Genomic DNA, 133062 nt, shown 5'->3' on the forward strand with positions numbered 1-133062 from the left:
GGACTGTCATTCTGCTCGCGACGCCTGGTGCCAGGTTTTACCCGCAAACCGCACTCATTTCTTTAATCATAACAATATTTTTTAATGGATCCAGTTAAATTTGCAATCTCATAAATTGCATTCTACCTGGAACCTACCTTGGCCTACATTATTTGCCTCAACTCTATGACAAATATGGAAAAAAATGGGAACGAAGTGGTTTTCAACAACTCTTGGTCTTCCCTAGATTCTATCATTCGCAAAAGCATCACTAGGAGACAAACACTAGAGTACCTCATTGGCTTCGACCTCAGGAAGGCTGGGTTGTTTTGAACACTGATGGTGCGATCTCCTCAGTAAATGGAATTGGTTCAATTGGAGGTAAAATTCGAGACCATGAAGGCTCCTGGCTTATTAGATTTAATAAATTGATCGGAATAACTCAACCGCTACAACTTAAACTGTGGGACTATCTTCATTGGAATCCAACTTGCTTGGGACTATGGTTTTGAAAAACTAATGATACGATCGGATAGCAAAGAAGCGGTCAATCTTCTTCAGAGCCTAAACGCTAGTTCGTGTTCAATTCCACTTGTTCGTGCCATTGATAAATTTCGAAATAAAGGATGGACAACCGACATTCTTTGGACACCCCGTGAAGGAAACAAGGCTGCAGACATGATTGCCAAACTTGGAAATCTCCCTTGTTATGACTTATCGTGTTTCACTGAACCACCGGATGCTCTCTTGCCAACACTAGATTTCAATAAGCTGAATATGATGTAAAACTTTTGTATAATATTATCTTTACAATTCAACAAAAAAATTAAGTTAATAATTTGGGAGGAGGAAAGAAAGTTTTAAATAATTTTTTATTCTGATAAATTAAAAAAAAAAAAACTTGGATAGTCAAGTGCCTGTTTAAGTGAAATTGTGTGGCCCGTTGATTTATAAGTTATGAAAAATAGCAAATCGAATGCCCGATAATTTTTAATTGAATCAATAAATCAACGGTTCAATTATCGAATTTAAATATTTTTACCACAAAAACATCTCAATATATCATATCATAATTATTAAAATTTTAAATTTAATATGTCATTCATAAAAAAAAATATTAATAAAAATTATAATATCATTTTAGTAACTAAATTTTAAAGAGTGATAATTTCAAATACATTAAGTGATTCCATTAGTAAAGAAAATGTTGTATTCATTAGAGATCTTAAGTTAGAACAACTATATTGTAAAATGTGTATACTGTCGATTAACTGAAAGATTTTATAAAACAAATGTTATCTTATAATGGTTCGAAACTAATAAAAATATAATAACAATTTCATTTTAATATAATTATTTCGAGTCGGCATATATTTATCTTAGAATGACTTCAAATTGATTAGTTCCTTTCATAAAATACAATATTAAAATATTATTTTTATGATATATAATAATATTAAATATAATCATGATATAAATTATTTGAGTACTATTTCAAATACTCGAATAATCGGATCAACACAAATTATCATAGTATTTTTCTCCGCCTGGTTACAGACATTTACATCGATTCACCAACCAGTCAAGACCACCCGCCAAAAAAAAGGCAAAAAATCAAAGGAAAAGAGCCCAAGAGAAACTGACCAAAACAAAACTGCAGCAAAACAATTATTCTTTTCGTAATCTAGTCTTTCCCAAGATTCGAAAACCCTAGACTCCTTTTGTTTCATTTATTTTGGTACCGTAAACCATAATGTCGTCCGATTCAAAGGACTTTATGCGTCTTTTACAACATACCATGATGTCATATTTTTCTCTATGTTGGTCATGCCTGCAGCACTGGATAACAAATCTTTTTTCTTGTGACAGGTCAATACATGCTTGATGTTGCTTACTACCAGTTCAGATGCCTTCCATCACCTTAAAGAATGCAGGTAAGCTATATTTTCCTAATTTGATCATGATATATTGAACTTCTGGTATGAAATTCCTAATTTCTACATCAATTGACTGCATATATTCAGGCTGACCCATATCCATCATACAAGTTGGAAATATAGCCATATTAAGTAATACCTAAGCCTTACTGAGGAATTACACGTTAACTCTGTATGCAATAATGCAAAATATTACTTTTCATTTTCTTCTGTTCTAGATTATTGAGAAGTTTGACAGACTTTTTATAGGATTCGCATAGAAATGGTTCTTTTGAAGTCCAACGTCCTTAGTGAAGTTCAAAGGTCAATGATAGATGGTGGAATGGTTGTTGAGGATTTGCCGGTCGATCCATTGTCTCGATCTGGACCATCTCCTCATCTAGGCAAGCAAAGTCTTACATCAGATTCTCCTGAGAGGCCTAGAGAACCATGTATAGGATTAGGTGGTCCTGCTGGACTTTGGCATTTCATTTATTGTAGTATATACCTGGATCAATATGTATCCTCTGAGTTCTCACCACCATTTAACAGTCCCCAGCAACAGAAAAGGTAAAAGTCTGAATCTTGTACGAATTCAGTTGAAACTCCTTTTATACTGAGTGCATATCATATCTTGCTTCATTGTGGTTAGTATGATAACTGGTTCTGTCATGCAGATTATATAGAGCTTACCAAAGACTGTATGCTTCCATGCACGATAAAGGAATTGGGCCGCATAAAACTCAATATAGAAGAGATGCGAATTATGGTAATTCTCTCTTCCTCTAACATGAACTATAATTAATTAATTATTGGTTAAACGACATAGGAGGTCGGTCACTAATGTTTGAGTATTTTTTTTTCATTTTCATCACTGAAGTTTGAAAAATTACACTATGGTCACTAATATTGATTTATCACAAAATGGTCACTAACATCGATTTATCACAAAATGATCACTCATTCATTAACTTTGGTTAAATTGATGATGTGGTATATCTAACAAAGGGGTTAGTATCTAATTTGACCCCTGAACTAATAGTTTTTTTTATAAGAATTAAAGACCTCATTAAAAACCCCCTTTATGATTAAAGAACTCAAAATGATTTCTTAATCAGAGGAAGGAGGAAAATAGTGTCTTATACTTCATTAATAAGAAAGATACATAAGATTTAAAACATCAAGATAAAACCCTTACAATCAACCCGAGAACCACACTGAAGTTGGCCTATACCAAACTTGGCCAGCCCATCAGCCTCTATATTGGCTGTCCTAGCAACCCATCTAATAGTTGAGTTGTGGAGCTTCGATTTTACCAAGATTTAGGATTTATTGATGGTTTCATTGTCAATCTTGGAACATTTCATATAAGGAATAGAGGGTTGTTTCGTTCTTGAGAATATATAAAGAATGGGTAATAAATATTGGAATATTAATGTTGTTTCCCTTTTCTTTTCTTTTTATGAATTTGTCTCAAAATTGCTAATCTTTCTTTATCTTGGGTTGTTTGTTAATATCAGGGAAGTGAAATTGATTCAAAACTTTTAGTTATTGAGTGCTTCAGAGTTACTCTTAACGATTTACTGAAAAGTTAACATTGTTGCATTTTTTGTTTTCATTTTGCTGTTTGAATGTCTTTTCTGCAATTGATACTTTGATTTTTTAATGTTCTCCGTTATTAAAGAACAGAGTTACGAAAAATGTTTTTTGTTTTACAACCTTCATGGAGTTGACATGGTTACATTTTTTCTGTCAGTTTTACTCTGCTGGGTCACACGGGATTTTGAATTCTATGCAGCATTTGATCCACATGCAGACAAGGTTTGTTTCAGCATATACATCTTAATCATTTATTTGGGTTGAAAGTTCAAATCATTTTAAATACGCTCAGAATACTTTTCTGTAAAGGAACTTTTAAGTTTCATTTTTGTTATGTGCAGGCTCTAGCCACAAAGACTTGCAACCGGGTCTGTGAATGGGTAAAAGATGTGGAAAATGAGAATTTTTTTTGCGGGGAGCAAAACCCTTTTCATGGTGACAAGTCAACCAACAACAACAAAACCCTGATTCTTATATGCAATGTGGTAAGGGGAGGTAGGGTAGTAGACTGATCCCAACGCCAGGTTGAGAGCAGCTTCCGTGGAAGACCTCCGGCAGTCAGAAAATTAAAAATAAAGATAAGATGCGAATGCGTGTATAAATAAATAAATAAATAAATACATAGATGAACAGACTTCATATGCAGTCTTGATATGTGCGTCTATAATGGGGAGTAATCCCTGTAAATAATTCACTGCAAATAATTCCCTACATAGAAATCTCTGCATATAGACTGAAAATGTAAGACACAGCTAAATTTAAAAAGAGGAAACATGAATAGAAATGATACACAGAAGTCAATAATAACAAGCTACGAGGAGGAATAAATTCAAATGAGTTAATTCTTGACAATACTACTCCGATACCCTAATTCTAAGCCTTCATACATTTAAAGGTTCATGATACCCATTGTTAGCTAGCAAATGTATGATTCACCTTTAAAGGTTCTTCTTTTCTTTGCTCATCAAGACCAGAAATTACTCATAAAGTGCCTAGGAAGATGGTAAATTATTGATTACTCTGTTTTGTACAAACTGAGGCGTTTTTAATGGGGCAATGACCATCCTATGAATTAAATTTATTGAAGGTCGGTAAACTAAATACCCACTTTCTGCTACAATTCAGTATTGCCGAATCCAATTCATTAACACACAACCGTTCTGACTATTGTTGAGCTACTTCATCGTTTGAACATTCAAAGAAATCGTACACAATCTGATCCCAATGGTACCTGTAAATAATTTCTTTGATCCCCAGAAAATGAAATTGACCAAAGTGACCTCTTGGGAAGACAATGAAGATATACATGTTATTTTTTCGCTGAAAATTCCAAACACACGCTATTCTTAGTGAAAGGTCAATCATGGTACTTTCACTTCAGCTGGTTAAAAAATGAAGAAGAAAGAAATCACCAATGTGAAAGGGCGTTTGTCTTGCTATTTATTATGTACCATACTTTTCAAGTTTTTTCCTTTTACATAACCTACAAAGGCCGATATATAGATATAGGGATTGGGGGTTGCCCGAGGAATAACCACCGAAGCAGACAGAATGGGTCCACGTGATTGGACTGGATGGGGCCCAAAAGATGTGAAGGAAGCAGTGGCATTATTTATTTGCTAAAGCAATGGGCCATGCGGAAAGGACACCGGAACCCTCCACCCATAGTCATAGAAAAATAATTGAAAAAGAGAGAGGAGGGGGAACAAAGTGGAAGAATGAATGTTATTATCACCAAAAGTTGACGGAAGAAAAAGAATATACAAAATACCCATTTTGACTTTTGCTATTTACACCATTGATTACACTTCACATCTGCGTGAGATTAAGATAGGACCATGTAATAACTATACTTTCATGCGCATTCTCTCTCTTCTTCTCCTTCATTTCCAGCTATTTAAAATTTTATAATTTTCAAATTTTGAATCATTTTGATTTGATCTTCTCAAAATTGTTAGTTTTTATTATTATTAAACTTCCTAAAGTTTTCGAAAAATTTAATTTTACTCATATATATTTTTTAAATCTCATTAGGTCTCAAATTTAAATATTTGGTGGGCTTTAAATTCATTTAAATTAAGGTTAAAGTACACAAATGCTCCCCTGATTATAAGATGTTGTTTTATTGAGTTTTTCGACTATTAAAAGTTATAAAATGGTCCTTTGGCTATAGGTCATTGATTTATTAAGTCTCTGACTATTAAAAGTTACAAAATGACCACATAACTATTCATATGTTCCAAGTTTGTTATATTCTGTTAAAAAATGAAGATATTCTGAGTTGGACGTTAATTGCTGACTAAAATATGATAAAATTTGATTCCAAAATCTCAAACAACTGTCATATCTTAGTTAATAGATGAATGTTCAACTCATATTGTCATCATTTTTTAAACGAAAAATGATGAGTTTAGAATAAATGAATAGTCAAATAATTATTTTATAACTTTTAACATTTGAAGGACCCAACAAAGTAATGTCATATAGTCAATAGACCATTTTGTAATTTTTAATAGTCAAAAGACTCAACAAATAATACTTTGTAGCCGAGGATATTTTTACACTTTATCCTTTAAATTAATGACGATGTATAAATAAATATAAAATATGAAGTTTTAAAATATTTAAACCATCGAATTCTTTTAAGATAGCCTTTAAGTTATATTAGAGAAAATAACCTATGTCTTATAATATACGAATTTAACCAACTTTTTTTGGATTTGCCAAAATGACCAACAAATTCGCAACGCGAATTCCAATTTCGCAACCTAGTTTCCAATTTCGCAACGCGAATATGTAAATCGCATTGCGATTTTCCAAATTCGTAACGCAATAGTCAAATTCGCAACACGAAAGTCAAATGTTTTTACGCGAAACACAATATTAATTTCGCAACACAAATATAAACAGTATTATCGCAAATCATCTCTAACCTAAAACCCTAAAGCACAACTCAGCCCCATCTCCATCTCTCACTCTCTACGGCGACATCCGTCCCCATCTCGACGAAATCCGTCTATCTCCATCTCTCATAGCAACCCTCACAACCATTCACGGTCAGAAATGGAAAATCAACCACCGAGGGTTAGTTTTTTAATTATTTTTATTTTGAAATTTTTGTATTATTATTAGATTAACCATTTCACTGAGATTGCTAAATTCATTCGGTTGCTGCCAATACTGCTAAACTGTTTAGTCTTTAACCCTGTGAAGCTAGTATTTGTCTTTGTTTTGTCTTTTTGTTGAAGAAACCCTAAATTACAACACCAAATTCACAACGCGATTTTAGTTTCGCATTGCGAATTTAAGTTTCAGAAACTTCTTTTATTCTGCAAATTGAAACTTGAATGAATTGCATTACTTCAACCAAAAAAACAAGGACAAATACTAACTTCACAGTGTTGCTAATTTAAGTTTCAAGAATAAACTACTACTCTTTATTTTGTCCTTGAACCTGCACTAAACCTATATGTTGTCCTTTTAAATGTTTATATAAGTTCTTACTTCTGGAATGTTATCTGATGCATTTTGTGAACTATGATGGAATAATGACTTGGGTGAATATCGTGCTAGTTTGAAACATATTTGGCTTTGTTTTCACTGTTTAATATCATGTTTGTTTATAGTGTATAATTTGTAGTTTTTGGTATATCTAACTTGGTATGTTTATTGTTTTTGTAGAATTTTTTTTCGGTTGCATTAACCTTAAGGAATAAATTAAGCCTAGCCACTAAAATTGCGTCGACGCTTACACCTCTACAAAGAAAATTGTTTGAGGATACTTGCTTCGAGCCATGGCTGAAAGTGCAACATACGGGTGAAGATGCTATGTTGACACATTTGTTTCTTCAGACCATGACTAACGATCTACCCGAGGGGGTACAACGTGGTGACGAGGAGATATGGTTTCATTTTCCTCCGGCACCGGCGTATACTTGTTTTGGGCGGGAGGAGTTTTGCTTAATCACCGGTCTACGCTTAGGACACGATGATGTAGGTCAGTACACTAGTCATATCGCCCGCCCATCATGGTTATATCGGGTTTTTCCTGAGTTGTCAAAGTCGAAGCCGAGTATACACGTCGACGACTTGAAGAGATTATTTGATAAAGATGGTTTTACTCGGATGGATGACCTTGATGTTGTCCGAGTATGTCATTTATTACTTTTGCATGCTGACTTTTTAGGCAAAGAGGGCAGACAACCAATCTCCGAGGACCTAATATTATTTGTAGAGGACCTAAATGCATGGAACCTGTTTCTGTGGGGTTTAATCTATGGAAAGCTACCTGGAAGAAGTTGTCGTCTGCCTTTGAGGACCAAAAAAGTTTACGGGGCGATGGTTCTAAATAACTTTGACAAGTTTTTTGGGCCTTTAAGGTAAGAATTTCTATATAATGTTTCCAAAATTATAATTAATTATTTAATAATTACTAATGTTTGTGTATTATATTGTTTTGTAGATTTGGATATTTGAGGCTTTCCCCAGCATGCAGACATATGCGATAAAAAGATCAAATGATATTCCTATGGCTATTACTTGGAAGAGGATCCGCATGTTGGATTGGGAAGATTTACTCCCATATACGACGATGAATGATGTAAGTTAACACACAAATAATATATGATATATATAAACAAGTTATTACTAGTACAATTTTAACTTGGTTTGGGCTTTTATATTGTTACGAGGCCAACTATACATTACAGAGGCTGACACCCACAGAGGCTGAGCTTGCCACTGATTGGTGGCAAGCTAGTAAGCGATTTTTTGATGGGATGAATGATGAGCACCCCCCACTTCGAGAGCCATCACCTGATCGGGCCGATTCTATAGCTCGACATCCGGAGCCATCACCTGATCGAGCTTCTTCTCCACCTCCATCATCACCTATTCCATCACATCATCGAGTCTCTTCTCCACCATCACCTCATGATAGGCGACCGGCAAAGAGGCCACAACATTTATCTCCTTGTTCTCCACCTCTACGGGATGAGTTAGGGGAATTACGTGATGAGGTCGGTGCTTTGCGTCATGAGGTCGGTACTTTACGTGAAGATAATGGTGCATGGCGTGATGAGGTTCGATCTTTACGTGGTGAGGTGGATTTTTTACGCGATGACAATGGTGCGCTCCGTGGTGAGGTATCTACTTTACGTGATGAGGTTGTCACTCTACGCGAGATTGTTTTATCGTTGCAGAATGAGGTTCATACTTTACGCAATGAGGTAAATTTGTTTAATACTATACTAAAAATGCAAATAACCTTTTTTCGGCATTATTTATTTTCTGATTTATGTATTAATTTATTTTTAGCGACCCGATAAGGTAGATGTTTTACGTCGGGTTTTTCTTGTATGACGGGGTTCACGCATCAGACGTCATGCACGTGCCATTACGTCTCCGTTCACCCCACTAGTGCCAAGACCCCGTAAGAAGAAGCCCGATGCACCTATCATCATTCAAGAGGCACCTCCTATCGTTTAAGAGGCCCCTCTCATCATCGAAGATGCCCCTCCCATCGTTCAAAAGGCCCCCGTCATCGTTCAAGAGGTCCCGCTCGCCGTTCAAGAGCCTGATTCATATGGATTCATATGTCGACATATTGATAAACCCCCTCGCGTGCTCGATAAAATGGATGCGAGTTGGCTTTCGTATGTGTTACCGGCCAGTACCATTCCTCAGTAGGAGAGAGAAACACTATCAGACACAATTACGGATAATACTCTTTGGGCTAAGACCGCAGTTGAGTTTTATCTACATGAGCAGAGCAAGGGGTGTTATTCTGACCTATGCCAAATCGACGATGCTATTCATTTGTTTTTTGATCGGTCTTGGTGGGGTGTTTTATTAGGAGTTGAAGATAATGGCTATCTCGAAGGGGTGATAAGTCTTATATTCTTCTTATATTGCATTTTGATTAATTTTTTTAAAATTATTAATAAATTCACTAATATTTTTTTTTTTATAAAACAACATATTGATGCATGGGTGTCACGTCTTCTAATAATAAGGAAATTGAAGAAAAGAGGTATTCAATGGACTATTATGCCGACGTCTTTTCATGCAGCTCACTTAAAGGACCAGAGAGATGCTTCATATAAGTTGGCTAATGGAAAAGCTAAACTTTATCCTGAGTGGTGAGAGGTCGATAAGATTAGTATTTATTTTTTGAATATTTTAAAGGTTTTCATAATTTTTTTTGATGTGCGCAATTATTTATGATTGCAGGTGTTTATCCATATTTTGGAACATCGTCATTGGCTTCTCGTCGAGCTTCAGCTCCTATCCTTGAAGATAATGGTATATGACAGCATGTTGAATTACATACAATTGTCTGATTTGAGAGATATTATTACAAAGGGATGGAGCGATAATTTGGCTAAATACTTGAATGCGATTGATTATTGGATAAATTCTGGAAAAAAGAAGCCAAAGAAGTTCAAAATTACAAAGATCAGAGACGAGACTGCGCCACAACAAACGCAAGGAGCCAGAGGGGATTATGGTCCTCTTGTATACTTGTGCTTGGAACGTTTGACGACAGGAAGTATACAGTATCTACTTCCCACAAATAGAGATAGAACTATAGTAGGCTTGTGGTTTCGGTATTATATGGCTAGATCGATATATGCGAGACGCTGCCTAACTGCATCCGCGTGCTGAAAGTTGTACATAAACAATTGGTAAGTTTGAGCAAGTGTTGTTAACATATATGCTCTTTAATTGGTTTGAAAATATTTGGTTAAGCACCTAGATTAATTTGTTGTTTGTTGGTTTTAGATGTGTAGAAAGTGTTGTTTGAGCAAATGTTTGGTTTCTGCAGGTTAATCCTGAAATAAGCTGCGTGAAATGTATTTGTGCATAAACAATAGTCTGGGGTACACTTTTTTTTCTTTGTCAAATTCGCAATGCGAAATAAGCGTTGCGATAGTCAAATTCGCAACGCGATTTTCGGTTTACGAATTTGACTTTTGCGTTGATCACAACATAGAACATCAAGGTATATATAACATCAAACACATTCTAAGCTATAAATACAAGCTAAGGACACTTGAAGAAGAAAGAGAACAACTATCCAAAAAATCAAACACAAGAGAAAATCCCAACATGATAACAACTGAACAGATCACATCAATGTTCAAACTCAAGTTGTAGATTTTGATTTCCTTTTGCATGGCACCATATGAGATTTGGATTTTGATTTCCTTTTGCTTGACACCATATGAGATTTGGATTTTAATGAGCATCGGAAGTATTTCGGACTTATGATTTGGGTGGTACTCAGAAGCATTTTGGACTTATTATTTTTGTTATTATTACAAGTTGTAGCCCTCAATTATCGGGATTTTTAGTTTCCATTTGTTGCATTTCTCGTATACCACCCAGATCATACGCCCGAAACGTTTCTGACGCTTTAAAGTTGATAAAAAAATATGATGGTCAGGATTTCCCTCGCGTTTAAAGTTGAAAAAAATAATGGAAATTAGGAATAATCAATGATAACATGCATATTGGCTTGGGCTAATATTTATAGTGGAGCCGAAATTTATATTGAAATTCAAACTCAAATTGAAATTTAAATTCAAACTCCAATTACATATGAAATGAATTTGAAATGCAGTGTTAAATTGAACATGGAAATTGCATAATTGATTCATACTGTTCAAGTAACATGCTTTATGAACTATCAAGCTAAAAGACAATATTGATTGAGTTCAAAGCTGAGTTGTGAGTTGATGGGGTTATCACACTTGTCACATGGTTGGAATAAAGTACTCACATGGAAGAGATAGATTGTTTTGTTATACACATCTCATCTCATCTGAATGAAAATATACATACAATATAATCAAACCAAAACATACTTACACAACAAATTTATACATAACAATGTTCAAATAATGTACCCACAAAAACGAAATTAATCCGATGAAAAAGGGTTATTTCTAACGAAGTCCGGAACATTATTTTTCCAAATAATGTACCCATAACAATGTTCAAATAATGTACCCATAACAATGTTTAATTGATTTGTTGTTTAATTTTCAATCTGCATTATGTTGAAGGTGAAGGTAAATTCGCAACGCGAATTAAGCATTGCGATAGTCAAATTCGCAACGCGAAAGTGCGATAGTCAAATTCGCAACGCGAAAGTCAAATTCAGTTTGCGATTTTGCGTTGCGAATTTGACTATCGCGTTGCGAATTTGTCTTTCGCGTTGCGAATTTGACTATCATAACGCTTATTTCGTGTTGTGAATTTGACTTTCGCGTTGATCGCAACATACAACATCAAACACATTCCAAGCTATAAATACAAGCTAAGGACACTTGAAGAAGCAAGAGAACAACTATCCAAGCAATCAAACACAAGAGAAAATCCCAACATGATAATAACTGAATAGATCATAGCAATGTTCAAACTCAAGTTACTAATGAATGTCTAACTGAAAATGTATGCATTCACACATAAAATACACATAATACAACGTTTGCATTTAAAAATCACCTAAGTTAATAAGTCCCAAAAGGTGAAGCCGGTTGTGATTGAGATTTTGATTGTGATTTTGATTTCCTTTTGCTTGGCACCATATAAGCTTTGGATTTTGATGAGGATCCATTTTTTGGTAGAGGAAAAGATGATTGTGATGGCACTGGTGATCCACAGGTCAACCTTGTATAACCACTTTCCTTGCACCGACTACATGTCGATATCCTCTTCTCTTCACCCTTAGACGGTATACGATCGTGATTTTTTGGTCGGCCAGGTAGCCTGCTATCCATGACTGGTGGTAAAATTGTTTGTAAGTCATCTGGTATGCTCCACTCAGAAGGATGTGGACATGGGTAGACAATCTCGGCATAAGTCTATCGATATACTTCTGTAGTGTATCAATCCATAGCGTATGCGCTTGAATCATCTTGGTTTAGATAAAGAGCAACTTTTATAACATGGCCACGCGGATAACCAGATGTTTTCCATTTCTTACAACTACACGTCTTTTCATTTAGATCGATAAGCCCATTTAAGTTATTATCCAATACTTCAAACAAAGTGTTTGAACATGGCTCAACTCTCCAGGACGTTGACTTCACAACATGTTTCGTTATCTTTTTTTTCAGTCATGGTGTAACACGACGTTCCAATGTTCCTGTAAATTTAAATAAATAATACTTAGTAAAATATATAATAAGTTATGAATTTAAAGAAATAATACCTGCATGGTTTCTTTTCTTGTAGTACCACTCGTTGAATAGAGGCTCGAAAAAACTCCATTAACATAGTAATGGGTAATTTCCGAGAATGACGACTTAGAGCGTTGATTGATTATACACTATTAGACGTCATGAAATCATATCTTGCTCCAAGTTGATGTACTTTTGACCATCTTTCAAACCCGACATCTTATAGTGTTTGAGCACATTGAGGCAAAATACGTCTTAAACAATTTATATGCTAATTAAAATCCACTTCCCGATAAGCTTTTACAATCTTCCAGTATGTCCATTTGTGATTTTTTATACCAGCAGACCTTGATTTTAGATTTCTGTACAAATAAACACCACAAAGTCCATGAAAAACATATGGGAAACACCTTCTAACAACGTTGTCAATTGAGTTTGCCCTATCAGATATGATTGTCAGATTGCTAATAGGACCTATGCAATCCCTAAGATGCCCCATAAACCATGTTCATGAATCAGAGGTTTCATATTTGCCAACCCTTAAGCTATTGGCAGTATCCCATCGTTAGCATCCATGGTTACTGCTAATAAGTTTACTCTAAGGTATCAACCTTTCAAATGTGCTCCATCAATTATAATAATTGGGCGCATGCAAGTAATAAACGAACGAATCTACAAAATCATATACACAAGAAATATAATCATTTAAATGTGAAATGCATACAACTAACAAAAATGAGTCAACAAAATTATAATTATTTACTAACCGCAACACCATTGGCGATAAACAACAACTCAAAGCGTTCATCTCTATCTGTTTTGATTTGAGTTACCGACCCATGATTTTTCAGCTTTAAATTAAGACAATAAGCCGGCAGTTGGGCAAACGATGCTTCTGGCGACCCCCTCAACAATTCCAAGGCATAACATTTGGCTCTCCAAGCTTGAGAATATGAGATACTAATCTTGAACTGAGCATTCATGTCAGTCATAATTTCATGTCCCCGATATACCATTCCATTCAAAAATATTAACTCAGCCAGAAAACCACCCAACACCTTTTTGTTTGTCTGTCTATGGTGAGGAAAAACTTGGGTTCTTGAACATGTATGTTTATCAATAAAAGTCCTAACTTGAAACATTTCGCAATCTTTTATCCTCTTTGCAATCATACGCCACGTACAGTTTTTGTCAATCATATACTTTGTTTTGAAACGATCTTTGTTTGATTTGTTAACTCTTAGTTGATAGCCATCTTCCACACATTTCGTATACAAAGCTATCTTCAATTCTTCCTTTGTATTAAAACAATCATCTTTCTTGATACGAATAACTTTTGTGTAACAATCAACTGATATCTTTACCAACTCTTCTTCCAGTATCTGAAGTAATTCTGGCATATTCCAGTTATACTCCCGTGGCATTTTATTCTTTTTCCTTTCTTCGGGGACTTCTTCTTCTTCTTTTTCTTCTTCAGGATTATATGAATTACAGAATGGATGTTCAACATGTTCATTCACAGTCGTAACTTCCTCCTCATTATCATCAACAACATCTTCCTCGGCAGCGGCTGTTTCATCATCAAAATTCGGGTATTGACCAATATCAAAATCATTACATGCAGGGTCTGTTTCTTCTTCCATCACATCATCAAAATCCGAGTATTGGCCGAGATCAAAGTCCGGGTATTAACCAAGATCAAATTTCGAATACTGACTAGTACTCACAATTTTTTCTATTGGCTCATAATCGTCTAACTGGTCAATACGAAAACCGGAATTTGGTGCTGAAAGTTGATTAGGATTTGGATTAGGAAAAGGTTTTGGGGTTTGAGATTGTGTTTGATATTGTGTTTGGTATTGGAAATGTGGTGAAACAAAATTTGCTTGGTGATGAAATTGTGGTGGAGCCATTAAATTTTGGGTTGAAGAACTTAGTTAATTACTACCCGCTACTGACCAAACTTCACTACTTCTAGGTTCAACAACATACAATGTAACATCATCTTCTTGCGAAACACTAATGTAAGCAATGAATCGTTCAACATCTTCATGTCGGTTAACAAACAAACTTTACCTTTTCTCAGATAAGATAGCCTAAATCCACTTAGAGGCTCTAAATTCAATTTCTTTGCAACACGTAACATTAGAGTTTCATAAGTTAACTTTTTTAATGACAATTTTAGTTGAAGATTCATGGGTAAAGGCACATATTGTAAAACACCATGAACATTCTCCCATGACCCTCCAAAACACAAATCTATCCAAACATGATCAACATTAGATGATTTCATTCTAAAAATTGTAAATTAATTTACTAAACAAACGAGCTATAAACTAGATATCATCACTAACTTAGAGAAAACCATACCTTTATTAAGTTGATAGTTGATAATTTGGGAGAGAAATCATTGAAAAATTATATAGAAATAAAATTATGTAAAAAAAATAGAGATGGGGAGGGATGGCGTTGGATATAGGAACGGATGTCGCCAGAGAGAGTGATAGATGGAGATAGAATGAGTTGTGTTTTAGGGATTTAGGTTATGAGTTGCTGCTGCTGTGTTGTTATATACCCAAAACATTTGTGTTGTGAAACTAAAACCTGTTGTGAATTTGAAATTCAGTTGCGAATTTGACTTTCGCGTTGCGAATTTGGAAAATCACAATACGATTTACATATTCGCGTTGCGAAATTGGAAACTAGGTTGCGAAATTGGAATTCGCGTTGCAAATTTGTTGGTCATTTTGGCAAATCCAAAAAAAAGTTGGTTAAATTCGTATATTATAAGGCATTTTTAGTCACTGAAGTTATTTTCTGGTTATATTAATAGTTTGAATTATTACAAGCACCAAATGACTGCTCAACTACATCACAGCTCAAAACAATAAATCAAAGAGTTAATCTTAAACATCAATTCTTAAGAACTTCAAGGTAATCTCGACTAAGTAAAATTGATTATAGTTTCCCATTAAGAAACAATGATAATATTAATTACTATAATAATGACTACATATATAATCCAATCATAGTCATTTGAGTAACTGTGCATGACTTTTTTTAAAAATATTTTTTCCTTATAATTATTTGGTAGAATAATATCATCGATCTTTAATAAAATAGGTATTACTTGTATTTTTTTAATGATTGAATTTGACTTTATTTTTTTTATTAATATTTATTTTTTTATCTTGTCAACCTATTTATGGTTTAAATATTTGGATTAGTTCTTTTAATATGATAGGTGTTTACAATCCTATTAGATAAACCAAGCTTTTGTTGTGATAAAATTAATTATTCAATTCATCCCATTAAATTTGTCCATTATTAACTTTTTCGTCATTTTTTTAACTTTAACTCGTTATTATTTAAAATTGTTATTAAAATTATTATTAATAAAAAAATAAAAATATATTTTTAAAAACTAAAAAATATAATTCATTTTTAAAAAATCCAAAGTTATTAACAAAATTAAAATATATAATATTTAATTTTTTTTATTTCAATCATTATACTCACGTATAACTATTAATGTTTATTGTCATTGTCGTCGACCAAAATTCCACCATATCACAAACCTTTGAAATCATTTCAACCATCACCAAATACTAGTAGAGGGAGGGGAACGGCATAGAAAGGAGATGAAGGGGATGGGATAGGGTGGTGTATTTAAAAAAAAATAAAATAAAATATTTAAAATCATTAGAATATGACATATGTCATTTAATAAAAAAATTTATCGGTCATTACGATCAAACATTAAAATGGTAATATTTATAATTTAGACACCTGAATTGACAAAAAAATAATTTAGATACAAATAAAAAAAATTATATAATTTAGACACTTATTTTTATATTAAACGTAAACTAATTGACATTACGATGTTTGTATATATTTACACGATGATTCTCAATTTTTCTAAATAGTTTCGGTGGGTATAGGGTAGTATATATTTATATTTTTTTAATCAATAACAATGTATACACATATGTAGTAACCCGTTTTGTCCTGGTCAAAAAATCAGCCGCCAACAACGACATTCCAGTCGGCCGCCAAGACTTCTTGAAGCCGCCATCGTCATCACTTACGTCACCAACACGAATATCACCAAAGTCAAAAGGAGAAGAAAAAAAAACATTTTAAATCCCATAAAATCTGGGAGTTTACATACTCCAAAAAAATCATCACATGCAACAACCATTATAAAAGGAGGGGATACAAACGGAGAAAAGGGGAGCCGAAAACAAAAAAAAAAGAGAGGATAGAACTTACCTTCGTCGGAGGCTTCAAACATCGCCGGAGAAGTCGAAACATCGAAGGTAAAAAATTTAGATCTACGCCGATCTAGGGGTTTCTAGAAAGAAAGGTTGTCGGATTCGACTTTAGGGTGGTGAGAGCTTCGATTTGATGTATTTTTCTATTTTCCGACCACTATAAGTAGTGACCAACGGTGGTCGGTATAATGACCGGCGGTGGCGGCACATAGTGGCCGACCGTTGGCCAGTTTCCCTCCGGTGAGGGAGTTAGAGAAAAGTCAGGGCTTCTCTTTCTTAGAGTGAGAAGAAAAAATGAAAAATGAGAGAAGGGGGAGGCATTTAGGCATGTTATCGGATATAAATATCCTCCCCAAAACTACGTCGTTTTGGGGAAGGACCTTTGTGTCGTTTCGAAAATGGTCAAACCTCGTCTGCAGTTCTTATAATTTGTAATTTTTACATTTTAGTCACCAAATTTAATTTTCAGCATTTTAATTTGAATTTCAAATTTTATCATGGTTACATTTTAGTCCCTAATTTATGTTTTATTAGAATATAGACTAGGAATTTATACATGTTTATTTTGGTCACTAATGTAAATTATTTTTTATTTTATTTTTATTTCTTTTATAATTTAATATTTTCTTATTTTTATTTTTCGTAAATTTTATTTATTTCTTCTGTGGCATTTTTTTCACATTATTATTATTATTTTTATCTTAAAAAAATTTATTTTTAATTTAATCTTCTAAAATTTTTCTTTTTGTTTAGCATTCAATATTTTATTTTACCATCTAATATTTTGTTTGATTTTTTTTAGTAGTAATTTCAATCGATAAAAGGTAAGTAATTCGAATTGAATTTTTAAATTTCAATTTAAATTTCAATTTTCGCAATTAAAACAACCAATTAATTAAATAGTACCGAAAGGGCAATTCAAGGGTGCTAATCCTTCATGGACTGTAACCGACTCCCGAACCCATTTTAATCGAATCTTTCTAAACGCTTACCAGTTTTTTGTCTTAAAAATGATTTTTCTTAAAATTATTTTTAAAATACGTTTTTAGATATTCGACCTACCTAACACAAAGGTCGATGACAATTTTTTTTCAATTATATCCAACTTAATTTTAAATTCACCATAATTTCCAAATTAAAGTCGTAACCATTTTTAAAACAATGTTTAATTGTTCCACCAAAAAATGGTTATGACAACTTGGCGACTTTACTGGGACATGTAAGTGAGTTAGGTCAGAATTAATTTTCGGTTGCCTTTTTATGCGAAAATAGTAAATTTAAATTTAAATTTATTTATTCAATTCCAATTATTTAGCTTTGATTATTTTTTAAATAAATAGTTGTATTGATATTTTTTTCAATGATTTCATATTTTTGAAAAGTTTCTATCCCTGACTCTATACCCGAGCTCCGAACCCTTTTTAAGTGAGGTGAAAGCAACGCCTTTGTGAGAATTTATTCTCCACACATGCCTAGGAAGTAACCTTCGGGATTCATATACTTTATGTCTTTGTGTGAATTTATTCACCGCATAGGCATAAGAGAATATATCCTCTCGTGTTTAACTTAGTTCACATAAGCTTGTAATGGGCTTAGGACTAAGGGTCTGGCAAGTCCAAGGGGAGCCAGTAAGGAGAACTCATGTACCTTTTTTAGAACCTAAACCGAGAGACTACAGGTAATTACAGCCCACCCCAAAACCTCACTTCAAACCCTAGGTTGTTTTGAGAATATTTTCTGCTTTATTTTCTGTTCAAAGCATGTGAACTATAAATTTATGCGGTTAGGACTTGTTTAAAACCAACTTGCGGGATATAGATCATGTTCGGGTAAGGAATAAAAAGCATGTGGTGTAGATATCATGTGGGGTAGGACTTTTTATTTTCATTATTATTTTATTTCCCTATTATCCATACCTCGCTAACTTTTTTCATTTTTGTTTTCTTTCATTTTATTTTTGTCATTTGCATTATTTAAAAGAAGTGTTGATTCACTAAAACATGTTCGTTAAACCTAAATAATTTGCATTAATGGACAAAGGGGTTGTAACACAAGAGGTGAAAAATGCATAGGTCCGGCTATGGTCAGGGAGACACTCTGCAAGGCAATTATCTGTCACATTCAATCAAGAAGACGTGGTGTCCACAATCGAAGAGTATACCACTCTGCTGCATTATGACTCAGAATGGACCGAGATTTACACCAAGCACATCAAAAGTCCACTTTTCAAAAACGGGTTGGCAAAAGTTGCAGGGGAAAGACGAGAAAAAAACTACTGACTTGGAGAGTCCCTTCAAAGACAACAAGAGCAGGATGTTAAAACGATAGCTGAAATTGGAGGCCATTGTTGACGAATTCAAGAAGTAAGCTAGTAAGGTTCATATACTTCCTTTCAATGGAGGGCTTCAATAACGTATTCGTCGGGAACAGGTTCAACCAAAGATGAAAGCCAGAGATGCAGCCATTCGAGACTTCTTGGAACAAGTACAAAAAGTAGATCAACACTTGAACGGTTTAGCCAGAGAAATCGGAGCAGTACGACAGGGTGTTCAACCAACGACAGACAAAGGCAGAGGACTAGTCAAACTATTAGAAGTTGTTCGAGGTCTAGAGGATTTAGTCAGAATATACCTTTGATATTTTTGTCTCTTAAAAGATAATACACTTTTGTCCCAATAAAGATTATTTATAGTAACAGACATGTTTTCGGATCAATGCCTCGAACATTTCATGCATTTTTACATTTTGCATCTACATTTCATTTTTAAGCATTTTTATGTAGGATTAGATGAAGTGGTCCTAATCACGTGACACTACATGGAAGAAAGATTTGAACAATTACAGAAAAAATTGAAATCAATACGGTGGAAGTTTGTTCAACATATTGTAGGATTTAGCCTTCTACGATGATCTAAGAGAAGAGTTCCCATTCCCTACGGTTTATGATGTTGAAGCTGTGTGCAGTTACCACATATGAAGCTCCATATATTCCTCTGAGAATTGTAAGACACTGAAGCGCAAGATCTAAAACCTGATGGATTCAGGGGCATAGACAATCAAAGAATGGGGCATTACATCTACCATTTCCACTGAGAGTATTGTTTTGTTTGAACACATTTTTGATCTCTCATATTTGCTTAATCTTTAAACGAATGAATTTATGTTACCTTCTAAGGTGGAATAATTGAACAAATTTTAATCTTTAGTTCTTTGAATATCGAATGAATTAAGGATTCTTTTAATTCTTCAAGAATTATAGATTTTTGACACATAGCAAGATCAAACATTTCTTATCCTGTCTAAAACAAAAAAAAATCCTTCGGTTCTTTACCCAGAATAATATATGAAGATACAAAGAATCATACCCATTCCTTCGAGTCAATAAAGTCACACCATCGGCTTTTTAGACGTAAAACCAATATTTTTTCCAATAAAACCTAAGGCATTTAGTTGTTCATTTGAACATTCTTCTAAGACACAACTTGGGGCATCTCGTAGGGAGCCTGAACATTGATACATGTTGGGAACAAGAAGCAGAAAGAAGAATTCATTCAAAATAATTCTATCATTCATTAATTACACTATTTTCATGTGAAAAAAATTAATTCTGAAAATCTATCCCCCTGGGGATACCTCTTCTGTGAGGACTTTTGTGTATGAGATGATGAACGACTTTGTTTTATTTATCCATATATGTATATATATATATATATATCCCTTGTTGTTCCCTTTTGAGCCTATAGTATTTTTTTTATGATTCAACCCTAACCAAGGAGTACCCTCTACACTGGGGGGCAAGGTGGAATGAATATGCTAAATGAGTGAAGACATCAATCCAAATGAGATACCAAAATGTGAACCAAATATCAAGTGCGAAGATCCAATCAGAACAAAAACAAAGAAAGAAGTGAAGAAAAAAGAAGGCAATACACATATGCAATGATTTTCTCGATTCAAATGACGTATCGTGATTCAAATTATGAGATTGATCAAGCAAAATCATTCCAGAATCACTTAACTCGAAGATCATGGAGCCTCTAGAGAAAATCAAGAGAAATACATATGAGCAGATTCAAATTGAGCAAGATAGGATTGAAGACAACAGAATGAATTGATCATTGGTTCAATACCCTGAAACACTTGTTTGGGCATATTTATTATTTTCTTTCATAACCATGAAGCCTGACCTACATTACGTGCCTTAAAAGTCCTTTCTAATAATCCATGGATTTCTAAACAGAATAGACTATCTTCTGATTTCATCCCGCCCATCAGGATTAATTTTTATTTGCAAAAAGTTTTCTAAAATCTTTAATGTATGATAGAGAAAAATAACAAAGGGGGTTCAAGACATAAATTTTGAATGATGTCTTGAAACTAAATGAGGATTCGAGTTGAAAACCTGAAAAGGTGACTCGAATATAAAAATTATGCAGTTGAGGCGATCGCACAAATTCCTTGATAAAGCATCGTGCAATCCGAACGTGACCATGAAAGCTGGGAGACAGAACACTTCCAGTAAAGGAGCATACAAGCTACCCCATCAAACCATTGAGCATCAAATAAACAAAAATGCCAAACTTTTAACCAAACACAATAACTTGAGACTTTTTTTTATCATTTCCTTATTTAACCATTTCCCAAAGATAGTTTTGATCTTGACACATGTCAAATAACTATAATTTATTGAAGAATTAACAATTGTAAAACTTTTGATCAAACATTTTTCAAAACTATTCCAATTGATATTTTTAGATCTCGAAAATAAAAGGAGAAGAAAACATTTTTTTCAAATAAGACAATCTTTCTAGAGTGGATCTTGGTAAATGACATGTGGCTCTCAAACACAAAACACATGTTTAAAATCAACGCTGAAGCAAGAAATGAGAGACAATGGGGCATCTTTGAAGATTCAACATCAAATGTGGGCCATTATTGGAGATTCAACATCGAATATTGGGGCATATTTGGGGATTCAACACCCTGATGTGAAATACCATATCTTCCGAAGGCCTTTCCTCCGCATGCAGGAATAAACAGGAAAATCACGAGACTTCACCCAGAAGATAAAATAAGAGCTAATTCATATTGCATGCATCTTAGACATACTTAAGAGCATCACATTCATCATTTTTTGCATACATAATTTTTACAGCTTTTAGAGTCAATTTCAACTTTACAATGAAGGGTATTAAACTCAACAAATAACTTTTTAGTTTTATTCAGAGTCAATTTCAACTTCACAACGAAGGATATTGGACTCAACAAACAACTTTCCAGTTTCATTCAGAGTCAATTTCAGCTACACAGCGAAGGATATTGGACTCGAAGCAATGTAACTCTTGGATTTTAACTTCATGACGAAGGATATCCAATTCAAAACTCAACTTCACAACGAATGAGCCATCCACGATTTCAACTTCATGACGAAGGATATCGTGCCCACAAGCAGCAATGCAACCTTTGGATTTCAACTTCACGATGAAGGATATCCAATTCAAATCTCAACTTCACAACGAATGAGTCATCCACGATTTCAACTTCACGACGAAGGATATCGTGCCCACAAGCAACAAAGCAACCCTTGGATTTCAACTTCACGACGAATGATATCCAATTCAAAGCTCAACTTCACAACAAATGAGCCATCCACGATTTCAACTTCACGACGAAGGATATCGTGCCCACAAGCAGCAATACAACCCTTGGATTTCAACTTCACGACGAAGGATATCCAATTCAAAGCTCAACTTCACAACGAATGAGCCATCCAGGATTTTAACTTCACGACGAAGGATATCGTGCCCATAAGCAGCAATACAACCCTTGGATTTCAACTTCACGGCGAAGAATATCCAATTCAAAGCTCAACTTCACAACGAATAAGCCATCCACGATTTTAACTTCACGACGAAAGATATTTAATTAAAAGCTCAATTTCACAACGAAGGAGCCATCCACGATTTTAACTTCACGACGAAAGATATCGTGCCCACAAGCAGCAATGCAACCCTTGGATTTCAACTTCACGACGAAGAATATCCAATTCAAAGCTCAACTTCACAACGAATGAGCCATCCACGATTTCAATTCACGACGAAGGATATCGTGCCCACAAGCATCAATGCAACCCTTGGATTTCAACTTCACAACGAAGAATATCCAATTCAAAGCTCAACTTCACATCAAAGGAGCCATCAACGATTTTAACTTCACGACGAAGGATATCGTGCCCACAAGCAGCAATTCAACCCTTGGATTTCAACTTCATGACGAAGGATATCCAATTCAAAGCTCAACTTCACAACGAATGAGTCATCCACAATTTCAACTTCACGATGAAGGATATCGTGCCCAACGGATCGACTTGATTTTACAGCAAATAAGTCATCTGCAACAACATGGGTTTATTCCCCAGCTAAGTACAACATAACTCAATGCAAAAAAGGCTATTTGTCATCAAAGATCTTCGAGTTCGATTACATTCAGCTTAAAGGCATATCAATTTACAGTATAACTCAAGGCTAGAAGGATTATCTATCAACAATGACCTTCTAGTTCGATTACACTCAACTCAAAAGCTCATCATTTGCAGCATAGCTCAAGGCAAGAAGGGCTATCTGCCAACAAAAGACCTTCAAGTTCGATTATACTCAGCTCAAAGGCACATCATTTGCAGCATAGCTCAGAGAAAGAAAGGTTATCTGTCAATGAAACCTTCAAGTTCGATTACATTCAGCTCAAGGACATATCAAATTCACAGCATAACTCAAGGCGATAAGGGTTATCTGTCAGCAAACCTTCGAGTTCAATTACATTCAACTCATAGACATATCAAATTTACAACATAGCTCAAGACGATAAGGGCTATCTGTCAACAAGAATTTTCAAGTTCGATTTCATTCAGTTTGAAGGCATATCAACCGCATTGTAGTAACGCGGAACTACCTTTAGGAAGAATTTTCAAGATGAGGTATTTAAATCGAGAAGAAGACCAAGGCCCAATTCTAGGCTCAATATGAAGTCTAATTACAATTGTTCTCCAACAATAAACACATCAAATTTTGAAATAAAAAAGAGAATCGAACAAAAACTGGTTATCTTTTTTGTCTTTGCCCTATTCTTGTTGTCACAAGAATGTGCAAAGAGGGGCAACTGTAGAAACCCATTTTGTCCAAGTCAAAAAATCAGTCGCCAACAATGACATTCCAGTCGGCCGCCAAGACTTCTTGAAGCCGTCATCGTCATCACTTACGTCACCAACACCGAATATCATCAAAGTCAAAAGGAGAAGAAAAAACATTTTAAACCCCATAAAATCCGGGATTTTACCTACTCCAAAGAAATCATCACATGCAACAACCATTATAAAATCATCACATGCAACAACTATTATAAAAAGAGGGGGATACAAACGGAGAAAAGGGGAGCCGAAAACAAAAAAATAGATAAAAGAAACCCTCATTGGAGGCTTTAAACATCGCTGGAGAAGTCGAAACATCAAAGGTAAAAATTTAGATCTACATCGATCTAGGGGTTTTTAGAAAGAAAGGTTATCGGATTTGACTTTAGGGTGGTTGATAACTCCGTAAAAAGACTATTTTTAAGGCCCTTTTCACTTATGTTATTGTTTGTTTAAGGGTACATATAGGTCATTTTAGATATATGTAGCTGCATATAATTGCATTTGTGGTGGTTGTGTTATTTTATTTTATTAAGGTGCTATATGAGGAGGAATGTGTGGTTTTTAGTGATGTGCAGAAAATAACAAGCAAAATAGGTGAGTTGGGAAGTAATGTCGCGGCATCACACGTTGCTGAAGCAGATTGAAATGCCTTGGCATTTCTGGCGCAGAAAACGACAAAAATATACAGCTGTACATGGACAGCTGGCTCTGCACGTGAAATGATGGCTGTAACAGCCTGCTAGGGGACCATTGACACCTGGAGGATAAGGTTCATGCACAACATGTGATTCTAGGGGTATGAGGGGTATTTTGCACCCAACAATATCCCAACAACATCATCACTACCCCTAGATATTTTTATTATATATTACACCTCACAAGAGAGAGAGTGAGTGGAAGAAAAGAGGCGCATACTGTAGCAGAAAAATTAGATTTTTATTTTCCTTTTTCCTTTCTTCTTCCTTGGGTTTTCCTCCATTGATAAAGCTTCAAGGAGTGGTGAGCTAGGAGCCGAGAGAAGCTAGCGAGCTAAGGTGGTTTGTGGTAGCCGAGGAGACCTCCGGTGGCGCGCGTCGAAGGCTCTTTCTCACTTCCCTTTGCTCCTATTTTATTTATTTTATTTGTGGGCTGTTGGAATGAATATTTTATGGATTTTTCTATGAATATTTCGAACCCCACCATGAACTAACTTATTTGGTGGTGGTTGGCTTAATGGATGTTTAAACTTTATTTTTAATGGTATATTTAAGTTTATTTTGGTTCTTTATTTGCTTTGCTTATGAATGCTTCACCATCTAGGCTTGTAAGAGGCATGGAAATGTCCATTTCTTAGATGAAGGTTAGGTGTTCGGAAGAATTCTAAGCTAAAAATACTTGTAAGTATTCGGAAGAAACGCAAGACAAGATCCTCATAAGCAATGGGTTATAGTATTTTCAAGGGGCTTTAAACCGGCCTAGGAGTATTATAACCTAATCCCTTAGATCTCGGAAGAGACTAGGATAGGATTTCAACGACTAAAAAGGGTGTCTTTATCAATAGGGTAGGCTGTCCAACATCGTTGAGTGAGAGCAGATGCCTTGGCATCCTATTCTGTTAGGTTCTTGTGAGAACATTTTAGGAAAGCCCTGTCGAGTAAGTAACGACCAGGTAGCTTAAATCTGCCTGAGAGATAAGTTTAACATCATTAGATCAATCCCTACCATTCATTCCATTGAAAGCTTGTCACGTGAGGATTATCTTCTTTTTATTTATTTACTGTTTTTTTTTTACCATTTTCCTTTGCCATGACATTTCTTTTTGTTACTCATACACATTTCATTTACCTCGGCATAATCATTTGTGAATACCATTAGCTATACTTAATTAATTTAGAATAGTGCATAAATTTTACTCAATATCCTTCCAATCCCTGTGGAGACGATACTCACTCATCACTGTATTACTTTTGCGATTGTGTATACTTGCACATTATTTGCGTATAATTTTATAGTACTCGCAATACGCAACAAGTTTTTGGCGCCGTTGCCGGGGATTGGCAATTGATGATGTTGAGTTTAGTTGTTGCACCGTTTTATTTATTTTCTTTGTACATAGTTACTTGTTTTTGTGTTTACCTTTTTCAGGTGTTAAGTTGTCGCATGACACGTAAAAGACCCAAAGAACCATTATTTCATATAGAACCTGAGGCTCATGTTGTTCAAAATCAAGTAAAGGATCCTGCAGTTCTAAATGCCACGATAATTCCAAATGCTAGGAATGCTGCTCGACCACAAACTATTAGAGATTACTTAGCTCCCACCTTAGATGACCTACAACCTGCTATTATACCTCCCAAGATTCAGGCAACCCAATTCGAGCTCAAACCAGTTATGTTCGACATGTTGGACTTGATTGAAAAGTTTGGTGGTGCTCCTCATGAGGATGCAAGGCAACATGTTCGAGAATTTTTGGAGGTCTGTGACTCCTTTCGACAAGAAGGTGTGCATGAAGATGTGCTGAAATTGAAGTTATTTCCATATTCTTTGAAAGATGATGCCAGGGCATGGTTCAATGGATTACCTTCCGGCTCTATAAGGTCTTGGACTGAATTGTGCAAAATTTTTTTGCTACGGCATAATCCACCGAATATGAACAACCATCTTAGGAATACCATAGCATCTTTTCACCAAGCTGATGACGAGTCAATGTATAAGTGTTGGGATCGCTACAAAGAATTGCTTCGCAAATGTACCAACCATGGATTCCACGACTGGACTCAAGTCGTGATGTTCTACAATGGAGCCAATGCACCCACGAGGATGATGCTAGATGCCTGGACAAATGGCACTTTGCTTGACAAATCACCTGAAGAGGCTTTTGGCATTCTTGATCGAATTGCTAACCATGATTACCAATTTCCCTCTTCAAGGTTTGAAACTATAAGGAAGGCATCTGGGACATTCAAGTTGGAAGCTGAAGATTCAGTGTCGGCCCAACTCTCTACCATCACCAATATGTTGAAGAATTTGCAAAATTCTAAGGAGGTGAAAGAAGTGAAGGTTGATAGCTTGGCATGTCTGTTATGCCAAGGCAATCACCATGAATGTGAATGCCCGAGCAATCAAAAGTCTATTAACTATGTGGGAAGCTTCAATGGATGGAGTCAACATCCCAATTTCTCATGGGAAAATCAAGGAGCTTTTAATGTCAGTCATCTCGTTCAGCAGCAGTATATGGATGAGCCCCCAGCCTTGCGAAGGAATATGCCATGGCATAATCAATGGACAACATCTTCACTTAATACAAGTTCTCTAGAGGCCACTATGCAAGACTTTATGGCAACTACAAAGGCTCTATTACAAGATCACGATGCATCTATTAAGAGTCAAGAAGAATTATTACAAAGCCAAGGGGTAATGTTGCAAAGTCATAATTTGTCTTTGAGAGCTTTGGAAATGCAAGTGGGTCATATTGATACGGCATTACAAAAATACCAACCAGACAGATTGCCTAGTGATACTGAAGTCACTAAGGCTAAAGGCAGTGAGCAATTTAGTACATTCACCTTAGGGAGTGGCACCCAGATCTACAAAGATGCTAAGTTTGGGGGGGAAACACTAGAAGAACCTAGCTATGAGATTGTGCATGAAGAGTCTCAATTGCAAGAGGACTTACATTCGCTGGAGAACAAAGCTGGATGTTCAATGAGTAAACCCGATGATGACAAGCAAAATAATACCACGGGAAAAGAAAAACCCCCACTAGCAGAAGTTGATGACCAAAGGGAAGCTGCAGAATTATGCCACGACAATTTTTCAGGCACTGGTGATTACTTGAAGCTCGATGAAGAAGACAAAGATGAGCTTAAGGATATTTCAAAAGAGACGGGTCAGTCTAGCTTACTCATAGCTAGACCAGGTACGAAATCTGAACCTTTGGATTTCATTGAATTTCCTCATCCTAAACTCCAAGTAGCTGTCCATTTTTCTAGGCTAGAAAGTGTGAAAGAACTAAGGAATGAAATGGAGATTAAATTCCCTGATGAGAAATTATTATTTGCCACGGCATTGTCGTGGTATGCTGACATTATCAATTTTCTCGTTAGTGGTATTTTGCTTCCGTACTTGAATAGCCAGGGCAAGAACAAGTGGATGCAGGATGATGACCCCTACTTCTTCAAAGACTTTGCTGCCCAAGCAATTAAAATATGCCACAGCAACGGGGAGCGAAAAGAGATCCTATTTCACCATAAATTAGCTTTATGTGGAGAACACTCAAGAGGAGAGAGGACTACTGCAAAGGTCCTACAGATCGGGTTCTATCGACTTACACTGAAGGTGGCGCTGTTATATATATGGAGCATTTTAGTCTATACTGGTGCTCCAATCGAACGCGACAAAAATGCCATAGCAATTCATGATGTTTTGGAGTTTGCATCCCTTCAACTCTCTTTAATTTATGTTTTAGAAGTTTTGTTTTTTTTCATGAGTGTTATTTCTTTATTTTTATTTTTAATATTAGTTCTTTTTAGAACGAAGGGTGTTTTGGAGGAGGAATATGATGACATCTCACGAGGGAACTTCACAAACCAATATGCCACGGCAAATCTAGATGTAATTGAGGCTCTAACAAGACGCAGTCGTGGCACCTGTTCACAAGGAGATGCTCCCACGTTTGGCTTATAATCTTCTCGTCATCCTGGACGTGATCTTGCCATCATTTGAGGATGCCACGACATTTGCAAATGTCACTCAGCAAGACAGTACACCCAAGCCAGAGGATGCTAACCCAAGCAACATGGACTAGATGACGTCTGAAGTCATCTGTTGGGCATATGGAGACCTCAACATCTACGAACACTGAAGGCCCTAGCACACCACCTGCTGAACCAAGTTCTGATCCTGACAAAAGCCCTACATCACTGAGAAAGTGCACCAGACGCAATACTACTAGCACTACCAGCGCGACTCCACCACCATCTTAGGAAGACAAGGTACATTGCATTGCATCGCATCACATAGCATGTAGTCTAGTTTAACTTAGTTTTTATTCAACATTGAGGACAATGCTTCTCTCAAGTTTGGGGGAGGTAGTGTTCTTTGTAGAACATGTGCATGATAATATTAGCATAATGTTATACCATGGCATCAGTAAATGGTAGGACAGTTAGATGGAAATGTTTTGATGATACCTGATGAAGATGAACTTTTTAGGCTAGAAATTGAATGTAAATGACTGTTGAGAATGATAGAACTGACTCTAGGGCTTGATGCTTTGTGAATTATTCTTACACGATTTGTATGTTTTCTATACTTAAAGAACTTAGGAAGTTTTTATGAAAGAACTCTGGTTAGCCTTGGCATTAAAATATGGTATTATGCTTAAATGATAAATCAATTAAAAAAACTCCCTTATCTCTGAATTTTGTTTAATCATGAATAAATGCTTCGGCATAGCTGTAGAGGGACACTCCTCTTTGCCGTGGCATTACCTGGAACTCTCTTTAATAAATGGCAGCCACACGCATACGAGTGAATGAAAGTAGTCACGGGATGACTCTGTCTGACTAGCTTGGGGGTGGAAGGTATGCTCCCTTTCACCTAGAGTGTGGGATGGTAGGTGTGATGAGCTGACTCCCTTCGTAGCAGTGTAAAAAAAAGTGAAAAAAAATAATAAGAAAAAAAAATGTGTAGTAAGTGAAAAGGGAATATAAATGTGCTTAATGAATGAGTTAATACCGTGGCAAAACTAGGGAACTCAATTAGAAATTGCCTAAATTCGTTAAGTATAGATTAGATACAATAAATCACATACACAACACCATAAAGAATCTTGACCTAGGGAAAAGTACTTGAATTCTTGATATGTCTAGCATGTTGAAGCCAATTTTTCTGAGGGTTGAAATTCAAATTTTGTCTTGTTGTCCTACTGTTGAAAATTTTCATGACATTTTGATTGTGTTAATTGTTATCCATTGCTTGAGGACAAGCAATAGCTTAAGTTTGGGGGTGTGATAACTCCGTAAAAAGACTATTTTTAAGGCCATTTTCACTTAAGTTATTGTTTGTTTAAGGGTACATATAGGTCATTTTAGATATATGTAGCTGCATATAATTGCATTTGTGGTGGTTGTGTTATTTTATTTTATTAAGGTGCTATATGAGGAGGAAGGTGTGGTTTTTAGTGATGTGCAGAAAATAACAAGCAAAATAGGCAAGCTGGGAAGTAATGTCGCGGCATCACACGTTGCTGAAGCATATTGAACAAAAATATACAGCTGTACATGGACAGCTGGCTCTGCACGTGAAATGATGGTTGTAACAGCTTGCTAGGGGACCACTGACACCTGGAGGATAAGGTTCATGCACAACATGTGATTCTAGGGGTAAGAGGGGTATTTTGCACCCAACAATATCCCAACAACATCATCACTACCCCTAGATATTTTTATTATATATTACACCTCACAAGAGAGAGAGTGTGTGGAAGAAATGAGACGCATACTGTAGCAGAAAAATCAGATTTTTATTTTCCCTTTTCCTTTCTTCTTTCTTGGGTTTTCCTCCATTGATAAAGCTTCAAGGAGTGGTGAGCTAGGCGCCGAGAGGAGCTAGCGAGCTAAGGTGGTTCGTGGTGGCCGAGGAGACCTCCGGTGGCTCGCGTCGAAGACTCTTTCTCACTTCCCTTTGCTCCTATTTTATTTATTTTATTTGCGGGCTGTTGGAACGAATATTTTATGGATTTTTCTATGAATATTTCGAACCCCACCATGAACTAACTTATTTGGTGGTGGTTGGTTTAATGGATGTTTAAACTTTATTTTTAATGGTATGTTTAAGTTTATTTTGGTTCTTTATTTGCTTTGCTTATGAATGCTTCACCATCTAGGCTTGTAAGAGGCATGAAAATGTCCATTTCTTAGATGAAGGTTAGGTGTTCGGAAGAATCCTAAGCTAAAAATACTTGTAAGTATTCGGAAGAAACGCAAGACAAGATCCTCATAAGTAATGGGTTATAGTATTTTCAAGGGGCTTTGAATCGGCCTAGGAGTATTATAACCTAATCCCTTAGATCTCGGAAGAGACTAGGATAGGATTTCAACGACTAAAAAGGGTGTCTTTATCAATAGGGTAGGCTGTCCAACATCGTTGAGTGAGAGCAGATGCCTTGGCATCCTATTCTGTTAGGTTCCTGTGAGAACATTTTAGGAAAGCCCTGTCGAGTAAGTAACGACCAGGTAGCTTAAATCTGCCTGAGAGATAAGTTTAACATCCTTAGATCAATCCCTACCATTCATTCCATTGAAAGCTTGTCACGTGAGGATTATCTTCTTTTTATTTATTTACTGTTTTTTTTTTACCATTTTCCTTTGCCATGACATTTCTTTTTTGTTACTCATACACATTTCATTTGCCTCGGCATAATGATTTGTGAATACCATTAGCTATACTTAATTAATTTAGAATAGTGCATAAATTTTACTCAATATCCTTCCAATCCCTGTGGAGACGATACTCACTCATCACTGTATTACTTTTGCGATTGTGTATACTTGCACATTATTTGCGTATAATTTTATAGTACTCGCAATACGCAACAGTGGACAGAGCTTTGATTTGATGTATTTTTGTATTTTTCGGCCACCGTGAATAGTGACCGACGGTGGTCAGAATAGTAACCGGCGGTGGCGGCATATGGTGGCCAACTGTTGGACTGTTTCTCTCCGGTGAAGGAGTTAGAGAGAAGTCAGAGCTTCTCTCTCTTAGAGAAAGAAGCAAAAATGAAAAATGAGAGATGGGGGAGACAATTAGGCATGTTATGGGATATAAATACCCTCCTCAAAACTACATCGTTTTGGGGAAGGACCTTTGTGTCATTTCGAAAATGGTCAAACCTCGTCTGCAGTTTCTGTAATTTGTAATTTTTACATTTTAGTCACTAAAGTTAATTTTCAACATTTTAATTTGGATTTCAAATTTTATTATAGTTACATTTTAGTCCCTAATTTATGTTTTATTCAAATATGACCTATGAATTTATGCATGTTTTATTTTGGTCACTAATGTAAATTATTTTTATTTTATTTTTATTTCTTTTAGAAATTAATATTTTCTTATTTTCTTATTTTTCTTAATTTTTATTTATTTCTCTTGTGTCATTTTTTCACATTATTATTAATATTATTTTTATCTTAAATTTTTTTATTTTTAATTTAATCTTCTAAAATTTTTCTTTTTGTTTAGCATTCAATATTTTATTTTACTATCTAATATTTTGTTTGATTTTTTTAGTAGTAATTTCAATCGATAAAAGGTAAGTACTTCGAATTGAATTTTTAAATTTCAATTTAAATTTTAATTTTCGCAATTAAGACAACCGATGAATTAAACGGTATCGAAAGGGCAGTTCAAGGGTTTTAATCCTTCATTGATTGTAACCGACTCTCGAACCCGTTTTAATCGAATCTTTGTAAACTTACACTATTTTTTTGTCTTAAAAATGATTTTTTTTAATTGTTTTTAAAAGATGATTTTAGGTATTCGACCTACCTAACACAAAGGTCGATGACGACTTTTTTTCAATTATATCCAACTTAATTTTAAAATCACCAAAATTTCCAAATTAAAGTCGTATCCGTTTTTAAAATAACATTTAATTGTTCCACCGAAAAATGGTTATGACAATATCCTACAAGCATTACTGCTTGAATCTAATATCTTTAAGAAAAACAATATTTCCTTTAATTATTGATATCATTACAAAGATTTATGATGATTCTATAATTTAAGAACAAAACTCGTGTAATGTCTTAATTATAATTTTGGATTTTCATATTTTTAAAAATAATTTTTAATTTTATTTAGAGGAGAGAAAAATTATGATTTCAGGAAAGAACAAGAGTGATTTTAGAATTATGACTTAAGAAAAATAAGAGAACAAAGATGAATAATTTGACAAATCGATCCAATATACTTACTCGATTCTAATTTTTCTTTTATAAATCATTTAATGCTAAATATTACAGCTCATACTTGATTAGTGTACTCGTATTATTTAGCATTAAATGATTTATAAAAGAAAAATTAGAATCGAGTAAGTTATAGAATCATCATAAATCTTTGTAATGATATCAATGATTAAAGGAAATAATATTTTTCTTAAAGATATTAGATTTAAGCAGTAATGCTTGTAGGATATTGTCATAACCATTTTTCGGTGGAACAATTAAATGTTGTTTTAAAAACGGATACGACTTTAATTTGGAAATTTTGGTATTTTAAAATTAAGTTGGATATAATTGAAAAAAAGTCATCATCAACCTTTGTGATGATTCTATAATTTAAGAACAAAACTCGTGTAATGTCTTAATTATAATTTTGGATTTTCGTTTTTTTAAAAATAATTTTTAATTTTATTTAGAGGAGAGAAAAATTATGATTTCAGGAAAGAACAAGAGTGATTTTAGAATTATGACTTAAGAAAAATAAGAGAACAAAGATGAATAGTTTGACAAATCGATCCAATATACTTACTCGATTCTAATTTTTCTTTTATAAATCATATAATGCTAAATATTACAGCTCATACTTGATTAGTGTACTCGTATTATTTAAGAGAAAATAACTTCCGTGACCAAAAATGCTTTATAATATACGATTTTAACCAACTTTTTTTTGAATTTGTGAAAATGACCAACAAATTCGCAACGCGAACTCCAATTTCGCAATACAATTTCTAAATTCGCAACGCGATTTCCAAATTCGCAACACTGAATTTCAAATTCGCAACTCGATTTCTGAATTTGCAACGCGAATTTTGTTTTCGCAACTCGATTTTCGAATTCATAACACGAATTTTAAATTCACACCAGTTTTTATTTTCGCAACACAAATGTTTTGGGTATATAACTACGCAACAGCAGCAACTCATAACCTAAATCACAACTCATTCCATCTCCATCTATCACTCTCTCCGGCGACATCCGTTCCTATATCCAACGATATCCTTTCCCATCTCAATTTTTTTTACATAATTTTATTTCTATATAATTTTTCAATGATTTCTCTCCCAAATTATAAATTATCAACTTACTAAATATATGTTTTCTCTAAGTTAGTGATGATATATAGTTTATAGCTCGTTTGTTTAGTAAATTAATTTATAATTTGTAGAATGAAATCATCTAATGTTGATCATGTTTGGATATATTTGTGTTTTGGAGAGTCATGGGAAAATGTTTATGGTGTTTTACAATATATGCCTTTACCCATGAATCTTCAACTAAAACTGTCATTAAAAAAGTTAACTTATGAAACTCTAATGTTACGTGTTACAAAGAAATTGAATTTAGAGCCTCTAAGTGGATTTAGGTTATCTTATAAGAGAAAATGTAAAGTTTATTTGTTAACCGACAATGAAGATGTTGAACAATTCATTGCTTACATTAGTGTTTCGCAAGAAGATGATGTTACATTGTATGTTGTTGAACCTAGAAGTAGTGAAGTTGGGTCAGTAGCGGGTAGTAATCAATTAAGTTCTTCAACCCCAGTTTATGGTGCTCAAAATGTACAACGTTGTTATCATCGTCAAAATTTAATTGTTCCACCACAATTTCATCACCAAGAAAATTTTGTTTCACCACATTTCCAATACCAAACACAATATCAAAACCCACAACCTTTTCCTAATCCAAATCCCAATCAACTTTCAGCACCAAATTCCGATTTTCGTATTGACTAGTTAGACGATTATGAGCCAACAGAAAAAATTGTGAGTACTAGTCAGTATTCGAAATTTGATCTTGGTCAATACCCGAACTTTGATCTTGGTCAATACTCGGATTTTGATGATATTTCAGAAGAAGAAACAGACCCTGCGTGTAATGATTTTGATATTGGTCAATACCCGAATTTTGATGATGAAACAGCCGTTGTCGAGGAAGATGTTATTGATAATAATGAGGAGGAAGTTACGATTGTGAATGAACATGTTGAACATCCATTCTATAATTCATATAACCCTGAAGAAGAAAAAGAAGAATAAGAAGTCCCCGAAGAAAAGAAAAAGAAGAAAATGCCACGGGAGTATAACTGGAATATGCCAGAATTACTTCAGATACCGGAAGAAGAGTTGGTAAAGATAGCAATTGATTGTTACACAAAAGTTATTCGTATAAAGAAAGATAATTGTTTTGATACAAAGGAAGACTTGAAGATAGATTTGTGTACGAAATGTGTGGAAGATGTCTATCAACTAAAAGTTAACAAATCAAGCAAAGATTATTTTGAAACAAAGTGTATGAATGACAAAAACTGTACGTGGAGTATGATTACAAAGAGGATAAAAGATTGCGAAATGTTTCAAGTTAGGACTTTTATTGATAAACATACATGTTCAAGAACCCAAGTTTTTCCTCACCATAGACAGGCAAACAAAAAGGTGTTGGGTGGTTTTCTGGTTGAGTTAATGTTTTTGAATGACAGGGTATATCGGGGACATGAAATTATAACTGACATGAATGTTCGGTTCAAGATTAGTATCTCATATTGTCAAGCTTGGAGAGCCAAATGTTATGCCTTAAAATTGTTGAGGGGGTCTCCAAAAGTATCGTTTTCCCAACTGCCGGCTTATTGTCACAATTTAAAGTTGAAAAATCCTGGGTCGGTAACTCATATCAAAACAGATAGAGATGGATACTTTGAGTTGTTGTTTATCGCCATTGGTGCTGCGGTTAGTAAATCAATATAATTTTTTTGACTCATTTTTATTAGTTACATGCATTTCACATTTAAATAATTATATTTCTTGTGTATATTATTTTGTAGATTCATTCATTTATTACTTGCATGCGCCCAGTTATTATAGTTGACAGAGCACATTTGAAAGATCGATACCTTGGAGTAAACTTATTAGCAGTAGCCATGGATGCTAACAATGAGATACTGCCAATAGCTTACGGGGTTGGCAAATCTAAAACCTCTGATTCATGGACATGACTTATGGGCATCTTAGGGATTGCATAGGTCCTATTAGCAATCTGACAATCATATCTGATAGGGCATACTCAATTGACAATGATGTTAGAAGGTGTTTCCCATATGTTTGTATAGACTTTGTGGTGTTCATTTGTACAGAAATCTAAAATCAAGGTCTGCTGATATAAAAAATTACAAATGGACATACTGAAAGGATGTAAAAGCTTATCGGGAAGTGGATTTTAATAATCATATAAATTGTTTAAGACATGTTTTGCCTCAATGTGCTCAAACACTAGAAGATGTCGGGTTTGAAATATGGTCAAGAGTACATCAACTTGGAGCAAGATATGGTTTCATGACGTCTAATAGTGCAGAATCAATCAACGCTCTAAGTCGTCATTCTCGAAAATTACTCATTACTATGTTAATGGAGTTTTTTCGAGCTTCTATTCAACAGTGGTACTACAAGAAAAGAAATTATGCATGTATTATTTCTTTAAATTCGTAACTTATCATATTTATATATTTTACTAAGTATTATTTATTTAAATTTACAGGAACATTGGAATGTCGTGTTACACCATGGACTGAAAAAAAGATAACGAAACGTGTTGTGAAGTCAACGTCATGGAGAGTTGAACTTGTTCAAACATTTTGTTTGAAGTATTGGATAATAACTTAAATGGGTTTGTCGATCTAAATGCAAAGACGTGTAGTTGTATGAAATGGCAAACATCTGGTTATCCGTGTGGCCATGTTATAAAAGTTGCTCTTCATCTAAACCAAGATGATTCAAGCGCATACGCTATGGATTGCTACACTACAGAAGTATATCGATAGACTTATGCCGAGATTGTCTACCCTATTCCACATCCTTCTGAGTGTGACATACCAGATGACTTACAAACAGTTTTGCCACCAGTCATGGACAACAGGCTACATGGCCGACCAAAAAATCACGATCGTATACCGTCTAAGAGTGAAAAGAAAAGGATATCGACATGTAGTCGGTGTAAGGAAAGTTGTCATACAAGGTTAATCTGTGGATCACCAATGCCATCACAATTATCTTTTCCTCTACCAAAATATGGATCCTCATCAAAATCCAAAGCTCATATGGTGCCAAGCAAAAAGAAATCAAAACCGTAATAAAAAAAATCCCAATCACAACCGGCTTCACCTTTTGGGACTTATTAACTTAGGTGATTTTTAAATGCAAACGTTGTATTATGTGTATTTTATGTGTGAATGCATATATTTTCAGTTAGACATGCATTAATAACTTGAGTTTGAACATTGCTATGATTTGTTCAGTTGTTATCACTTATCAGATTGTTGTCTGTTATCTTTGCGATTTTTTTGTTGTGAAAGTGAAATTTGCATTGCGATTGTTGCGAAAGTCATATTCAAAACGCGAAAGTAAAATGCGCAACGCGAAATTAAAATTCGCAACGCGAAAATCGAAACACGAATTTGATTTTCGCGTTGCGAATTTTAATTTCGTGTTGCGAAAGTGTACCTTCAACAAGTCTTTTTTGCCTTCAACATAATGTAGATTGAAATTTTCTTAAACAACAAATCAAATTTTACAAATCAATTAAACAAGTAAAAAACAATTCTTATTTACACATCTAAAAAAAACAAATCAACAACACATTGATACAATTAGCCCCAGACAGTACATCCAAATGCTCCTAACAATAGGGAGATTACATCGAAATACATTCACGTAGCTCACTTCAGGATTAACCTGCAGAAACCAAACATTTGCTCAAACAACACTTTCTACACATCTAAAACCAACAAACAACAAATTATTGAATTATAGGTACTTAAACCAAACATTTTCAAACCAACAAGTATATAACAGTTAACAACACTTGCACAAACTTACCAATAACAACTGGTTATTTATGCACAAATACATCAATTTCACACAGCTCATTTCAGGATTAACCTGTAGAAACCAAACATTTGCTCAAACAACACTTTCTACATATCTAAAACCAACAAACAACAAATTATTGAATTCTAGGCACTTAAACCAAACATTTTCAAACCAACAAGTATATAACAGTTAACAACACTTGCACAAACTTACCAATAACAACTGATTATTTATGCACAAATACATCAATTTCACGCAGCTCACTTCAGGATTAACCTGCAGAAACCAAACATTTTCTCAAACAACACTTTCTATACATCTAAACCAACAAACAACAAATTATTGAATTATAGGTACTTAACCAATATTTTCAAACCAGCAAAGAGTATATATGTTAACAACACGTGCTCAAACTTACCAACAACAAATGGTTGTTTATGCACACTTTCAGCACTCGGATGTAGGTAGGCAACATCTCGAATATATCGCTCTAGCCATAAAATGATAAAACCACAAACCTACTGCACCTCTATCTCTATCTATGGGAGGTAGAAACAATTTACCTCATGTCGTCAAACGTTCCAAGAACATGCATACAAGAGGACCACAATCCCCTCTGGCTCCAGTCGTTTGTTGTGATGTTGTCTCGTCTCTCATCATTGTAACTTTGAACTTTTTTGGCTTCTTGTTTCCATAATTAGTTCAATAATCAATCGCATCCAAGTATTTAGCAAAATGAGCGCTCAATCCCTAACAAATAATATCTTTCAAATCAGACAATGGTATGTAATTCAACATATTATCAAATATTATCGTTTCAGGGATGGGAGCTGAAGCTCGATGAGAAGCCAATGACGACGTTCCATAACAGGGATAAACATCTGCAATCATAAATAATAATTCAATTGCGCACATGAAATAAATTTCTCTGATCCTTCAAGTGAGCTACGTGAAAAGACGAAGGCGTAATAGTCCATCGCGTCTTTTTTATTTTCTTCAATTTCCTTATAATCAGAAGACGTGACACTCATGCATCAATATGTTGTGGATAAAAAATAAATATATTAGAGAATTTAATAAAAAATATTAAAAAATAATCAAAATGAAATATAAGAAGAATATAAGACTTACCCCAATTCGAAATAGCCATTCTCTTTAACCCCTAATAAAACACCCCACTAAGACCAATCAAGAAACAAATGCATATCATCGTCGATTTTGCATATGTCAACGTAACACCCCTGGTTCCGCTCATGTAGATAAAAATCAACTGGTCTTAGCCCAAAGGGTATTATCCATAATTGTGTCCGATAGTGTTATCCTCTCCTGCTGAGGAATGGTACTGGCCGGTAACTCATACGAAAGCCAACTCTCATCCATCATATCGGGCACGTGAGGGGTTTATCAATATGTCGACACAGTATGCCATGTGACTCGGGCTCTTGAACGGTGGGAGGGACCTCTTGAATGATGACAGGGGCCTCTTGAACGGTGGGAGGGGCCTCTTGAACGATGAGAGGGGCTTCTTGAATGATATGATGGGCCTCTTGAATGATGACAGGTGAATCGGGCTTCTTCTTACGAAGTCTTGGCACTATTGGGGTGAAAGGAGACGTAATGACACGGGCACGACGTCTGATACGTGAACCCCGTCGTGCAAGAAAAACCCAACGTAAAGCATCTACCTTATCGGGCCGCTAAAAATAAATTAATACATAAATCGGTAAATAAATAAATAAATAATACTGAAAAAAGGTTATTTGCATTTTTAGTATAGTATTAAACAAACTTATCTCATTGCGTAGAGTATGAACCTCATTCTGCAACGATAAAACAATCTCACGTAGAGCGGCTACCTCATCACGTAAAGTAGATACCTTACCGCGTAAAACACCATTGTCATCGCGTAAAACATCTACCTCACCACGTAAAGACCGTACCTCATCACGCCATGCACCATTATCGTCACGTAAAGTACTGAACTCATCACGCAAAGCACTGACCTCATCACGTAACTCCCCTAACTCATCTTGTGGAGATATAGAACATGGAGATAAATGTCGTGACATCTTTGCCGGTTGCCTATCATGAGGTGATGGTAGAGAAGAGGCTCGATGATGTGATGGAATAGGTGATGGCTCTCGTTGTGGAGGTGTATAATCGGCTCGATCAGGTGATGGCTCTGGGTGTCGAGCTATAGAATCGACTCGATCAGGTGATGGCTCTCGAAGTAGGGGGTGCTCATCATCCGTCCCATAAAAAAATGCTTACTAGCTTGCCACCAATCAGTGGCAAGCTCAGCCTCTGTGGGTGTCAGCCTCTGTAATGGATAGTTGGACTCCTAACAATATAAAAGCTCAAACAAAGTTAAACGTCTACTAGTAATAACTTGTTTATATATGGTAGTATTTGTGTTAACTTACATCATTCATCGTCGTATATAGTAGTAAATCTTCCCAATCCAACAGCCGGATCCTCCTCTAGGTAATAGCCCTATGAATATCATTTGAATTTTTTCTTGCATATGTCCGCATGCTGGGAAAAACCTCAAATATCCAAATCTATAAACAATATAATACACAAACATTAGTAATTGTTAAATAATTAATTATAATTTTGGAAACATTATATAGAAATTCTTACCTTAAAAGCCTAAATAAAGCCTACCAAAGTGTATTTGGAACCATCACCACGCAAACTGCGACGGTCCTCAAAGGCATACGATAACTTTTTCCAGGTAGCTTTCCATAGATATGAACCCCAGGGAAACACGTTCCATGCATTTAGGTCCTCTACCAATAATATTAGGTCCTCGAAAATAGGTTGTCTGGCCTCTTTGCCTAAAAAGTCGGCATTCAAAAGTAATAAAAGGCATACTCGGACAATATCAAGGTCATCCATCCGAGTAAAACCATCTTTAAGAAGTAATATTTTCAAGTCGTCGACGTGTAAACTGGGCTTCGCCTTTGCCAGCTCAGGAAAAACCCGAGATAACCATGATGAGAGGGTGATATGACTAGTGTACCGACCTACTTCATCGTGTCTGAAACGTAGACCAGTGATTAAACAAAACTCCTCCCGCCCAAAACAAGTATACACCGGTGGAAAATAAAACCATATCTCTTCATCACCACGTTGTATCTTCTCGGGTAGATCGTTAGTCATGGTCTGAAGAAACAAATGGGTCAACATAGCATCTCCACCTGGATGTTGTACTTTCATCCATAGCCCGAAGCAAGTATCCTCAAACAGTTTTCTTTGTACAGGTGTAAGTGTCGACGCTATTGTAGTGGCTATGCTTAATTTATTCCTTAGAATCAATGAAGCTGAAAAAAATTATAACAAAAATAATAAACATATCAAGTTAGATATACCAAAAACTACAAATTATACACTATAAATAGACATGATATTAAACAGTGAAAACAAAGCCAAATATATTTCAAACTAGCACGGTATTCACCCAAGTCATTATTCCATCATAGTTTTTTTGTTGAAGTAATGCAATTCATTCAAATTTCAATTTGCAGAAGAAGAGTAGTTTCTGAAACTTAATTTCGCAACGCGAAAATGAAAATCGCAACGCGAAAATGAAAATCGCAACGCAAAAATGAAAATCGCAACACGAAAATAAAAATCGCAACGCGAAACTAAAATCGCGTTGCGATTTTCGTGTTGCGAATTTCATTTTCGTGTTTCGAATTTAAGTTTCAAAAACTATTTTTCTGCAAATTGAAACTTGAATGAATTATATTACTTCAACCAAAAGACAAATACTAACTTCATAGGGTTAAAGACTAAACAATTTAGCAGTATTGGCAGCAACCGAATGAATTGACTAAGCAATATAAGTGAAATGGTTAATCTATATATTGAAATTACCAGTAAATTTATCATCAATTTAAATATGAAAAATCTAATAATAATACAAAAATTTCAAAATAAAAATAATTAAAAAAACTAACACTCGGTGGTTGATTTTCCATTTGTGGCCGTGAATGGTTGTAAGGGTGGCTCTGAGAGATGGAGATAGATAGATTTCGCTGGAGATGGGGACGGATGTCGCCGGAGATGGTGAGAGATGGAGATGGAATTGAGTTGTGATTTTGGGTTTTAGGTTATGAGTTGCGATTATACTGTTTACATTTATGTTGTAAAATTAATATTGTGTTTCGAAATTAATATTGTGTTTCGAATTCGAAAATAAAATTTGCATTGCGAATTTGACTTCTGTTTTGTGAATTACAAATTCGAGTTGCGATTTACATATTCGCGTTTCGAATTTGAAAACTGTGTTACGAAATTAGAGTTCACGTTACGAATTTATTGATCATTTTCGCAAATCCAATATACTTACTCGATTCTAATTTTTCTTTTATAAATCATTTAATGCTAAATATTACAGCTCATACTTGATTAGTGTACTCGTATTATTTAAAGCACCGCATATATAAACAGTAACCTTTTACTCTGAAAAAAATAACTGTCGTTTTCTTGTAGAGTTGAATTTGAAATCGACTTTTTTGTTCTAAGTGCCCTTACTTTAACTCAAGTCATTTACGAGAAAAGGTACATGAACATCAATAATTGAAGTTAAGAAATATGTTAATAATGGGAAATTAACTGGATAATTAAGCAAAAAAATATTCCATTTAAATTAATAATGTTTTTAATCCGTTTGATAACACTGACAATCAAACACCTAACCCTACAAAGACAAAAGGCAATTTCATAATGTTAAATTGAATTTGGTTTTGTTACTAAAGACAAAATACATTTGGTACAATAATAAAAATTAGGGTAAAGTATAGTAATGGTCACTGAACTTTTCTAAAGATTTTATTTAGGTCATTTAACTTTTAAAACTTGCAATACAGTCCCCCAATATTTAATCCGTTTGTAATATGGTTCCCGACGTTACACTGAAGTTAGAAGACGCTAACGTGGCAGTGAGATCACCGTTTGAAGATATGAAAATTAGGATAAATTATATAAATGATAATTGAACTTTTCAGGTACTTACATTTAGGCCCCCCAACTTTTAAAACTAGCAAAACAATCATCAATTTCATTTTAAACCCCAAATTCTAAAATAATTCAATTATATTCTAAACCCCAAATTCCAAAATAATCAAAATAATATTTAGTTAACCATGATTTATATATTTTTTTTATTTTTTTGATGTTTTGATTGAGTTGTATTCAATGAAAATTGATTGTTACTATTTGATTGAGTTCATGTATAATTGAATGGTGGGGTATGAATGTGTAAATGATGCCAAGTGAAAATTGATTTTTACTATTTTGAAAATTTATAGATTTAAGTTCATGAAAAAAATGTTTCACATTTAAGTCCCAACAACCAATATTTAAATAGCATCAATGTTTACAATATTTTATTCAAACTCAGTACCTAATACACATGCAACACAATCTGAAAAAAATAATAAGAAATTAGAACTCAATATCCAATACCATCAAACGTCATTTACACATGCATACCCCACCATTCAATTTCACATGAACTCAATCGAACAGTAATAATCAATTTTCACTTAATACAACTTAATCAAAACATCAAAAAAATTATATAAATCTTGGTTAACATGAAATCTTGGTTAACTCCATATTATTTTGAAGTATTTTAGAATATAGGGTTTAGAATGTAATTGAATTATTTTGGAATTTGGGGTTTAAAATGAAATTAAGGATTGTTTTGCAAGTTTTAAAAGTTGGGGGGACCTAAATGCAAGTACCTAAAAAGTTTAGTGACCATTTATATAATTTACACTAATTTTCATAGCTTCAAACGGTGATCTCACTGCCACATCATCATCTTCTAACGGCAGTGTAACGTCGGAGACCATATTACAAACGGACTAAATATTAGGGGACTGTATTGTAAGTTTTAAAAGTTAAGGACCTAAATGAAAGATTCAGAAAAATTTAGTGACCATTACTATACTTTACCGTAAAAATTAATTTCATTCTAATGTAATAATTTTTGTATTTTAATCAAACAATAGGTATAGCAATTAGTAAAGCCTGCAAATTTGTCGGTTTGTGAGGAAATGAAATGAAACTCATTTATTCCATTTGATGTCCCCTACTCCTTCAAGCTCAGACTCGGATCACTCACTGTCACAACTTTTTCTCTCCCCTTCCATCTCTCTCTCTCTCCAATCCTCTTTTGACATAATTTTTGTATTTTGTGGGTTTTTTTAGTTTATTATCTTTCTTTGTAATACCCTTTAAAGTTCTTCTTCTTCTTCTTCAGAAATGGTTAACATTTTAGTTGTTCTTCACGTTTCTTTGGTTAGTTCTTGAAAAAGGAAAACCCAGCTCTTTGCTGATGCTACTGTTTCCGTGCTCTCTTCTTTGAGAGAGCCTTTCAACAGTGATATCCAGCCCGTTCCTTAGCAGTTTTGTCTTTTGTATCGGGATCAATATTCACTGGGTTTGTGCTTTCAAAAATCCTTTTGAAAGTTGGATCTTTGGGGGGGAGGGGGGCAGATTTTAGCCTTTTTCTTTTTCCCACTCATTTCACTAGCTCTTCACCAACAGCTTAAGAAAACCATCCATCTGGCTTTTATTTGAGGCTCCTCAAATCAAAACTCCTCTTTTTAGCTTCTTGTTTGTCTTTTCTCTCTCTTTGGTGTCATATATATCACAGAAAAAAGACGGACTTTACTAAGAAACAAACTATTCTCAGTTCTGAAGCCAAACCCTCCGAAACAAGCTCTCAAAGGCCACAGCTTTCTTTCACTCACTCTCACCGAGTGTATTTGTCTAACAAGTTCTCATATATATATATATATATATAAACAAAAATTGTTTATTTCGATCTTAGTTTTAGCTAGAAATGGCTATGGCGGTGGCCCAACATAGGGAGAGCAGCAGTGGAAGTAGCATCGACAAACATCTTGATGCTGGCAAGTATGTTAGATACACAGCTGAGCAAGTTGAAGCTTTGGAGCGAGTCTATGCCGAGTGCCCCAAGCCTAGTTCCTTGCGTAGGCAACAGCTAATAAGGGAATGCCCCATCCTTTCCAACATTGAACCTAAACAGATCAAAGTATGGTTTCAAAATCGCAGGTAAGCACACTTGATCTTGCCTTTTGTTTTTCATTAGAGTTGTTATGAACTTTTTTAAAAAAAAAATGGGGACCCTTCCCCCCCTCCCTCTCCCCTCTAGGTGTTAGAAAATTCTAGTTATGGGGTTGTCTTTGAGGTGTGCAGGTGCCGAGAGAAACAAAAAAAGGAGTCTTCAAAGCTGCAGACTGTGAATAGAAAATTAACTGCAATGAACAAGCTGTTGATGGAGGAGAATGATCGTTTGCAAAAACAGGTGTCTCAGCTGGTCTGCGAGAATGGGTATATGAAGCAACAACTGCATACTGTAAATGTATCTTCTTTTAGTCCCTGGCTCTTTCTTTGTTTCTCTTCAACTCCTATTACAGACTGTATCCATATGATTATTGTGAAAACGCATGCCTTAATTTGCATTTTAAGTTGTTTTTTAGCTGTGGATATAGCAATTTAATTTGTCTTATGCCTTCTTTTGGTGTTAGGCGTTATATAGATCTTTGTGCATACTAATTATATGGGATTACTGTGTCTTATGCTCCCCATGTGATGTTTGCCTCTGTTTGTCCATATATATACACATATATTGGTTCTTGATTCTCTCTATTTATGCACAATACACCCTTGTCACATTCCTTTTATAATTATACCATTTCCTGCTAACTTTGTGTTATTGAACTGTTTTGGCGAGTTTCTATAAACAAATATTATGCATTTTTTGTGGTCCTTTTGTATGTGTTTTGACATTATTGGATTGTTTTCAGGCATCAGCAGCTGATGCAAGCAGTAATTCCTTGATCGCCACTCCTCAGCATTCACTGCGAGATGCCAATAACCCTGCTGGGTATGTTTAGTTTTAACTTCAATGAACTAGCTCTTTATCTCTATCTATCCGTGCTTGTGTCTGTCTATAAATATATATTCTAATAAATGCTGTGAATTTCGTTATGGTCTTGGCAGACTCCTCTCTATTGCCGAGGAGACCTTGGCAGAGTTCCTTTCCAAGGCTACGGGAACTGCTATCGATTGGGTCCAGATGCCTGGAATGAAGGTTTGCCAGTGCCTTATGCCAATGATATTTTTCCTTTATTTGGTCGTCAAGGTTTTTTTATACAAGTAGCGAGTAGCGGTATGGTTTGTCTTGTTAAAAAAATCAGAAGTGTCTCTGACCCTATTTGTTTAAATCTGTTGTCAGCCTGGTCCAGATTCGGTTGGGATATTTGCCATTTCCCATAGTTGTAGTGGAGTGGCAGCTCGAGCCTGCGGTCTTGTAAGTTTAGAACCCATAAAGGTATGGATTTCGACGTCATTTCAAAGACTCTAAACATTTTATCAAAATATGAGACTTATTTGATCTGAACAATACTATTAAACTTTTGTTAAGATTGCGGAGATTCTTAAAGATCGTCCATCTTGGTCTCGTGGCTGCCGGAACCTTGAAGTTTTTACTATGTTTCCAGCTGGCAGTGGTGGAACAATTGAACTTGTATACACGCAGGTGAAGAAGAATGATTACTGTATATATTTTTTATTTATATTCTCTGTAGATGTTTACTCTCTTTTCATGAGGAATTACTAAAATGAGGACTGCTGTAGATGTTCGCTCCGACTACGCTGGCTCCTGCAAGGGACTTTTGGACTCTTCGATACACTAAAACTTTAGAGAACGGCAGTCTTGTGGTATGCATATCTTGCACTTGTTATTTATTTAATTAATGTAAAGCTTTATAATTAAGAAAGTCAAGGTTAGAGTATAACGTTGTGTGGTACTTGCTGAGCATCTCCATTGCTTATTTGACTGTCCCTATGATTGTTTGCTTTGAGGATTATTGCCTTTCATTATTTTTTTCCCTCTCTATTTTCCAAGGTTTGTGAGAGGTCTCTTTCTGGTTCGGGTGCCGGCCCAAGTGCAGCTGCTGCAGCTCAATTTGTGAGAGCTGAAGTGCTTCCCAGTGGTTATTTAATTAGGCCTTGTGAGGGTGGAGGGTCAATCATCCATATCGTTGACCACCTTAATCTCGAGGTACAACTTCTGATAAGTAGGTAATTTCACGACATCTTTAGACGCGTTTATGACTTAATCTGTAAACACCTTATGGCAGGCATGGAGTGTGCCGGAGGTGCTGCGCCCACTTTATGAATCATCTAAATTAATTGCTCAGAAAATGACAATTGCGGTGAGTAGATTCTTTAGTAAAGTGATAAAAATTTTACAAGTAAATGTGCACTACGATTTGGTTTAACACTACTGATTATGAATCCTATTCAGTTTAGTTGTCCTTTTAACACAGAAATGACGAAACATTGAGAGTTTCTAAAGTTACTAACTATTTGATCTCTGCAAAGGCACTGTGCTACATCAGGCAGATTGCTCAGGAGACTAGTGGTGAGGTGGTTTACAGTCTCGGCAGGCAACCGGCCGTGCTGAGAACTTTTAGTCAGAGATTAAGCAGGTTGTTAAAAGAACTATTTTAAATCTTTGCTTTAATTTGGATTATGATTTTGAATGTGCAAAAAGAATCGTGCAGCAAACATATTTGTGTGTTGTGCCTGGTATTTCATTGAGATATCTGTGTATCTATCATTTACTTGTAGAGGCTTTAATGATGCAATAAATGGATTCAATGATGATGGATGGTCAATAATAAATTGTGATGGAACCGAGGATGTGATCATTGCAATTAATTCGAGCAAGAGCTTTAGCTGCACTTCGAATCCTGCCAATGCCTTTTCGTTCCTTGGGGGTGTTCTGTGTGCGAAGGCATCCATGCTGCTTCAAGTAAGTTTTAGAAATCCTATAAAATTGAGAAACTGTTTTCTTATTCTTTGAGCAAGTTTTCATATTTTATATTTCCTAGTATCATTTCTTTTCTTATTGCAAGTGACAATTAAGTTTTAGTTGGAAAGATAAACTTTGTTTTCGCACGCTAAAGTTTAAGCCTCCTTGATATCATGTCTTTCACTTTGAAAACAATGGGACTATCTACCTTATCGTTACTATTATCATTTTGTCAGAATGTTGCTCCTGCTGTGCTTGTACGTTTCCTGAGGGAGCATCGCTCGGAGTGGGCTGATTTCAATGTCGATGCTTATTGTGCTGCATCGTTGAAGGCTGGAACAAATGCTTATCCTGGAATGAGACCTACACGGTTTACGGGGAGTCAGATCATTATGCCACTTGGCCACACCATTGAACATGAGGAGGTATATCTTCTATGTGGTCATATGCACCTCTGTTCTATTCTCTCATTTTCAACTAAAAGCTCATTGTTCCTCAATATCTCAAAGAAGCTTTACTAATGCTGCATTTATCATGTATCAGCTACTTGAAGTAATAAGACTTGAAGGCCAGTCTTTTGTGCAAGAAGATGCCTTTGTATCAAGGGACATTCATCTATTGCAGGTGCTTCTTCTTCATTGATGCCTTGTTGAATGCTGGTGTCCTTTTACTTGTTAAATCAGAAATATAAAACCCGACACTCGCTGCCATTTTACTGGGTCTGGAACCAATACGTTTTTATTGCTTGAAACCATCTGGAATTGATTGTGCTGTAAAAATAAAAAAATTAGCCTCTTGATCTTTCTTTTAACATCTTTGATGTGTTTACTATACTTTGCGTACTGATTAATTGTGATGATTAATCCTCATTGCTATTGTAATTGCCACTTTTGACATGCCCTTTATTTAACATGGATCAACTTTATCTGGGAGAGTCAGATTTGTAAAGCTAGATTTATGTTCTTCCAGCTAATGGTTAAATTGTGATTTCGGTTTATTTGAATTGCCTTCATAATTGAAGCTTTAGTCGATGTTCCCAAATGTGTCCAAAATGTTTGCAGATATATTTACTTTATCCGTATTACCATCTTATCAGATATGTAGTGGAATTGATGAGAATGCTGTGGGAGCCTGTTCAGAGCTTGTCTTTGCCCCAATTGATGAGATGTTTCCAGATGATGCTCCTTTGCTACCTTCTGGATTCCGTGTTATCCCATTGGATTCAAAACCAGTTAAGTTCCATTGCCTTTCACCTGAACTTTTCCCAAATTTTTCAATCTTCAACATTATTATTCAGCTTTTCGTTGGTCTGATGGTGTTACTATTCAGTCTGATGCGCAGGATTCATTGGCTACAAGTCAGACTTTGGATCTGACTTCTAGTCTCGAAATAGGGCCAACGACAAATCATGCGGCAGGGGACGCCTCATCCTGTCTGAACACACGATCAGTGTTGACAATTGCCTTCCAGTTTCCCTTTGAAAGCAATCTCCAGGATAATGTCGCTACCATGGCTCGTCAGTATGTCCGTAGTGTCATTTCTTCTGTCCAGAGGGTTGCCATGGCCATATCTCCATCTGGATTGAACCCAGCTGTCAGATCAAAGTTATCTCTCGGCTCTCCGGAAGCACTTACACTGGCTCACTGGATTTGCCGGAGCCACAGGTGAGTTGCTTTATTGTTTGTATGCATTGCAGTTTTTGCTAACATGCCACCCTAGAAATTACATGTTCTGTCGGTTAACCGAATGGATGATGTGTCATTTTCGTTTGTTTTTACCCAGTTACTATTTAGGAACGGAATTGTTGAGGTCTGAATCGTTTGGCGATGACTCTATGTTGAAGAATCTCTGGCAGCATCAAGATGCAATATTGTGTTGTTCATTGAAGGTATGGCCACAACTCAGTTGAAAAATCTAGAATAATAGAAGCTTAACTGCAGCTGCAATCTTCATAATTGTTCAAATCAAGCAATCTAATCTGTATCGGTTTTGCAGTCACAACCGGTTTTCATATTCGCAAATCAAGCTGGGCTTGACATGCTGGAGACAACTCTTGTGGCTCTGCAAGACATCACATTGGATAAATTGTTTGATGAATCTGGACGCAAGGCATTGTGCTCCGATTTTCCCAAGTTAATGCAGCAGGTGAGTTCTAACCAACCAACCAACCCCTAAAAAATAAGGAAAAAAAAACTTCCCCTTGCTGTTAAAATGGCATTTTTTTCCGTTTTGGACATAGATAATTATTAACTGCTTGGCTGAGCTAAGAAAAGGGCTGCTCTAATTTGTCTAGTAAATACATAATTGAATATTTCAACTTTAATAGCAGGGATTTGCTTGCTTGCCGGCCGGAATCTGCATGTCAACAATGGGACGTCATGCTTCATATGAACAAGCTTTTGCCTGGAAAGTCCTTGAAGCTGATGAGACCACTGTCCATTGCCTGGCCTTCTCATTTGTTAACTGGTCTTTTGTGTGAAAAAAACATTTTACTGTAATTTATTTGTCTGTAAAACCAAGCTTTCCCCCTAGTTGCCCATGGAAAATGGAAATGAACAGATCAGAAACAGGAGAAGTTTTGTAATATGGAAGGCACCCAGTTTAGTCTTGCATTTTATTAATTTAATTGAATTTTTTTGTGCACCATTATTTGGCTTTGATGGTTCTTGTATGTATTATGACTATTTCATCAAATTATATTAATTAATGCTAGTTGACTACAGGGTTGATTCTGATATATATAATATGCATGTGTTGTAAGGAAATAACGAAGATACATAGTATGTTAGTAATTCGCAGTGTATGAAACTTTGATATGTTCCGTATATTTGTATTATGATTTGCATTTCAACTAAAGAACAAGGAGAAACTTTGAACCGCACACACCATCTAGTATTGAAAAATATACATGTTTTACATTAATGTGATCAGATCGATCAATCTCCAATAGATTCCTATTGAATCAACCGATGTTCATAATGTCCTTGTCCAGATATTTGTCTCGTATGCTGATTTTTGATACAAACTATACAACCATAAAATCACAACCAAATTTTCAATTTCAAATCATCCAAGAAGGCTACGAGTGAGTGTGACATTTAAAAAATGCTTCAGATCTGATTACCCCTTTCTATTTCAATTTTTTTTGGTTCCCTGTTTATCTGGATGCCAGTGACCAAAAGTTCAGAAGAAATGATGGTAATGCAGTAAACCAGCTAATGAAGGCCATTGCAGTAGCAGTTTTAAACTGTAAGCAATGGTTATGAGCACAGCTATTATGATCATTGTCGATAAGAAGGGTGATGCCCGCAAAGGCACAAACTGCAGCAAATGTCGGAGTGGATGTGATCTGCAAGGCGAGAACATATGATCAAGACAACAAAAACTACATAACAAAGAGCAGACGAAAATGATTCTGAAATGTCAGAAGCTTTGTATGTAACAAGCAAACTGTAAGATGGCAGGGAGATATAAAAAATGCAGTGGATAAACAAGCAAATTTGTAATTCCTCTTATGGAGAAAGTGTAAGCAAGGTTTTGAGCTACAAACTTTGAAGTGTTTATAAGGTTACAACATGTCCTCAAAGATTAACAAATCTAGTGGATATAGACTTTGGTTTAGAAAGTTGAATCACTCTAAATTCATTGTGCGAAATTTCAATTTACGGTTGCTTCCATCACAAAGTTTTTAAAGGTCAATTCACCCCTCTTGGCATTATTCGGTTGATCGATAAAACTAACAAATAACAATTTCTAAGAAAGCCAGGCACGCAGACAAATAGATACTAGGTTCATTTGTAACGGGAAAAAATAAACATCGTACCCCATCACTAATAGCAAGCAAACTAACAACACTGTAGTTTTGCAAAGAGCACCTCACTAGAAGAGCATAAACGTCAATTATAGCCTGCGCTTAGCTCCACAAACTCTGCAAACTGGTGGCAGCAACAAGGTGGCTGATGTAGCAATAACAAAAAAGTTGCTTGTTATGAAAGAGTCAATATAACATGAATGCATAATATTTGCTTCATTTGTGAATCATATCTGAATTCCAAAAGACATAATAAGTTCAAGCAGTAATGCATATAGACATATAGTAAATAGCAAACATTCTTGTAAAGAATCTATCAAGAAAAATCAAACTGTGAAAGGCCAGATCTTACAATCTCGTTTCAAAGAAAAAAAGGGGTCTAAACCAAATTAGGTTGTACTCCTTGAGGAGTTATGAGCATGAGAACGTATCTCTTACACAACCCTCGTTATTATCAAAATGCAGACAATAAAGTACCTACAGAGTGTGACATATGACATCCTACTATCGCCACTTGCCATTTTCTAAGAACTGATGCTCTATTTGTTTGACATTTTCATAGATTGTTTAATCTAATACACCACTTAGCATGTGAAACGACATGTATAATTAGCAAATTGCCAAGTATTAATAGCCAGTGGAGATTCGGCTTGAAACAAACCAAAAGCAAAAAGCCCGAGTGAAGGGAAAGACGCTGATCTGAAACAGATGAAAACTAGGTTTCTTTCCCTTATCCAAAAGTTTACCTACCTAACAGGCACTAAATTATACAACTTTAATTTCAAACTGGACTTTTAACGCTATTCCATTAAAATAATCTTCCCTTCATTAGATATGCCAAGTACAATGCGAGTTAACAAATAACCAATATATCAATTGTCTTAAATACGTATGAACTGGTTGTATATCGACAAATTACTACAGGTGCAACAAAAGAAAAATGATGATGTGATACAGGAACCAACCAATTAAAGCAGATTCCTATATTCACTTCTTAAATTTTAAAAGCTTAAGACTGGTAACACAAATTTGGTTGTAACACTAATATTACAACATTATTTCCAAACTATAGAGTTCGATGCATTTTTTTATATGAAATAAACACTGGATTTACATTCAAGAAGTCAAAAAGTAATATACTTAAAATTTTAGAATGCAATGATAATGAGTGGTGATCGAAGGAGTCTTTAGTTAGATTTAAGGCTAAATTAATATTTTATTTAAAGTTTAATGATGAAATTTATATTTTTATCTGAAATTTAACATTAAATTAATATTTTTATCTAAAATATAAAGATTAAACTAGATTTATCCTATTTTGTTAACACGGTGTCATTAAATCAATAATATTTAATATTTCAATTATCAAAACATTACAATTTGATAATATAAATATATTTGCTTCTAAATGAATTACCAAAATGAACAACAATAAAACAAAAATGACCATTTTAATATTTTACCTGTAAGTTAATGAATAATATTTCATTTTATCTCTAACTATAACTAAAATTTTATTTTAATACTCGTTGATATTTTTAAACGATAATTCTTGAAAAAATATAGTTTATTTTTAAAATTATTTGAATTTTTAAGCGCATGGACATAATTTATTATCATCGTAAAAATAGAAAAATACAAATTTAGAATAATTAATAATTTAATTGTATAATTTAAACATGAATTATTTTTAATGAATTTTATTAATTGAATTTGAACATATAAGATTTGAGTGATATAAATGTAGTAAATTATAATGGAAAAAATAAAAACATAAATTCAATATATTTTAGAGTTAAATGATTGAAGAATTTATTACATGGGAATTTTTATTCGACAGGAAGTCATAGTTGTGACCTTAAAAAACTTGAAACCTCAGTTTGGTTTTTTTCCTTCTTTAGAATTTAGAACCTATGGATCAGTTTTGAGAATTTTGGAGTGCCTCTTTTGTTCCTCGCCTCAGCTACTGCTACTGTATAGTTTTTGCGGGGATTTTCCCATTTTATGGGGCTTGTTGATCTTCAGGCTTAGTGGACTTCTCTTCTTCTTCTTTTATAAATAATAGAAAATTTAGGGTTTCTTTTCTTCATATATAATTTTCGTCTCATATTCTCTTGAATCTCGCGGCTCCTTCAACAATTCCTGGATTCACTGGTTGTATCAGGGTTTATAGTTATATTCAGCTTCTCTCCTTAATCTTCCCTCTTATTCACCATGTTCTGGCAGCTCACACCTATATCCGCCTCTTCACCTGTGAGTAATTTTATTTCTGTGCTACTTCATTAATTCTATTTTAATTAATGATTTCTTTAACCTTTTCTTGATACTTCGATTTTCTCCCTTTTGTTCGGTATTAATTTATTTCATCTAATGAACTTGTTAATTTTTCATTACGTTCGAATTAATCATTTTCTCGTAGATTACTTTATTTGGAATCTACTTTGTTTTCGTCAATGGCGTATCAAAGTAGTTTCAGTGACTTTGGTTTATCCGCATGCTTGGAAAATTTCATTGTTCAGTTCTATGAATTGACTTAGATTTTTAAGTTAGTTTTTGAGTTAGGAAATGGCCGAGTTTCTTTTTTTTTTTGAAGCCGCAGTATCTTATTAAGTGATAACTGCTCTTGATTTCATTTCGCAGAAATCTGTTAAGCTATGTAGCTATTATTAGCTGGATTTTAGTTTCTAGGTCGATGTTCATTCACTGTTTCTGGGAATTCTAAGAATATTGTTGACTCACGTATTAATTTTGTGTTTGATAGGATCAAGGCATTATCATTAACTGTGATATTATTTTGTAGGTGGACTCTATATTAGACAAGGAAAGCTTTACTTTGGAAGAGCTTCTTGATGAGGAAGAAATAATCCAAGAGTGCAAAGCCTTAAATAGTCGACTCATCAATTTGTAATTTTGCCACTACATTACTTTGTGCTTTTCCTTTTTTTCCTATCATTTTCTATTTGGTGCAATTGTTTGGACTTTAAAGTAGATTTCCAATTATTAAAATGGCTCAATGTGAATAATCTAATTGAAAATTAGTTTGTTTGATGCTTATCATGTGTTAAATTTTTATGTCAGTCTACGAGACAGAGCCCAAGTAGAGCAGTTGTTGAGATATATTGTTGAAGAACCTCCAGAGGTTGCAGACAGCAGACGGACCTTCAAGTATGTCATTTTTATAAAACCAGGAGCTAGACTTCTTTCCATTTCCTTGTAACATTTCTGATATTAATTTTTCGCTATCCTAATGATTTGCTAATTGTTATGTCTAGGTTTCCATTTGTTTCCTGTGAGATATTTACATGTGAGATTGATGTCATTTTGAGGACTTTAGTTGAGGATGAAGAGGTATTGGTTTCATTTTCAATCATGATTATGCATCTTTAATTATTGAAATTACTGTGATGTTTGTTTCATATGGTTTTCTCCATGTTGTAGTTGATGGACTTACTTTTCTCCTTCTTGGAACCGAACCGTCCTCATAGTGCCTTGCTAGCTGGTTATTTCAGTAAGGTTTGCTTCTTCATGTTCTGATTAGTTTGTGTGCTGTTTTATGTCATGTTTTCTTTGAATCCTGCTTTGGTTTTATTATTACCAGTTGACAGGCTTCATTTGTTTTGTGATTTTAGGTTGTTGTATGCCTTATACTACGGAAAACTGTTCCACTTATGAACTATGTTCAAGTAAGCAAAGCTGTTTCAAATCTTGGACTTCTTGCATATATGTGATACATTTCTTTTGTTATTGGATGGCACATTAAATAACCTGCAAATCTGGATAACTAGTGTAGTTCAGGCTATGCCGTAGTCCTACCTTGTTCCTTGGTTGAACTTTGCAGTGATTTATTAGACATTGACTTGCATAATGCACTCAAAGCAGTTGTCACCTGCAAGCTTGTTTTCTGAATTAGTAGTGTGATTAATTCTTGGGATTGTAAGCCATTCTCACCTGGTCTATTGGTTATCTGGTGGTACATGTAACAACCGTACAAGTCTAGTGACTTGCATGACAACATTGGGCTTGTTAGTGGTTTATGGTCCATGAAATACAAAGTATAAATGTTTTTATTTATTTATGGAATTACTGAGGTAGACTATTAACAGGTACATCAAGTCCTGTTCCGCTTACTGGTTGATTTGATAGGAATCACATCCATCATGGAGGTACCTGGTATTTTCTCTGCATTGTTTTATTGCAATAGTGGATTTTATGTGGTTTGGAGTTTAATATGTTTGGGTTGAACATAGATATGAGGTGTACCTTTTTGCAGGTTTTGGTTCGGTTAGTAGGTGCTGATGATCATGTATATCCAAATTTTTTGGATGTAATGCAATGGCTAGCTGATAGCAATTTGCTGGAAATGGTTGTGGATAAATTGAGTCCATCTGTAAGTGAGAATTTTGTTTTATTGTTTTTATACATAATCCTGTATTATTCTTTGCATGGCATGGATTCTTTGTAATGTCAATCAGACAACCTGTTTTTTTGTAATGACCAGTGTGCTCCCAAAGTTAATGCTAATGCCGCAGAAACATTATGTGCAATAACTCAGAATGCCCCATCAGCTTTAGCCACGAAACTCTCTACTCCAAGGTTTGTGGGATTTAGTTACTTCCTGTCTCCTCTCTACCCACATCACCATTTTGATTCTCTATTGTTTATGTGATTTGACATGTGATTTTGAATATGCTCATGTACAGCTTTGTTGCAAGGATACTTGGTCATGCTTTGGAAGATTCACATTCCAAATCTAGCCTTGTAAATTCACTTTCAGTTTGTATCTCATTGTTGGATCCAAAAAGATCAGCAGTTACTTCTCCTTTGATACATTCGTTTCGGAATCAGTTTATATATGAGCCTCCAATCCCTATAAATTCAGAGACTATCAATGCGATGCTGCCTAAGCTTGGTGAGAGAATTTCCTTTTCTGCAAGTTTCATGTGAAAGTTTTCAAAAATCCTAGGTTCATGTAACACATTTAGCCATGGTGTTCAAGACTGCATGCTTTTGTGCAGTTGACTTGCTCATGCTTTTGAATGTGTCATCTGATGGGAAAATTTTGCCTACCACATATGGAGAATTGAGGCCGCCTCTCGGGAATCATCGTCTAAAGGTTCAGTTTTATCTTGTTATAAGTTTTATGTGCCAAGCAACGTCGAATACTCAATACTTGCTTGATTTATTTGGTGTTTGTGTGGCCTTGCCTGGAAGTTTCTTGGATTCTTTCTGAATTATTTTTCCATTTATTTCAAGATTGTGGAGTTCATTGCCGTGCTGTTGAGAACTGGAAATGAAGCTGCACAGCAAGAATTGGTTAACTCAGGAACCATTCGACGAGTTCTTGATCTTCTCTTTGCGTAAGCTCTTGTGTAAAACTGTCATCTTGAAGATTGTTGAAAGTTTGAATCTAGGAGGTGCTTGATGTATCACAGGAAATTGGTTCATTTTGTTAGCTAGTGAGTATTCATTCTCTTCATTTCAAATTATGCAGGTACCCATACAACAATGCATTACATCATCACGTGGAGAGTATAATATTATCTTGCCTTGAAAGAAAGAATGATTCTATAGTTCTTCATCTTCTTCGAGATTGCGATTTGATTGGGAAATTTCTCCAAATTGATAAGCATCCAATTCTTTCTGGTGATGGTAATCAGGTAGATGCTAATCTTGTTGCTATTCTTCTGTCAGCTAACTGTCATTATAACCATTATAAGTAGTGGCCGCTACAATTGCTACCTGATTAAGCAATTGGCATAATCCCCCCCGCCCCCTTTTCTTTTTTGTAAAACAGCCCACTTTACTTGCTGCTGGAAAATGTGCACCACGGGTTGGAAACATTGGACACATTACACGTATTTCAAATAAACTCATACAGTTGGGAATCAGCAATAGCCACATTCAAGCATGCCTACAGGTATGTACAACTTGTTAATGTTGAAATAAGGCTCAGGAACCCGCAAGCTGTGGGTGCATTGTTTTTTTGTAGTTTAAGAACTTTTGTTATAATAGAAATTAGGGTAAAACCTTTTTATATGTGGTATGATAAAATCAGAGTTGGTCATCATAATTAGTAGTGTTCTGTGGCACATTGGTTGTATTTTTCGTTGGCTGGAATAGCTTGGTTGGATCTGTATGTTGGATTAGGCAATTTATTGTGGTATTTATTGCTCAAGTTTTTGTGATTCACTGACACAAGTTCATACATTCTGTATAGGAAAATAATGAATGGAATGAATGGCAAGCTAATGTTCTGCAAGAGCGTAATGCAGTTGAAAATGTTTATAGATGGGCTTGTGGGTATGCTCTTGCTTCACTTCTGATATTTTTTGCTTCCAGATGAGTAGGATACATGATTGAAGAGGTCAATTATCTATAGATTCTGTATGTGCTTGATATGGCATTTCCAAGGGTGCTTGCATTCATGGACTATGTGGTCTTGTGACAGATTTGTATCTTATAATGACAGAAAATGAGCCTGGTACTTCTCTCTTTTTAAATATTTATGGCTTTTAATAGCCTCATGATTTGTTTGCAGAAACCACGTTGGTGTAAGAGCAAACAGAAAAGTCTTTTAAACAGTCTCATGTATTTTCCCTTCTCTTGTGCAGCCGCCCAACAACATTGCAGGACAGAACTAGAGATAGTGACGAAGATGATCTTCATGATAGAGATTATGATGTTGCTGCTTTAGCAAATAACCTAAGCCAGGCTTTCAGATACAGAATAAATGGGAATGATGATAATGAAGTATGTAGTTTGGTTTTTCTAACCATCTCTCAACTTCACCTGGGTTCTCTACTAATTGTTCTTATTTATCTGCTTTCAGGAGCATGGTGCTCTTGAGCGAAATGATGAGGTCTGTGACAGTTCTTTTAATTAATCGGAGATTGTTTCTATGTGATTGTTTAGATCAGAACCAAACAAATAGGGAATTTTTTCTCTTCAGTTCTTAGCATCAATTCAATTGTATATATATGTTTTCAATTTGCAGGATGCTTACTTTGATGATGAATCTGCTGAGGTTGTCATATCATCCTTGAGGCTTGGAGATGAACATGGAAGGTGAGCTTTTTCAGCTTTAGGCATAGTAAAAAAGTAATTAGTTGGCGAGGCTCATAGTGGACCACCTGATGGGTAGTTTTGTTGAAGAACCTCCTATTCCCTTAGCTTTCATAAATGTACGGTTTTATTGTTTTGTTAACGCAGTCGTATTAATGGAGATTACAACCCATGTGTTTTAATGAGCAGTCTGTTCACAAATTCGAACTGGTTTGCATTCGAAGATGACAGAACCGGTAATGCACCTGTGGCATCATCACCCGCAGAGGTGATGAATGGCACCTCAAATGGTGGTAACAGCAGTAGTGATGATGAAGTGGTAGTTGGAGAGGAAGATGAGTTGAATGAAAACAAACAGTTGGTGAATAGCACATCTACTTCCGATGCGATGAATGGATTTAACAATCTTATGAGTAATACGAGATTCTTCAGGTTTGACACAACAGAAAGCGAGGATTTGTCTGGAGACAGGTCTTTACCTGAGTGGGTGGGATGGGGAGAATATTTGGAATTGCAAGCAGCAGGTGGTTCAAGCAAGAATCCATTTCTTGATGATGACAGCACTGATGTCAGCATACCCAACCAAACAGAGGCAATGGTCACCGATGTTGGCACCCACTCAAGTGGGGAGACCACACTTCCAAGTGATTCCTTAGACTCCATGGATTTAAGTGAAGGATCAGCGATAGGTGATACAAATCAGAAATCTCCACCTCTGGTGCCCTCTTTATTTGAAGAGGATGTTGAATTTGTAGGGGTGGAATCAGAAGGTGCAGAGAAGGCAATGGAACAAGCTTTAAAAGAAGGAATAGTTGGGGAAGCAGGACTGTTGCAGAGCGACAGTATCCCAAAGGTACCTGGAAAGGAGAACGCTGGTGATGTTGGAGTTGGGATGGAGGAGTTCAATGATTCAAACTATTGGAGGGTCGATCAAGAGGTTGCTATTTCAGAATAATTCCTGCGAAAAGATGTCTTCTGCCGAACATAGAAGACGGACTTGAATCTAACAAAATCAAAGCTTTTGGTTGGTGAGGGCAGATGCAGAAAAGCAAAATTCATCTGCACAGTATAATTCCGTTTCGGTGTGGGGGTTGGCTGTGCTATGGTGATGGTTCTGTTCATTAGTGATTGTTGTTATTATTTAACGTTTTGTTTCTTCTTCCTGTTTGTCTGATTTTAAGGTTAGGGTTTCCCTATCAAATCGTAATTTGAACCTTAATTATTACTGGAATAATGCCGCAGTCATTCGAGTCGTTTTTCTTCTGTTAATTTTGTTGGCATTCTTTTATGGAATTTGAATGCAGATTTGATAGAGAGGGAGGGTGCAGAAGCACCAATGGATAAGGTTTGTGTTCAGTTTAGATTTTTATGTTATAAAATATAATTTATCTGAAATATGGGTTTTAAAATTATGCCTAATTCTTTTATATAATTTATCTGAAATATGTTTTTTGATTTAAAGAAAGTCCATACCGTAATTTTCTCAGGCGAAAACCAGATGAAAAGCAGAGCAAAACTAAAGCATCGTGTTTTTTTTTTAAAGTCTAAAGAGACATACCAAGACCAAACCTATAGATTAGGGCCTATCTGTAGAGGGCTGTGCTTTTGGGTTTTGGCCCGGTTGCCCTAAATTATATTTTATTTACCTACTACAAAACAAAATATCTTAAAAATAAATAAATAAAAAGGTGAAAATGATTACATTTAAGAGTTGCAAGAATGAATGAATGAATGAATAGGGTGAGAGACCTGATACTATCAAACTCAAACTTGTTAAACCTACAATTTGTAAAATCAACCCTTCATACTCTAGACTTCAACAAAATATATCCCGTCTGCCAAGCATCCATCTTCCTACTTATCCCATCAATCTACACACTGAGAAACAAGGAACGAAAACCAAAACACATGGATGTAAACAACGCAATAATGGAAATGCTCACTCTGAGAAGTTTTCTACAGATACCGGAACGACATTTTGGGGGGGTTTGACAACGGCAGCTTGGCTTTTTTTCTCATCTCTACCACCTTCTTGTGAGAGTTGGAATGCAATGACGGAATGAATGTAGGACTTGCGGCAGGACGATACTCTGGAAAGAGGCGTCCTGACCTGTAGCGAACCCCACATGCATTGCAAAGGGTCTTTGGTCCCATTGGCCCTTCTCTCCATTGTGAAGTTTCTGTAATTTCACAGTGCATACATTTCATAATGACAATAGGCTGTTGGGAGCAGGATTTCTTGATCTCGCTGGAACTTGAAAACAATGTCAGGTTCTTTTTCTTCTTCTGTCTCTTTTTGGCATATCTCTCTGTAAGATGGCTTTCTGATTCAGATTCAGAACCAACCAGATAATTAGATCCCCTGGAGGCAAAGGATGCGGATGATATGGAAGGCAATGTGGACTGAAGGATATAGGTAGATGCTGGTCTGGGCTTGATTTTGCTTCGACCTCGCTTCACTGTGAAACTTAGTTCAGGGTTATGAGGTGCAGGATTTGCACCTGAGCAAGAACTGCTGCTTTCAAGCTCGGATACTGGACTGGAAGTCTGGAACCAGGTTGAACCTTTCACATCAGTAGACTCATTGTGCAAGGTAATGCTTCTTCTGGTGTCTGGATGTCTTGATATGGTATCGCTTGACTGTTGGTTTAGCTCAGAAGATCCATCACACTACAAAGAGGAAGAAAGAGTCATATAACAGGTTACGGAACATTTAGCCTATCTTCTATACAATTAAAAAGAAAATGGAAAAAGAAAGAAAAAGACTATCAAAGATTAGTTATTCATATTTATTGCAGTTGTGCGAGGATTCAATAGAAAGTTGTAACAAAAAGGCCACCATCCATTTCAGAATAATTATCAATTACAACAATTGCATAAATTCCGGAAAATTTTACAGTGCGACACCCTTAATATACAATTAAAAATTTATCTAAAATATTATTATTTCTATAAAAAACATCAATGTTTTTTAACATTTCTATAAAATGCCCAACAATAACAAAATCGGTAGAAAAAAATAACAAAACCGATAACACTCTACCAAAACTGATAAAGCGGCTAATAATAACAAAACCGATAGAAATAATAATGTTTTCGATAACTTTTTACCGATTTTATTATTTAAATAATAATAAAATCGATAACGTCTTTTTTTAGCCGTATATTAAGACTACGACACCTGATCATTTCCCATAAATCCCTAACAAAATTTAACAGAAAAAATTGCCACTTTGGTATTGAACATCAATCATATCACAACGAACAGCATTATCAGGTGGTCCCATCCATTTATTAGCAAGGCAAAACAGACACTGATTGGGCCTGCCTGCTTGCCTATACAGCTGTATTACAGTGTAATAGCATGTGGTGCACCAGTGCACATGATATGTGACATATTCTTATTGCATATGCAGCACAAAACTTTTGCAAAGTACAGCATCTAATTAATGTTTAATCACTTTAGCCATTTCCAATTGACTCGCTAAATAACCAAGCTCCGGAAGACCATACTTCACATAATATGCAACTACTCTCAGCATGTCTTAAAAACAAAGTTACTCCCGACCTAACTTTGCTTCTAAATGAAGTATGAATGAAATATCCCCATATTTATAGTGGTTGCTTCAGGAAGTACACAGTGAAAGTGCACATGTAATCAACCAAGTTGTTGGTATCACAACATGCACAAAGTAGGTCGTATGTACTCGAGAAAAAGTAACAAGACACAATTTACTCCATGCCATGAATGATATTTTGTATGTCTCCAAGTAAACACACTCCAACCACCATTAGAACGTCATTAATTCATAGACAGAGACACGCAATGAGCAAGTACACCGGATGTGTCAGAAAAGAAAAGAAAAAAACCAATGCGCTATTATTTGCATTCCGGCCAATGCTAAATTAAAAACCGCACACATCAAAAAGTATGGAATGGAAAACAAGTGGAACTCACTGAAATTGTAAGGCTTTTCTCCAAACTATCACTGAAAAAATCACCATAAAATCCAGAAGACAAGCCGACCAAAACATTGGTGGGTGGAGGCTCTAAGTTCTCAAAGTTACAATCCCACTCTTCATCACCGTCATTATTCTCTTCCGCCGGCAAATGATTCTTTTTCACATCTTCTTTACTACCATGACAGTCATCCCCTTCAACTTCTTTAAATGGTAAATCCAAATACTCCATTATGTCATCAAAGAAATCATCATTGACCCCAACCCCATTGAAGCCTTTGTCGAACCAAGAATTATTCATTTTCAGAACCTTTTTCCGCTTTTTCTCTAATTTTCTGTTCAAAATAGAAGAGAAAAAGCTGATTACTGTCAGAAAATAGTTATTATCTCGTGGAAATTAGCTTATCAACAAACAATCACGGTTTTTTACCCATATCTTATGCACAAAGCAGCAATATCTTCAGCGGTAACATCTTTATCGTGTAGAAATTTTAAAAAATTCGAAGCGATTAAGGACACTAAAGTAATTTAGGCAATAATAAAATAATTAATAACATTATTAAAGTTCTCTATTTAGGTGAAGTTTTTTTCTAGGTTTGTAGAATCAGTTAAGTCGTCATTTTAGCATGACGGTTAACATAAAAGAAAAAAAAATAACACCAGTAATAACAGCTCAATTTTCATTAAAAAAATAAAAACTCAAAATAATATAAAAGAGTTCCAATAATTTTTTTTACAAAAGCTTGTTTGGATACAGAGAAAATGAAATGCAGCAAAAGGAATGTTGAAAGTTAGTAAATGATAACAATAGAGAAAAAAGTTAATATCATTTTCTTCATTTTTCTGAGTAACCAAACAGAAAGTAATCTGAAATGCAGAAGAGAAAGCAAAAAATGCAAATAAATTCAAACATTTAAAAAAAACCCAAAAAAAAGAGCAGAAGAAAGGCAAGGAGGGGGGGACAAACCTGGTTTGAACAAGAAGATTGGAGGAGAGGTCGATATTTTCGTGTTTGGATCAGAGGGAAATGAGAAGGAAGGGATAGGATTCCTTTGAATCTGATGTACTTTTAGGGATTCAGTGAAAGAGAGTAAAAGTTCATGTGAGAAGCCGCACATGGGAAGGTGGCTGTGCGCCTCCGGTTTCCCCCCCTAACCTTTTTTAAATTTAATCAGACACAGCTCACTCATCCCTCAATCTCATCAGATGTTAAAATCTCTGTTTTGGGGGGGGGGGGGAATCCTTTTCCCTTTTGTTATTAAATAAATACCAAACAGTTTCCAAAAACATAAAACCAACGGAAGGGACTAGCGAGGTTGTAAATGATATTTTGAAGAGATAATAACATTAGTGATCAAAAACTCATATAATATATGATTTTAATTAATTTTTTTCGGATTTGTCAAAATGACCAACAAAATCGTAATGCGATCGCTAATTCACAACGCGATTATGACTATCGTAATGCGATTTTCCAATTTCGCGTTGCGATTTTCCCAATTCGCAATGCGAATAAGTAAATCGCAATGCGAATAAGTAAATCGCAACGCGAATAAGTAAATCGCAATACGAATACGTAAATCGCAACGCGAATACGTAAATCGCAACGCGATTAAGTAAATCGCAATGCGAATTAGGAAAATCGTAATGCGAATACGTAAATCGCAATGCGATTTACATAGCGCCATTCGTATTAACGCGTATTTTTTTTTCAAATCCCAAACACGAATTTTTTCTTAATACATCGAAAACTGAACCGTCCACAGTAATCGCAACTCATAACCTCAAACCTAAAATCACAACACTCAGTCTCATCTCCATCTCTCACTCTCTACGGCAAAATCCGTCCCCATCTCCGAAGATTTCCGTCCCCATCGCCGGCGAAATCCCTCACAACCATTCACGGTCAGAAATCCCTCACAATCATTCAGAAATGGAAAATCAACCTCCGAGGGTTAGTTTTTTTAATTATTTTTATTTTGAAATTTTTGCATTATTTTAGGTTTTTCATATTGAAATTTATGATAAGTTTACTGGTAATTTCAATAATAGATTAACCATTTCACTTAGATTTCTTATTAAATTCATTCGATTGCTGCCAATACTGCTAAACTGTTTAGCCTGTGAAGTTAGTATTTGTCTTTGTTTTGTCTTTTGGTTGAAGTAATGCAGAAGAAGAATAGTTTCGAGAATGAAAATCGCAACGCGGAAATAACTATCGCAACGAGAGAATCGCAACGCGAAACTAAAATCGCATTGCGATTTTCATTTCGCGTTGCGATTCTCTCGTTGCGATTTTCATTTGCGTTGCGATTCTCTCGTTGCGATAGTCATTTCGCGTTGCGATAGTCATTTCGCGTTGCGATAGTCATTTCCGCGTTGCGATAGTCATTTCCGCGTTGCGATTTTCATTTCAACCAAAAGACAAAACAGTGTTGCAAATTTTAGTTTCAAGAATAAACTACTATTTATGTTTATTGTTTTTGGTATATCTTCACAGTGTAGTTTTTGGTATATCTAACTTGGTATGTTTATTGTTTTTGTAGAAATTTTTTTCGGCTTCATTGACATTAAGGAATAAAGTTAGCCTAGCCACTACAATTGCTTCGAAGCTTTCACCTGCACAAAGAAAATTGTTTGAGGAAACCTGCTTCGGGCCATGGCTGAGAGTACAGCATCCGGGTGGAGATGCTAATTTGACCCATTTGTGGCTTCAGACCATGACTAGCGATCTACCCGACAGTATACAACGTGGTGAGGAAGAGATATGGTTTCATTTTCCACCGGCGTATACTTGTTTTGGGCGGAAGGAGTTCTGTTTAATCACTGGTCTACGATTCAGACACGATGATTTAGGCCGGTACACTCGTCATATCACCCGCCCATCATGGTTATCCAGGGTTTTTCCTGATGAGTCAATAGAGAAGCCGAACTTACACGTCGACGACATGAAGAAATTGTTTAATAAGAAAGATGGTTTTACTCGGATGAATGACGTCGATGTTGTCCGAGTATGCCTTCTACTACTTTTGTATGCCGTATTTTTAGGCAGAGAGGCCAGACAACCTATTCCTTAGGAGCTAATATTATTGGTAGAGGACCTAAATGCATGGAATCTGTTTCCGTGGGGTTCGTATATATGGAAAGCTACCTGGACTAAGTTGTCGTCTGCCTTTGATGACCGCAAAAGTTTGCGGGGCGATGGGTCGAAATACACTTTGTCAGGCTTTGTTTGGGCCTTTAAGGTAAGAATTTCTATATAATGTTTTCAAAATTATAATTAATTATTTAACAATTACTAATGTTTGTTATTATATTGTTTGTAGATTTGGATATTCGAGGCTTTCCCCAGCATGCAGACATATGCATTAAAAACCTCAAATGATATTCCTAGGGCTATTTCCTGGAAGAGGAAACGTCTGTTGGATTGGGAAGACTTAATACCATATGCGACAATAAATAATATAAGTTAACACAAATATTATCATATATAAACAAGTTATTAATAGTAGACGTTTAACTTTGTTTGAGTTTTTATATTTTTAGGAGACCAACATTCCATTAATGAGACTGACACCCACGGATGCTGAGCTTGCCACTGATTGGTGGCAAGCTAGTCAGCGTTTTCTTGATGGCACGAATGATGAGCAACCTCCACTTCCTCCACTTCGAGAGCCATCACCTGATCGACCCGACTATACACCTCTACAACGAGAGCCATCACCTATCCCGTCACATCATCGAGCCTCTTCTCCACCATGCACCATCACCTCATGATAGGCGACCGGCAAAGATGCCACGACTTCTATCTCTCTGTTCTCCACCTCCACGGGATGAGTCAAGGGAGTTACGTGATGAGGTCAATGTCTTGCGTGAGGAGATCGGTACTCTACGCGATAACGATGGTGCATGGCGTGTGGAGGTGTCTACTTTACGTGGTGAGGTTGCCACTCTACGTGAGATGGTAGTATCGTTGCAGAATGAGGTTCATACTCTACGCAACGAGGTAAGTTTAAGATTTTCCATATTTAACTTGATGATAAATTTACTCGTAATTTCACTTAAATTAACCATTTCACTTAGATTTCTTAGTAAATTTATTCGGTTGCTGTCAATACTGCTAAACTGTTTATTAACACTGTGAAGTTAGTATTTGTCTTTTTGTTTTGTCTTTTGGTTGAAGTAAATTTATTCGGTTGCTGCCAATTCTGCTAAACTGTGTATTCTTTAACACTGTGAAGTTAGTATTTGTCTTTGTTTTGTCTTTTGGTTGAAAGTTTGAAATATATTTGTCTTTGTTTTCACTGTTTAAATATCATGTCTGTTTATTTACTGATATTTGTATTTAATTATTTAGCGGACCGATAAGGTGGATGCTTTACGTCGGGTTTTTCTTGCACGACAAAGTTCACGTATCAGACGGCGTGCACGTGCTATTAAGTCTCCGTACACCCCAATAGTGCGAAGACACCGCAAGAAGAAGCCCGACTCGCCTATCATCCCTCAAGAGTCCACTTCTATCGTTGAAGAGGCCCCTATCATTCCTCGAGAGTCCCCTTCCACCGTTCAAGAGGCCACTGTCATCGTTGAAGAGGTCTCTCCCACCATTCAAGAGCCCGATTCACATGGCGTCATATGTAGGATTCTTGAGAAACCCTCTGACGTGCCGGACATGATGGATTCAAGTTGGCTCTCGTATGAGTTACCGACCAGTACCATACCGGTATCTGAAGTGGAGAGGAAACAACTACCGGACATAATTCTGGATAACACCCTTTGGGCTAAGACCGCAGTTGATTTTTATCTACATGAGCGGAGCCAGGGGTGTTTCACTGACATATGCAAGCTCAACGATGATATCTATTTGTTTCTTGATCGGTCTTGGTGGGGCGTATTATTAGGGGTCGAAGACAATGACTATTTCGATGGAGGGGTAAGTCTTATATTTTTCTTATATTTTAATTTGATTATTTTTTTTAAATTTATGTAAGTTACTAATATATGTCTTTTTTTGTAAAACAGCATATCGATGCGTGGGTGTCACGTCTTCTAATAATTAGGAAACTTAAGGAAAATAAAAGAAATACATGATATACAATTATGCCGACGTCTTTTAACGCCGTTCACTTGAAGAATCAACGAGATGAATCATTTGCGTTGGGCAATGGACAAGCTAAATTTTATCCTGCATGGTGGGAGGTCGATAAGGTTAGTGTTTATTTTAGATTGAGTTTAAAGGTATTCATAAATAAGTGCGCAAATGAATGAATTATTACTTATGATTGCATGTGTTTATCCCTGTTTTGGAACGTAAACTTTGGCTTCTCGTCGAGCTTCAGATCCCATCCCTTAAGGCAATAGTATATGACAGCATGATAAATTACATATCATTGGCTGATTTAAGAGATATTATTAAGGGATGGAGCTCTCATTTGACTAAATTCTTGGATGCGATAAATTATTGGACTCGTTCTGGAAACAAGAAGCCAAAGAAGCTCAATATTACAGTTAGCAGAGACGAGACCGCACCACAACAAACGAAAGGACCCAGAGGGGATTGTGGTCCTCTCGTATGCTTGGCGTTGGACCGTTTGATCACAGGAAGTATAAAGTATCTACCTCCCACCGATAGAGATAGAGCTGCAGTAGGCTTGTGGTTTCGGCATTATATGCTAGATCGATATATACGAGACGCTGCCTACATGCATCCGTGTTATAAAAATATCCATAAACAATTGGTATGTTTATAGGCTTGTGGTTTGAAAATGTTTGGTTAAGTACCTAGAATTCAATAATTTGTTGTTTGTAGGTTTTAGATGTGTAGAAAGTGTTGTTTGAGCAAATGTTTGGTTTATGCAGGTTAATCTCAGAAGTGAGCTGCGTGAAAATGATGTATGGCTGCAAAAGTTGATTCAATAGTAGATGAGGAAATAAGAATTATTACTTATTTTTTGATTGTTTAATTGATTTGTAAAATGTGATTTGTAAAAGTTGATTTGTTTAATTGATGTTAACATAATTCTTATTTGTGCTTGTTTAATTGATTGAAATGTAATGGTTGATTTTGTTGATTTCAATCTGCATTATGTTGAAGGAAAAAATTACTATCGTAATGTGAAATGAAAATCGCAACGAGATAATCGCAATGCGAAATGAAAATCGCAACTAGAGAATCGCAATGCGAAATAAAAATCGCAACGACAAAATCGCAATGCGAAACTAAAATCGCAACGTGAAACTAAATTCGGGTTGCGATTTTCATTTCGCTTTGCGATTCCCTCGTTGCGATTTTCATTTCGCATTGCGATTATCTCGTTGCGATTTTCATTTCGCATTGCGATAATAATTTCCGCATTGCGATAGACATTAAGATGATTGCGAACGTCATTTCCGTGTTGCGATAGTCAAATGATTGCCTAATAAGTGATAACAACTGAACAGATCATAGTAATTTTCAAACTCAAGTTACTAATACATGCCTAACTGAAAATGTTAAAAGTTCACACATAAATCTACATAATACAACGTTTGCATTTAAAAATCACCTAAGTTAACAGTCCCAAAAGGTGAAGCCAGTTGTGATTGGGATTTTAAAGATGATTGCGATTTTGATTGCCTTTTTCTTGACACCATATGAGCTTTGGATTTTGATGATGATCCATATTTTGGTAGAGGAAAAGATGATTGTGATGGCACTGGTGATCCACATGTCAACCTTGTATGACCACTTTCCTTGCACCGACTACATGTCGATCTCTTATTCTCTTCACCCTTAGAAGGTATACGATCGTGACTTTTTGGTTGGCCAGGTAGCCTTCTGTCCATGGTTGGTGGCAAAACTGTTTGTAAGTCATCTGGTATGTCCCACTCAGAAGGATGTGGAATAGGGTAGACAATCTCGGCATAAGTCTGTCGATATACTTCTGTAGTGTAGCAATCCATAGCGTATGTGCTTGAATCATCTTGGTTTAGATGAAGAGCAACTTTTATAACATGGCCACACGGATAACTAGATGTTTTCCATTTCATACAACTACACGTCCTTGCATTTAGATCGACAAGCCCATTTAAGTTATTATCCAGTACTTCAAACAAAGTGTTTGAACATGGTTCAACTCTCCATGACGTTGACTTCATAACATATTTCGTTATCTTTTTTTCAGTCCATGGTGTAACACGATGTTCCAATGTTCCTGTAAATTTAAATAAATAATACTTAGTAAAATATATGATAAGTTACGAATTCAAAGAAATAATACATGCATGGTTTCTTTTCTTGTAGTACCACTGTTGAATAGAGGCTCGAAAAAACTCCATTAACATAGTAATGGGTAATTTCTGGGAATGACGACTTAGAGCGTTGATTGATTCTGCACTATTAGACGTCATGAAACCATATCTTGCTCCAAGTTGATGTACTCTTGACCATCTTTCAAACCCGACATCTTCTAGTGTTTGAGCACACTGAGGCAAAACACATCTTAAACAGTTTATATGCTTATTGAAATCCACTTTCCGATAAGCTTTTACAGCCTTCCAGTATGTCCATTTGTGCTTTTTTATACCAGCAGACCTTGATTTTAGATTTCTATACAAATGAACACCACAAAGTCCATGAAAAGCATCTGGGAAACACCTTCTAACAACGTTGTCAATTGAGTTTACCCTATCAGATATGATTGTCAGATTGCTAATAGGACCTATGCAATCCCTAAGATGCCCCATAAACCATGTCCATGAATCAGAGGTTTAAGATTTGCCAACCCCGTAAGCTATTGGCAATATCCCATTGTTAGCATCCATGGCTATTGCTAATAAGTTTACTCCAAGGTATCGACCTTTCAAATGTGCTCCGTCAACTATAATAATTGGGCACATGCAAGTAATAAATGAACGAATCTACAAAATAATATACACAAGAAATATAATCATTTAAATGTGAAATACATGTAACTAACAAAAATGAGTCAACAGAATTATATTGATTTACTAACCGCAGCACCAATGGTGATAAACAGCAACTCAAAGCATCCATCTCTATCTGTTTTGATATGAGTTACCGACCCAGTATTTTTCAGCTTTAAATTGTGACAATAAGCCGGCAGTTGGGCAAACGATGCTTCTGGCGACCCCCTCAACAATTCCAAGGCATAACATTTGGCTCTCCAAGCTTGAGAATATGATATACTAATCTTGAACCGAGCATTCATGTCAGTCATAATTTCATGTCCCCGATATACCCTGCCATTCAAAAACATTAACTCAGCCAGAAAACCACCCAACACCTTTTTGTTTGCCTGTCTATGGTGAGGAAAAACTTGGGTTCTTGAACATGTATGTTTATCAATAAAAGTCCTAACTTGAAACATTTCGCAATCTTTTATCCTCTTTGCAATCATACGCCACGTACAGTTTTTGTCAATCATACACCTTGTTTCGAAACTATCTTTGCTTGATTTGTTAACTTTTAGTTGATAGCCATCTTCCACATATTTCGTATACAAAGCTATCTTCAAGTCTTCCTTTGTATCAAAACAATCATATTTCTTGATACGAATAACTTTTGTGTAACAATCAACTGCTTTCTTTACCAACTCTTCTTCCGGTATCTGAAGTAATTCTGGCATATTCCAGTTATACTCCCGTGGCATTTTCTTTTCTTCGGGGACTTTTTCTTCTTCTTTTTCTTCTTCAGGATTATATGAATTACAGAATGAATGTTCAACATGTTCATTCACAGTCATAACTTCCTCCTCATTATCATCAACAACATCTTCCTCGGCAACGGTTGTTTATCATCAAAATTTGGGTATTGACCAATATCAAAATCATTACACGCAGGGTATGTTTTTTCTTTTGAAACATCATCAAAATCCGAGTATTGACCAATATCAAAGTCCGAGTATTGACCAAGATCAAATTTCGAATACTGACTAGTACTCACAATTTTTTCTGTTGGCTCATCATCGTCTAATTGGTCAAGACGAAAACCGGAATTTGGTGCTGAAAGTTGATTGGGATTTGGATTAGAGAAATGTTGTAGGTTTTGAGAAAAACTTAGTTGATTACTACCCGCTACTGACCCAACAATACTACTTCTAGGTTCAACAACATACAATGTAACATCATCACTTGAAACACTAATGTAAGCAATGAATCGTTCAACATCTTCATTGTCGGTTAACAAATAAACTTTACAATTTCTCTGATAAGATAGCCTAAATCCACTTAGGGGCTCTAAATTCAATTTCTTTGAAACACGTAACATTAGAGTTTCATAAGTTAACTTTTTTAATGACAATTTTAGTTGAAGATTCATGGGTAAAGGCATATATTGTAAAACACCATGAACATTCTCCCATGACCCTCCAAAACACAAATCTATCCAAACATGATCAACATTAGATGATTTCATGGTTGTAAATTAATTTACTAAACAAACGAGCTGCGAAACAAAGACCTGTTGCCGGATGGGGAAGGATGTAGGAACGGATGTCGCCGGAGAGAGTGATAGATGGAGATGGAATGAGTTGCAATTTAGGGATTTAGGTTATGAGTTGTTGCTGCTGCGTAGATATATACACAAAAAATTTGTGTTGCGAAACTAAAACCTATTGCGAACTTTGAAAATCGCATTGTGATTCTGTATTATCGCGTTGCGAAAGTAAGTATCGCGTTGCGATTTTCCCAATTCGCAATGCGAATAAGTAAATCGCAATGCGAATTTGGAAAATCGCAATGCGATACTGACTATCGCAACGAGATAATACAAAATCGCAACGCGATTCTGACTTTCGCAACGAGATTCTGACTTTCACAACGAGATTCTGAAAATCGCAATCATCTTCACAATCCCAATCACAACCGGCTTCACCTTTTGGGACTGTTAACTTAGGTGATTTTTAAATGCAAACGTTATATTATGTGTATTTTATGTGTGCACTTTTAACATTTTCAGTTAGGCATGTATTAGTAACTTGAGTTTGAACATTGCTATGATCTGTTCAGTTGTTATCACTTATTAGACATTCATTTGACTATCGCAACGGGGAAATCGCAACGCGAAAATGGCTATCGCAACTAGAAAATCGCAATGCGAAATGAAAATCGCATTGCGATTTTCTCGTTGCGATTTTCATTTCGCATTGCGATTTTCTCGTTGCGATAGTCAGTTTCGTGTTGCGATAGTCTGTTTTGCCTTCAATATAATGCAGATTGAAAATCAACAAATCAACTATTACATTTCAATCAATTAAACAAGCACAAATAAGAATTATGTACACATCAATTAAACAAATCAACATTTACAAATCATTTTACAAATCAATTAAACAATCAAAAAATAATAATAATTCTTATTTCCTCATCAATTATTGAATCAATGAATCAACTTTTGCACCCGTACATCCATTTCACGCAGCTCACTTAAGGATTAACCTGCAGAAACCAAACATTTGCTCAAACAAGACTTCTTACACATCTAAAACCTACAAACAGCAAATTATTGAATTCTAGGTACTTAACCAAACATTTTCAAACCAAAAGGAGTATATATGTTAAAAAAACTTGCATTTGACTTACCAATTAACAATGGATACTTTCATAATGCGGATGCAGGTAGGCAGCGTCTAGAATATATCGCTCTAGCCATATAATGCCGAAACCACAAGCCTACTGCAGCTTTATCTCTATCGGTGGGAGGTAGAAACTCTGTGCTTCCCGTCGTCAAACACGCCAAGCACATGCATACGAGAGGACCACAATCCCCTCTGGCTCCCGACGATTGTTGTGGCACGGTCTCGTCTCTGACAACTGTGACATTGAACTTCTTTGGCTTCTTGTGTCCAGAATGAGTCCAATAATTAGTCTCATCCAAGAATTTAGCCAAATAAGAGCTCCATCCCTTGATAATATCTCTCAAATCAGACAGTGATATGTAATTTATCATGCTGTCATATACTATTATCTTCAGGGATGGGAGCTGAAGTTGGACGAGAAGCCAATGACGACGTTCTAAAACAGGGATAAACACCTGCAATCATAAGTAATAATTCATTTATTTGCGCACTTATTTATGAACACCTTTAAAAAATTTAAAAAATAAACACTAACCTTATCGACCTCCCACCATGCAAGATAAAGTTTAGTTTGTCCATTGCCCAACGAAAATGATTCATCTCGTTGATTCTTCAAGTGAACTGCGTGAAAAGCCGCCGGCATTATTGTATATCGCGATTTTTTTTTTATTTTTCCTAAGCTTCCTTATTATTAGAAGACGTGACACCCACGCATCGATATGTTGTTTTACAAAAAAAAAGACATATATTAGTGAATTACATTAATTTTTAAAAAAATTAATCAAAATCATATATAAGACAAATATAAGACTTACCTCCCCATCGAAATAGCCACTGTCTTCAACCCCTAATAACACACCCCACCAAGACCGATTAAGCAACAAATACATCTCATCGTTGAGTTTGCTTATGTCAGTGTAAAACCCTTGGATCCGCTCATGTAGATAAAAATCAACTGCGGTCTTAGCCCAAAGGGTATTATCCAGAATTGTTTCTGGTAGTTGTCTCCTCTCCACTTCAGATATCGGAAGGGTACTAGCCAGTAACTCATACGAGAGCCAACTCTCATCCATCATGTCCGACAACGGTGGGGGTTTCTCAATAATTCGATATATTACCCCATGTGAATCGGGCTTTGGAATGGTGGGAGGGACCTCTTCAACGATGACAGTGGCCTCTTGAACGGTGGGGGGGACTCTTGAGGGATGATAGGTGCCTCTTGAACGATTGGAGGGGACTCTTGAGGGATGACAGGTGAGTCGGGCTTCTTCTTGCGGAGTCTTCGCACCATTGGGGTGAATGGAGACGTAATATCACGTGCACGCCGTCTGATGCGTGAACTCCGTCGTGCAAGGAAAACCCGACGTAAAGCATCCACCTTATCGGGCCGCTAAAAAAAATTAATACATAAATCAGTAAATAAACAGACATGATATTAAACAAAGACAAATATGTTTCAAACTTGCATTGTATTCACCCAAGTCATTATTCTATCATAGTTCACAAAATGCATCACATAACATTCCAGAAGTAAGCACTTATATAAACATTTAAAAGGACAACATATATAAACATTCAAGAATAAGAATAGTTTACTTTCGCAACACGAAACTTACTTTCGCAACGCGAAAATGACTATCGCAACGCAGAAATGACTATCGCAACGCGGAAATGGCTATCGCAATGCGAAATGAAAATCGCAACGACAAAATCGCAATGCGAAATGAAAATCGCAACGACAAAATCGCAACGCGAAACACAAATCGCATTGCGATTTTCATTTCGCGTTGCGATTTTGTCGTTGCGATTTTCATTTCGCATTGCGATAGCCATTTCCGCGTTGCGATAGTCATTTCCGCGTTGCGAAAGTAAACTATTCTTCTTCTGCAAATTGAAACTTGAATGGATTGCATTACTTCAACCAAAAGACAAAAACAAAACCAAAAACAAATACTAACAAAAACAATTTAGCAGTATTGGCAGCAACCGAATGAATTTATTAAGCAATCTAAGTGAAATGGTTAATCTAAGTGAAATTACGAGTAAATTTATCATCAAGTTAAATATGAAAAATCTTAAACTTACCTCGTTGCGTAAAGTATGAACCTCATTCTACAACGATGCTACCATCTCACGTAGAGCGGCTACCTCACCGCGTAAAGTAGACACCTCAACACGCCATGCACCATCGTCTTTGCGTAAAGTATCGACCTCCTCACGCAAGGCATTGACCTCATCACGTAACTCTCCTAACTCATCACGTGGAGGTGGAGAACAGGGAGATAAATGTCGTGGCATCTTTGCCGGTTGCCTATCTTGCGGTGATGGTGGAGAAGAGGCTCGATGATGTGATAGAATAGGTGATGGCTGTCGTTGTGGAGGTGTATAGTAAGGTCGATCAGGTGATGGCTCTGGGTGAGGTGATGGCTCCCGAAGTGGAGGCTGCTCATCATCTGTGCCATCAAAAAAAACGCTTACTAGCCTGCCACCAATCAGTGGCAAGCTCAGCTTCCGTGGGTGTCAGCCTCTGTAATGGAGTGTTGGCCTCCTAACAATATAAAAGCTCAAACAAAGTTAAACGTGTACTAGTAATAACTTGTTTATAAACATATGGTAGTATTTATGTTAACTTACATTATTTATTGTCGTATACCGTAGTAAATCTTCCCATTGCAAGGTCTGTTTCCTCTTCCAGGAAATAGCCCTGGGAATATCATTTGAAGTTTTTATTGCATATGTCTTCATGGCGGGAAAGGCCTCAAATATCCAAATCTACAAACAATATAATAACAAACATTAGTAATTGTTAAATAATTACTTATAATTTTGGAAACATTATATAAAAATTCTTACCTTAAAGGCCCAAATAAAGCCTGTCAAAGTGTATTTGGAACCATCGTCTGGCAAACTTTTTCGATCATCCAAGGCAGGCGATAAATTATTCTATGTAGCTTTCCATAAATACGAGCCCCAAGGAAACAGGTTCCACGTATTTAGGTCTTCTACCAATTTGATTAGATCATTCGGAATAGGTTGTCTGGCCTCTCTGCCTAAAAAGCCGGCATGCAAAAGTATTAGAAGGCATACTCGGACAACATCGACGTCATCCATCCGAGTAAAACCATCTTTCTTATTCAATAATATCGTCAGGTCTTCCACGTGTATATTCGGCCTCTCCAGCTCAGGAAAAACCTGGGATAACCATGATTGGCGGGTAATGTGTCTAGTTTACCGATCTACATCATCGTGTCCGAAGCGTAGACCGGTGATTAAGCAAAACTCCTCCCGCCCAAAACACGTATACGCCGGTGGAAAATCAAACCATATCTCTTCATCACGACGTTGTATAGTATCTGGTAGATCCCTAGTCATGGTTTGAAGAAACAGGTGTGTCAACATCGCATCTCCACCGGGATGTTGTACTTTCAGCCATAGCCCGAAGCAAGTATCCTCAAACATTTTTCTTTGTGCAGGTGAAAGCTTCGACGCAATTGTTTTGGCCAGGCTGACTTTATTTCTTAAGGTCAATTAAGCCGAATAAAAGTTCTACAAAAACAATAAACATACTAAGTTAGATATACCAAAAACTACACTGGAGATATACCAAAAACAATAATAAACATAAAGAGTAGTAGTTTATTCTTCAAACTTAAATTTGCAACACTGTGAATTTCTTATTTGTCTTTGTTTTTTCGTTGAAGTAATGCAATTCATTCAAGTTTCAATTTGCAGAAGAAGAATAGTTTCTGAAAATGAAAATCGCAACACGAAAATGACAATCGCAACGCGAATTTGACTATCGCAACGAGAGAATAAAATCGCGTTGCGATTTTGTCGTTGCGATTTTCATTTCGCGTTGCGATTCTCGGTTGATTTAATAAGCAATCTAAGTGAAATGGTTAATCTATTATTGAAATTACCAGTAAACTTATCATCAATTTCAATATGAAAAACCTAATAATAATGCAAAAATTTCAAAAAGAAAATAATTAAAAAAACTAACCCTCGGTGGTTGATTTGGTTGATTTTCCATTTCTGATTGTGAGGGTGGCTCTGAGAGACGGAGATAGACGGATTTCGCCGGAGATGGGGACGGATTTCGTCGGAGATGGGTGAGAGAGTGAGAGATGGAGATGGGACTGAGTTGTGATTTTAGGTTTTAGGTTATGAGTTGCGATTACAGGATATACTGTGGATGGTTCAGTGTTCCAATATATTAATATTTGTGTTTGGAATTTGAAAATAAAATACGCTTTGCGATACTAATGGCGCTTTGAAAATCGCATTGCGATTATGTATTATCTCGTTGCGAAAGTCAGTATTGCGTTGCGAAATTAAGTATCGAGTTGCGAAAGTCAGTATCGCATTGCGATTTTGTATTATCGCGTTGCGATTTTCCAAATTCGCATTGCGATTTTCAAAATTCGCATTGCGATTTATTTATTCGCATTGTGAATTGGGAAAATCGCAACGCGAAATTGGAAAAATCGCATTGTGATAGTCATAATCGCGTTGCGAATCTGGAAACTGATTTACGATAATAGAGATCGCGTTGCGAATCTGGAAACTGATTTGCGATAATAGAGATCGCGTTGCGAATTAGCGATCGCATTGCGATTTTGTTGGTCATTTTGGCAAATCCGGAAAAAGTTGGTTAAAATCGTATATTATATGAGATTTTTTGGTCACTGAGGTTATTTTCTCTATTTTGAATTGTAAATTTGAAGCGGGGGAGGGGGGATAATGGAGCTCAAATTATAAGAGTAAAATACATTAAAATTTGTTTAATTATGTTAATATAATTTTTATGATCATTAAATGAATTTAATAATCATTTTATAATATTTAAAAATTTATTGATCAAAATGATTTAATTAATTTAATAATATCTTATACAATTTTTTTTTAAAAATTTTGTTTGTGTGTTATAGGGTAAATTACAAGTTTAATACTTAAATTATCGGTTTTAATCTATTTTAGTATCTAACCTTTCAATGTTTTCAAAATCATACCTAAATTTTAGTTTTTATTTCATTTTAATACACTTGTTCAAAATGTAACATTAATTTTTTTTAAATTAAAAGTTTATATATTAAAACATATCAAAACTGATAGTTTAGGAATTAAATACGTTAAATTTTTAACGGTGGGGTATTAAAATGAAATTAACACTAAACATTAGGTATGATTTTAAAAAAAAATTAAAAGTTTAGACATTAAAATAGATCAAAACTGATAATTTAGATACTAAATGTGGAATTTACCCTATATTATAATATGAATTATTGGGTCTGCCATGTATTTTCGTATTAATGATGTAAGCATAAATGTAGAATCAATTAAATATATTAATATTATGTCTGTTTATTAAATTATGATTTGATTTCCATATTATGTGTTAAACTCATATGCTCTGTACTTTGTTTCTCGTAGAGACACATCATAGATTGCGAAAAAGTATGTACGTCGGTACTACCCTGTACTTTTGGATGGGCAACCCGTCAAACCCGTAAATCTGACCAAAATCCCGCCGGGTTTAAATTTTGGACCATATTTCCTGATTTTTAGAAAAGAAAATAACGCAGCAAATCAATAAACACAAAAACTTTAAACTGGATTTCTAAAACCCACTAATTTAAGGTATATGCAACAGCTAATTTTCCATCCCAGTTATACAATGAAATCTACAAACCACAAAGTTAGAAATGGCCAGTTGATTAAATAATTTAAAAAAATAAATAAATAAAGAATGCAACTCTGTGCAGCAGCAATGCCATAAAGCGATAATATGATTGTGCTGTTCTTCATTCATCACCCAAGCTTCTTAATCAACCTACCCTAATACTTCCACAATTCAAACTTTTACCGTAACCGATCTTGTTGCATCCAAATGGTTCAACCGACAAGTCCCAAGAAGATACTCCGGCAGTTCCTCTTCTGTATTTGCCTGTATATTATAGTGGTGAAGCCATAAATTTTTTATAGACTATGTCAATATAAAGCATAACATTACTTTTATCTAAAGTAATTCATATATTTTTAAAATTTAAAAATATAATAACAAATATATATATGGATTAAATCTAGAAAAAATATATTAAATGAATCAATATAATTTTCTTAACATAATTCATACATGTTTTTTATTTAGGGTAACTAACTATTTTGTCACCCGCCTATTAATTAATTTTTGTCTTGATCACTCAACTATTATTTTTCAAAATCATATCTAACCATTACATTTTCTTTCTATTTTGATTACCCACCGTTAAAAAATTAATAATGATGTTAACATGATATTTTTCTTAATTATTTTTCAATCATGACATGACATTATATTATGACGACTCGTCAATATACCGTTAAATTTTAAAAAACGAGTGATCAAAACAGAACGAAAACATAAATGAAGTGTGATTTAAATAAGTTATAATTATGTGAGTAATATAAAAATTAAATAATTAATGAGTGACTGAATAAGTCATTTACTCTTTCTTGGGCACAAGGTGGGCCATGGCCTAGGTAGATCTAGGCTTGGATACGCCCCGATGTATATATGTGTATATATAAATCTTAAGAACATTTTTTCAGTTTAAATTACAAGTTAATTTATTTTTTTCCGGGGTGTCAAATCTTGTTTTTAAAATTTACCTGGATCAAAAATGCCATTTCAATAACCAGATTGTTGAGGTAACCAAGCACGAGACTGACCACGCCTCTTGCCACCGTCGATGACCCAATGTCGATCCCAAGCTGAAGTGATGGATTGCAAAATTTCAGTGTAGCAAATGTCATACATGAACTCTATGCAATTTTAAACCATTTTTCGAATTCATTCTCCAGGTTAATTGTGCTTGGCCCCTCCGAAACATACATATAAACGCAGTTCATAAATCGTTTACCTCCAAGTAGTTCTTCCCACGGAAATAATTAATTTCCAAAGCCTGGCCAATGAGACAAGCTTTCTTTCCAACACTCTGTTTGACTATCCACGACCCCTTAAAAAAAATAAACTCAACGTCAGGACCTTGCTTTACGAGTCTGCTTCGATTAATGTATAACCAAAGATTCCCAATCTCAACTGCATAATGCTGTGCATGTACCAACCTTTGATATGTATGGGATGAGCTTAAACCTTGAATTTCTATATGCATTGTCACCGTTGATGAAGTTATACAGCAAAGGTGAATCTTCCACTGGAGTATTCATCTTATAGTATAGTGCTAGGGTATATGTTGTTGAACCTGGCACCTGTATCGCAGTTAATAGTTCAGTTACTTTAAATGCTTCAGAACCCATAAGAATGTTGATAAACATTACAGCTTGACATAATTAAATGTAAGCAAAAGACTAATAGAGAAAAGTACCTGTATGTTCACAATGAAGAAAAACTCTGGCCCTCCCTGAGCAGCATATTTCTGCAGATAAACACTTTCGTAATTTTTTTCTGATCTACCAGCAACATATAGCAAATGCAACAAGTACAATTGAGCTTATAGGTGACTCATACGAAATGACTTCTAAACTGCAATTAACAAAAAAAAAAAGGTAATGACATATATAAGGGAAACCTGAACGATGCTCCCAGGACGCCCTCCTAAATCATCTTCTCGTTTGTCAGATCTTAGCCAATCTGCAGCGACCATTTGCATTAATGTTCCCTTCGCTTTAAACTGGAAGAAAACGAGAGCAAGGATATAATTTTAAGTTTGATTTTCAATTTAAGGAAAGCCAGAGTGGATTGGATAGAGATATCCAGGACACCTAGAAATTGATCAACATATGATATCTGCAATTAATTGCATCATAAAAATGTTTGGAAAACATGGAAGGACATGTATATCATTTAGAGTTCATCAAAGACAAAATGCCAGTACATGCAAGATGGCATAAAGAAAACCATCATAGAACACAGCAGCTGAAACTTTCGTAGTACACTTCAGCACTGTGTCATTGTAACATTTTTCTTCATACCTTCTGACGATCTTCTAGGTAATTCTCCCCACGAATTAAAAATGTGGAGGGTTCTGCTTCTGTCCAACTGCAAGGTAATGTACAAGTTGGATCCTTGTGAAGAGTGTTACCATAGGAGCAACATATGCCATCTACTCTTGTCATGTCTTGCAAGTCCATGTAACCCCTCTTCTGGACTGCAACATACGATGAAGTGGAAGCCATCAGCACTTTATCTTTCTAAAAGTTCTTTGTTTCTAAAATATAATAGTACATACTGATCATCCAAACAGTAACCACCTGCAAGATCATGCAACTTTTTCACAAAAACAGCAGCAGTTGATAACTTTGGTTGGCGCGTATCCTGCATATTTCAGGCACAAGAAATCATGTGAGAAAATTGAAGCAAAACATAAACAAACAAAACCTTTAGTGGAGAAAAACTCTATTAATATGGCGACAAGAAAAGGAATATGAAAAATGAAAAAGCTCAATAGTTGGTCATATCCTCTATGAGATATGAAGCACCAATAACTGCAAATTCATTGTTATGTAGGAATCAATGGTAACTACTTTGACTCTACCTGAGCGTATACTTCAGGACGAAAGTCGCAGTCCCATCTATCTATTGATTGATCATAATCTGTTGGCTCTGGAGCATCAAAGAATTCATCGGCAGCATCACTAAAACCTACCAGACTTGAGTGCTCTGAAGATGCCTTTTCTATTCCTTCACTCATATTTTCCTCTGATTTCCCAGACTCTATCTGTGTGCACATATCAACTACACTCTCCTCTTCACTCTGTTGCAATCTAACATTTCGTACCCACTCTCCAGATGAAATATCAGTGGAAGGATATTTTCCTTGTTTGGCTTTGAATAACTCTCTTAATGCTGCAAGTACAAGACATAAATTCCTAGCAAATTAATGCCTCAAATGATCACAAAAAGTCATAAAATACTCAATACACACACACGCACATACCATGCAAAATTATGACAGAATATGTGATTACCAGAAACTCTCTGAAGCATATGGATGGTAATAGATCGGGCTGCAGAAGTTTGAAGATAAGATTTCCAGAATTTCCAATCAATTGCAAGCATGTGTTTTACAACCGAATGCTTTCCTTCATTCAGAGGAGATATGACATATCCACCACCTGCAAGTAAGTTCAAAACATACCCTCGGAGATTAAAAACATACCCTCATAGATTGACTTTTGATTTTTCAGTTTTCAATATAAACATTTTCTTCTTTCCTTCAATAGAAATCAAAAGCACATCATATGCCACAGCCTATAAATTTCTGTGGTATACAAAGGACGAATCATCAAAATAAAGCGATGGAACATGAACTTATTAGCAGTATTCAAACTAAAGCCAAACAATGCTTCAACATAAAAATACACAAAAAAGTCCCTGAATAAATGCATTTCTTTCATGCGCGTAAGATGCTTATGAAACAAAGGGTAGGAGTATGCTAAATTTTAACCTACAAGGCTAAAACAGTTCATGGCACCTATAATGTATTATAAAATGTATAATAGTAGGACATAGAGAATTCGGAAAGATGCAGGCAGTTCTCTTTTAGTCATATGTTTCAGGCATACATTACTTTTAAGGCAGGCACGGACATAGCTTTTCTGTGGTGGGCACTTCTTGTGAAACACCGAGTGGTACAGAATAACTGTGATAAAATCAAATCAAGGAAATCAGTTTGCAATTTCAAATATATATGTCATGACTTCTGAATATAAGTTTTGAGAATATCCTCAAAGCAATTGCTACCATATGTTCCGTCATCTTCCCTTCTCCAATATCGTCGCAACAAGATATCTCTCCTTTTCATTCTCCTGAAACTATAATTAGTTAGTGAATATATATATATATAAACAGAAACCTCTAACTTGCAAAACATAGTGAAAAAATCGAGTTTGGAGCTGATAAAGGTAACCAATCACTATACAGCATCTTGTGAACAATGTCAGTATGACCATCAAGATGTTCGACCACACTACCCTTGTAGAAACAGAAGTCCCATCTGCAAGGCAATTAGTAAAGTTCCATTGACTTGAGAGAAGGAAAACATTTCAGAAAAAGTCAAATACATTGCAAGGTGAATAAAATTCTAACTCTACAAATCTTTAAAACATACTGGAGAGCATCAAATGGAAAAATAATAAGTAAAATAGATGCAATAAAATGCGCCAAGTACACATATCAAACCTATACATGGTATCATTATCAAAGCGCGGATTTCTTTGTATAGCTTTTTTCGAGCTATTAAACAAGTTTATAAGAGTTTTTAAACAAATTAATGTCCGTATTAACAAAAGCAAATATTACATTATTTCTATTTCTGTCATGCATCAAAACTTAAGTTAACATTTATTCTCCATTACAAACTCAGTGGAGAAAGCTCCAACTGCGCATGAAAAATTATTCAATGTGAAATGGCAATCATGATGAGGTCAGTTCTAAAGAATTGCAATGATAGATCTAATACGAATCAAATCAAGCCATGGCTCTTCCAAAAGAATACAAGAGCTTAATTTAAGGAAAATACAGAATACTGGGCAGATTACTCTGATCTTGAGGGTCCAAGAGACATAAGTGTCTGGAAAATGGCTTCTGAAGTTCCATCTACAACGCCTACAGCCATGATTGCAGGATGGTCATCCCACTGCCAATGAGAAAGGGGAGAAATGTCAAAATGCAATTGCATGAAAATCATCAACTGATGAATCAAAAGGAACCAACCTTTCCATGAGAATCCCTATCTTTAGCTTCTTTAAACAATCTAAGACCTGCATCGCATCATGGTTTTAGTCGAGCAGTTTTAGTCAAGCAGTTATAGCTATCTCAAAATTCACAAATATTTTTTTTTTAATTACCATTCTGACAGCCAAAAATTGTCCAAGGCGACGGTGCTACAATGTCAGATGTCACTCTGTCCATCTTTGTGGACGAACAAAGTGTCCAGTCAATAGAATTGTTATGATTTGCATTACCGGAACAACTCGATCTGCATGCAAGGAGTCCTTCTAAGAAACTGATATTTATAATAGGGTATAAATATGAGAGAATACAAGGTGATAAAACAAGCATTAAACCCTCTCACAGTCATCACTAGTAAATATTCTTAGCAAATCCAACTAAAGTTACTGAAGCAATTAGCACAGAAATCAAATTGTGACAAAGCATAGGTGAGCAGACAGCTGAAAGCCAGAAATTTAATATATATTAAATAGTAATGCTGGATGGTTGCTCATTGTTATACACTTATACCTGAAGGACTGCCATCTGCTCGTTAAACAAGCAACATCTGTTCCAGGGTATGTACCACCCTGCATTAATAGAATAAAATCTCATGTCATGCCAAAAATTTATGATGTGCATTAACAATAGGAAGCAGATCGTTTCAGACCTTTGAAGCTGTTTCCTGGAAGGATTGAATCCATCCTGCTGTTTCTTCAGGACTACAAGCTCCTAGCTGTAAAATTGATTCCACGTCTCATACATGAAGGTGAAAGTATCATGCATGTCAACTAAAAATCGTTTTGTGAAATATGTGCCTCACCTTAAGTTGATCTTTGGGATTAGAACTATTATAGAGGGTGAAAATGAAGAATACCTACAAGTCAAACAAAGAATTGTCCTTGAAAAATCTCCAATGGCATGAACCAATCGGAAATCATAAGCCAATCAAGAATTTTATCACAGTCCAAGAAAAAGAACACATAATTCACATACGTTTCTATGAATGCTCTCCCTCCCGTTGTCTGTTACTCGAATGCAGGAATCAATAATAGCACTTCTACCAGGTTTCTGAAAGATAAATCAAGGCCCAGTTCTTGGGCTTATTAAAATCGTCAAGCATAAAAAAGAACAGTCTACAACTAAGAAATATATATATATATATATATATATATATATATATATATATATATATAAAGAAAATTAACTAAAAACTGAATGTGCACCTAAAGATCATCTTATCATCCTTATTTATTCATTCATCAAAATGTATGCATCACACTGTATAATTATGCTTAAAGTGTAGCTAAGCTTGCCTGGCTTATGGTTATAATCGAATCAACTTAACTTTCATTAAAACCTAAAAATTAAACAGTAAAAAGACTGTGCCATATGACAGCTAAAGTAAAATATTCCTTCTTATAGTTGACTGTACAATTTCCCCAAATGTGTACCTATAAAGAGTTATAACCTCCCCCACCCAAGAAAACAAACCCAAAAAGAACTACGAAAGGCTGCTCGAAGGAAAGAACCAATTCAAGAAAAGAGCAAAAGAAGTCAGCTACATAAAAAAAAAAAACTAAACTATCAAAGTACTCGATGAAAACGCGTTTGATATGATATGTTAAAGGCATATTCAACTAATCCATTAGTAAGCAACTAAAATCATTATTAGATATATAGATAAAATAGTATAAGAAAATCAATAATAAACGAACATTTTTTTTAGAAGTTATACTACTAAAAACTAATTATTCACTTACCAGAGCAGTTATCCATTAATAAGAACTTAAATTGAAAAAAATGATATTAAAATTTAATGCCATTAGTTCTTTACAACATTTGTTAAATGAGTAACGGAATTTGCAATATAAGCTTCTTAACAAACAAAAAAGAGGAAAAGGAAGAGACCTGGAGATTGGAAACGGGCTTGGATTTGAAGCTCTTAAGAAGATGATCTTCAAGAACAAAGTAACGTTTCCTTGAGTACTGTAATCCTATCCGATTCGAACGAATTATATGTAACCATCCTTCCATTTTTACTTCTCCGATCTGTGAACCATCCATTTTTTCCTTCTTTTATAGCAATTTTTTTTAAAGAGAGGGAGATAGAGAGAGAGAAGAAAAGTATTCTTCGGAAAACAGAAAGCAAACAAGAGAACCGATATGATTTTTGTTTTTTGGCGGTGAAATTAGTGAAACTCTTTTCTTCTTAAATGCCAAAAAGTAAACAACCAATACTCCTCCCCCATTAAAGTTGTCCATTAATTTTGATTATAATTATTTTAAATAATAAAATTTTATAATATTTTTAAAAATAAAATATATTTTATATTTTTACTAATAATATTTTTAAAGAATAGTAAAAATTAAAATTTTAATAAATAATAATTTTAGTAAACGGAAAAAATTAATAATTAAGGTTAATAAAAGAAACTCTCGCGATTTCAGTATCTCCCTCAACGGTGTTTTTCCTTTATAACGTTGTCCCTTCGTTTAAGAAAACTGAAAGATCGAAGCGTACGTGAATCATGATAATTGATAAATCAGACAAGGATTGCCAGGCGAATGTTCAAATCTTCAAATTACATTATTACCCTTTCCCTTTCCCTTTCATTTGAAGTTGAAAAGTACGCTAACTTCTGCAGCCAATCATGTACTTTCCGTTTCTGTTTTTACTAAAATTTAACTTGAATTTTTAATTTTCTAAAAAATGCCAAGTGGCAACGGGCAAGAAGTGAACTGATTTTTTAATTTGTACTAATACAAAAAATATTTTTCTTACATATATAATATAATATTCAACGAAAGTGCCGTGATTTTAGGGAAATATACTTTTCAGCACAACTGACAAGTTTATCGCTTTTAGTCATTTCGAAATTTGATACGTTTTTGCCACAAAAGTATAATTCCATAAGGTATAAAAAATCAAGAAGAAATTGTAGGTAAATCTTCACTAGTTGAGCCCAAGAAGTTTATTCATAATTATAATAATTAATTAAGTACATTATTTTTAATATCAATTAATTACATTTTTTCTTGCGTACTTTACACGCCTAAATGCCTACTTGTAGGTATCACGAGTCATAAAATACCTTCTTAGATATATATATATTCGCATAGTATACATGGTCTTCCATGATGACAAAAATTATATGAATTAAAATAATTAAAAAAATAGTGTTTAATCGGGTAAGTTAAAGATTAAACTGTCTTAAAATAGTTTTTTTAATATTAAACTTTAAAAATATACAAAATAAATATTTTATCATATTGTTATTGAATGATGTGGCATGTTAAAATTAATAGATAATAATTCATTTTATCTTCAATTATAATTAAAATTTTCCTTTGATTATTTTTTAATAGTTATGAATAATAATTTAAAAATTAAGAAACTGAAAATTTATAAAGAAAAATATTAAATTCATTAGTAATATTATATGAATGGTCGTTATCGGGGTATTAGAATATGTAGAATGACGGATTGGCAACAGTAAAGCCCACGTCTATGAACAAATGATGCAATCTAACATATCTTTGGTCTTCACTTGCTAGGTAGAGTGCAACATTTGCTACATCCTCAGCCTTAAGATACACACCCTTAGGCCATAAGGCAACAATCAAACCCATCACGGGTTGAGGAACACAAGTATGCTTGAAGCTCAAACCCTGAATAGTTTTTTAGATATTTATTTATTTATTTAAACTTATATTTTTATATTTTTTGTAAAATGGATTTTTTTTCATAATTTAGGTATTGAAGTTAACAAATTAAATCGTGAAATAAGCCTTAAAAATGACATTAGTGAAATATTTATAAAGTGAATATTCATCTTTTTCTTCTAATTTTAACTATATATTATTCAGATAAAAATATAAATACAAAGGTTACAACTGAAAATATAAAAAAGGTAAAAAAATAATACTTTTCTCTTTTTTTAAAAAAAATCATATTTTTACCAAAGATTTAATCAACCTAACATCTAAATATCTAAAATGAGTACATAACTTAAATAATGAATCTATTTAAAAAACTTAAATAATCAATTCATGGTTTGACTTCTGAATTAAATATCTTCCCTCATTTTTATTTAATTTTGTTATATATCTTATTTTATTCAAATTATGGACTTTAAAAAATATCACATATTATATTATATCAGTATTTTTTTGGTAATTATAATAAAATAATGATTTAAATATTAAAATAATGTATATATAACTCATAAATCAAATAGAATATTAAGCCTTGAGAAAAAGAAGAAGAAGAAAACAGGGGTGACAACGAGGGATCAAATTTCCTAATTTTAAGCGGACATCATTCAGGGAGGGCTTTCAAGATACCGTATGGATCAGCTTGGTTGGTGCCTGGTAGAGGTAGCCAACTGATTTGGGTGTCTTTCTCTTTCATTTTAATTTTAGTTTTAACTTGAAATTCATATTGTCGGTACGACATTTCTTTCGTGGAAGATAATAATCTTTTTCTTGCTTTATCGTGTTTCTTCCCTTCACGTTTTGTTTATGATTTTCTTTGTAATTATCGTAAGCTTAAGCCGTTTCAAAATAATTCTGTACTATTTCACGATTTTTAGTTAGTTTTTATATAATTTTTGATGACAAAACTTTCGAGATAATGTTCTGAAATAAATTAATTCACGAGCTAATGCACTCCCAAGATTAATTGCTCAAATAGGGTGCAATCCACAGTGTTGGCCGTAGGTCGCCATGCACTCCGGGCGACCTTGTAGGTCGCCATGCACTCCGGGTGACCTACCCTTGCTCAAACAGAGAGAATGAACGTGTTGCATGGCACATGTACGTCCCAACACATAGGTCGTCATGCACTCCGGGCGACCTACCCTCGCTCGGCTTCCCTCGGATTCCCTCGCATAGCTCGCTCGGTTGCCCTCGGATGCCCTCGGATGGCCTCGGTCGGATGGCCTCGGATGCCCAGCGTGTTGGGACGTGCATGGCACATGCAATCTCTTGTAGCTCGCCGGGCTAGTAGGTCGCCCGGAAGGCATGACGACCTACGGCCAACACTGTGGATTTCACCTTATTTGAGCAATTAATCTTGGGAGTACTTTATCTCGTGAATTAATTTTTTCCAGAACATTATCTCGAAAGTTTTGCCAATTTTTGATCGAATTTGTTCATTTAATTGTGCATTTAAGTATAGATTAAAATGCTCGAATTTAACAAAAATATGAAAAATACCAAAATAAAATGGTAGAATTCAACAGATCCTTTTTATTATTATTTCAGCCCAGTAATAATTATAAATAATTAAAGAAATTAAACTCAAATTTAATTTATTTTTTTCATTAAAATCAAGGTGGTTCACGATCGATAATAAAATATATTTTAAAGTAAAACACAAATTATAAACTATTATTTGTATTTATGAGTGAGATCAAATTTCAATTACGTGATTAAAAAATAAGATAAACAACTATCACATCACATCAGATGTTGATGCTAAAAAAGTATACAATTATACCTACCTAAAACCAAGTATTTTGCATTGCATTTATGTGATATTGTCATTATAAGCAGATTAGTGTAATTTCATTTTGGCCAATGAAAAAAGTGGGGAAAATTTCACTGAAGTAAATACATTTTCACAGGCAAAGAAATGGTAGCAATATGAAGTTGATCAATTACAATCTGCTAATGATTCCTTGACTTGTACACAAAGGTGGGAAGAGGAAGTTGAGATGAAGTGGGAATGAGTGGTTTATTTAAAGAATCAAAAAGTGATTTACTCTTGAGATACAAAATGTTTGAAACAACTCCTTAATTCACAAAGTCCTGTTTTGTTTTAGACAAGGGAATCCTTGTTTGAATTCTTAACCTCATGGACTTCTTTCTCCAGAGCCAGAAATGGTGTTGCATCCTTTTCTTTCATCTGAAAACACACAGACATCAACACGTTCAGATAAAAATGTTATTTTTCCGTGTTTTGGAGGGTACATGGAGCGGTATATCCCATACTCATGTCCGGCGATACATCGGAAAGGGACGTCCGAGATGAGTACTTAAATAAAAATAAAAAGTCGGAGAAATATAGATATATACCTGTGATCCCAAAGAATCAGCTTGCTTCCTTTTGTTCTCTTGGGTGCAAAAATAAGAGTACAAGCCCATCCCAAAAATGGCAATCAAGATTCCAATGATGTTCCTATCTGTGAAAGGGTCATGAAGCAATGTATAGCCAAAGGCAAGAACCAGGCAAGTCTTGAGGTGACCAAGAACTTGATAGGTGACCGGGGATGTTTTGCCGATAACCAAAAATGTACTGAAATTGACAGATACTGAAATAATACACGAGAGGACGATAAATGCCTGCAAAATGTAGAGAAAAGCCAATTCTCATGAGTGATAAGCTGATGAGAGAAGAAAGGAAAGAAAAAAAAAAGGTTTTGGTTCAATACCAAGACTATAGGAGAATATTTATGAGCAAACACATTTTGCTTGGTGAGTAATTGGTCCACCAACGGGCCCGAGACAAAAAGAATTGCTGCTTGAAATGGGGCTGACTGGTACAGCAGCTGTGTTGAAGAGACATTCAGCCTCTTCTGTATTGTGTTTGTCAGCTATATTCATCAAGTTAAGAACAAACTGGAATATGGCTCTGAAATGTATTGTTTGATGAAAATCAAAGGATACAATTTGGCCGACGCAGGTGGTCGCAATGGCGAGGAGCGAAAGGATTGTCCCGACAAGATTGAGTTGCAGATCAGTTATGGAAGCAATGCCAACTCCAACAAGTAAAAGGAAGAGGGACAACTTTATATTTTGGCTGCACATAGTAGAACACCAAGTCACTGATAAAGTTTGAATCTAAAAAAAGCTCAACAATCACAAATGTAAAATAGAGAAGGGAGAAAAAAACCTGAATTGCTTTTTAAGGAAGATGGTTTCCAATAATACTGTGAATGGTATGATTGCAAGTTTTGTCATCTGCCAAGAGAAGCACCACAAAGAATGACCACACAATTTTCAATAATGGGGTTAAATACATGGAGTTAACCTGATAGAATCCTATGGAGTTAAACCCAAGGCTCAAGTTAAGAAGTCCAATGGAAACACCATTGAGGATGCCAAAGAGCATCACGGTCTTCACGTCGATGGGTTTATTTTCAAAAAGATTGAAGCGTTGGGCGGCGTGAAGGGTGCAAAATGTCACCATGAGATGCCAGCTAGTGAGTGTTGTGGCTGAAGGAGGAATGGGGTTAAAGAATAATTCATCTCGGTAATTGTGGTAAATAGCTGAATGATGTTTAAGAATAGACAAATTACCAAAGGGGAATCCAAGATTGCTCATCAAGGCTTTGTTGCAAATGACAATGGAGACCGATGATGCAACTGAAAGGAACAGTGCACCAATAACACCCAGTTGGAAGCTTGACATCTCTCCCATCTCTGGTGAAACAAACAAACTAAAAACAATAACCAATAAATACAGTTTAATGGGTACTAATCATTATAAAATGTAAAGCCAATTTGAAAACTGAATAGTGAATGTTTGGTGGTCAAACTGCAGATTGTTGTATGAGAAAAGAAAGGGTTTGGAATTAACTAATTAGAAAAATGTCTAAACTGTTCATTGACGAAAGCTTTCCTTGCTTGCATGCTTAAGAGAAGGAAAATGCTGTAACTAAAGAAAAGATTGCTTTGAATTAAAAAAAAAAAAACAGTTATGTATGAAGTACAGAGAAAGCAAATTTTACCTTGCAAAGAAGTGGAAAACTATAGAGTTTTAGGAGCCTCTGAAAAGGATTCAAAGAAAGAAAGCAAAACTTTGTTTCATCAAACAGATTCCCACATTTTAAAAAAGAAGAAAAAGTTGATGAGAATGAACAAAGAGAGAGACCTTTGAATAAAGTTGATGAGAATGAACAAAGAGAGAGACCTTTGAATGAGTACAAGTTTGCAAGATAATCCACAGATGGAACCAACTACAACTCCATAAAAGAATCGCCAGAAAAGCACACCGAGTTAGAACAATCAACAGTGAGAGGGGCTTGCAAATAAGCTGAGAGAGGGGGGGGGGGGTTGGTTTCGGCTTGTATGAGAATGTAGGTTTTTAAGCAGGCTATTTATTTTATGTAGATTGCGAAGATTGGTTGGTGCCTAACGCTGTTTTAAAATTTTCAAGTACTGCCTGTTTTGTTTATTTGTTCTTCCAGAAGGGAAGCAAACGGTCAGTTTAAGAAAGGGTGGATTGGCGATGTTGGTCAAAGTGAATGATGTTTTAAGCTTTTCAGATTTTGTGTGGCAGTTCAATGGGGTCTTCCAAACCATGTAATATGGTTGTGCCTTAGCACACAAGGCAGGAAGGTAACATGTAAGTGAGGTACCTGCCTGCTAATGCAAGCAAACCGGCTTGCCATCCTCAAACTCAATTGGTGTTTGGTGAGAACGACACAAAAACAAAAACCCTTCATGTTCACTCCTCAGTGAGGCCCTGGCCTTGGCTTCCTTCACCCATCTACATCACCCTTACCAATCAGGCAAATCAGGAAAAACCTTTTTCATATTTTTCAGTTCCCCTTGCCTTTCAAATAAAGAAATTATGTCAACAAGAAATGATATGCATTATTTTATCATTTACAATGAGATGATTTAATGGTTACTTCACCGTATCATCTCTTTCGAAAATTTATATTCATTGTCGGGATACTATGATATGATTAAACTTCATTCAAAGATACTCAGAATGACTTGTTGTCAGTGGATTTTATATTACTTTTTTATATAGTTTGATAAACTTGATCGTACGTTTTTCGAGCTGTACTTGTGTGACATAATTAAAAGAGCGAATGATGGATAGGAGGAGAGTTGAGGGGGCAATGCTTTGCTGTGCAAATCACGAGTAATTTCTCAGTTTCAACGTCAGATCCAGGGGAAACCGGTTTTGCAACTTGCTTACGGGCGTCACATGAAATGAGAGGAAGTTGCTAAATGAGTTGAGTTCAAACATCCATGCAGCGGTGGATTTCTATATAGTAACCCTTATTACATGGCAAAGCATTGTCCTTTAATGGTTGGCATCTATATCAGATCTCATCATATCTGAAATTCTTAATATAAGAATATATCATCGTCAGAGGCGAGTCCAGGGGATTCGGTCATGACAGATGGAAGTAGAAAAAGGAGCAACTCAAGAGGAAGATAGATATAAAAGAATTTAGTCCCCCTTTTTATAGCTGTAGGAATCTAAGATACAAAATGAATGTGGCTCAGGAAAATGAGTCCACCCTCTTTCAGCAAAAAAAAATTATCTCTCAAACTGAATCCTAACAAACATCTGATGAGGTAATATACATGTACAAATGGGGGTGCAAGGACTTGGAGAAAAAGAAATCAATAAAAATAAACAATTACTCCTTTCCAAGCTGAGCAAGGTTTTCATTGTCTGCAGCTGCGAGTCGTTTCTGAAACATCGCCCATTCGTTTTTGCACCTTGCTCTAACCTGTGAATAGAAAAGGAAGAAAGAAACAAGTTAGCTTAGAGATTCCATCCTTCTTTTACAAAAGAGAAGTTTCAAATCTTAAGAATAACTTTCAAAATGTACATAAAATGATGTCAAGATTCATAATATGCATTACCCCTTCCCAAGGAGCTTTCCCATCCTCCAATTTTACCTGAAATTCAACGAAACACATAGATTAAAAGCCATATTCATATAATTAATAATTCACATAATCATTTGGTATTGAAACCAAAATTATCTGGTAAGCTGATGAGAACTCACCTGGTTCCCAAGAGAAGGGATTACTTGATGAATAATCCACTGTGAATCTACCACACCGATTTTTTCATGTGCAGGCTGTGAAGAAGAAAATGGCAATTAAGTGCAAGAGAAAATATGAGGCAGGCTGAGATAAACATGAAGCTTTCTAAGAGGAGCCAGCTCGGCATGTTATTAGATTGTTGAAACAATTACAATCTCACTAGAAAATTTAACAACTTTTAACAATTTTAATAAGTTAACCAATTTGAACATTCTGATTTAGTTGTCATAAGAATGCCTTCATAAATTCAAGTGTTGCTGATTTTCCAAGGAAGAGTTTCCAAAAAGAGCTGGGTTCTTATATTGTTTTCTTTAGAGCAGTGAATAGCAAAATAATGGTAAAAAAAGACGGAGAAACCACTAACCTCAACACATCTTCTGAGAGCAAAATCCAGTCCCCACCCATGCACCAGATCATTCTACAAGAAAAAGATTCATTAAGCATTTCGTTAGCATCAACAGGAAAGAGCTCAAGAAATTGCACCACGTTATTAAGCATCCATACACCAAGAACCTGATTTTTGGTAGTATCATAAGTAAGTAGCTCAGGGAATTGTACCAAGTTATTAAGTAAAATTTTAGCAAACAGTATTCTAAGATCCTAATCTGTGTCTTCAATCTTAATCCCGTCATTGGAAAAGTTGAGAACTTAGGGAACTCATACCAAATGTGCTGGTAAGTGAGCCAGTTCAAATCTGATTTAAGTTTATTTATTTACTTGGGCGTGTATACAATCTGGCTAAAGTCCACAGAATTCTTGACTATACTTTACCTGAATCATATGCCACACACATCTCCATGCCTCCCGAGAAAATACAGGTGCCATAATTTCCACAAAACTGAGAGAAAGCAAACAATGTTGAATGTACCAAGAGAAAAAGAGGACAGCCGGTTGAAGGAAAATCAACAGTGGCATGCATCAGAAATACTGCTCATTCATAAGTATGATCGGTTTTGCTGATTATTTGCAAGATACATTATGCATGTGAGTGAGTGAGAGAGAGCATACGCAGCACATGGGGGCAAATCTCCTCTGTAACCCTGTGAACCAAGTTCAAATGCACAATTTCAGATGACACCCAAAAGAAAATTCCATTTGTGAATGCTAAAGTAACTGCAACTTTATATGGCTAACTGATAGAGAGAGCCTACTTGTGAACTTCTTTGTCACCTCTCCTCTTTGTCATCTGCCATGTCAATCCATTATTGGGCTCCAAACCTGGTTGTGAGATCTCCAGACCATGCTTCTTGACCAGTTGTATGTATCTGGTAATTTGAGTAGAGAAAGTAAGAAAGAGACATGTACAATCTAACTGGCTTATAGGACAAACCTCTCCGAATTGAAGTGTTCCACTCCCAGGTCTTCATCCCAGATGAAAATATATTCATAAGCGGAAACAACATCTGGATGCAAAAACCTTTTTGCATACCACCTAATAAAATATATTCATTAGCAGGAATATTAGAACTAGCAGCAAATTACCATCCACCTAACAAGGAAGCAACTAGAATTCAAGGAAGCAAGGAATAGGCAAAAGGTTACACTTTCTTAAAAATTCCTCCAACTAAAACGACCCAGAAACATAAACCATTCTGCCCGCAATAAAACTTACCATTTTGTTTGCTTCTTTACACTAACATGGATTGCATTCTTTGACCACTCAAATTGGGCCCATTCAGTCGTCCACCCATCATAATGAAAAAGCAAGATTTGGAAATCCTCAGAAAACTACCACATGTAAGAATACATAAGCATCAAAAACCCTGGAAAGAAAAAATTAGAAAGAAAAATGGAATGTCCCATTGTCTGACCTTTTTAACACATTTATCTATATTATTCCTCTGATCAATACCAACTGTAAATGTCACTAAATACTTCGGTTTCTTCTTCAGATCCTGCAGAGTCGAGGAAAACCATGATAAGAGACACCTATTAATCAAGAATATTAACACACATGGATGTATCATTTAGCATCCAGAAAGACATGTTCCAAAACTGGAATGACAGTGATTTATGGGCAAAATAGTCCTCTTGCACCAGAACTTTTCCTTTGGAATTTGGAAAGAACATGATAAACTGGCATGTAATGTTCCTAGTTGATAAAGATATCAAAAGAAAAAGAAAATTCCTGCCAGTTTCAGTTACTTAGATGGTATCACTTAAGCACCAGGGTTATGATCTTTCTACGTAAATATCACTTGTGGATTATACCTCACTAGGTTCACCCCATAGTCTGCGCAGGTAAAGGTCAGTTTCTGAAACAACAATTCCAGGAGGTAACATTTCTGCACCACGAGGATTTGTAGGAACATAAATCTGGAAAACACAGAAGCAGAAAACAATTAACAAAATGGATCAAAACCAAGCACTGTGCAGTGTTTGTGAACAAAGAGCTCAGCTTCACACCAGAACCCAGAAAACAAGTATATTATACTCAAGCTGATCTAAGAAAAAATATATTGGTTCAAAAACAGCGGTGAAGAAAAGTTTCACTGATAATTTGAAAAAATATTTCATTTGTGTCAATAAAATGTCTTCTCCTTCCAAATAACAAAAGATTAAAACAGCAAAGGGAACAGAGGGTAATCAAACAGGCACCTTAGGTAGATTATTTGTGGTTCTATCAGGAGACCTGACTATAAAGTCTTGGTCATTAGATATGGATACATCAAAAGCTGATCTAAGGCTTGAAGGTGAGCGAATCTGCAGTGAGTGAAAACAAATCATATGGATGATATATTGACTGCAGAATAGCTTGATTACTAATGAAGGAAAACATACCTTGTAAAGGGAAACTGATGGAAATGAAACACCAATAAAAAATCCTAACACAATTCCAAGAATTGTTGCGATAACAAGCCTGGCTCTACCAATTGTTTTCTTAAAAACTCCACTGCCAAGACAATTAGTTTAGTAAAAGGAGCCCCAAAAATTGTTCATCATAAGCAATAAGCCAGAAAAATGTAGCAATTCAGGAATCAAGACACACAAGAATGATGTAAGGTTCAAAACAAAATATTTCCAAAAAAAGAAGAATTCAAATCCAAGAATGGTTGCAAAAAATTATTCTTTTCACTTTAGTTGATCTATTTGTTTTATCTTTGAAGTGTCTAATAGTGAAAGGTAGGTAACAATTAATAAATCCGAACCTGCGGTGCATGGTGCCCATGTCTGTATGCTCTCTCGTGCTTGATTTAAAAGATTACATAACCACAAGGACAATTATCTCCCATAAGAACCATCAGGAGAAAAACCGGGAATCTTCAAAAACACCAACACAAAGTTCCTCTAGGTTTCAACTGAGCTTGATCTTTGATCAGTGCGATGTCCCGAGCTTCAGTATATATTACAAAAAACAGCTAAGCTACAAACAAAAGATATCCAACACTTTATTTTCAAAAGGGTGTCTCAGATTAAACTAATATAACAAATTTACAATATTTTAGACGGGTAGAAAATAAATCTAGAACACCAATTAAAAGTTTCATATGTTTCGTAAGACAATGCCAATAAATATCAAATCCAAAAAATTAACACACTAGTCAATCAAGTCGCCATATTAGTTGTTACTTTACCTGAAGCAAGGATTAACATTTCAAAGGATTAAAACCCAAGAAATAGTTCAATATGTTTGAGTATACTGTTACACTACAATACTGTAAAATCTTGAACTAAAAACGTATGCAAAACTTTCTTAAATACTAGCTATCTTAAATTCCTCTATTTATGATGTTTTAACTCTCCAGAGTAACTCCATTATGCTTTACCACTTTGGGGTTCAAGCCATTTTCCTAAATCCCAAACCGCAAATGACTTTAATTTAAAGTAATAAAACAAACGCCAAATTACAGAGTAAACGTGAATACTCAATTAATCAAAAATTAAAATCTGCAACTAAAAAGATGACATGATAACTATCATCCGAGGAAAAACGTACAGCCTTTTCATTCAATTTCTGATCTGCATATTGAAAAAAAACTTTCCTGGTCACGTTCAACAAAACTCAGATGTTTGAACAAAGAGAAGGGTTTCAATTGAAAGGTAAAAATACCTTTTTATAAGTAAATGGCAATACTAGATTCCAAGATCAAAGCAAAGAAGAAGGGAACAAAGTACATGCATAACATTTTACACTTCAAGTAATTATTTTAATGAAATAACACACGGCCCACAAAGAAAATTCAAAATTCGAGAAGAAAAGCCTAGGGTTAGAAGCATACTTTGTTCTTTTTTCTATTGAGGATCAGTTGATCCTGATCTTATACCACAACCAATAACAGGGAGAGCAGAAGCGTGGTTTTTCTAATAAAATCTTATGTTTGAAGACCAAGAAAGATGGATAGAGAAAAACACTGGACAGATTTTACCATTTGGCCGGGTATTTGTTGTCTTTGGGATGGACTTATCTTAATACCCAATTAATTAATTAATTGTAAAATATATTAAAGATTATTAAATTATATTTAAATATTTATTTTAATTATTAAACTCTTAAAATTGATAGAATAGTCTTTAAATTTATTAAATTATTACAAATATATTATTAGATTTATTGAATTTTATAATTTACAGTAATATTATAATAATTATTATATAACTTTTGAAAAGTTAATAAATGAAATTTACAACTTGACCGAGCATTTGTTATCTTTAGGGTGGACTTATCCTTGATATTAAATTAATTAATTACAATAAAAGAGCTAAGCAGTCTATTATTGTTACTAAATATTTACCTTTTCATTAAAAGTTACGGCCATAGTTTGTACTTAAAAGGAGATGAGGTATTTTTATTATTATTATTTAAGATTAAAATATATTTATTGAATTAGAAATCATGTAATTTGCATAAATTAAACAATCTTAGTAGTTAAAAAAGATAGTTTTTATATTTAGTGGTTTCTAGTTTGAGCATTGGTATGATTTGTTTGAGCGTTCGTTGTCAAATTGATTAAGAACTTTTTGAACAAATATTACTTTGTAATCACATTTAAATTAGTCAAAAAAATTCATTATGCAATCTAAGTAGTGAGAGAGAGTGTTATTCTTTTTAAAAAATTTTGAATTTGAGTAGTTGTATTTGTAGTGTGTGCGCGATTCATTATTATTAATAGGCTAAATTTTTTTATGAATAAATAATATCTTGCAATTAATAAATAGTTAGGTGACTAAAATGGAAATAAAATAATAGATGGATGACTAAATACATAGTTTATTCTAAAAATAATGTTATTAATTATATGGTAAACTACGCATTTAGTACCTAAACTATCAGTTTTGGTCCGTTTTAGTACCTAAACTTTTAATTTTTTCAAAACCATACCTAATATTTAATTTTTGTTTCATTTTAGTACCTCAATGTTAAAAACTTAGCTATTTGGTACCTAAACTATCAATTTTGGTCTTTTTGAGTACTTAAATTTTCAAAAAAAAAAATCAAAATTTAACATTAAATTTTGAACAGTGGTACTAAAATGAAACAAAACTAAACTTTACGAATGCTTTAAAAAAGTGAAAGTTTAGGCACTAAAACGGATCAAAACTGATAGTTTAGGTACAAAATGTGTAATTTATCCTTAATTATAATTAAATAATTACTTTTATTATTAGAAATTAATTTTTCAAAAATTTTTTATTAAATAATTACTTCATTACTTGAGTATCTAATAAATTTTGGGGTAAAGTACACAAGTGATCCCCCAACTACAAAATACCGCTTTGTTGAGTCTCTCAATTATCAAAAGCTATAAAATGATTTTCCAAGTACATGACATTGCTTTGTCGTGTCTCTTGTCTATTAAAAGTTACAAAATGTTCATATGACTATTCATTATGTTCCAAACTCATCATTTTTCATTAAAATCTTAATAGTAGTTTGAGCAGAATATTAATATATTGTCTGAGATATGATAATTGGTTGAGATTCTAAGATCAAGTTTTACCAAATTTCAAACAACAGATTAATATCCAGCTCAGGCTGTCATCAAATTTTTAACGAATAAAGACGGATTTGGAACATAATGAATAGTAGGTGATCATTTTGTAACTTTGAATAGTCGAGGGACTCAACAAAGCAACATCCTATAATTGAGGGACCATTTTGTAACTTTTGATAGTTGAGAGACTAAAAAAAATACCCTATAATTGGGGACCATTTGTGTACTTTACCCTAAATTTTATCTAATTGAAAATTTTGAAAAACCTGGCCTTTTGTTTGTTCCAATTTATTTGTTTTGCTGCGTAGTTATATTGAATTATAATTTGATCAGTTGACACTTAACAGTTGTCAGGCTTTAAGGGATGGTTTGTGGAACATTTGACATTTCTTCAATGTCGCGTATTGGTTGGGTCTTTTGTTTTATTCTTCCTAAATTTTCTACATATTTATCAGGTAAAACAATACTTATATAGTGGATTAGGTTAATAGTAACAAAGCCAAATTTACTGCTTGATTAAATTTTGATACTTTATTCCTAAATTAGTATTTTACAAACTTTAGGGGCTATCCAATACTAATGTAATATTTACTTCAAGCCATGAAATTTATCAATTATTATTATTATTATAAATGTTACAAAATAATAATGTTGTGGTAATATTTTGTAATAATGTTATAAAATGGTCAAATAAAAATATTAAATTGTTACAAAATAATAATACATTTATCAAATATTATTATTATTATAATGTTATGGTAATATTTTGTGATAATTTAATAATTATTTTATAATTTTTAGTTAACAATAGTTGGTTGTTCTAGTAATGCATTTTATAGAAAGAAAATGGTGGTTTGATTCAATTTTTTGAAGACAATTAATTACAATTTACAGCAGAGCCAGTTCTGGGTTCATAGAAAGAAGCCATGGTAAAACCTTTGCTTCCCATTGTTTTGTCTCCCTTTAATGGTTTCCATTGATTTTCATATCAACAAAAATATTAAATTTTGGTAAGTTTTCTTTTTAGATAAAGGAATAAAGAATAACAAATAACAAACGGGTCCAATCATATGAATTTCGAGCATTGTTGTGGCAGACTCGTTATATGGTCAACTGTCACAATCTCTGTAGCATTGTTGCATCGCAATACATCTTGACCCAACTTTGCACCAGCTGCCTTGAGCCCTTTGAGTGACATAGGTTGGTTGAAAAGGTTAAGTGATGGCAGCTTGGAGGCCGGAGGTAACTTCCCATTAGGCAACAGGGTCTTGAAATCTTCCACCAGCAACGAGACTTCGAAATCGGCTTTATCATGTCGAACAACGTTATCCTTTGCGCTGATATGAGCCCCTTGTTCCATATGGTTGGTCGAAAAGCTCGCTTGGTTGGGGAAGTTGGGATAGAGGCGAACGTATCCTCTAAGGTACATCATGTTAATGCGGAACTTCTTCCACGAAGCTTGCCATCCGTTTGTCCTCGACTTTGGGATTTAAATCGGATTCGCTTTGGCGTCTTCGGTGAATCTCATGTTCTTGTACACATAGAATTCTCTCCAATGTTTGGGGAAGAATACTGCACCCCAACTACAAGATAGCTGGTGAAGGTAAGGTGTATTAGGGTGAATCTGCTTAAAGAATTCAGTTGCGTTCCATCTTGGCCTCTCTTTCACAACTTCGACTAATCGAGGAGTGTAAAGAGAGATAGATGAGAGCTCAGGAAAGGATACTTGAGGGTCATAGTGGTAGGCCAAGAGAGCATATTTAATCCATAGATAGTAGTAAGAAGAGACTTCGATATCGTCCTCAAGTAGTAGACCGTAATCGTCATCCGATGTCGGATACCAACTCTCGCTAACCGCTCGAATTAGCTCTCCTTGAATTATTCTCCTTCTGAGGGTTTTAGGGCCATGAGGCTATTGAAATTAGTCTACAAGTTTAATAGTTGCCTCATCCACTTTACTGTCCATATTGAAGATGATAGGTATCTCATCTCCAATGTAGTACGCATCACTCATAGATTTAAGAAGCCTTGTTAAGGAAGGTGCTCGGTTTTGAGTAATTATATTGATCGAGATCCGCATCTGGTTCCAATCTGCAACACAAAATGATCATTTAGGTGATTGTTCTTCATAAAAAAGAAAGAAATAGTTTTTGATTATCAAGAATCTTCTAAGAACATATTTGACATTCTTACTTTGCAAAGCTGTTGATCTTAGATCAGCAATCCATAGAACCTTTGAGACAGAAGGCCTCGGTAAAAGTACGACTGCAATGCCATTTGAATTTATCTCAGATGTCATCTTCAAAGCCTTTTGCACATTGGGATCAATGTCTCTCACTGTGATAATCACACTGGGGTTATGAATTTTGAACAATCCTTTCAAACTAGAGTATACTGCTTGCAGAACTGGGACCTCGGAGTTTGATGTTCCCGAAAGTGCTCCTAATTGTAAATCAAAAATCTTAAATCTTCGCTCTTTGCAGACCGATTTTGGCCAGTTTAGAGCTACTGCAACATCTTCACAAGGGCATAAATTGCCTCCAAAAACTACAATATAAGCCTTCTTTCCTACAGAAGATCTGAATTTTTCGAGCAGCGGTGCAAGTGTCTTGACCTCGTCAACATTGTGAGCATAAAAGAGAGCATCGATCTTTTGAGGGTGCATTGCAGCCCACTGAGTCACATAACCAGTAGTTAGCGCCCTCCAGCATTGTTCATCTCTAACTTGAACTATGTCCTTGAAGATCTCTATGGTTTCCGAGACATAAGCAAGCCTGTGTTCACTATCACCCGATGCTTCTTTGTCGGTCGGGTCAACCGGAAGAACAAATGAGCCTGCATTTCTATACTTCTGAAGCTGATAGCTGCACAAGTTTAGAACAGAAAAGGTCATCCAATGCTTATAACACTGTTTTACATATGATTAAAAACCATATACTTCAAAGTATAAATCCACAGAATTGAAGAAAAAAAAAGGTCATGTTTATGTGTCCAATTTAAGGGGGAAAATCTCCCTTTAATTTTTGATTTATGGAAAATAGTGTCTGCAAAGAATTAAACATAAACAACCCAAATTAGCAATATTCAAAGAGAACACAGAGTAATTAAAAATAAAATAATAACCAATTAAAACACTCATCATGGTACCAGACTATCTGAATAATAACATCCCTCAACGACTTGTTGATTTCATTTTCTAGTGTATTTTCTAATTTTTCCATTAGATTATGTTTTGTTCAAATTAATAGTATATATATATATATATATATTCTTTCTTTTTGTCTTCGATTTTAACTGTTAACTATTTTAGTTTCACATTTTTATCAAATACTTACTTTAACTGTTTTAACAGACAAAAAATTAAATGAATATATAATTATCTTATGTTTGACTTTGCCATAAACATTATGTATATATGTGTTTGATTTTATATTTCAATATCATAAATGCTAAAAATTCTAAAAAATCATTCAAAACCATAATACTACTTAATTATAAGCTAATGATATAAATTAAAACTTGAAAATGGTTGTCCCTTGTTCCCATATATAATGGGGTAAGGGGAGGTAAGATAGTAGACTACCCCCAACACTAGGTTGAGAGCAGCTTCCATAGGAGACCTCCAAATTATGAAATGACCATCCAGCTTAGTTGGTAGAGCACAAGGTTCTTAACCTTGAGGTCGTGGGATCGAGTCCCATGGAGGGCATTTCATAATTTGGAGGTCTCCTACGGAAGCTGCTCTCAACCTAGTGTTGGGGGCAGCCTATTATCTTACCTCCCCCTTACCCCATTACATATGGGAACAAGGGACAACCATTTAAAACTTGAAAATAATAAAATATATCTCTCCCTTCATGATTAATTATGTCATATAAATGCATCACGAAAAACATATTTTCTAAAATGTATGATTTTATCCTACATAACATAGAAATATATTATTTTTATAAATAACCATGAGGGGTACTATAATTATAAATAAAAATATTAATATATTTTAACATCAAAGCCGCTATGTGCTTACCTAAATTTTTAGTGGAATAGTGCCTAAACACTGACCGGTCACGTAGGAAGAGGCTTCATATCATTTATGGGTTACATATGCATGGTGATCATGAATAGGATGAGGTGATTGGTGATCCATGTTTGATTTTTGTATTAACAATAATCAATCATGTTTGGATTAAATCACATGTTTTTTTTAAATATAATAATAGTAGTAGTGATAATAAGGAAGAAGCAATTTTAGAAAGAGAAAATCGCCTCAGTGACCAAAAATGCCTTATAATATACGATTTTAACCAACTTTTTTTTGATTTGTCAAAATGACCAACAAAATCGCAACGCGATATCAAAACCGCAACGCGATTTAGAAAAGCGCAACGTTGAAAAGAAGATCGCAACACGATCTTCCAAGAATCGCAATGCGATTCATAAAATCGCAACGCGATCTTCCAAGAATCGCAACGCGATTCAGAAAATCGCAACGCGATTCAGAAAATGAGTAAATTCTTTAAAAAGTTGTTGCATTTGTTTCTTTCTTAAGAATTTTCTCTAAAAAGATAGTATCCGCGCGGACGTGTCGAAGACACGTATTACCATTACCATTACCACGACCACGACCACGACCACGACCACGACCACGACCACGACCCGACCCGAGACGAGACGGCGGCGGCGGCGGCGCGCGAGAGTCCCCCTTGTTCTCTTTCACTCAACAAGGAAATGGGAAATCCAAGCCTTAAATACACTTCCCAATAGTGTTTCCAATACTATGTGGGATTGAGCATTACTCAACACTTCAAAGAAAATATAGCAATTTTTGTAGTATTTTCCCACTTAATCCATATCTAAAAATATTAAAACATTTTATCAAGAGAATTAAAAGAGTTGTAGATATCTACATTTCAATTCAAACTTATACATATAGTTTTAATATGATAAAATGTTTTAATATTTTTAAATATGGATTAAGCGGGAAACATGCTACAAAAATTGCTATATTTTCTTTGAAGTGTTGAGTAATGCTCAATCCCACATAGTATTGGAAACACTATTGGGAAGTGTATTTAAGGCTTGGATTTCCCATTTCCTTGTTGAGTGAAAGAGAACAAGGGGGACTCTCGCGCGCCGCCGCCGCCGCCGTCTCGTCTCGGGTCGGGTCGGGTCGGGTCGGGTCGGGTCGTGGTCGTGGTCGTGGTCGTGGTCGTGGTCGTGGTCGTGGTCGTGGTCGTGGTCGTGGTCGTGGTCGTGGTCGTGGTCGTGGTCGTGGTCGTGGTCGTGGTCGTGGTCGTGGTCGTGGTAATACGTGTCTTCGACACGTCCGCGCGGATACTATCTTTTTAGAGAAAATTCTTAAGAAAGAAACAAATGCAACAACTTTTGAAAGAATTTACTCATTTTCTGAATCGCGTTGCGATTCTTGGAAGATCGCGTTGCGATTCTTGGAAGATCGCGCGATTTTCGGAATCGCGTTGCGATTCTTGGAATCGCTTCTTGGAATCGCGTTGCGATTTTCTTAATCGCGTTGCTTTTCTAAATCGCGTTGCGGTTTTGATATCGCGTTGCGATTTTGTTGGTCATTTTGGCAAATCAAAAAAAAGTTGGTTACAATCGTATATTATAAGGCATTTTTGGTCACTGAGGCGATTTTCTCTTTTAGAAATTGACCTATAGAAAACGGAATGCATTTAATCAGGAAGAAGCGACTTATACAACATAACTCCAACACACCCATGGGACAAATTTCTTTCCATTTCAACTATGCCAAAAAGAAAATTTAGCATTACATAAATCAAAATTCAACTTCAAAACATGTTAATCGAGTATATATAGTTTTATCAGAAAATAATTAAATACATTAACAATCCCTACCTCTCACTCTCTATATTTCAGGAAAAATTTTGGTTTCCTAAAATTACTTCTCCCGAAATATGTCATTTGTCAAACATCTCGCCTTATCTTGAAATTTCACATTTTGTTGGATAATTTAACTGTTCCGTCTCCCAATTTAGTTTTGAAGCTACTCTCTCGTGCCTGGGTTCATACTCCTGAATATTAAAACAAACAGCATGTTAGTGTCCACAAAAGGAATGGAAAATCGTATAGTAGTTACCGAGCTTCACTCGGCACGAAAACTTGCTAGTCTAACGTATAGGGGAAAAAGCAAAATGAGAAACCTCCATATTTTGGACCAGTTGTTTTGCAGTGGGAGCGGAGACTATGATATGGCGAGCATTAGGACTGATGAAACCTTCTTCCACTGCTTTGTCAATGAATGACAACAATGAGTTGTAGTATCCATTCACATTCAACAATCCCACCTTCAATTCCAACAAATAATTTTAGTTTAATTAATATATTTTTAAACAATCAAACGGGATTTTTTTTCCAAAAAGAAAAATACCGGTTTGTCGTGGATTCCAAGTTGAGCCCAAGTTATGACTTCAAGAAGTTCTTCGAGAGTTCCATAGCCACCTTCACGGGATACAACTCATTGGCGTAAAATTAATGGGCTCTAGAATATTTAATCCATAGCAAAAAGGGCTAAAGTTGTAAATTGCATTAGCAAAAAGGGCTTTTTTGATTGAGGGGCACAAGCATGGGAGTGGCCCATAAGTGGTCCAGGAAAAGGACCTCCGAGGGCAACGCAAAGCTATCAAACAAAGATTGATTAACGGTATGGTACACAATTCTGCAAAAGCCTATCATTATTTAATCTGTCAAAGGATAGAGGAAGGACCATTTTTAATCGATAATATCTGGTTGAAGCAACTTAGATTATTTCGAATTCGACATCACATGACAGAATATGCTATACGAAAAATAATTAAAACGCGTACCGGGTAAGGCGATGAAGGCATCAGATTGTCTAGCCATCTCTGCTTTTCTTTGGTGCATGTCTGCTACTGCCTTTACTTCCCCCACTGTTTCTCCAGTGATCTTCAAATGTTTAATAGCCACCAACGCCAAAGTGTTAGTGATGAGAGTGGTGGGCTCAAAATCCCAAATTAGCATACTTTTACTCGGCAAGTCAACACCCAATTTCACAGCAAAAGGAGGGGAAAAGAAAAGAAGAAATGTGAAGAAAATACATGCACCATATAAACCTGATTCTATACTAAGAATGAGAATCTTGGTGTTGGCCAAATAAACACCATTGGAAAGGGGACAAGCAAAATGGTGAAGACCCATTTACACACTCAGGTGGAATGGAATTCATTGATAAGAAAAAGGTGAAAAACGGGGAACAGATAATTTCAGGACCAACCAAAAAGTCTAAATTGGAAACTGCATGTGTGTGTCAAAAGGGGCAAAGTCTGAAAACCCATGTTTACAAGATAACAAAAGTGGGGTAGAAATAGATGTAATGGGAGCTACCACTATAAAAAAGAAATAATACTTTTTTATGTATAAAGAGATTAGCAGATAATCTTCTTCTTCTTTAGATTAATGTTTACTGAAGATAAATTTAGTAAAATACTTCAAAATTATACAATGCAAAATGGAAGAGACGTACCTCTCTTGGCATAAGTGTTTTAGGAATCACTCTGCAGACATTAAACATGAAGAACAACCCAAGACAATATTAGAACTAAACTTTCCATTTTTGAGTTATATGTTTTCGATTTTTTTTTTTTTGAATAGCAGAAAGGAGGAAATGCCTACCCAATGACATGGCGGCCGCCATCGAAAACTGCTTGAGAAATCAAACCCATTAATCCGATACTTCCACCTCCATAAACAAGATCAATGTTTCTCGATACCTTCATTTGGAGAAAAAAAGGGAAAAATTAACATTTCAATATGTTTCTTTGGATTTAACTAAAAACCTGCAACATCTGGTATTTTCAGCAAAAATACATTTTAGTTCACTTGATGGGATGAGTTTCATGCTAATCATATGTCTTTGTGATTACAGTAAACCCCATCAAACTAAACGAAAATTACTAAACCCAGAAAGTAATAAATGGAAAAGACATGCAAAGGGATCAAGGCAGAATTAAAGAAAACACAGAGAAACAAGACAGCAAAGCAGAGTTGAAACAGAATTAAAGGAAGGCAGAGAGTAACGTACCAATTCCCTGCCGAGCTCAATAGCAGCTTCTTTATAACTGCTCTTCTTTCCGGGGCTACTCCCGCAGAACACGCAGATTCTCTTGAACTTTGATTCTTTCATTTCCATAGCTCCCTCCATTTACTTTCTTTCTCTTTTCTGTTTTGATTTTCCCTATCAAAAGAGAAAACAAAATCCTCTGGTTCAATGAAGGAAGAGAAATGGAAGATATTGACAATTTGGGGGTGTGATTTGGTGTGCATATATAACGCCAGGAGAAGCCACTAAGGTGGTGGTTGTAGACTAGCATGCGTAAATCCCATGCTCTAATAGTCCATTGCTGCCCCCCTTCACGAACAAAAGTGAAATGATTTACTCACCCTCTGTTTTATCCTTTTAACTCACCCTCCAATCAAATTGCACTACCATTCTCACAGGGTTACACGATAGTATTTATCTTATCTCAATTCTAGATAAATTTAAATATATTTTTGTGATCACCATTTGTTTATAACTTTTTATGTAAAATTTATGCATTCTTGTATCTTTCAAATGTTTTATATCGTTTACGTGCTATTATTATGTAATATTATGCATACATAGTATTAGTATACATGTAATAAATATATTCTCCTGAAAATTATAAAAAAAAAATCCTATATCGAGAAATTCTTTGTTTCAATACAAAATTACCAATTTCCTGGGATCTAGTCAGCCAAGTGAATGTCCATCCCCATCCCCATCCCCTATATGAAATATTTTTAGGTGTAAAATTCTTTAAAAATCAAAGGCATAACATGAGATTTTAGTTAAAAGATTAATGTTTTATTTAGCATTTTCATAAAAAAGTAATTTAATTTTTTTTGGACAATCGGTGATCAGAATTAACTAAAACAAAAACAAATAAAGATCAAAATAAAATTTGTAAATAATTAAGAATTAAATTATAATTACTCATAATTTATCATCACTCGCAGAAGAATCTTCTCCCACTGTCGACACGTGTACTATCCCCCCCGCAAAAAAAAATCAGGATGACAATGTACCTTCCAAGTTCCGTTCCATGTGAATAATTTGGTAAGAAAAATGACCAAGTAAGACATTTATTATTATTATTTGTCCAGAAAATGTCAGAACTTACCATTCCAAGGTTGACACCTATTCAAAACTATTCTAAATATGGATAAATTGACTTTGGCCAAATTTGGTAAAAAATCAAAAACACTTTTTCTATGTCTATCACGTCCTCTCTTTCTCTCCTCACACTCAATAAAATTTGAGCTCGAAGTTGAAGCTGTTGTGGTGCCCATAATATTGAAAAATTAAAATTTTGATTTTGATTCGGTTTAAAAATTGATTTTAATCGATTCAATTTTAAAAAAAAAATCACGTGATCAATTTAAGAAAAATGGGGTTGCTTGATCATTTTATGTCTAGAACTTCATAATTATCCCATTTGTTTTGTTGGATAAGGTCTCATGAAAAATGCATTCGAGTATTATTAATTGCTAAAACTGAGGGGTTCCACTTAAGATATAATGGTGGATTCATAGTCGGAGATAAGTGATTGATCCCCACTGCTTTCCCACTTTCCATCGTCCATTGATATGGGCATGCCTTTTGGCCATTGTCTTTTCCACTAGTACAACATGTTCCCTTTTGTCACACCGCCATTTAGAAAATACTATTAGAATCTTTGTTGGTTTCTCGACTTTTGGAACATGTAATTAATGCAACATATGATGTATACAAATTCCATGTTCCCGGTATGTCTTAATGATGGGATTTAGTAATGCTTGTTGCAAGCCACACCATTAATTGATTCATACGTGTGAGAGTTGCTTAGACTTGGAGAGATTCAAACACCTGATTAATCATTTATTTTTCTTAATTAATCAACATTGCTTAGTTCATTTAATTTGCTAACTGCTTGCGACTTTTTTTCGGGATAATTAATTGCATGTGACTCTTGCTTTCTACTTCACATGGCTTTCTTGGCGGCTTATTAAGACATTAATAGGCTAAATTCCCTAGCATGGAGGGAAATCATATATATATATATATATTATTAAATTTTGATTACTTCACCTTATTTGTGAAAGATCAACTTTTCTCGCTTAGTTTTCTTTTAATAATTTCATTTTATCATAATATTACGATTAATCATAAAATTATAGTACAAATAATTAAAAGGTCTTCTCACTCCTTCGTAAGATAAATGTCACATCATTCAATCAAATTATCAACAGTTGTCATTGTTTGTTCATAATGTCTGTATCTACAATCGTTAACCAACTTAACGTTACGTTAAAGTGAATTGTTCTTGAATTGTTCAGTGAATTATTTGTTTATGTGTGTTTATTTATTATATGAATTAATACGAGTAAGATTTTATGTTCGCTTAATTAAATGAGTGAACACTATCAAAGGGTTTGTTTGTTCATTAATATTCGTGAACATTGGGTAATACATTTGTTCATGTTCGTTCGTTTATATTCAATCTAATTTTAAGATTTGTTTGAAATATTAAGACTTAATAAATTTTAACTTTAGATCTATTATAGTTTAAGACCCAACTAATTTTAAACTCAATTTAAAAAAAATACTCAAATCAATTAAAAAATATAAATCTTAAAATTATTTGGAAAGAAAAAAATTATTCTCAAATTTAAACTCAATTAATTTGATGTTAGTTCGCTTGTGTTCGTTTATCATTTGAACGAATGAACATGAATAAGCTACATTTTTTAACGAACAAACACAAACAAAATTTTTTATTTATTTAATTATTCGTTTTTGTTCGTTTATTCTATTATACTTAAACAAATGAATATTAATATACCCTAATTTATATTTGTTTGGTTCGTTTACACGCCTAGGTGTATCCCAATTTAATCTTGTGATTTTATTTCTCGGTCCTAAAGAAGGTGTTAATAGCATCTCTAATAAACACCCTAAGCGATAAAATCTCGAAACTAAAATTTAATACAAACATCCGGGAAGATAATATCATTGGGAGTTTAATTGACTGTTGGTATATAATACTTTAAAAATAAAAAAAAGGCAAAATGATAATTTTTGTCCCTATAATAGATATAATTTATTATTTTCGCTCATATCGTATTTTCTCATGAATTTAGTCATCGAAGTTGCTCAATTGCATCATTCTATATCATATCCCTAACCTAAAACCTTAAATCCTAAACTCTAACTTGGAGTTTATAATTTAGTGTTTTAAATTATGAGTACGATATAAAATGATGCAACTGAACAACTTTAATGACTAAATTGATGTAAAAATACTCGAGATACTTGATTGAAGCAAGCATGGAAGTGAAGGTCAAAACTTCCCACTGATTCAGATATATATAAGTAGGCAATGTCTTTATAACCTGCAGAAAGGGATAGGGTGGATTTCGGTGGATTAATTAAATAAAAGGCTTGCCTCTTTTGACTTCAAAACTAAAGTAATACCTATATGTATGCATGCATGGATTGCCTGTCGGTCGTATCATTCAAAATTCAAATTCCATAAAAAAAATATTAACACGTTGCAGCAAAACAAGTTTCTCTTTTTCATTAGCTTTGTCATCGATGTCTAGGGGATCGAGTTCGTTTATTATTTATATACGAGTGTATAAATACGAGGAGTGTTTAATCCCAATATATACCTTTATAATCATTATATGTAACATTGTTAAAGTGCGTTAGGCATGCACTACTTTAAATTACTATCCTCTCTGTGTTGTTAATTTCTGTGGGTTTTCACAATAATTTTGAAAATCTTGTAGATTAATGTTTCGAATCTTGAATTTAAGGATGTAATACACTACATCAGGAAGGTTGTCGTATAATAAATTGTTAGATGGATAATGCCAAAGTTCGCCTGTAAAAACAAATGCAGTGTTAGATGGCAGTGCATCCTGTGACCATTTTGTTTCTTGGGTGGATTCCAAAAAAGATATGCGAAAGTTCAAATGGCTGGACTCGAGTTGAGTCAGAATCCCATGACGACGACGCCCCAGTAATGTTTTTTTGTTTTTTCAGCTGCCAAAGAAATGCTTACGGGATTACCACTTGAGTTTGTCTGTCATGGGGACAAGAAATCCAACATTATCATTCTTTGTTTGGTGGATACCTCGCTACCTTGCTCCATTGTTGTTCATTTGTAATAATTTCTTCTTTTGTTGCATATACCCGAGTCCCTAGGAAAACCCCAAAAGGTAAAATCCCTTCGAACCTGTTCCATTTTTAGTTCTACTGATAAAGCTTTAATCTTTGGTATAATTAAAGTTAATCGGAGTTAATATTTTTGCCAAAACCGAGGGAAGACGCAGGGTTGAGTTTTTTTTTTTATAAAGTTGGAGAGAAAAAGGTTAATTTGAAAAAGAAGTTTCCCCACTCTCAAGGGAAATAACAGTAAAAAAAATGGGTTTTCTTTTTTCTTTAGACCAAAAATTCGAATTAACTCATTGGTGTAATGATTACTACAAGTTGAAATCAAGCATCCCGTGGTTGGAAATTCAAAAACATTTTTGAGAACTTTTTTCTAATTTCTTATTCAATTAGAAATGGATTGTGTCATCAACTCTCTTTTTAATCCAACCTATAGAGCTCCCTCTTTGCCAATGGTCAAAGGCATGCCTCGAGAGATTTGTTCCAATGAATTAGGCTTTAATAACTCGTAGACCCAACTTGTCTTTCTAGAGGAACCTCTAGTATTCTTTATACAAGAATTATAATTTGATTTAACTTTACAAACAAGATTAAATATTGTTACATTAAATAATCATCTTCTCTCTCAAAGTGAAAATTGCATTGGGAATGCTTTCATTTCTGTATCACTTTGACGAAGCCAGGCTAGCCTAGGCCGATAGTCAAAGTGGGTCCATCTCGAATGACTAAGCCCATAGCAAAAGGGGATGGCTTTGTGCATTATAAAGGGCGACGGGCCCATAATTTTACACCCTTCTGAAGGACTGACAACCAACCTCTCGGGGCCCAACTCTGTTTTATTTGTGCTTACCGAATGCTGCTACTTATTATAACTGTCCCTCTTTTTAAGGGTAAACTTGTAAGTTTTTTAACTCCATTAAATGTGTCCACTTTAGTGTTTTATCAATAATAAGTTAAAAGTCGTTTTATTCCCTTCATGTTGTGAAAATGTGTGCTCTATGTGTATGGGATCTACATTGTCCGGCAGCAATGATGACCTAAAATCTTTTAAGCATGTGAAATGGAAGCACAAAGACCAAAAATAATGATAATAATTTGTATAAAGAAATAGTTACAACCATATTTCTTAGTTTGATACTTTGATGTCATGCATATAAAAAAGGATTGATCTTTAAAAAGGGGGGATTGGGCTAAGAAAACATAAAAGAAATGTTTTTGGTAATGTCCCGTTTGGTAGGGAAAGGAATTGGTGGGATTGAAAGGGCAAGAAAGTCGGTCAAAGAAAATGGGCACCTAAAGTTACAAGAAAGTCACTCTTTTGTGTCATTTGCGGGTTCCCTAGATATCTATGAACTTGTCTCTTCTTCCTCTACCACCTTGTCGGTATGAATTTTCTCAAAATATCTTTAAAATTCATGAAATTACATAAAGGAGTTTTGGGCATTTGATCAAAAATGTGAACAATGATAATCATTATCTTAAGAAGTCAAACAACATATATCAAAATTAGTTTTATCAAATCATCGTCGGAGGAGATTAGGGTATTAGTACATTGAACCTTTTGATGATCTTTTATCGATTTTGAGTGAATTTCATAGAAAATCAATTTGAGGAAAAGTAGGAGAAGTGAAATGTGAATATTTTAGTATTGTTCTTCTCGCAAACGATGAACGATGACAAGTGATCGTTAACGATAGCTGCAAAGTTTAATGTCTGAAATTAAAACATCTAAAATTTAGTGATAAAATCGATATATGCATTAAAAGATTTATATAATCCTAAAAAAACATCGTTTTGAGTATTAATATATCTACACCAAACAATAGTGTTTTCGATATATCATCATATCGGTAGAAATTATCATCCACGCAGTTAACACATAATTATCAACAAGGGTTGGTTCAAGTGGTAAGCAACTTGATATCGTTTAAGTAATGTTTTGAGTTCGAGTCTTCGTGTATGCAGAAAATCCCTGTTGGGAGACTCATCCACCAAAGTCAAGTGTGCGACTTGAGTCATTACAAATTAATTAAGGTAAAGCCTTGGAATTAGGAGCATAACCAAATAGATTAAAATTTAACGTTATACTACAATTACAACATTTTCGTTAAACATATTATATGGGTTTGTGTTTGGGCCTCCTATTTTCCTTCAAAATTACTATGAAGCTGAAACAAGGGCTTGCTTTCTGATTTCCATCTCAATTTCAAATCCATGGAACGGATCATGAACTTCCGGTGTCCAAATCCAAAGGCCGTGCCTCCCCTTTCAGCCGCACATGAAACAGTTTTAGAAACCCAATGGAAGTGTGCATATGCAAGTCGATGGTCGAAGAATAGCCCAAATATTTCATAGAATATCATGGGAACTCATCCATAAGAATAGTCTCACTCAAAGACCGTTTAGTATTTGATAGTTACATCGAGTTAAATCAATGAACCCTTAAACCAGATAAAACTCTCCCATCACTTTCTTTTTCTTTCATAAAACTAGAACTCGACCTTAGCAGTTAATTTTTACTTTATCCTTTGAAATGCTCTAACAGATGATATGTACGCCTCCGATGGACAGAGGGATATTAAGATAGGATCGCACCATCTGAAAATTTTAGATTTTTATATAGTTTATATATTTTCTTTGTATTTTCTTCCGATAATCTAGTTTTTCATCCCTTGAATTTTATAATTTAGTATCCCTGAAATTTTAATATTATTTCATAAGTTTACACCTTGACATAAACTCTTGTTCTATGTTTGCATGGCGGCGCGGTGACTGTGAGGTGGGAACCCTTCAGACCTCAGAGTTCAACCAGGAACTAGGTCTGTGATAGATGGAAACATGGAAGAATGTTGATCAATTAAATTGCAGAATATTGAAAGAAGTTTGCAGAACCAAAAAAGAAAAATAATTGTAAGCCCAGTCTTGCAGAGCACATCCTGTTTCTCTGCTTTAATATGACTGGAAAAGGAAGTTTTAAACTGTAAAGAATTTCCACCTTGTAATGTATATATAGATCAAAATATTGAAACAAAAATTCACTCCACTTTTGTTTACATGCTAGTGAAGAAATAAAGAAAATTTACAGGCACTTCTAGGTGATTACCTACACACTAGATCCCCATTTGGGAGTGAAACCAAATTCATTCCTCGTCTACAGAAAAATCTGGCTCTTCCGGTTTCCGCAGGGAGCTTACAACCACTGAATCAGACCCTGAATGGTTATTATTAACACCCCTCCTAGTGCTTGCTGCTAGCCTGGCTGCACACATAGCCAACCCTGAACCAGGTGCCGATGTTTCAGCTTCAGTAGCCATCATCTGGCTCTCCTTAGCTCGTAGTTCAGCCGCTTCCTTTCGTCTTTTAAACCGACGCCATGCTGCTTGTATGAAGCAGGCAGCCCATGTTCTCCACTGGTGCGATTAAAAACGGAATTTGTGTCTTAGTTGTGTACTATGTAATCTTCGGAACTGTGATGCCACAAATTTGAGGTCTTCGGCTCTCAGAGCAAAGGCCTCTACTTCTGATATTGCTTTAACCGTACGGGTTGAACATGGGAGAATGACACTAGGACGAGGATCCAACGCCCATGTCAGCAGCTCCTCGCCGCAGAAGTCTCCCGGACCAATCTTGCATGAATTGAAGAATCCGGTACGGCCACCATTCGTAGTGTAAGAATCTAGGTGGCCTCGGATTATGAAGAGCATCTCGTTGACTGGATCACCTTCACGAACTAGGATTGTGCCTTCAGTGCACAGCGCAGGTTTAAGTCTCTCACATATTGCATCTAACATTCTTTCGTCCATTTGATCAAACAACGGTACCTGTTGATTCGATAAATATAGTTACATATCAAGCTATAATTGTTGCATGATGTCTAATGTTGTTGGGGTCTCATAACTTACCCGTCGAACAAGGTCGAGACAGAGGTGGCGTTTGATGTCTAAGTAGATCCAAGGGAAGACCTTTGAGTAAAGCTTCTTCAGCAACTCCTCTTGTAGCTAGCCATTTGTACTGATCATATTTTCTCACAGATTGCCTTAACTCGGGAGGAAGTTGCCTGTGACGCATCCATTGTTTGGTATCGGTTCTTTTTATTCTCCATTCTTCCAACCGAACAGTTGTCGATTGAAGGTATGTCTGCCGGTGGAACATTATGACAGAGGTAGAAATTGCAAATTACGGAAGAAATCAAGTTCATGCCATCAAACATTTTGGGGGAATTCAAGATCATGTGAAGACATAACTAAGGAGGAAGTTGTGGAAATCACTTGATGAAAATTAGTCACTTGGAGGACTTACTTGCATATTCCCAATGAGCAGTGCAAAGAGAACCAAACCAAGAGTTGCAATAATAGTGGCAAAAATTATTTCACCCACGTAAGTGCTTGTGTCAAGATTCTGACCCAAAGAACTGCATGTAATAAAAGACAGAGCATTAGAGTTTAAGCACTAAATATATCCTTCTTATGTTTCATTAGCAGTTAGGTTAGTTCTAAGATCCTAGAGCTATATTGCAGCTGGAAATACAAAGAAAATCTCGAGAAAACAACTGACCTCAAGTTCCTTAAACCCCGCCAAAGGCAATAAAAGTACTTGTTGAAGAATGGTGCGGTTGTAACATCAAATGTCAATGCATCACCATAAATACCAAACTGATAGAAGCCGGAACTCGGAGTGCATAGGCCAGTAATATTGCTGGACCTGAACCAGGTCTCCCTGCCAGAGTCATTAATCCTGTGGCAATCAAAGAATTTATACTGACAAATTGACTCCTCAATATTACAGGCACTCCTCCAGCATGCTTCTTGTCGCTCTATCGCGAGAAGGTACCAGCTAGCTCCTAAAACCTTTTTAAGAAAGATTGAAATAAGTTAATTTTTTTTATCAAGCAGGCATTTTTATCATAGTTTACAGGAGAAGGAGGCGCGAGCCACGACATAAGCTGTCCAAAATATTAGAAAACCTTTCTCGATGTACTCGCCTTAAATGGTGGGATTTTACACATACCTGAGGAAGGGGTAAGGCAGCAATTAAATCAATCCAGAAACTCTTCTGAAGGTACCTGGAAGCAATCTTCCTGGAATCTATAACAAGCTCTCCTGTCCCAAATACACGAGAAGGAGGCGCGAGCCACGACATAAGCTGTCCGAAATCGAATGAAAATCTGAATTATATAGAAGGCATCAGCCAATGATCTAACTATGGTAAGGATAACTTCATGTGGGATTCCAACATCAATGCAGACTTCTTCCCGAACTACTGGCAAATAAAAGAACTGAGGATCCACAAACAAAGAGATTATGCATGATACTAGAAAAATCTTGTTCCACCGGTGAATAACCAGTCCCCGGGGATCCAAAATCTTCTTCTTCACTCTCTCGAAATCCTCAGAGAAAACCCTGGACAGCACTTTAGCTTTTAAGGATTTGCCTGTCCTACTAGCAGGAAACTACTTGTCAGCCTTCTTGGTGCCAGGCTCTGGTATTTTGGTCCCGTCAATGTTGTATTTCAGCTTTATCATATTCATACCATCCCCATTAATGCTGTTGTGGAGCTTTGGCAATTCAAGATCATCTTGAAATCTGAAAACATACATTAAGATTGCTCCATATAGTTAGTTTCGAATTGTTGACACTCATGTAAAAACTAATTGAAATCATTAAAGAACAAATAAGGAACAAACCTTACAGATCTTGAATTACCATACCCCATGGTTTTTCTTCCGATGTCGTTTTAGTTATTACCAGATTTGATCTGCAGAAGGACGAGAGAGAAAAGGAAAAGATGTTTACACATTTGCAGGCCAATTAACAAACAGTTTATGGATATGAGACCATGAATCAAGTGATGTTAAAGTAGGCAAGTGGGAAGAATACAAAGCCACAAGAGCAGGAAAAGCCCCGTTGTACGGCTACTTGAACCAGGAATCATGTGACCAAGGCACAAAAGATTTAACTCAAATTGAACATGAAGCAGTTCTAAAGGCGAAAGAGCTGGTCAAAACACGTGATCCATTTCTTCATTCAAAGCTTCATAAAGGGTTCCCCCTCAGACCAACACAGAAAAAAATGTCTGGTTTTCTATGTTTGTCGGCATTAGTTGAAGCAGGAAAAGAAAATATTAAATTTCCATGAAACTATCTATATTTTATTGTATACATGGAATCAAAATCAAACACCCCAAAACTTAAAAAAATTTGATACCCTCATAAAATGGAAAGAGAAAAAGCAGCAAATAAATGGCTTAGAAGTCATGGATTCACTGTTGACAGCATATTAGAAATTTAGTCAGCTTGATTCTAAGAGAATATGGAAGGTAGAACATTGACCGTGACTCTACATGAATAAGTTAATAAAACAAAGCTAAAATGGAATACGATTCTGAAAAACAGTACAATAATATATACTGTGATGCAGGGAGATTCGAGACAGATGATGCTGAACTGTCAGATTGTACTTTGATGACGCTGAGATACCATGAGTTGAGAAATCAGCGTAAAGGCTGGAGTTGAGTGTAATATGTTATTCATTGGGGCCGTTTTGAGTGTGTTTCAGTCTTTTAGCCATAACTTTGGCTACGGGTGTCGGAATCGCGTATAAGAACCCAATTCGGAAAGCCCCTTTCGACGCAGACGCTGTCCACATTGAACATGGCTCCATGTGGCCTTTTTTTCTATCTCAAATTTTGTCGTTTTCTCCTCCGAATCACTAGTTTTATTTATTTTTTACTATTTATGGTAATATTTTGCTTGTCAGTTAGGAAGTCATTTTAAATCTGATTTGAGCCGGATTTTTTACAGATTGCTTAATTTATTTTGAATTTCAATTTAGAGTGATTTCCGAGATTTTGTTATTTTTGGCAAAATTCGGATAAATACGATTTTTGTTATAACAGTCCGGTTTGTAAACTGATTTTCGCATTGTTTGATTATATATTATTCTATCAAACCCTAGAGACTTTTTTCTCTAGTTTTTTGGGCGAATTTTCTCCTTTGAATCATCTGTTGGAACTAGCCTGCAGGATAATCGTTATTTTATCGAGAAAATCGCCTCAGTGACCAAAAAAAAGTTATAATATACGATTTTAACCAACTTTTTTTGGATTTGCCAAAATGACCAACAAAATCGCAACGCGAAATAAAAATCGCAACGCGATCCCCAGAATCGCAAATCAGTTTCCAGAATCGCAAATCAGTTTCCAAAATCGCAACGCGATTCTTGAAAATCGCGATGCGATAGTACAAATTCGCATTGCGATTTTCCAAAATCGCAACGCGAATATGAAAATCGCAACGCGAACACATAAATCGCAACGCGTATCCGTAAATCGCAACGTGTATCCGTAAATCGCAACGCGTATGGGTAAATCGCAATGCGTATCCGTATATCGCAACGCGTATCCGTAAATCGCAACGATAATACATAAAATCGCAACGCGTATCCGTAAATCGCAACGCGATATTTAAAGCGCCATTATAATCGCTACGCGTATTTTATTTTCAAATTACAAAAAGAATATTAAGACAAAATCCCGTAATCGCAACTCATAACCTAAAACCTAAAATCACAACTCAGTCCCATCTCCATCTCTCACTCTCTACGGCGAAGAAATCCGTCCCCATCTCCGAAGATTTCCGTCCCCATCTCCGGCGAAATCCCTCACAACCATTCACGGTCAGAAATCCCTCACAATATTCAGAAATGGAAAATCAACCTCCGAGGGTTAGTTTTTTTAATTATTTTTATTTTGAAATGTTTGCATTATTGTAGGTTTCTCATATTGAAACTGATGATAAGTTTACTGGTCATTTCAATAATAGATTAACCATTTCACTTAGATTTCATTTCGCGTTACGATTCTGTCGTTGCGATTTTCATTTCGCGTTGCTATTCTCTCGTTGCGATTTTCAAGTTAGTATTTGTCTTTGTCTTTGTTCTGTCTTTTGGTTGAAGTAATGCAATCCATTCAAGTTTCAATTTGCAGAAGAGTCGCAACGAGATAAATGAAAATCGCAACGAGAGAATGACTGTCGCAACGAGAGAATCGCAACGCGAAATGGAAATCGCAACGAGAGAATCGCAACGCGAAACCAAAATCGCATTGCGATTTTCATTTCGCGTTGCGATTCTCTCGTTGCGATTTTCATTTCGCGTTGCGATTCTCTCGTTGCGATTGTCATCTCGCGTTGCGATTCTCTCGTTGCGATTTTCATTTCAACCAAAAGACAAAACAGTGTTGCAAATTTTAGTTTCAAGAATAAACTACTACTTTTTATGTTTATTGTTTTTGGTATATCTTCACAGTGTAGTTTTTGGTATATCTAACTTGGTATGTTTATTGTTTTTGTAGAAATTTTTTTCGGCTCAATTGACCTTGAGAAATAAAGTCAGCCTGGCCACTACAATTGCAAAGAAGCTTTCACCTGCTCAAAGACAATTGTTTGAGGAAACCTGCTTCGGGCCATGGCTGAGAGTACAGCATCCGGGTGGAGATGCTAATTTGACCCATTTGTGGCTTCAGACCATGACATCAAATCTACCCGACAGTATACAACGTGGTGAGGAAGAGATATGGTTTCATTTTCCACCAGCGTATACTTGCTTTGGGCGGAAGGAGTTCTGCTTAATCACTGGTCTACGATTCGGACACGATGATGTAGGCCGGTACACTCGTCATATCGCCCGCCCATCATGGTTATCCCGGGTTTTTCCGGATGAGTCAATGGAGAAGCCGAACCTACATGTCGACGACCTGAAGAAATTATTTAATAAGAAAGCTGGTTTCACTCGGATGGAAGACGTCGATGTTGTCCGAGTATGCCTTCTACTACTTGTGTATGCCGGCTTTTTAGGCAGAGAGGCCAGACAACCTATTCATCGGGAGCTAATAATATTGGTAGAGGACCTGAATGCATGGAATCTGTTTCCGTGGGGTTCGTATATATGGAAAGCTACCTGGACTAAGTTGTCGTCTGCCTTTGATGACCGCAAAAGTTTGCGGGGCGATGGGTCCAAATACACTTTGTCAGGCTTTGTTTGGGCCTTTAAGGTAAGAATTTCTATATAATGTTTCTAAAATTATAATTAATTATTTAACAATTACTAATTTTGTTATTATATTGTTTGTAGATTTGGATATTCGAGGCTTTCCCCAGCATGCGTACATATGCAATAAAAACGTCAAATGATATTCCCAGGGCTATTTCCTGGAAGAGGAAAACTCTGTTGGATTGGGAAGACTTAATACCATATGCCACAATAAATAATGTAAGTTAACACAAATACTTTCATATAATATATAAACAAGTTATTAATAGTAGACGTTTAACTTTGTTTGAGTTTTTATATTTTAGGAGGCCAACATTCCATTACAAAGACTGTCACCCACGGAGGAAGAGCTTGCCACTGATTGGTGGCAAGCTAGTCAGAGTTTTTTTGATGGCACGGATGATGAGCAGCATCCACTTCCTCCAATTCGAGAGCCATCACCTCACCTAGAGCCATCACCCGATCGTGACGACTATACACCTCTAGAACGAGAGCCATCACCTATCCCGTCACATCATCGAGCCTCTTCTCCACCATCACCTCATGATAGGCGACCGGCAAAGATGCCACGACTCCTATCTCCCTGTTCTCCACCTCCACCTCAACGGGATGAGTCAAGGGAGTTACGTGATGAGGTCAATGCCTTGCGTGAGGAGATCGGTACTCTACGCGATAACGATGGTGCATGGCGTGTGGAGGTGTCAACTTTACGTGGTGAGGTTGCCGCTCTACGTGAGATGATAGTATCGTTGCAGAATGAGGTTCATACTCTACGCAACGAGGTAAGTTTAAGATTTTCCATATTTAACTTAATGATAAATTTACTCGTAATTTCACTTAGATTAGCCATTTCACTTAGATTGCTTAGTAAATTTATTCGGTTGCTGCCAATTCTGCTAAACTGTGTATTCTTTAACACTGTGAAATAGTATTTGTTTTTGTTTTGTCTTTTGGTTGAAAGTAAATTTGTTCGGTTGCTGCCAATTCTGCTAAACTGTGTATTCTTTAACACTGTGAAATATATTTGTCTTTGTTTTGTCTTTTGGTTGAAAGTAAATTTGTTCGGTTGCTGCCAATTCTGCTAAACTGTGTATTCTTTAACACTGTGAAATAGTATTTGTCTTTGTTTTGTCTTTTGGTTGAAAGTAAATTTGTTCGGTTGCTGCCAATTCTGCTAAACTGTGTATTCTTTAACACTGTGAAATAGTATTTGTCTTTGTTTTGTCTTTTGGTTGAAAGTAAATTTATCCATTCAAGTTTCAATTTGCAGAAGAAGAAATAGTTTACTTTCGCAACACGAAACTTAAAATCGCAACGCGAAACCAAAATCGCAACGCGAAATGAAAATCGCAACGACAGAATCGCAACGCGAAACCAAAATCGCAACGACAAGATCGCAACGCGAAACCAAAATCGCATTGCGATTTTCATTTCGCGTTGCGATTCTTTCGTTGCGATTTTTCATTTCGCGTTGCGATTCTGTCGTTGCGATTTTCATTTCGCGTTGCGATTTTGGTTTCGCGTTGCGATTTTAAGTTTCGTGTTGCGAAAGTAAACTATTTCTTCTTCTGCAAATTGAAACTTGAATGGATTGCATTACTTCAACCAATAGACAAATCAAAGACAAATACTAACTTCAGGGTATTAGTTTGAAACATATTTTTCTTTGTTATCTGATGCATTTTGTGAACTATGATAGAATAATGACTTGGGTGAATACAATGCAAGTTTGAAACATATTTGTCTTTGTTTTCACTGTTTAAATATCATGTCTGTTTATTTACTGATTTTTGTATTTAATTATTTAGCGGCCCGATAGAGTGGATGCTTTACGTCGGGTTATGCTTGCACGACGGAGTTCACGCATCAGACAGCGTGCACGTGCTATTAAGTCTCCGTACACCCCAATAGTGCGAAGACACCGCAAGAAGAAGCCCGACTCGCCTGTCATCCCTCAAGAGTCCACTCCTATCGTTGAAGAGGCCCCCCATATCATTCCTCGAGAGTCCCCTCCCACCGTTCAAGAGGCAACTGTCATCGTTGAAGAGGTCCCTCCCACCATTCCAGAGCCCGATTCACATGGGGTAATATATCGAAGTATTGAGAAACCCCCACCGGTTCCGGACATGATGGATGAGAGTTGGCTCTCGTATGAGTTACCGGCCAGTACCATACCGGTATCTGAAGAGGAGAGGGAACAACTACCGGACACAATTTTGGATAACACCCTTTGGGCTAAGACCGCAGTTGATTTTTATCTACATGAGCGGAGCAAGGGGTGTTTCACTGACATATGCAAGCTCACCGATGATATCTTTTTGTTGCTTGAACGGCCTTGGTGGGGCGTATTATTAGGGGTCGAAGACAATGGCTATTTCGATGGGGGGGTAAGTCTTATATTTTTCTTATATTTCAATTTGATTAATTTTTTTTTTAAATTTATGTAAGTCACTAATATATGTCTTTTTTTGTAAAACAGCATATCGATGCGTGGGTGACACGTCTTCTAATAATAAGAAAACTTAAGAAAAATAAAAATATACGATATACAATAATGCCGACGTCTTTTCACGCCGTTCACTTGAAGAATGCACGAGATGAATCATTTGATTTGGGCAATGGACAAGCTAAACTTTATCCTGCATGGTGGGAGGTCGATAAGGTTAGTATTTATTTTAGATTGAGTTTAAAGGTTTTATGAAATAAGTGCGCAAATGAATGAATTATTACTTATGATTGCAGGTGTTTATCCCTGTTTTGGAACGTAAACATTGGATTCTCGTCGAGCTTCAGCTCCCATCCCTTAAGACAATAGTGTATGACAGCATGATAAATTACATATCATTGGCTGATTTAAGAGATGTTATTAAGGGATGGAGCTCTCATTTGGCTAAATTCTTGGATGCGATCAATTATTGGACTCGTTCTGGAAACAAGAAGCCAAAGAAGCTCAATATTACAGTTATTAGAGACGAGACCGCGCCACAACAAACGAGCGGAGCCAGAGGAGATTGTGGTCCTCTCGTATGCTTGGCGTTGGAGCGTTTGACGACGGGAAGCATCAAGTATCTACCTCCCACCGATAGAGATAAAGCTGCAGTAGGCTTGTGGTTTCGGCATTATATGGCTAAATCGATATATACGAGACGCTGCCTACCTGCATCCGCGTTATAAAAATGTCCATAAACAATTGGTAAGTTTATATACTTATAAATGAAAATGTTTGGTTAAGTAATTAGAATTCAATAATTTGCGTAGAAAGTGTTGTTTGAACAAATGTTTGGTTTCTGCAGGTTAATCTCAGAAGTGAACTGCGTGAAAATGATGTCGAGCTGCAAAAGTTGATTCAATAGTTTAATTGATTGTTTTTTGATTGTTTAATTGATTTGTAAAAGTTGATTCAATTTTTGATTGTTTAATTGATTTGTAAAAGATGATTTGTAAAAGTTGATTTGTGTAATTGATGCGAACATAATTCTTATTTGTGCTTGTTTAATTGATTGAAATGTAATGGTTGATTTTGTTGATTTCAATCTGCATTATGTTGAAGGCAAAAATGACTATCGCAATGCGAAATGAAAATCGCAATGCGAAATGAAAATCGCAACGAGAGAATCGCAATGCGAAATGAAAATCGCAATGCGGAAATGAAAATCGCAATGCGTTTATAATTTCGCATTGCGATTATCTCGTTGCGATTTTCATTTCGCATTGCGATTTTCATTTCGCATTGCGATTCTTTCGTTGCGATTTTCATTTCGCATTGCGATTTTCATTTCGCATTGCGATTTTCATTTCGTATTGCGATTTTAATTTCGCATTGCGATTTTCATTTCGCATTGCGATTCTCTCGTTGCGATTTTCATTTCGCATTGCGATTTTCATTTCGCATTGCGATTCTCTCGTTGCGATTTTCATTTCGCATTGCGATTTTCATTTCGCATTGCGATTCTCTCGTTGCGATTTTCATTTCCGCATTGCGATTTTCATGTTGGGATTTTCATTTCGCGTTGCGATTGTATTTTCCGTGTTGCGATAGTCAAATGCATGCCTAATAGTGATAACAACTGAATAACAAGAGTTGGTTAAGTCAAAATGGTTGGCCTGAGTCATTAATTCAACTGAAAATGTTAAAAGTTCACACATAAAATCCACATAATACAACGTTTGCATATGAGCTTTTGATGGCAACGTTTACATAATACACATAAAATGTTAAATGTTAAAACGTTTACATAATACAACTGAATAACAACGTTTACATAATACAAAGTTCACACCATATGAGCTTTGGATTTTGATGAGGATCCATATTTTGGTAGAGGAAAAGATGATTTTGATGGCACTGGTGATCCACATGTCAACCTTGTATGACCACTTTCCTTGCACCGACTACATGTCGATCTCTTCTTCTCTTCACCCTTAGACGGTATACGATCGTGACTTTTTGGTCGGCCAGGTAGCCTTCTGTCCATGGCTGGTGGCAAAACTGTTTGTAAGTCATCTGGTATGTCCCACTCAGAAGGATGTGGAATAGGGTAGACAATCTCGGCATAAGTCTGTCGATAAACTTCTGTAGTGTAGCAATCCATAGCGTATGCGCTTGAATCATCTTGGTTTAAATGAAGAGCAACTTTTATAACATGGCCACACGGATAACCAGATGTTTGCCATTTCATACAACTACACGTCTTTGCATTTAGATCGACTAGCCCATTTAAGTTATTATCCAGTACTTGAAACAAAGTGTTTGAACATGGTTCAACTCTCCATGACGTTGACTTCACAACACGTTTCGTTATCTTTTTTCAGTCCATGGTGTAACACGATGTTCCAATGTTCCTGTAAATTTAAATAAACAATACTTAGTAAAATATATAAATATGATAAGTTACGAATTCAAAGAAATAATACCTGCATGGTTTCTTTTCTTGTAGTACCACTGTTGAATAGAGGCTCGAAAAAACTCCATTAACATAGTAATGGGTAATTTCCGGGAATGACGACTTAGAGCGTTGATTGATTCTGCACTATTAGACGTCATGAAACCATATCTTGCTCCAAGTTGATGTACTCTTGACCATCTTTCAAACCCGACATCTTCTAGTGTTTGAGCACACTGAGGCAAAACACGTCTTAAACAATTTATATGCTTATTGAAATCCACTTCCCGATAAGCTTTTACAGCCTTCCAGTATGTCCATTTGTGCTTTTTATACCAGCAGACCTTGATTTTAGATTTCTATACAAATGAACACCACAAAGTCCATGAAAAGCATCTGGGAAACACCTTCTAACAGCGTTGTCAATTGAGTTTGCCCTATCGGATATGATTGTCAGATTGCTAATAGGACCTATGCAATCCCTAAGATGCCCCATAAACCATGTCCATGAATCAGAGGTTTCAGATTTGCCAACCCCGTAAGCTATTGGCAATATCCCATTGTTAGCATCCATGGCTACTGCTAATAAGTTTACTCCAAGGTATCGACCTTTCAAATGTGCTCCGTCAACTATAATAACTGGGCGCATGCAAGTAATAAACGAACGAATCTACAAAATAATATACACAAGAAATATAATCATTTAAATGTGAAATGCATGTAACTAACAAAAATGAGTCAACAAAATTATATTGATTTACTAACCGTAGCACCAATGGCGATAAACAGCAACTCAAAGCGTCCATCTCTATCTGTTTTGATATGAGTTACCGACCCAGGATTTTTCAGCTTTAAATTGTGACAATAAGCCGGCAGTTGGGCAAACGATGCTTCTGGCGACCCCCTCAACAATTCCAAGGCATAACATTTGGCTCTCCAAGCTTGAGAATATGATATACTAATCTTGAACCGAGCATTCATGTCAGTCATAATTTCATGTCCCCGATATACCCTGCCATTCAAAAACATTAACTCAGCCAGAAAACCACCCAACACCTTTTTGTTTGCCTGTCTATGGTGAGGAAAAACTTGGGTTCTTGAACATGTATGTTTATCAATAAAAGTCCTAACTTGAAACATTTTGCAATCTTTTATTCTCTTTGCAATCATACGCCACGTACAGTTTTTGTCAATCATACACCTTGTTTCGAAACGATCTTTGCTTGATTTGTTAACTTTTAGTTGATAGCCATCTTCCACACATTTCGTATATAAAGCTATCTTCAAGTCTTCCTTTGTATCAAAACAATCATCTTTCTTGATACGAATAACTTTTGTGTAACAATCAACTGCTTTCTTTATCAACTCTTCTTCCGGTATCTGAAGTAATTCTGGCATATTCCAGTTATACGCCCGTGGCATTTTCTTTTCTTCGGGGACTTTTTCTTCTTCTTTTTCTTCTTCAGGATTATATGAATTACAGAATGGATGTTCAACATGTTCATTCACAGTCGTAACTTCCTCCTCATTATCATCAACATTACATTCTTCGGCAACGGCTGTTTCATCATCAAAATTCGGGTATTGACCAATATCAATATCATTACACGCATGGTCTGTTTCTTCTTCTGAAACATCATCAAAATCCGTGTATTGACCAATATCAAAGTCCGGATATTGACCAAGACCAAATTTCGAATACTGACTAGTACTCACAATTTTTTCTGTTGGCTCATCATCGTCTAACTGGTCAATACGAAAACCGGAATTTGGTGCTGAAAGTTGATTGGGATTTGGATTAGAGAAAGGTTGTGGGTTTTGAGAAAAACTTAGTTGATTACTACCCGCTACTGACCCAACAATACTACTTCTAGGTTCAACAACATACAATGTAACATCATCTTGTGAAACACTAATGTAAGCAATGAATCGTTCAACATCTTCATTGTCGGTTAACAAATAAACTTTACCATTTCTCTGATAAGATAGCCTAAATCCACTTAGGGGCTCTAAATTCAATTTATTTGAAACACGTAGCATTAGAGTTTCATAAGTTAACTTTTGTAAAGACAATTTTAGTTGAAGATTTATGGGTAAAGGCATATATTGTAAAACACCATTAACATTATCCCATGACCCTCCAAAACACAAATCTATCCAAACATGATCAACATTAGATGATTTCATGGTTGTAACTAAACAAACGAGATGCGAAACTAAGACCTGTTGCCGGATGGGGAAGGATGTCGTTGGATATAGGAACGGATGTCGCCGGAGAGAGTGATAGATGGAGATGGAATGAGTTGCGATTTAGGGATTTAGTTTATGATTTCAGTGTTATATACCCAAAATTTCAGTGTTGTGATTTACAGATTCTCGTTGCGATTTACGGATTATCGTTGCGATTTACAGATTCTCGTTGCGATTTACGGATTATCGTTGCGATTTACAGATTCTCGTTGCGATTTACGGATTATCGTTGCGATTTACGGATACGCGTTGCGATTTACGGATTATCGTTGCGATTTACGGATACGCGTTGCGATTTACGGATACGCATTGCGATTTACGGATACGCGTTGCGATTTACGGATACACGTTGCGGTTTACGGATACGCGTTGCGATTTACGGATACGCGTTGCGATATACGGATACGCATTGCGATTTACCCATACGCGTTGCGATTTACGGATACACGTTGCGATTTACGGATACGCGTTGCGATTTATGTGTTCGCGTTGCGATTTTCATATTCGCGTTGCGATTATGGAAAATCGCAATGCGAATTTGTACTATCGCATCGCGATTTTCAAGAATCGCGTTGCGATTCTGGAAACTGATTTGCGATTCTGGGGATCGCGTTGCGATTTTTATTTCGCGTTGCGATTTTGTTGGTCATTTTGGCAAATCCAAAAAAAGTTGGTTAAAATCGTATATTATAACTTTTTTTTGGTCACTGAGGCGATTTTCTCTATTTTATCTGGCGTCATACTGATTCCAACAAACAGGGGCATGAGAAACAGCTAGAGAAAGCTTACAAGCACAAGGCCAAAACCATAAAAAAAAATACTGAGGAAGACTGAGTTTCTTTTGTAATCATGAAAATTGTCTAAAATAATCTGGGAATGGAAAGTTTAAACAACACTTTCCGTTGTGAGAACAAGGAACCTTTCTCGATGTACACGCCTTAAATGGTGGGGTTTTGTTGTATTAGCAACTTAGAAACCAAAGAATTCCGAGAAAATGACCGAAAGAGTTCATACAAAGTAATAAAAACCGGTATGAGTTCATACAGTAACGTTTTGCCGGAACTTTTCTAAATGATAAAATTAATTATTGGAGCTGGGAAGATAAAGACAGAGAGACAGATTCATATGAGTTCGTCTTGTAAAACAAAAAAGAAGAAAATCTAAAGGAGAAGAGGATTCTGTAGCCTAATTGTGTTTATGTACTCTTTTTTTTAATTCGTAAATCCACATTTGTGATTTGTTTTTATATATTTGTTGTGTATGATCCGAGGAGTTGAAATGATCATCTAGTTTAGTTGATAGAGCACAAGGTTTTTAACTTTGAGGTTGTAGGATCGAGTCTCATGGAGGGCATTTCATAATTCGGAGGTCTCCTACGGAAGCTGTTCTCCCCCTAGTGTTGAGGGCAACCTACTATCTTACCTCCCCTTACCCCATTACATATGAGAACAAGGGACAACCATTTATACTATGAGGAGTTGACTACATTAGAATCGAATGCCTACGGAATCTCAACACGTGTCTGTCCAGTGATGTACTGTAAGTTTACAATTGCAACATGTTGGTAATACAAATTTCCATTCCCCCCTCCCCGTTTTCTTGTCGATATGTACGGTTTAGAAAAAAAAAACATATTTTTTAAGTATAAAGTACGTTTTAAATACAAATAGAAAAACAAATTGACAACTTACATGGAGTATGTGATAGGATTTCTAAACTTATATATGATTTGGTTTATATACAACAAATTTATGAATATTTTTTTTTAATTATTTACGGATATGTTTATAAACACATTCGAAAAAATATTTATTTAATATTTTGAAGCATGTTAAATTAGTATGTTAATAAACATTAAATGAACACATTCATAAATGTTAAATGAATATACATAATTTAAAAAAAATAAAAATAATTTTAAAATTCTTAAATAAACATAAATATAAATTTATTTATTTAAATCAGGCATTATTAACATGGGCAATTTTACATGTTTTCTATTTAAAATTCAATATAAGATATATTTTTAAAGATGCCAAAGGAATCAGGAAGAAAACTTAGAGTGCGTTCGGTTCACGAAATGTAAGATTACTAGTGGGAATAAAAGATTATCGGGGAATAAGACTATTGAGATGTTATATTTTGTGTTTGGTTTGTTTAGCAGGAATGCAAGATTACCGTATTTGGTTAAAGGAATAAAAGATTACTGGAATGCATATTTAACCAAATTGTCCTTATTATATATTTTTTTTAACAAGTTGGAAAATATTTATATATTTTCTTTAAAAAATTTAAATTCATAAAATTCATATAATTTTTTTATAAAATTGAAAATATAAAAAGGTTTAATGAAAGGGTAAACTTTTATTTTAACCCCTGAACTTCATATAAAATTTTAATTATAGATTTTTTTTTGTAAATCTAAAATAGTTTAAAGATAAATTTGTAATTTAACCTTCGTAGAATTTTTATTATTCAATGACAGAAGAAAGATATTTTTGAAAAAAAAAATTAAGGGTATTTTAATCCAAAACACCGATAATCCAATAATACCTAAGGAAAAGGAAGTAATGACATTCTCGATAATATACCAAAAAAAATCTACTATTAGTAATAAAATATTACCGGGAATGAGATTCCCGACCAACCAAACATGAGAATGTAAATTTCATTCTAATAAAAATCTCACATTCTCCTAATTAAACCGCCCCTTAAGAGCGAAGAGAAGAAAAGGCCAACAAAATAGACTTTTACTTTAGAAATTTGAAGTTTTAATCAAAAGAAGTGGCAGCAACTGAAGTAGGTTTGTTTCCAATTCCCTAAATAAATGAGCAATCATGAGTGTGTGCTTTTGAAAATCTCTTTCTTCTAGTGTGACGGTGCAGACATTTCCCCCGGGAAGTATTAGGTGCCACACCATAATATACGATTAAAGATAAAATGTTACTGAAAATATTATTAAAAGTAATAACATTTTCGATACCTAAAATATTATTTGTTTTACCTGAATGTTAATATTAGACGCTATCTAGATATTATTGTTTTTATAAGAAATGTTAATATTAGGTGCTATCTAAAATTTTTTTTTTCCCAGAAATTAACTAGCGAAATTAACATTTCCGACAGAAAAAATAATGTTTAGATAACACTTTACTGGAAATATTAAAAAAAAAATATTTCAGATAGTACCTTTTATTAACCGTATATTAGGCTATCATACGGCAAAATTACCTCATTAGTGATGGCAAACGGGTACAATTTCGTAGATTTCGTACCGTATCCGCTCTAATTGGGGCGGGGAGGGGTATAATTTTAGTGAATAGTGGGCGGGTGTAGATTTAGAAAGTGATACCCGTCGCGGGTAGTGGGCGGCTAATGAGTTTGAGACCTTACCTACCCCGCATCCGCCTGCCCCACGTCCATCCGCCCCACATCCGTCCGCCTAGCTAAATATCTATTAAATTTTGGACTATTATGAATTTAAGTGTAATTTTAGAGACTAATTTATAAATCCTAATATTGTATAAGATATAACTTGTAATTTAACCAAATATTAGGGATAAGTTTATGCATAATTTTTCTTTCTTTCAAACCTCTCGTTACTGCGCCGATCTTTCAAACATCTGGTCTCCACTCTCCAGCTTATTCAGGTACGTTTATTCCCTTTTTACTTGAAATTTAATTTTTGCAAGAGTCATTTACGTAGTCATTTCATTTTAAGCTCCTCTACATTTCGTTTTAAGAGTTTAATTTTTATTTTCTCGTACTAATTTTTAATTATTTTTTAGATTCATCTCAATGTTTGTTTTAAGCTTAATTTCTTAATGTTCTGCAAATCTGTATCTTGTCACTGAACACCCACGTTTAGGCCCACAGAGTCAGATCGTTGCTTCTTAAACCTCCATTTTTAACGCCACTGAATAAAATTAAGTGTTAAGAGATTCAATGTCTTCCTTGTGCTATATTACTTTCCCATGTTCTTGTCCTTGAAATTAAATTTATATTTTTTTATCTTTTACTAACTGTAGAGTTGTCATTAGAATATGACATAAAATTTATATAGAGTCAAGTAAGCATCTTTTTTTGTTGGGATGTGTCAAGTAAGCTTCTTTAGTTTGTTATAGTAATATCATTTGTTTTTTTGTTTCTAATCTCTATCGAGAATCTTGTTTTAGGCACCTTCTAAACTATATCTTGAAATGAAACACCAAATTTACTGCTTTTCTTACTGTTAACATATAAATAGAGGAGTAAATGAATGCTCTACCCATATCTTTCGTATTTATTTATGATAAGTAAATGCATTGAAGAGAAATCTTTGTAATGATATGGTTGTCTTATCGTTTATGGTTAAAAGGCTGCATTTTTTTTGTTCATTTAAAAAGTTGCATTCTCCTTTCTAGAGAGCTGTTATTTTAGGAGGTCTTAAATCATCTCAGCGTTAGATGATGGTACACCTAGGGATGACAACTCAACCTGAACCCGACGGGTTTCGACCCGACCCGATCGGGTCGGGTTTTTTTTTAAAAAATTGTATTCGGGTCAGGTTTTTTTTAAATGTACTGTTCGGGTCGGGTTTAGGGTAAAAAATCCGACTCGACCCGACCCGAAAAATATATATAATTTTACCTATATATTTAAGAATAATTACAATATTACCCCTCTATATATAAATTTTTTCAATTAAATCACTATTTTTATTGAATAAAAATATATATATTTTAATTATTTTGGGTCGGGTCGGATGAAACCTTAATTTCTTTGGGTCGGGTCATGGGTGAAAGACCATTTCTTCTCGGGTCAAGTCAATGACCCAAAAACCCGACCCGACCCATTGCCATCCCTAGGTACACCAGTAGGGGAATTAAAGGAGGGCCCACTCATATCTTGGAAGCAACTGCAATGGTCCCACAATGATCTTTACATGCAA

The 133062-nt window shown here is 35.3% G+C and overlaps 6 protein-coding genes and 4 pseudogenes across 12 annotated transcripts; 2 read left to right on the forward strand and 8 right to left on the reverse strand.

Annotated features, from left to right (window-relative positions):
• Positions 1-38284: 38284 nt before the first annotated feature.
• Positions 38285-63851, reverse strand: LOC120148343 (GATA transcription factor 11-like). 2 transcript variants are annotated; one of them, XM_039161498.1, is made up of 5 exons: positions 63657-63851; positions 62688-63024; positions 60697-61399; positions 48561-48568; positions 38285-38313 (listed from the first exon to the last, which is right to left on the reverse strand). In XM_039161498.1, exons 2-5 carry the CDS (start codon positions 62988-62990, stop codon positions 38311-38313), a joined length of 1017 nt encoding a protein of 338 aa, XP_039017429.1. In that variant the 5' UTR covers positions 62991-63024; positions 63657-63851; the 3' UTR covers positions 38285-38310. The 2 variants fall into 2 exon arrangements, with proteins under 2 accessions (XP_039017429.1, XP_039017430.1); XM_039161499.1 differs by lacking the exon at positions 63657-63851 and having other exon boundaries at positions 62688-62825; positions 62856-63607.
• On the forward strand, positions 44774-50366 carry LOC120148341 (homeobox-leucine zipper protein REVOLUTA-like). 3 transcript variants are annotated; one of them, XM_039161496.1, is made up of 18 exons: positions 44774-45086; positions 45231-45390; positions 45842-45921; positions 46038-46128; positions 46273-46368; positions 46462-46575; positions 46674-46757; positions 46945-47100; positions 47180-47254; positions 47424-47530; positions 47673-47856; positions 48093-48281; positions 48400-48480; positions 48953-49087; positions 49186-49520; positions 49639-49744; positions 49852-50001; positions 50186-50366. In XM_039161496.1, exons 1-18 carry the CDS (start codon positions 44854-44856, stop codon positions 50333-50335), a joined length of 2526 nt encoding a protein of 841 aa, XP_039017427.1. In that variant the 5' UTR covers positions 44774-44853; the 3' UTR covers positions 50336-50366. The 3 variants fall into 3 exon arrangements, with proteins under 3 accessions (XP_039017427.1, XP_039017425.1, XP_039017426.1); XM_039161494.1 differs by having other exon boundaries at positions 44775-45086; positions 45231-45396; positions 50183-50366; XM_039161495.1 differs by having other exon boundaries at positions 44775-45086; positions 45231-45396.
• LOC120148313 lies at positions 51005-52188 on the reverse strand (annotated as a pseudogene).
• Positions 53721-59975, forward strand: LOC120148342 (serine/threonine-protein phosphatase 6 regulatory subunit 3-like). The gene is made up of 19 exons (XM_039161497.1): positions 53721-53920; positions 54468-54571; positions 54746-54832; positions 54940-55015; positions 55106-55180; positions 55297-55350; positions 55771-55830; positions 55938-56054; positions 56166-56260; positions 56368-56576; positions 56683-56780; positions 56921-57024; positions 57159-57324; positions 57462-57584; positions 57885-57967; positions 58279-58417; positions 58497-58526; positions 58662-58732; positions 58919-59975. Exons 1-19 carry the CDS (start codon positions 53882-53884, stop codon positions 59682-59684), a joined length of 2496 nt encoding a protein of 831 aa, XP_039017428.1. The 5' UTR covers positions 53721-53881; the 3' UTR covers positions 59685-59975.
• A 15010-nt stretch (positions 63852-78861) lies between the features above and the next one.
• LOC120148326 (protein ENHANCED DISEASE RESISTANCE 2-like) lies at positions 78862-86153 on the reverse strand. Of its 3 annotated transcripts, none has more exons than XM_039161478.1 (21): positions 85892-86153; positions 84977-85051; positions 84804-84857; positions 84651-84716; positions 84512-84570; positions 84118-84275; positions 83984-84030; positions 83809-83906; positions 83178-83264; positions 83012-83076; positions 82839-82910; positions 82237-82383; positions 81804-82114; positions 81520-81583; positions 81241-81416; positions 80838-80939; positions 80634-80684; positions 80374-80517; positions 80169-80264; positions 79918-80019; positions 78862-79213 (listed from the first exon to the last, which is right to left on the reverse strand). In XM_039161478.1, the coding sequence occupies exons 1-21, from the start codon at positions 86045-86047 to the stop codon at positions 79121-79123; spliced, it is 2223 nt and encodes a 740-aa protein (XP_039017409.1). In that variant the 5' UTR covers positions 86048-86153; the 3' UTR covers positions 78862-79120. The 3 variants fall into 3 exon arrangements, with proteins under 3 accessions (XP_039017409.1, XP_039017410.1, XP_039017411.1); XM_039161479.1 differs by having other exon boundaries at positions 79121-79213; positions 83190-83264; XM_039161480.1 differs by having other exon boundaries at positions 79121-79213; positions 84118-84248; positions 85892-86150.
• Positions 86154-89625: 3472 nt separating this feature from the next.
• Positions 89626-92008, reverse strand: LOC120148327 (UDP-xylose transporter 1-like). Of its 2 annotated transcripts, XM_039161481.1 has the most exons (9): positions 91899-92007; positions 91717-91755; positions 91286-91406; positions 91017-91201; positions 90879-90946; positions 90653-90785; positions 90418-90579; positions 90062-90328; positions 89626-89891 (listed from the first exon to the last, which is right to left on the reverse strand). In XM_039161481.1, exons 3-9 carry the CDS (start codon positions 91404-91406, stop codon positions 89805-89807), a joined length of 1023 nt encoding a protein of 340 aa, XP_039017412.1. In that variant the 5' UTR covers positions 91717-91755; positions 91899-92007; the 3' UTR covers positions 89626-89804. The 2 variants fall into 2 exon arrangements, with proteins under 2 accessions (XP_039017412.1, XP_039017413.1); XM_039161482.1 differs by lacking the exon at positions 89626-89891 and having other exon boundaries at positions 89963-90328; positions 91286-91408; positions 91899-92008.
• A 1134-nt stretch (positions 92009-93142) lies between these two features.
• LOC120148329 lies at positions 93143-97073 on the reverse strand (annotated as a pseudogene).
• Positions 97074-100731: 3658 nt separating this feature from the next.
• LOC120148384 lies at positions 100732-102610 on the reverse strand (annotated as a pseudogene).
• A 2900-nt stretch (positions 102611-105510) lies between these two features.
• LOC120148256 (cytokinin riboside 5'-monophosphate phosphoribohydrolase LOG1-like) lies at positions 105511-107969 on the reverse strand. Its single transcript, XM_039161424.1, has 7 exons — positions 107798-107969; positions 107389-107486; positions 107240-107270; positions 106563-106662; positions 106127-106197; positions 105900-106043; positions 105511-105770 (listed from the first exon to the last, which is right to left on the reverse strand). Exons 1-7 carry the CDS (start codon positions 107915-107917, stop codon positions 105678-105680), a joined length of 657 nt encoding a protein of 218 aa, XP_039017355.1. The 5' UTR covers positions 107918-107969; the 3' UTR covers positions 105511-105677.
• Positions 107970-114908: 6939 nt separating this feature from the next.
• On the reverse strand, positions 114909-117884 carry LOC120148385 (annotated as a pseudogene).
• Between the last annotated feature and the right edge of the window lie 15178 nt (positions 117885-133062).

This window comes from Hibiscus syriacus, unplaced genomic scaffold (genome assembly GCF_006381635.1).
Source record: "Hibiscus syriacus cultivar Baekdansim isolate YM2019G1 unplaced genomic scaffold, ASM638163v2 tig00110956_pilon, whole genome shotgun sequence".
In the NCBI taxonomy this organism is placed as follows: Eukaryota; Viridiplantae; Streptophyta; class Magnoliopsida; order Malvales; family Malvaceae; genus Hibiscus; species Hibiscus syriacus.

What these genes read in the sequence shown, in the direction of transcription:
- LOC120148341 (XM_039161494.1), top strand. Translation starts at nt 44,854, where the DNA reads ATGGCTATGGCGGTGGCCCAACATAGGGAGAGCAGCAGTGGAAGTAGC. An exon ending in AACAACTGCATACTGTAAAT is followed by an intron (nt 45,397 to 45,841) that starts GTATCTTCTTTT and finishes GATTGTTTTCAG; the next exon opens with GCATCAGCAGCTGATGCAAG. An exon ending in AGGCATCCATGCTGCTTCAA is followed by an intron (nt 47,857 to 48,092) that starts GTAAGTTTTAGA and finishes TCATTTTGTCAG; the next exon opens with AATGTTGCTCCTGCTGTGCT.
- LOC120148326 (XM_039161478.1), bottom strand. Translation starts at nt 86,047, where the DNA reads ATGGATGGTTCACAGATCGGAGAAGTAAAAATGGAAGGATGGTTACAT. An exon ending in AGCCCGTTTCCAATCTCCAG is followed by an intron (nt 85,052 to 85,891) that starts GTCTCTTCCTTT and finishes TTTATCTTTCAG; the next exon opens with AAACCTGGTAGAAGTGCTAT. An exon ending in TCTTCATTGTGAACATACAG is followed by an intron (nt 80,518 to 80,633) that starts GTACTTTTCTCT and finishes ACTGCGATACAG; the next exon opens with GTGCCAGGTTCAACAACATA.
- LOC120148342 (XM_039161497.1), top strand. Translation starts at nt 53,882, where the DNA reads ATGTTCTGGCAGCTCACACCTATATCCGCCTCTTCACCT. An exon ending in GAATCACATCCATCATGGAG is followed by an intron (nt 55,831 to 55,937) that starts GTACCTGGTATT and finishes ACCTTTTTGCAG; the next exon opens with GTTTTGGTTCGGTTAGTAGG. An exon ending in ATGGGAATGATGATAATGAA is followed by an intron (nt 58,418 to 58,496) that starts GTATGTAGTTTG and finishes ATCTGCTTTCAG; the next exon opens with GAGCATGGTGCTCTTGAGCG.
- LOC120148256 (XM_039161424.1), bottom strand. Translation starts at nt 107,917, where the DNA reads ATGGAGGGAGCTATGGAAATGAAAGAATCAAAGTTCAAGAGAATCTGC. An exon ending in TTGAGCTCGGCAGGGAATTG is followed by an intron (nt 107,487 to 107,797) that starts GTACGTTACTCT and finishes CTCCAAATGAAG; the next exon opens with GTATCGAGAAACATTGATCT. An exon ending in AAACACTTATGCCAAGAGAG is followed by an intron (nt 106,663 to 107,239) that starts GTACGTCTCTTC and finishes AAACATTTGAAG; the next exon opens with ATCACTGGAGAAACAGTGGG.
- LOC120148327 (XM_039161481.1), bottom strand. Translation starts at nt 91,406, where the DNA reads ATGGGAGAGATGTCAAGCTTCCAACTGGGTGTTATTGGTGCACTGTTC. An exon ending in CAATCTTGGATTCCCCTTTG is followed by an intron (nt 91,202 to 91,285) that starts GTAATTTGTCTA and finishes TTCCTCCTTCAG; the next exon opens with CCACAACACTCACTAGCTGG. An exon ending in CCACCTGCGTCGGCCAAATT is followed by an intron (nt 90,580 to 90,652) that starts GTATCCTTTGAT and finishes TGATGAATATAG; the next exon opens with CTGACAAACACAATACAGAA.
- LOC120148343 (XM_039161498.1), bottom strand. Translation starts at nt 62,990, where the DNA reads ATGAATAATTCTTGGTTCGACAAAGGCTTCAATGGGGTTGGGGTCAAT. An exon ending in AGAAAAGCCTTACAATTTCA is followed by an intron (nt 61,400 to 62,687) that starts GTGAGTTCCACT and finishes TCCTCTTTGTAG; the next exon opens with TGTGATGGATCTTCTGAGCT.